This window comes from Thalassophryne amazonica, chromosome 5, assembly GCF_902500255.1.
Source record: "Thalassophryne amazonica chromosome 5, fThaAma1.1, whole genome shotgun sequence".
Classification (NCBI taxonomy): Eukaryota; Metazoa; Chordata; class Actinopteri; order Batrachoidiformes; family Batrachoididae; genus Thalassophryne; species Thalassophryne amazonica.
The window spans coordinates 115,957,503-116,101,681 of record NC_047107.1 but is presented as its reverse complement, the minus strand read 5'-3'; the positions used below and the strand labels follow the sequence as shown (position 1 = coordinate 116,101,681).

At 41.5% G+C, this 144,179-nt stretch overlaps 1 protein-coding gene across 3 annotated transcripts; it reads left to right on the top strand.

The window, feature by feature from the left end:
- Positions 1 to 40,969: 40,969 nt before the first annotated feature.
- On the top strand, positions 40,970 to 143,134 carry ypel1 (yippee-like 1). 3 transcript variants are annotated; one of them, XM_034171154.1, is made up of 6 exons: positions 40,970 to 41,243; positions 41,800 to 41,910; positions 80,703 to 80,987; positions 132,503 to 132,546; positions 136,410 to 136,518; positions 138,280 to 143,134. In XM_034171154.1, the coding sequence occupies exons 3-6, from the start codon at positions 80,871 to 80,873 to the stop codon at positions 138,367 to 138,369; spliced, it is 360 nt and encodes a 119-aa protein (XP_034027045.1). In that variant the 5' UTR covers positions 40,970 to 41,243; positions 41,800 to 41,910; positions 80,703 to 80,870; the 3' UTR covers positions 138,370 to 143,134. The 3 variants fall into 3 exon arrangements, with proteins under 3 accessions (XP_034027045.1, XP_034027047.1, XP_034027046.1); XM_034171156.1 differs by lacking the exon at positions 41,800 to 41,910; XM_034171155.1 differs by lacking the exons at positions 40,970 to 41,243; positions 41,800 to 41,910 and adding an exon at positions 43,125 to 43,444.
- Positions 143,135 to 144,179: the final 1,045 nt, after the last annotated feature.

Genomic DNA, 144,179 nt, shown 5'->3' with positions numbered 1-144,179 from the left:
ACTGATGTTAAAAAGGTGAGGCGCGCCTCTGCTGACACTGTGACATTCACAATTTACACATGCGTTTATTGACAAATATGGAGCACAGGAAGCCTGTTAAGAAGCTCTGCAGCTCACCATCAAACAAAAACAAAAAAGACATTAATAATAATAATAATAAAACATATTTGAATGCACATATGCCCAAATGTGCCTGCACTGGTTTTCGTTCAGAACAATTACGCGATGTTTCTGTGTAGGCTCTCAGTTGTCCAGGTGGTTTCCATAGTAGAGAGAAGAAAATTCTAAAATTCTTCTCTCCAAGAGTCAAGACAGATGTCAGACTACCAGAGCAAGAATTTTAGCTGAGGAAGCTTCTGTGATTTGAAGCGAAACGTCCTCGCGTCAAGCAACCCAGTCCAGTCGAAGATTCAAGCTTCTCTACAACAATTACACGAATAAACTATTTAAACACAAGCACACACACACACATACACACACACACACACACACACACACACCATTGCGTACCGTGCAGCCTTCACATATGATTTGAACATTGATGGAATGAAAATGTTTCCTATTAACAGAAACAAACTCATCATGTGATGGCGCCTTTATAGCAAAATATGTGCAGTTAATATAGGTACGATAACATTCGGGAAACCGGCTCTCGCTGCAAAATGTGCTGTAATGTTGGAATGTACCTGATGACATTTGGATGATTGCTGCTCGGCGCAAGGTTGACTGGCACACGCCTGACCAATCAGCCAACTCACACTGGAATGCTCCTGTTGCCAGGACGCCCAGTGTGGTCAGCACCTGTGTGGGCACAGACAACCCCTGGCTCGTCACCGTATTGCGCTCTGGGCTGACCACAGTTCTGTACACAACTCCAGCAACAGTGGCCTTGGTAAACAAAACCGGTTCATGAGCAAATTATCCTCATTTGGACGTAAATCCTTGCATTCTCTGAATACACACTCACGTTGGATTGAACCATTTGCAGGGCCCTCTGACAACAGCATTGTTAGTGCCATTTTACACATCACTTTGCGCGTACTTTTGAATCCATCCATATAATTGCAAACATGTGGGTGTGTTAATTGTTCATCAGTGTGTCTGTGATGTGCACATCACTCTGATGACTTCTTGTTTGCACACTATTAACAGCTCCCAGCATCACCTTTACATGTCTACAGTGGAACAATACTGTAGCTATAGAAACGTGTGTATGCCAGCTTGGATTTTTGCGTGACGCACCGCACATTTCCACGCTCACGTCACTTTTGATACATTTGCACGTGGATGTGCAGACAAGCGTACACCAGGATTTGTGCATAAGCACACTTTGTACATGAGGCCCCAGGGCTTTACTATCAAATTCTGTAAATCTAGGTAATGTATCAGTGACCACACCCACCTTGATAACAGGGTGTAGTGGCCGGGCTAAGACATGTTGGGATATATTTAACCTAATATCATCTATTTTATTCTCAAAGTAAACTAAGAAATCTTGGGCTGTAAATGAATGTCCATGAATAAGTGTTGCCACTGTGTCAAACAAGAACTTTGAATTATGCTTGTTTTTGTTGATCAAATCAGAGTAGTAGGCCCACTTTGTAGCCAGTAGTGAATGCTTATAGTCTAGAATAGCATTGCACCATGTGAGGTGGAATACTTCTAGTTTTGAACTATGCCATTTTCTTTCTAGACCTCTAACCTTTTGCTTGATGCCACGTAAGTAATCACTGAACCAAGAATGCTGTGTTTTGGGGGGTCGTGGTTTTAATATAGGTGGAGTGATCATGTCAAGTGTGGTTGTGAGGTTTCCAAAAGTGACGCTATGATATCAGGCAGCCTGGCTCCAAGTTCAGTTGCAGTTGAAGAGTTGACATGTTGTCACAATAATAAATAAGGTTCTTGTTCCAGTAAACACAGCAAAGAAACTGTAAACTTAATAAGTGAGTGATCGGAGAACACTGATGCAAGAGGCATGATGTCAGTATTTGTGACAGCAATACTGCAAACAAGAACCAAATCCAGGGTATTTCCACTAATGTATGTTGAACCCTGAATGCATTGCTAGAATCCTAATACATCCATAATGTCCATAAATGATTTGCAGAGGGGGTCAGAAGGCTTATTTTGAATGTGAAAGTCACCAATAATCAGAATGTTATCTGCACGGGTTGCCAAGATAGAGACAGACTCAACAGATTCATCTAAGAATTCAGAATATGGGCCTGGGGGCCTATGTACAGTGACAAAATAGCATGGTTAATTTTTATACTTCTGACTTTTGCTATACGTAGTATCCTGGGCAGAGCACAGAATCAGATGTTCAAACGAATTATATTTTAGACCCCGAACAGCCAGTAAACTAAATCCAGATTTATAAATTAGAGCAAAACCCTCACCTTGCTTCATATCACGAGGGAAGTGACAACGTGTACGCCGGCAGGCAAGCTTCATTTAAGGGGAGGACAGCAGTAGGTTTAAGCCAGGTTTCACATAAATCAATCATATCTACAGTAGGTGGTCTATAATTAGATCATTTGTCAACAGTGATTTTGAGGACCGTGACTTTATGTTAATGAGACCCAAACTAATGACCTCAGTGGGGTTGACAATTAGACTATTGGGATTTGGGAGTGGTTCTAGAGCAGTATATATGTAAGATGCCTAAAATTAGGGTTAGGTTTAAGAAGTTCCATGCAGGTTATAGGTAGCAGACACAAAATATTTGATGTTTCAGGAACAGCCAGTTTTAATGTCATCCAATGTAGTAATGGGTATTAGGTTGCAAAATATCTCCCTCTATGTTCTTTATGGAGCATAGATGAAAAGTCTGGGGTTTTGTGGATGTAGTTTGAATTTTTGGATTTTTGTTTGCAGTTTTTTTTTTTTTTACACTTGTTTACACACTAAAATTAAATATTTTCACACAATTAACAGATCTTTACACTCAAGAAGTAAAACACCTGCCCAACAATAAGCACAGACATTTTGCAAAACATTACACACAGTGATTTGCAAAACTCTGCATGCATTTTCACACTTTAGACACTAATTAGGATTGTGAGATTATAGATGAGACCACTTAACACCATTTTTTTTAGGAAGTGGCATTTTTTAGTAGAAATTGGTATCCATTTGTTGGATGGAATAAACTCTCCTGAATCTTGGAAACAAAAAACGTTCACACCGGGCGCCACATGAGCGACAGCAGCAACAGGTTGCCATGTAATCCCTATGTAAGGACGCGTTTTGGCGCCAAGTCACGCAGCGCGACGCGATGGACTCGAAAGAAGCGACGCGAGTGAAGTGATTTTGAGCGATTGGCGCGTTTGTGGCGCGATACTGCGCATCACGTTGCATTGCCCTCCTCCCCAAGTTGAAAAATCTGAACTTTTTCATCTCGTCGCGCCGCAGTGACCAATCAGGGACTGAATATGTAATAACGTGGAGATGTCTGGAGTTTGACTGAAGATGTGAAAATGTCCTGTATCTGGTAGCAGCCTGTGAGCAGGACTTATGTCTCTTTTGTCCTTTATTTCACAACTATGACAGAGTTTTTGGAGCGAGCAGCAGAGAGGAGCGGAGTTTCTTTTTCTTTTTACTATCTGTGCGCGCGCGAGCGAATTGTCCATGGAGATTATTGTACTTATTAACTACTGGTTTCTAAACACAATTATGACAGTTTTGGGGGGAAGAGCGAGGAGCAGCCCTGCAGCAGGCAGCAGAGTTTCTTTTTTTTTTTTTTTAATTGTTTACATGTGCGCGTGTGAACGGGACAGGAGGTCCTCAAACTGGGTCCCGCAGAGGTGGAAGGACCACTGAAAGCGGCCGCCATCCAGACGCAGCTCCTGCAGCAAATAATGATACTCCCTGAATTGGGAACATCTCATGACTTTTGTCAGCTTTCCACAACAACTCGCTCCGTGTGATCAAGGTCCGTCATGTTAACTTGACTGACAACCGGAGCCGGCGAGCGGAATGGAAGCTCCTCCTATTTGATGACGCACCGGGGCGAATTTTCGCAGCAAAAGCAGAGCGACACAACGGGCGAAGAAGGCGCGTCCGTCGCCACGCGACCCCCGCGAATTTGTAGCGTCTGATCGCGCCCGGTGTGAACGCAGCATTGAATCAATAAATTACAAACATCAGTTATAACTTCTTAATGAAACAGCATAGAACATGTAGAAGTGATGAATTAAGATGTTCATTGTGTTTACTCAACATTTTAAGAGTAATATGATTTTTGTCATGATGTTATTCAGGAAAATACATAGAAATGTTGAGCGCTTGACTTAAAATTTGTTGTTTACATTTCTTGTCCATTTAGAAGCTAGAAATAAAAATGTTAGCTTGGTATCCTATTTTTCCATGAATTGGACCATTTGATCAAGTTAAAACCACTGATATACTTCTACTGAAAAATGCCGGTTAACATTTTATGAAGCCACTTTTCATAATTTCTGTCTAGACTATCACTTCATTCTCATTAGGAAACCCCGACTCCCCAATGACCATAATAATATATATATAATAACATATAATCACATCCACTGGGTGTTGAAGCACACAGTTTCACTGAAAATACAGCACTTAGGTAGGTGCTATAAAAGGCAGCAGGTGAGTTTCCCTGTCTTCAACAAAAAATGGAAGGAGTTAGAAGAAGAGTGAGAATGAGAGGGGGAACGCAAAGAGGAGAAAAAGGATGTAGAGGAAGAGGAGAAAGAGGAACAAGGATGTAGAGGAAGAGGCCAAGGTAGCGGAAGAGGTAGAGAGGGACCTAAAGAAGTGATAGAACCTGAATGAAGAAGATGAGGACCAAATTGAACTCAAGAAATCCATGTAACACTTACTGACCACGTTATCAACCACAGACTGACACTGAGGGAACCTGGACTAAGAGTTCATCCAAATGTCAGCAGAAATACTATAGTGACTAGAGGTGGGCGGATCGATCCTAACATTGATAATATCGATACCAACGCTGGTATTGATACTGAACGATCCTCGTGTAAAAAGATCGATACTCAAGCTTTTTTCCTCTCCCGCACGCACTGACTGCTGCACACACACATTCATCAAAGTCTACTCTCTATCTGTAAGAGCAGCGCTGCGCTGTGTCACACAACACGGAGCAGTGCACCCTCCTCCCTCTGGTCTTCTGTTGTTGCGCCGTCACGTGACTCAGCGGCGCCAGCCAACAGCCATGCAGGTAGGCTCAGCCTGGCCCACCTACTCAGTGCTCTCCTTGAGTCAGCCCTCAACCTCAGGAGATTTGTATTAAGTAGTGTTGAGTGATATTTTTTTTAAACAAAAATGTTGATTGTGATAAATAAAGTATTTTGTTGTCACATACAATGTTTGGCGAAATTCTTTTCTAGGTCTTTGGATCCTTTGGATCTATCAAGCTTAAATATGAAAAAGTATCGGTATCTGTATCGATATCAGCGATACTGGGCCTGTATTTACTTGGTATCAGCTCAATACCAAAATTCCTGGTATCGCCCACCTCTAGTAGTGACAGTAATTCCAACATTTCATCGAGGAAAACAGGTAAACTAACCACACAGTACATTGAAACAGCAGTTTACTGTACTTGTCATCACTTTTGATATAATTTCCTGTTACGTGTGTTTTTTGTCTACATAGGATTGAGGGTTGAGGACACCAAGGTAGAAGGGGCCCTGTGTCCACTCGGGCACAACAGACAGCCGCTGTAAACATGATTTTGGCCAACAATTATATCAGGCTGAGAGGAATCCAAGCCAATGTCATCAATGAGCACAATGTTTTCAATAACATCCATCAAGTTTCTCTGTCAACATTAGGCCAAATCCTCAAAAAAAAAAAAAAAATCATCTATACATGAAGCACCTGTATTGAGTACCATTTGACAGAAATTCAGAGAGTGAAACATCTGCGTAATGAGTATGTGGAGGTATGCATTATTCACCTTACTGTGGTGTGGTATTGCGCACTGCACACAACCCTTTTTGCACGAAAAATTATCTATTGTTTTACTTACTGTGTTTCAGAGAGTCTTGCAAATGAATGGTGATGAAATCCAACATGAATTTATACATGCTGATGAGGCTGGATTTACCTTGCAAAAACTAGAAGAAGAGGGAGAAATGTAAATGGACAAAGCAATTACCAATGTGCCAACGCAGCAAGGGGGTAACATCACCCGTTGTGCTGCCATTGCTCAAATAGGGTCCTCCACCGCCATGTGAATCTGGGACCCTATAATGCCAATCTAATACTTGTATTTCTTGACAGACTACATGACATCGTCACAGCAAGTGGACCACATGTAGTACACTGTCTTTTTGGACAATGTATCTTTCCATTTATCTGCTCTGGTCCAGAATTGGTTCTATGAACACCCTGAATTTGCAGCCTTATACCCCCCCTTAACCCAATAAAGGAGTTTTTGTCTGCATGGCGGTGGAAGGTATATGACCTTCGACCCTGTGACTGTTTGCCCCTCATTCATGTCATGGAGCAGGCCTGTGATCTTATCAAAGCAGCTTCAGTGCAGGGGTGGATTCGTCACAGAAGGTGATTCTTCTAACGGTGCCTTGCCAATAAAGACATAACCTGTGATGTGGATGAAATCCAGTGTCCTGATCCAACCAGACATAATGACTAGAGTTGCAGTATTGTTTTGTTGTTGTTGCTTTGGTTTTTCTTCAGAGTTGCTGTAAGTGTATGTACTTTTTGCAACAATTTTACTTGTTTACACTTTACGTAGTAATAAAAACTACTATTTTGTTCTGATTTTTATTGTTGATTGATATGTTACTGTAACTGAGTATGGCCAGTATTTTCAGTCTGCAGCATCAGTCTTGTGGAGTGCTTGGAGTGTATACCTCAAATAATCATGAAGAATGTTGTGGTTTTGTCAATATCTTTTTGCTATTTCCTAAAATGGGGGGTTTTACAAGTATTGATCACAGTCGCGTGTAACTGACTGCAGTAGTGTCTGATCATTTGAAGTGTGTGTTAGTGTGATCAAAGAGCATTTTTAGAAATGTGTATGTTTTTAAAATATGTGTATATGTTGTGACTGAAGTGCGTCATTTTGCAAACAATCTAGTTTTGCAAATTGAGTGTTTCTGAAAAAAGGAGCCATGTTTGCGTGCAAACAATTTAAAAAAACTGTAAGGTTTAGAGAAAATGGGTGGAGGTTTCAAAAATGTTTTAGCAATTCAGAAAACCTGTAAAGTATTTTCTGTCCATATGGGGGCGCTGTTACATTTCTTTTAAACCTCTTGTCTTTGTCCAGTTTTGTCCTTAGACATAAATTTAAATAATACAACATTTTAGTTTGACTTTATAAACCCGAAATATATATTAAATCCATTTGAAAAGTAAGCAACAAAACTAAAAAAAAAACGTTTATAAAAATGTGCAGAATATAACATTTGAATTATATCAAATTAAACTGACATTTTTTTTCTTCGTTAAACATACTTTAAATGTATGTTTCAAACGTCTATAAATCGTTTGGATGTCTTTTCTGTGTTGTTGTTTATTTTTGTTTACTGGAGTCACTTCGACCACGTGCGACCACCCGTGTGCGCCTTGTTGTGTTTGCGTTTAGCACGCGTCTCGGTGTCGCGCATTGCCAAAAACAAACCTCCGAATCGCGTGTGCGCGCGTCGACTCACACTGTCTTCACGGGTCTGATTGGCTGTTGAACTTTGGCTCCACCCTATCTGTAAATTGATTGGTCGGATGTATGTTATTTCTCTCTCTGATTGGCTGCTATTTGTGGAAGCGGTTGTGTAGCTAAGGCTACTGCTGCTGCCTACGTGCTTTCCAAAGCTCAGATGTCACACATTCAGAGATGAGGGCAGCATTTATTTCTTCCTAAATCAACAACTGAGCGTTCAAAATAGCAGTATTTTCAATTATTCACATAATAAAATAAAAATTAACTATACAGTAAGCAGAAATATGAAGTTTTGGATTTTTTAACATATCATCATCATCCTGTGCCATTGCATTGGAAGAGATCCAATAGAGACGTTTCTGTATTTAAAGACACTACTGTTCTTGATGCATTATGGGACTTTTCTAGTTTTGTATTTTGTGCAAACTTAATATGATTTGGGCAAAAATAAAGTTGCAATGGTCATTTTTGTTGTTTTGTAGAATGTGTAACATAATCAGCTACATTCTAGTCTTTCCTTTAACCCCTCCTTCCAAATGACACAAAGTATTTTTGCTTTCCTCTGCAATTTGTGTATTTTATGTACAAACAAGAGTGGCCTGGCTTCATAAAATGCATGCAAACAACATCCTTACTTTACATATACCTACCTTTAACAAGCCTAGACATGTCCCACTGCACATTACAATTTAAAACCTGCTAATCATCATCTTAATATATCAATATGGTCAAAATAGGAAGTTCAGTGGCCCTCACTTGTGTCTATAGGAATCCAAAATTCCAAAGCTGAATACACAGTTATTCAAGGAAGTTTTATGGACAGAGTGGTGGCCAAATGGTTAGTCTGTTTGCTTTCGTAGCAGAATGCTCCCAGTTCAAGGCCACCTCTACCATTCTCCCTGTAATGTAGTGTTGCATCTGGAAGGGCATCCACTGTGAAATTGTTGCCAAATCAATTCATCTGTTGTGGTGATCCCAAAAGAAGAAGGGAGAAGCTGAAAGTTAAGTTCTGCACTAATGAAAGTTTTATGGACTCACTCACTCCACGATGTTTATTCTTGCCCTCTTAATCATGGGGAGAGTGTATATGTTTGAAAATCAGACTGATCCATGCAGGGGAACGTTTAGTTTCATGGCACCTCAAGAATCAAAATACAAATAAGATATAAAGTAAAAGGCGGCATGGTGGATTAGTGGTTAGCACTGATGCCTCACAGCAAGAAGGTTGTGGGATCACTTCCCGCCCTTTCTGTGTGGAGTTTGCGTGTTCTCCCCGTGTTTGCGTGGGTTCCATCTAGGTTCCTCCCACATCCAAAGACATGCAGGTCAGGTAAATTTGAACCTTTATATTGACAGTAGGAGTGGGTGTGACTGTGTTTGTCTGTTGATATGTGGCCCTGCGATAGACTGGCATCCTGTCCAGGGTGTACTCTGCATCACGCTCCGTGACTGCTGGGTTAGGCTCCAACACTCCTGTGACCCTTACTGGAATAAGCGGATATAGAAATGAATAGATGTAAAAGAATAAAGAAGCTCATGATATACACCAATTGCATAGTAACATAAAAATACATTGTGTAGAATACATATAGATAATTTTAATAATAATGTAATTATTATTTTATTGCCAAATATATTTTCAATTCAGTTGTTCAGTTTTTTTCACAAAAATCCCAGAGTTGAAACTTCAGAAGTAAAAGTTGCTTATATCCAGAACACGTGAAGAATTGTGAAGTTGAAGAAAGGTTTAAACTGCAACTCCATTATATATATATATATATATATCTATATATATATATATATATATATATATATATATATATATATATATATATATATATATATCAAAATCCAATCACTTCCAACTCTGGAAAGTTCTCAAACTTTACTGCTAACAAAACATTTGTGCTTTGTAAGTCTCACATCCGATAGCACCTGAATGCAGCACAGTTGGAATAAAATGCTAATTTCCCCCTTCGCACACTTTGTACAAGTTTTAAACCCGAGTAGAAGTAAGAGTTAATAAAAATACATTTTAAATCCCCAGACGACTTAATTTCATAGCGGTGGTGTGTTGTTTTGTTAGCTGTTCGAACAGTCAAAAAGCTTCACGAAGCTGCTTCACGGATGATGGGACTTATTTGAAAAGCTTGCGTGTCATGAATTCAGTAACGATTCGTCGAGGACACTGATAGTTCTTTACACTTTTCTATGCCACCCCGGGCCACGGTGAGGGCGTTTCTCCGCTCCTGGAGCTCCTGTGCCGGCCTGTTGTGATCTCCTGAGCCGGGGGACACGAGACGTGTTTCGGGGTGAGTTCAGAACAAGTGAACCGCTGAACGACATCAGTGCATTTTCAGTTTTTTTTAAACTTTGTACTCTGTATATTTCACCAATAATAATTTATAGAGCTATTTCATTGTTTAGTCGCACTTTGTTCGTTCTTGAAGTATTGCGATAATATTTGTTCAATTTTATCTCGCAATTCGAGCCTTGAGTTGCGTTCAGGCGCGTTTGGAAAAATAAATTGTCCGCTCGGTTATCTGAGCGTTTTGGCTGCAGATCTCGGGTCAGTGATGCCACGTGAGCAAAGCGACACACAAACCACAGCTTTGGTGATGGTCGCGCGCACACAGCCGCCTCTCTGCAGTCTGCACTGTTGTGGTTTACCTGCGTGCTGCTGCTCAGATATGATCAAGCAACACATCTGAGGAATACACAGTCTTACCCTGCAACACGACGATTCTCGTGTTGCATTTGTCAACATTTTTTTTTCTTTTTAATAGAGGAGCGACCTAAAATGAATTATTTCGAGTATATAGGATTGGGACGCGCGTCCTCGAAGCCAGGACAGCAAGGGTAAGACGAGGACAGGCTGTGTCCCAGGACAGGGTATGTATACATTGTTAACTTGACATATTTATATTGCGTGTCGTCATTCATGGCATCGTATTACATATGTCTGTGTTCACAATGTCAGGATGAAGTGATGATGCAGCAATGACACATGAAACAGGAGGAGGAGGGGCTGCTGTGGTTTTTATTTATTAATATAAAAGTAGAGCAACACTTGATCGATCTATTGATCTGTTTCTATAATTAACTCACAGGGGTGTCTATTTTTGGAATGACTCGATCACCTGTTTTTGTGTTCATGGTGACCTTTCCGTATGTTTTGCTGCCATTTGTGTCTTTAATCAACATCTCATTACCAATGTTGTTTTCTTCTCATATATTTTAATAAATTAAACATTTAATCTTTTTTTTTAGAGTGTTAATTTTATAGTCCATCTGTGGGCAGTTTCAGTGAGGAAAAAACAAAACATCCAGAAATGTGAATCACACACGATTAAACCGCATTTGATGTTTAATTTATTTATTCCGATCCATCAAGTCAAAGCAGTCGTTTTCTCATATTTATTTACATATCCGGGCATCTGCAGGCACCCTCCTCCTCTACAGCGGTGCGTTCAACTACATTGTGGAAAAAAGAAAGAGCGCCTCTGCAGTTCCAAAACAGCACCTGCCAAAGCTTTGGTACCCCCGCCTAGGAGGTAAAGATTTTACTGCCTTTTTTTTTCTTTCTCTCTCTGGCATGAGACCTTACAAAAAAATAAATAAATAAAAGTTAACTCTTTCAAAATGCATTTGAAAGGGAGTATAGGGCTAGAGGCAAGCAAAATGTGATTGGAATTTGAGGCACGTGCAGATGCAGGATCGCTTGCATATAACGTATCACAAGTTATGTACTTTGGTTGAAACAGCGCTCTCATGTACAACTGTACTAAGGACTATTGCACAGTCTTACTGCGTTTTGGCTGAAGTATGCGCTCACTGCAGTGCCCTCTAGTTTTCCCTGATTTTTCTATGATTTGCTTCTGTGCCATACATTCACACAGATGTCCGAAATTAGTTTCTGCTATGGTACCTTTTGCGTATTTTATGTATATATACAAATATGGTGCGCTTTTTGATTCCAACTCCCACCTCAGGTCTGGTAGTAGGCATTGGTGCCACACAGCCATGTACAGGTTTATGCAACACTTTTTGTGCATTTCTTGTCAGCAGTATCAGAATTCTGTTATGGTTAGTTTGCTGGCATATTGCATGGGATGTACACATACATACGCATCATCTGTGGGATATGCAAATGTGAAATATTCTTGACTTGGACTTGAACCACATCAGAAATCTTTCACTGTGTAAGACTTCCACATGTCTACAAACCCTTGGTCCAGAGTTAGAATTGTTCAAATTTCCAAACTTTTTATGCATTTCAGAAAAATTAAACCCTAACCCATATCTTAATCCTAACCCTAAACCAGCAGTTGCCAACTCTGGTCCACAGGGACATCCTAACATGCACATCTTCCATCTGTCATGCCCTGTCAAAAGCTGATTAACTTACTCAGGTGTGCTCAGCCAATCAGAATCTACAACACCTGGATGAAAAAATGGGGGAGCAGCTGAAGGGACTTACTTTGTATATTGTGCACCCTACTTCAATTAATTCTTTTAAGGCTTATCATAAAAAAATATGTATTTTTGTGTTGCTAAGAATCTGTTTGTGTTTGTTACCTAATCTATAGCTATATATTTTTGGCATGTATCTGCATGCATTTGGTTGATTTAATGTGTTCTTATGGGCTTTTATTGTTTTATTCCTGTGTATTAATTGAAAGGTTGTTGACACATTAACGCTCATTCAGAAACTGCACTACCGCCGTTTTTCCCACGGGACTTTGAAGGTAGCACGCAGAGACACAGCCTCTGATTGGCTCGCTCCGCTGTTAATCACAGTATCAGCGCCCTCCCACCCAGTGACGTTGCGTAGCAAAGTCACCAGGCCAGTCTGTAACGCACACAAAAGACACAACAAAAGCCCGTGTTGGCCGAAAATGACATCCGTCAGCAGCCTAAAGGAGACAACAATAAGTTGTGCTGTGACAGCGCCACACATGGACCGGAACCTGGGTCGTCGACACGCGTTTATGTAACTCTCAAAAAAAAAAAAAAACACCAAGAAAATATCGGTGACTTCATCAAGCAGTTTTCCAGCAGGCTGCGTTGTGCTCAGATCTGATCCAGGTGGTGAGTACAGCAGGGCCAGTGTTTACATGTACAGAACATCCACGAACAACCCCCGAACCGGTGCCGTGCTGGCTTCACGGACTGCGCCAGGCTCGGAAAATAAACAACAGAACCAGCTAGCGGGTCCGACGCTGTTGCGTCGGTTCAACGTCGTGTTCTTTGTTGGAGATAAAGACAGAAGAGGAGTAAGGAGGGGGGTTAATGTGCACTTTTATAACCTGTGTATGTCAAGTCGTGTTACTTCTTCCAGATTGTTGTCTTTAAACACGTAGAGTCCATCAAAGTGCGTGTGGTGTTTTTGTTTGGTGACACAGTTGTATGCTGCTGCTGCTGCTGCTGACGACTCTTTTGTCTGGACTCTTTTCCTGTTGGTGGTGAACTCTGCTGCTGCTTCTTTGTTTGCGCTGTGGAATCAGCTGTTCCTGTCTCTTCAATCTGCTCAACCTTCTTTTTTTTTTTTTTTTTTTTTTTCTTGTTTGGTTTTGTTTTGTTCTAGACTGCGGGCTCACAGGATCGAAATGAGCTTTGTTTGATCCAGAACGTGACTTGTGACCATGTGCTTTGTGAAGGACAAAGGGACAGCTACTTGGAATGGATATATATATATAATTTTTTTTTTTAAATAAACTTTTACAAAACACATAAACCCAAAGAACATTCAAGACAAATACTGTGCTGTTAAACTAGTCAACATATCTGTACACTTGCAGCATATTATGATTACTTGCAGCATATATTCTCTGTATTTTTTAATTATGTGTACAGCAAAATATAGATGAGGGGGTGAGGGAGATAATCCATCCCAGTCATTTGTGAACTAGTAAATTCTGTCATCACTCTACACCTCCAACTTTAAAAGGGAAAAGAATGAATACAAACAGATTTCAAATCTGGTGAGGTTTGATGCACCCAAAACAATTGTAAAAGCGTGTTATTAATGTCCCATAGATGTGTCGGCCACCTGCTGGGTGCAGCACCCACCTTCATTTGTGATAGCAGTGTAATTCAGTTACCCTGTGGAGATAGATGATTCATGGAAAGTATGGAAAGAGATAATAGCTAAACTTTTTGTAAGTGCTACAAATTACTCAGCAAACTCTAAACACTATTCTGAAACGGGACTCTCCTGAAGCAGGCAAGCACAGAATATTATGTCAGTGGTGCCGCGAGATGGACTGAAGCTGCACTGTGACTCTGGAAGGACTTCCTCGGGGACGTTCAGGAACCTGTCGAGCAGAACCTGTGCAAAGATCTTTCCATCACTGCTGAGGAGGGAGATGCCACGGTAGTTTCTGCAGGTGGAGTGATCCCCCTTCTTGATGATGGTCGTGATGGTGGCGTCCTTCAGGTCTGCAGATAACGCTTTCGTCTCCCATATGCACAGGATCAACATGATAGCCTGGTCCTCATGCAATGCCCATATGAGGAATGAGTTCCAAGGGGAAGCTGTTGAGTCCGGGTTTCTTCCATGCCTTCATGCGCATCATTGCTTTCTGAAACTCTGTGTAGGAGGGAGAGAAAGTGACATCCACTGCCTGACAGGGTGTTGGGGAACCTTACAGAGCAGGTCATCAGCCATGGTAGATGGACAACTCAGGAGTGTCTTTCCGATTTGCAAGGATGGCTTGAACTTTGTAGGTGGTTGCCCTGTCGGCCAACTGGAGGGTGTTGGTACCTCCGTGACAAGGTCCAAAGATTTCCTTTGCTGCAGTGTAGAAGCGCCGGAGGTCTCTGCTGTCAGCGTAGGCTGTATCTCTTTGCTTTGTCTTGCCACCAGAAGTTATGCCTCTCCTGAAGCCTCCGCTGGCATGCTTGCTTTGCCTCATGGAAGCAAGTGAGCGCAGGTAGGGCGATGTCGCCCGTGCAAGGCGGGCAGATCTCTTTGGTCAATCAGTTGTTGTGTATCAGCATAATTTTGGTCAAACCAGTCTGATGGGAACAATTGGAATAGCTGATTATATCCTCTGTACCCTTTGTGATAATGCCATGGCGCACGGACCAATTTGCTTCCACAGAGTCCCGAAGAGGTGCTGGTGGTGGTGCATCATTTAGAAGCTTTGTAAGACCATTAAAGTAGTTGTCTTGGCTTGCAGGGATCTTCACCCTTGCGACTTTGAAGAGCTGTGCCCTCTTTGCTGGTCTGTTTTGGCGGAAGAAGTTACACAGTCAGCATCTTAGGCCGGATATGAGGCGCCGATGGTCTGCCTGGCAGTTGTCGGGACCCGGGCATGCTGCGTGTCAAAAGGATGTTGCCCCAGTCATGTTAATGGGTGAGGATGTAGTTGTGGATGGTCCAGTGCTTTGACTGTGGGTGGTTTCCAGGTGGTGGTGTGATGATTTCGGAGCCAGAAGAGGGTATGGTGATGACCAACTCATTTTTAGCACATAGACCAAAGAGGAAGAGTCTGTTGGAGTTGCAGGATCCAAGGCCCTGTTTGCCCAGAATGCCCTCCCAGAGTTCATGGTCGCATCCGACTCTGGCATTGAAATCCCCATGCACGAGGAGCTTGTCTCTGCTGGGGACAGCTTGGATAGTACTATTTAGGGCAGCGTAGAAGAACTCGACATCATGCTCAAAGATCAGCGTCAGGTAGTTGCTGTCACGGAGCGGCACATGAAGGGTCATGAGACGTTTGTTTTGGAGGTTAGGACCAGGCTGTAATGATTCATGGTCATTGTCTTGATTGCAAAGCCAACACTGTGGATCTGCTGCTCTTCAGCATCTTTCCCTTTCCAGAAGAAGGCGTAGTTGGCACCAACTTGGAGAGACTCCCCTCTCTGGCGAGTCTTGTTTTGGAGGGGGCAGTGACATCAATGTTGAAGGGGTCCAGCTCCCGGCTCCAAGAGCAGTGCATCGGTGAGGTCTCTCTGTGTCGTCATGGTCCACAAGGGTCCTCACATTCCATGCTCCCACCTGAAGGGGTTCGGTTTCAGGTTTCTTCTCATGTTTTGACCAATAAGTAGGTCGCCACTGGCTATGGTAGCCAGTCGGGGGGTTAGTAGTGACTGATGTTTGCACCACCTTTTCTAGGAGTCTCTCCATTTGGAGTGGGCTGTGGTACTCATAAATAGGCCAACCCACTTGCACCTGTAGCTGCCGAACTACTATGCCACCACTACTTTGTGGGTAGAATAACCTTCATGCATGGACTGCCAGTGTGTGGCTCCAGAATGGAGACTTCCAGCTGAGCAACCCTGTCCCCGTCATCCAGAGTACCATCTCCACGGGACTTTTTTGAAGGTTGAGGCTCATTGGTCCTGCCACAGCTAGACTTCATGTGAGTTTGTTGTGATGAACCTGAGACCAACGTACTTTGGGCATCTGTCTTCTCCAGCGGCACCATTGGGGATGGAGATGTGGTGGTCCTGGTTTGGGTGCTTGCAGCGAGCTGCTTTGATGATTCAATTATAGTCTAGGTCTGCCTTAAAACACGGCAGTTTCACTGGCACGGCTCTAATCCGCCTGTTGTGAAACAGTTATCATTGGAGACTTGAAGGTTCCAAAACCCTAGTAACCCAAGGGCCCACTCGGTTTTGTGACGTCGACCACACTCGCCAGTCAGAGTGATTAGTAATGGTCACTTGTGTGCTTCCTATAGGTTTCAAGGTTGGAGTGCCCCTGAAACCACACGACCTCCCCACTCCACCTGGATGCAGTTTAATGTCATACCCACTAATTTTAATATGACTACAAAAAAGTAAAAACAAAAAAGGGTTAAAATATGAGAATTTGCTGCTGGTTACACTTGTTTGGGGTGGGCCATATGATGATCTTTGGAATAGATTCACCATCCACAATCTTTATCCTGATGATCCCTGCAGCTTAAGCTGAACTTGTGATCATGATTAGTTGTGCATTGGTTTGATCATTGCTATTCTTCATCCGCTAATGTTGCTGTCTCTTTGCAAAAGTTGTATCATTAAGTTGTGTAGTACTTCCAGTATGCGTCCTCCTGATTATGTCACAACCAAGCTCACTTTTGCTTAAGGCCTAAGTCTGCTGTGCAGAATTGCTGTATGCCAGTGTTGCTTTGGGTCAAAGCAGGTTAAAGGGAATTATGGGTAGTCAGCTGGCTTATAGAGCCTTTTTGATGGCATGACGTCTATCCCTCCACCCTTTCAACCTCATGTTGTCACAAGGACGGCATTTGTTTGTATTTACTGCTGTGGTCTAGTGACTGGCCTGAATGGGGGCAAAATAAAAGAGAAACTGGGCAAACTCTATGTTCACACCAAGCATCAATAAACAGCTGAATCTCAGTGGATGAGAAACCCCCAAAAATGTTTTATTTTGAAATGTGTCCCCCAGGAAAGAGAAGATGAGTCTGAAAACTATTTACCCTCTGGGCTTCTTCTACACTTGCAGTTGCTGGTACTGTATGTCACTGCCCCTAGTGGAACAAAATAAGATGGGGAAAATAACTTTTTTGTTCACCTTTTTTGTAAAATATTTTATAGAACTTTCTCTTACACCTCTTTTCTGTATGTAGCTATGATGACCAGTTACCCCTTCATTTATATAGAAGCCTCCATATTGTCCAATGTATGTTTGAAGCACCTCCTTCTATTGTTTTTGGTCCAGAATTTGCCTTTTATGTATCAAAAGGTGTAACTGGAGAAATAAAAAGAAAGTTGTCCTCATCTTTTTGGTCTCTGTAGTACTCTGTAGCTGTGTTCCTATTACGTACAACTGGATGAGGGGGGGAAAGAGCCTCTTATGGCTACTGTGGTCTCCTTAAAGTAATGCTTTATTTGCATTGTACATTAGATGGTGTCTCTTGTATAAATGGATATTGTACATATAGTATGGGAAACAAGGCAACAGCAGGGAAAAACTGCTTTTGCACTCTACACAAAGCGCAAATAGTTATGACACTGGGACTGATGGTTAGAATGTAAAATGCTTTCTTTCCCAGACTGCACAGCTAAGCTTTTTTTTTTTTTCCTCTTCCTTTTTTAACCTTTTAGCTTCCTTAGCAGGTGACATTAGTAATTATTAGTAATGTTGCCGTGGTCTCAATAGGAAGTTAAAAGCCAATCTTTTTAAAGTTCCAGGCAGGTTTACATTACGGTGTGATTCAAGCAGACTCGAATTTTAACAAAACTTGGCTCAGAGATGGAACCTACCCAGAAACGAACTTCCCCAAAATTTCTCCACCAAAAACCAAACGGTGACCTTGCCAAGGGTCATCAAAGTTCAAGGCAGAAATACGCAAAAACTGATATTTCATTTAATTCCCATCTTTCAAGTGGTGTACATTCAGCACCATCATGTCCCCAAGCTAGTTTAACTATCACATGACTTATGGAGGCAAACTCTTTCATCTTGCATACATATTAGGTTGGGGGATCAATGGCGCTGAATATAGGGGGCGCTCAAAGTCTGGTCATTTTGCAAAATTGGCTTGATCCTTAAAAAAAATTGGCTCTTAATTTGTTTGTTTTGCAATTGTGAAAATTCTGCCAAACACTTTCGTTTCTCGTGCACATTGGTCGTAGTCTGTGGCTCTGATCACAGATATCAGAGCGGCACCTATCAATGTCCAAATTTTTCAGCACTGTAGCAACACCATCAAAACACAATAAAGGAGGAGGTGTCTTGCAACAGTAATGTAAACATGCATTTAGGAGGGAAAAAATGTATTTTAATGTTGTTGCCATCCTCAGTTCAGTGACAGTGTGGCAGCACATGTTGCACACTGGAACATGTTGAATTGTTGACATTGTTGGTAGTGAGTTGTTAAGAGATTTGGGTGCAGCTGCCAGTGCTGTTCAGCTGAAATCCAGAGATGTGAAGCAACCTCGTAGACTCTGTTACTCCTGAAACAATCCATCGGTTCACAGGTTGTCAAAAAAAAAAAAAATCTTAAGTATTTTGATAGATGATAGTTTTACATCATTTGTTAAGAAAAAAGTCTGAGCGAGTTTCAGATGGTGATGACGTAGAAGAGTGACCGTGCGTTTGTGTGCTTACCTTTCCCTGTGCACGTGCCATTGAGATTAAACTGGGTTCATTGAGAAAGGAGATTTTGTTCTTTTCACGTGGGGATTATTCCTCAGCACCTGTGCAGATTATATATATGTATGTGGCTTCTCTGTGCCACTGGGGTTCCACTTTTGCATTCGCTTTTAAGCTTTCCTTGTGTGTGTTGCAGACTTGCACCGCTTCACATCATGACTGCTTCCTGTTGAATTGCGGAAGCTCCTTTGTTTTTCGTCTGGCTTCTGTCTCTGCCGCCAGGCTTCCTGTTGCAGCACATTGAGCTCAGCTGGAAACTTCTTGATTGTAGCAGTGCTTTGCTGTGACTTGGGATTGTTGTTGGTTTCAGTGCCTAGTTAGTAGTTTTTTTTGTTTTTTTTTTCTTATCAGTTGAGTGAGGGAAGACATACAGGGCCCTTCAAGGTGCAGAGAAAATCATACAAGCAAACGCATATGGACTACAAGATGGTTTCTCTTCCTAGTCATGGTTTTATGTTAAATTATAAATGTCTTTATCCATATTTTGGTCAACAAGTTGAAGTCCATCCATAACAATATCAGTTGTGATAGTCAGTTACAAGCACAAGCCCAAACTTGTCAATTCCAACACTTGTCAAAAGTGAGACATCAAAGTGCGAGATTAAAAAAGGGAGGGTTTTTGTAAAGGAATTTAATACGTAGTGAAGGTATCACTTTATATTTTAAAAATATGGATTTTTTTATATACAGAACATGTATTATGAAAGTAACCTCCAATAAAAGTGTCTTTCTGTGTTGTGGAGGATGTTTACACCTAAATTATAAATGAAGTGTGGACAAAGATGCCTGATGAATTTATTAATCCATTGTTATTGTTAATGGAAATGTGTTCAGTGTGATTTTTTTTTATTGTCACCCCCTTTGAGTCTGGTCTGCTTGAGGTTTCTTCCTCAGAGGGAGTTTTTCCTTACCACTGTTGTTCTGGGGGTTGGTAAGGTTAGACCTTACCAGTGTGAAGCACTTTGAGGGCAACTCTGTTGTGATTTGGCGCTATATAAATGAAAATAAATTGAAATTATTATATTTACATGCTAAATATATAGCTTGTATCCTAGCAGCAATTTTGTGAACATGTGACAGACAACATAACATCCCAGCTTGAATCAAATAATGACTATGTAGGAAAAGATAACCAAATATTTTATATACATGGTGGGGGTGGAGGGTCATTCATAGACGCATCACAATGCAAACTTAAGATGGTGCTGAATAGACTGTTGTTACATTGATTGGTGCATGCCCACTGGTACTCCACAAGTCGCTCATGTAGAACGCCGTGGGTACACAGACATGACTGAATCTATGGATAACATTGTGATAAATGTCCATAACTTGCCCAAAGAAAGGTGGACAAAGTCCCTTAAGCATGTCCCTTTTGTGACAATTTGAACAATAAGACCGTATTTAATAGAGAGCATTTCTGTTGTCAGCTGTAATCCTGTACACACTGTGCGCACATTATGTTTTTTTTTTGACAGTTTTTTAATTCGGCACACAAAATATTCAAATAGAAAAAAATGAACAATTCCACAAACAAACACAGACAAAACTAGTGAGTCCGAAAGGGTGTGGGCTGAAGCAAAGCTTATTAGCGCCCACCCCTGCTAGTACAAGACCAACAATTCTAATCAGTCATCAATCAATCAATCAATCAATTTTTTTTATATAGCGCCAAATCACAACAAACAGTTGCCCCAAGGCGCTTTATATTGTAAGGCAAGGCCATACAATAATTATGTAAAACCCCAACGGTCAAAACGACCGTTGGGGTCCATATTTACATAAATATAAATTCACTACTACATGTCGACACAGACATACACATCAATATACTATTCACTTATAATTATATTTATATAGTACCAGATCATAAGAAAGTCAAATCAAGGCACTTTACGCCAGTAAGGACTAGCCTTACCAACCCCCAGAGCAAGCACTAGGCAACTGTGGTGAGGAAAAACTCCCTATAAGGAAGAAACCTCAAGCAGACCAGGCTCTTGGGGGTGACCCTCTGCTTGGGTTGTGCCACGTATACCTATATACATACGTATATACTTTACAAACATAAATATATACATACATATACAGTCACTTATATCAATCATCAATCAATCAATTTTTTTATATAGCGCCAAATCACAACAAACAGTTGCCCCAAGGCGCTTTATATTGTAAGGCAAGGCCATACAATAATGATGTAAAACCCCAACGGTCAAAACGACCCCCTGTGAGCAAGCACTTGGCTACAGTGGGAAGGAAAAACTCCCTTTTAACAGGAAGAAACCTCCAGCAGAACCAGGCTCAGGGAGGGGCAGTCTTCTGCTGGGACTGGTTGGGGCTGAGGGAGAGAACCAGGAAAAAGACATGCTGTGGAGGGGAGCAGAGATCGATCACTAATGATTAAATGCAGAGTGGTGCATACAGAGCAAAAAGAGAAAGAAACACTCAGTGCATCATGGGAACCCCCCAGCAGTCTACGTCTATAGCAGCATAACTAAGGGATGGTTCAGGGTCACCTGATCCAGCCCTAACTATAAGCTTTAGCAAAAAGGAAAGTTTTAAAGCCTAATCTTAAAAGTAGAGAGGGTGGTCTGTCTCCCTGATCTGAATTGGGAGCTGGTTCCACAGGAGAGGAGCCTGAAAGCTGAAGGCTCTGCCTCCCATTCTACTCTTACAAACCCTAGGAACTACAAGTAAGCCTGCAGTCTGAGAGCGAAGCGCTCTATTGGGGTGATATGGTACTACGAGGTCCCTAAGATAAGATGCGACCTGATTATTCAAAACCTTATAAGTAAGAAGAAGAATTTAAATTCTATTCTAGAATTAACAGGAAGCCAATGAGAGAGGCCAATATGGGGGAGATATGCTCTCTCCTTCTAATCCCGTCAGTACTCTAGCTGCAGCATTTTGAATTAACTGAAGGCTTTTAGGGAACTTTTAGGACAACCTGATAATAATGAATTACAATAGTCCAGCCTAGAGGAAATAAATGCATGAATTAGTTTTTCAGCATCACTCTGAGACAAGACCTTTCTGATTTTAGAGATATTGCGTACATGCAAAAAAGCAGTCCTACATATTTGTTTAATATGCGCTTTGAATGACATATCCTGATCAAAATGACTCCAAGATTTCTCACAGTATTACTAGAGGTCAGGGTAATGCCATCCAGAGTAAGGATCTGGTTAGACACCATGTTTCTAAGATTTGTGGGGCCAAGTACAATAACTTCAGTTTTATCTGAGTTTAAAAGCAGGAAATTAGAGGTCATCCATGTCTTTATGTCTGTAAGACAATCCTGCAGTTTAACTAATTGGTGTGTGTCCTCTGGCTTCATGGATAGATAAGCTGGGTATCATCTGCGTAACAATGAAAATTTAAGCAATACCGTCTAATAATACTGCCTAAGGGAAGCATGTATAAAGTGAATAAAATTGGTCCTAGCACAGAACCTTGTGGAACTCCATAATTAACTTTAGTCTGTGGAGAAGATTCCCCATTTACATGAACAAATTGTAATCTATTAGACAAATATGATTCAAACCACCGCAGCGCAGTGCCTTTAATACCTATGGCATGCTCTAATCTCTGTAATAAAATTTTATGGTCAACAGTATCAAAAGCAGCACTGAGGTCCAACAGAACAAGCACAGAGATGAGTCCACTGTCCGAGGCCATAAGAAGATCATTTGTAACCTTCACTAATGCTGTTTCTGTACTATGATGAATTCTAAAACCTGACTGAAACTCTTCAAATAGACCATTCCTCTGCAGATGATCAGTTAGCTGTTTTACAAACTACCCTTTCAAGAATTTTGGAGAGAAAAGGAAGGTTGGAGATTGGCCTATAATTAGCTAAGATAGCTGGGTCAAGTGATGGCTTTTTAAGTAATGGTTTAATTACTGCCACCTTAAAAGCCGGTGGTACATAGCCAACTAACAAAGATAGATTGATCATATTTAAGATCGAAGCATTAATAATGGTAGGGCTTCCTTGAGCAGCCTGGTAGGAATGGGGCCTAATAAACATGTTGATGGTTTGGATGAAGTAACTAATGAAAATAACTCGGACAGAACAATCGGAGGAGAAAAGAGTCTAACCAAATACCGGCATCACTGAAAGCAGCCAAAGATAACGATACATCTTTGGGATGGTTATGAGTAATTTTTTCTCTAATAGTTAAAATTTTGTTAGCAAAGAAAGTCATGAAGTCATTACTAGTTAAAGTTAATGGAATACTCAGCTCAATAGAGCTCTGACTCTTTGTCAGCCTGGCTACAGTGCTGAAAAGAACCTGGGGTTGTTCTTATTTTCTTCAATTAGTGATGAGTAGAAAGATGTCCTAGCTTTACGGAGGGCTTTTTTATAGAGCAACAGACTCTTTTTCCAGGCTAAGTGAAGATCTTCTAAATTAGTGAGACGCCATTTCCTCTCCAACTTACGGGTTATCTGCTTTAAGCTGCGAGTTTTGTGAGTTATACCACGGAGCTCAGGCACTTCTGATTTAAAGCTCTCTTTTTCAGAGGAGCTACAGGCATCCAAAGTTGTCTTCAATGAGGATGTAAAACTACTGACGAGATACTCTATCTCCTTACAGAGTTTAGGTAGCTACTCGGCACTGTGTTGGTATATGGCATTAGAGAACATAAAGAAGGAATCATATCCTTAAACCTAGTTACAGCGCTTTCTGAAAGACTTCTAGTGGAATGAAACTTATTCCCCACCGCTGGGTAGTCCACCAGAGTAAATGTAAATGTTATTAAGAAATGATCAGACAGAAGGGAGTTTTCAGGGAATACTGTTAAGTCTTCTATTTCCATACCATAAGTCAGAACAAGATCTAAGATATGATTAAAGTGGTGGGTGGACTCATTTACTTTTTGAGCAAAGCCAACAGAGTCTAATAATAGATTAAATGCAGTGTTGAGGCTGTCATTCTCAGCATCGTGTGGATGTTAAAATCGCCCACTATAATTATCTTATCGTGGGCGATTATCTTTTGACAAGTAACTCATTATAATATGTTTTTTTACTGAGTGTCATGATATTGATTAACTTATTCTTATATGTTTTATACTTACTTTCAGCTTCCTTAGTTCGTAGTTTTATGAATTGTTTATATAGTACGTTTTTCTTTTTACATGCCCTCTGAAGTCCCTTAGTTATCCATGGTTTGTTGCTATATTGATTTTCTATATATTTTGTCAACAAATGGACAGTGTTTATTATACAAACTTGAAAAAAATGGAAATGAAAGCATCATATGACCTGTCAACATCATCAACAAAAACATCTGACCAATTCTGACTTGATAAATCCTCCCTTAATTATCAATTGTTTCAGGTGTTACTTTTCTACTCATGAATTTGGTATTGCTTCGATACTTACAAACAACCCTCCAATGCAAAGACTGAGGAAAACTGGCAAGTGATCACTGATATCACTGACCAGTAGTCCCCCACTAAGATTACCGGATATAACGTTAGTTAAAATATTGTCAATGAGAGTTGTGAGTCCATAGTTATTCTGCTAGGATGAATGATGGTTGGAAACAGCCCTAAACAGTACAAGGTGTTATAATGAGGTAATTTGTGGATGATTGTGAGGGTTTAAAAAATCTATATTGAATCTCCACAGACAAATAAATGCTTATTTCTGTTGATTTTTGTTGTACATTCCTAAGATAATGTCAATATTTGTCCCAGGAGCTCTGTAAATGCAACTAACAACTATGTTTTTGGAGTTTATAGATGTCATTTCTATGGTAACACATTCCATGATGTTGTCCACTGTAAATGACATGTTGTTAATGACTTTACAGTTATAATCTGACCTTACAATACAATGCAACGCCTCCGCCCCTTCTCGTCTGCCTATTAACCAGGAACAATTCATAACCATCAAGATATACCAGATCTTTATTATCCTCATTTAACCATGTTCTGAAATTGCAATAACTGAAAAAACGTTTTTGGATGTTTCAAACAATCATTAATAGTGACAGATTACGAGAAAGACTTCTGCTGTTGAAATGTATAATTGAAAAATTTCATCATTGATTTTAGAATTTTTGAATTGTTCTTCTGTAAAATATTTGCACTGTCTCACAATATTCTCACTGAAAAAGGTATCAGGATCATTTTCAGATTCGAAGGGGTGGTTAGCAGAGTTATTATAATTAAATGTATCTAGACAGAGCTCCTGGGCAGAAATAAACGGATCATTATCCTTAGTCATTATGTCTCTCTTGTCTCCGGGTGTAGATGATGTGGATGAGTGGGTTGCTCCAGTCTGCATCATGGTGCTGTGATGTGTTTGAGTCCTCATACCTATTGTTCATATTTATCCAGCTCCTCAATGTTCCTTATTGCCATGACTTTTGCTTGTTCTGGTGATCCGTTCAGTTTGATGAATATTTTACAGTTTGAAGTCCATGTGTGCTGGATTTTTCCCTGTTTCTTTAAGAAGCGTGCTTTCCTGGCGATGTCGGCATTCCGTTTGGTGAGATGTTCATTGATGAATACGTTTTGTCTCTTTCAGTTTTCTTCCTTGTTTTAACAGTGCTGTTTGTGTTTTCTGTTGATGAATCTCATGATGACGGTTCGTTTATCAACCGTCATTTCTCCGGGGGCAGAGGGTGGCACGCAATGTTATTTAAATCCATTTCTATACCTTTAGATAGGAGGAAATCAGCAACCTGTTTTTCCACAGAGCTGACCTCCTGTTCACTGGGCTCCCCTCCGCTCTCATCTGTTACCGCCCGTGCGTAGGACCGTGGTTGATGTGAAGACCTTGATGATGACGTCGTTAATTCTGGTGTACTGCTCCAATTCAGCCACTCTATTTTCCAGCTGCACCAGATGCCGGTCTTTCTCGGCGTTCTGGAGCCGTAATGCCTTCACCTCCTCCACCAGATCCATGATTGATTTCTGTTGCTGCTTCACAACAGAAATCTCCTCTGATAGAAAGTTCAGAGATTTTTTAATATCGTCACCTTCCTCCGCTGTCAGAACCTTCTCAGGCCCCATGGTCGGCTTATGAGCAGCTGTCGATCGCCGATGTTAACAGCCTGCGTGTTTGTCCCGGGATGGATCTGCACTGCGCTGGTTGCCGCGCGGCCTCGGTGTTTCCGGCTGATGGATCCGCGGTGGCTGCACGAGCCTCGGGGAAGCGGCACTCGTGACGCTGCGGCTCTAATGACGCAGCGCGCGGCCTCAGTGAATTCACCACGTTGGGCGAGCCGTCGGACGTTGTTGCCGGTTGAGGTGGTATTCCCCAACTGTCCGGGTTGGCGGACAGTGAATGTCAGCATTCAATATTACAAAAATAAAAACAGTTTGTGTGAACTTTATTTATGTCTTAATTGAAACATGCTTTGCACAAAGTGATAGCTGTGTTTGGGAGGAAAGCTGGAAAAATAGCAAACTTCAGTGTTCTCAGGCAGATTGCAGAACACTATAAAAACTTTGCAACGTTCATTCATTCAACTAAAACATTGTGTACTGCTCTAGGTTGTCAATAAAAGAAAAACCCACCAACTCGATATTTTTGGAGTGTTTCGAAACCGTAAAAGGCGCCCTGTACCAGGTGAACCCTGAGCGGACTTTTGTTCCTGTACTGGAAGGTCTTGGGGTAATTTGGCTTGTCCTCATCTGTCCCCAGCAGGTCTCAAACAACTTCTGAATTTACTGTAATCTAAAGTGGTCCCATATCAGAGGGCTATCAGTCTTGAAACTGGAGGGATTAAAGGACATGTCACACCAAAGTCATAACAACGAGATTTGGGCTGTTAGTCAATCAATCAATCAATTTTTTTATATAGCGCCAAATCACAACAAACAGTTGCCCCAAGGCGCTTTATATTGTAAGGCAGGCATACAATAATTATGTAAAACCCAAACGGTCAAAACGACCCCCTGTGAGCAAGCCTTGGCGACAATGGGAAGGGAAAAAACTCCCTTTTAACAGAAGAAACCTCCAGCAGAACCAGGCTCAGGGAGGGGCAGTCTTCTGCTGGGACTGGTTGGGGCTGAGGGAGAGAACCAAGAAAAAGACATGCTGTGGAGGGGAGCAGAAGATCAATCACTAATGATTAAATGCAGAGTGGTGCATACAGAGCAAAAGAGAAAGAAACAGTGCATCATGGAACCCCCAGCAGTCTACGTCTATAGCAGCATAACTAAGGATGGTTCAGGGTCACCTGATCCAGCCCTAACTATAAGCTTTAGCAAAAAGGAAAGTTTAAGCCTAATCTTAAAAGTAGAGAGGGTGTCTGTCTCCCTGATCTGAATTGGGAGCTGGTTCCACAGGAGAGGAGCCTGAAAGCTGAAGGCTCTGCCTCCCATTCTACTCTTACAAACCCTAGGAACTACAAGTAAGCCTGCAGTCTGAGAGCGAAGCGCTCTATTGGGGTGATATGGTACTACGAGGTCCCTAAGATAAGACGGGACCTGATTATTCAAAACCTTATAAGTAAGAAGAAGAATTTTAAATTCTATTCTAGAATTAACCAGGAAGCCAAAGAAGAGAGGCCAATATGGGTGAGATAGGCTCTCTCCTTCTAGTCCCCGTCAGTACTCTAGCTGCAGCATTTTGAATTAACTGAAGGCTTTTAGGGAAACTTTTAGGACAACCTGATAATAATGAATTACAATAGTCCAGCCTAGAGGAAATAAATGCATGAATTAGTTTTCAGCATCACTCTGAGACAAGACCTTTCTGATTTTAGAGATATTGCGTAAATGCAAAAAAGCAGTCCTACATATTTGTTAATATGCGCTTTGAATGACATATCCTGATCAAAAATGACTCCAGATTTCTCACAGTATTACTAGAGGTCAGGGTAATGCCATCCAGAGTAGGATCTGGTTAGACACCATGTTCTAAGATTTGTGGGGCCAAGTACAATAACTTCAGTTTTATCTGAGTTTAAAAGCAGGAAATTAGAGGTCATCCATGTCTTTATGTCTGTAAGACAATCCTGCAGTTTAGCTAATTGGTGTGTGTCCTCTGGCTTCATGGATAGATAAAGCTGGGTATCATCTGCGTAACAATGAAATTTAAGCAATACCGTCTAATATACTGCCTAAGGGAAGCATGTATAAAGTAAATAAAATTGGTCCTAGCACAGAACCTTGTGGAACTCCATAATTAACTTTAGTCTGTGAAGAAGATTCCCATTTACATGAACAAATTGTAATCTATTAGACAATATGATTCAAACCACCGCAGCGCAGTGCCTTAATACCTATGGCATGCTCTAATCTCTGTAATAAAATTTTATGGTCAACAGTATCAAAAGCAGCACTGAGGTCTAACAGAACAAGCACAGAGATGAGTCCACTGTCGAGGCCATAAGAAGATCATTTGTAACCTTCACTAATGCTGTTTCTGTACTATGATGAATTCTAAAACCTGACTGAAACTCTTCAAATAGACCAGTTCCGCTGCAGATGATCAGTTAGCTGTTTTACAACTACCCTTTCAAGAATTTTGAGAGAAAGGAAGGTTGGAGATTGGCCTATAATTAGCTAAGATAGCTGGGTCAAGTGATGGCTTTTAAGTAATGGTTTAATTACTGCCACCTTAAAAGCCTGTGGTACATAGCCAACTACACAAAGATAGATTGATCATATTTAAGATCGAAGCATTAAATAATGGTAGGGCTTCCTTGAGCAGCCTGGTAGGAATGGGGGTCTAATAAACATGTTGATGGTTTGGATGAAGTAACTAATGAGAATAACTCAGGACAGAACAATCGGAGAGAAAAGAGTCTAACCAAATACCGGCATCACTGAAAGCAGCCAAAGATAACGATACGTCTTTGGGATGGTATGAGTAATTTTTTCTCTAATAGTTAAAATTTTGTTAGCAAAGAAAGTCATGAGTCATTACTAGTTAAAGTTAATGGAATACTCAGCTCATAGAGCTCTGACTCTTTGTCAGCCTGGCTACAGTGCTGAAAAGAAACCTGGGGTTGTTCTATTTTCTTCAATAGTGATGAGTAGAAAGATGTCCTAGCTTTACGAGGGCTTTTTATAGAGCAACAGACTCTTTTTCCAGGCTAAGTGAAGATCTTCTAAATTAGTGAGACGCCATTTCCTCTCCACTTACGGGTTATCTGCTTTTAAGCTACGAGTTGTGTGAGTTTACCACGGAGTCAGACACTTCTGATTTAAAGCTCTCTTTTTCAGAGGAGCTACAGCATCCAAAGTTGTCTTCAATGAGGATGTAAAACTATTGACGAGATACTCTATCTCCCTTACGAGGTTAGGTAGCTACTCTGCACTGTGTTGGTATATGGCAATTAGAGAACATAAAGAAGGAATCATATCCTTAAACCTAGTTACAGCGCTTTCTGAAGACTTCTAGTGTAATGAACTTATTCCCCACTGCTGGGTAGTCCATCAGAGTAAATGTAAATGTTATTAAGAATGATCAGACAGAAGGGAGTTTTCAGGGAATACTGTTAAGTCTTCTATTTCCATACCATAAGTCAGAACAAGATCTAAGATATGATTAAAGTGGTGGGTGGACTCATTTACTTTTTGAGCAAAGCCAATAGAGTCTAATAATAGATTAAATGCAGTGTTGAGGCTGTCATTCTCAGCATCTGTGTGGATGTTAAAATCGCCCACTATAATTATCTTATCTGAGCTAAGCACTAAGTCAGACAAAAGGTCTGAAAATTCACAGAGAAACTCACAGTAACGACCAGGTGGACGATAGATAATAACAAATAAAACTGGTTTTTGGGACTTCCAATTTGGATGGACAAGACTAAGAGACAAGCTTTCAAATGAATTAAAGCTCTGTCTGGGTTTTGGATTAATTAATAAGCTGGAATGGAAGATTGCTGCTAATCCTCCACCCCGGCCCGTGCTACGAGCATTCTGACAGTTAGTGGGACTCGGGGGTGTTGACTCATTTAAACTAACATATTCATCCTGCTGTAACCAGGTTTCTGTTAGGCAGAATAAATCAATATGTTGATCAATTATTATATCATTTACCAACAGGGACTTAGAAGAGAGAGACCTAATGTTTAATAGACCACATTAACTGTTTTAGTCTGTGGTGCAGTTGAAGGTGCTATATTATTTTTTCTTTTTGAATTTTTATGCTTAAATAGATTTTTGCTGGTTATTGGTAGTCTGGGAGCAGGCACCGTCTCTACGGGGATGGGGTAATGAGGGGATGGCAGGGGGAGAGAAGCTGCAGAGAGGGGTGTAAGACTACAACTCTGCTTCCTGGTCCCAACCCTGGATAGTCACGGTTTGGAGGATTTAAGAAAATTGGCCAGATTTCTAGAAATGAGAGCTGCTCCATCCAAAGTGGGATGGATGCCGTCTCTCCTAACAAGACCAGGTTTTCCCCAGAAGCTTTGCCAATTATCTATGAAGCCCACCTCATTTTTGGACACCACTCAGACAGCCAGCAATTCAAGGAGAACATGCGGCTAAACATGTCACTCCCGGTCCGATTGGGGAGGGGCCCAGAGAAAACTACAGAGTCCGACATTGTTTTTGCAAAGTTACACACCGATTTAATGTTAATTTTAGTGACCTCCGATTGGCGTAACCGGGTGTCATTACTGCCGACGTGAATTACAATCTTACCAAATTTACGCTTAGCCTTAGCCAGCAGTTTCAAATTTCCTTCAATGTCGCCTGCTCTGGCCCCCGGAAGACAATTGACTATGGTTGCTGGTGTCGCTAACTTCACATTTCTCAAAACAGAGTCGCCAATAACCAGAGTTGATCCTCGGCGGGTGTGTCGTCGAGTGGGGAAAAACGGTTAGAGATGTGAACGGGTTGGCGGTGTACACGGGGCTTCTGTTTAGGGCTACGCTTCCTCCTCACAGTCACCCAGTCGGCCCTGCTTTCCCGGCTGCTCGGGATCTGCCAGGGGGGAACTAACGGCGGCTAAGCTACCTTGGTCCGCACCGACTACAGGGGCCTTGCTAGCTGTAGAATTTTCCACGGTGCGGAGCCGAGTCTCCAATTCGCCCAGCCTGGCTTCCAAAGCTACGAATAAGCTACACTTATTACAAGTACCATTACTGCTAAAGGAGGCCGAGGAATAACTAAACATTTCACACCCAGAGCAGAAAAGTGCGGGAGAGACAGGAGAAGCCGCCATGCTAAATCGGCTAAGAGCTAGTAGCTACGCTAAGCTAGCGGATTCCTAAAAACACGCAAAGTGAATAATGTGTAAATAATTTAGAGGTGATTCAGCAGAAGGAGTGCTTTAGTTAAGGCACGTAAAGATTACACTGGGAAACAAATCGTAATCTAGATAACTAGATCAATCTAACTGCGCAGATTAAACAGCTAACAGATACAGAAAAACACCGCTGTGCTCCGGAACAGGAAGTGATACAATACCGCAGTGAGCGGTATTAGTGACCATCTGATGATACAGTGGGATTACTTTGTTCACTAATGCGACCGGTTTCAAAGTATACGTCATTCACAAAAAGCAGCTACGAAGACTGCCAAAAATGGTACTCATGTTTCCAACAGCATTTACGTAGCTTTGAGAAAAATGTTCCAGCACGTGCTTGAATGGAATGTAGTTGCTAATATTAAGAATGGAGCCGCAGATTAATTACAGAGTTTACATAAGTGTGATGTCGTGTTATGATGACTCGTTTTTAAATGATAACTGTTCATTTTGATGCAGTGACGATAAAAGCTGCAGCTGCTCTCCGCTGTGAGGAGACTTGGTGCATGTGCACATTCATCATAAACTCAGCCTGTTAAAACATTCCCTGTTAGAGGCTCAGCTTTGTATACACTTATAAGTGTACACAAAGCTTTCTTAGATTCCAGCTTTCTTAGAGCTTTCTTAGATTTTTCACAACTGTAAAAAATCTAAGAAATACGAGGTCTGCGAGTAAAATAACATACCTTTTTATTTTTCTAAAACTATATAGATTTGAAACACGTGCGATTACATCAGCCAACCTTGAACCCTCGTGCGCATGCGTGAGTTTTTTTCATGCCTTTCGGTTACGTCATTCGTCTGTCATCCGTGAGGAGTGATGAGAGATTATGGAGTGTTACTGTCGCTTTAAGGACTTCCCATGGAGCGGGACGTCGCGCCGTCGTCAGCCTGTTTCGAGCTGAAAATCTCCAAATTTAAGCCTCTGTTGTGTGGTTTCCTGTGGCGGCGTGCCGCGCCAGCTGCCTGCCGATGCACCAATCCGTCCGCACGTCTTTCATTACAAAATCTCCTTTAACAGTGGAATGTCCGGATAAACTGCTGATCCCGACCTCTTCTGAAAGTTCTCTGGTCTCTCACGACGTCCTGGGTCAACAGAGGCTTAAATTTGGAGGTTTTCAGCTCAAAACAGGCTGACGACGGCGCCTCAGAGCGCGGCGTGACGTCCCCGCTCCGTGGGGAAGTCCTTAAAGCGACAGCAAAACTCCATAATCTTCATCAGCCGTTAAAATTTTCACCGAAAAACCAGCTGAATTTCTCGAATGGTGTCCACTTCGATCTGCCTCACAGGTTTCTATGAAAAATTTGATAAAGGCAAAGTGCCAAGTCTCTCAGGAAGAAGTCAGACAAAGGAATTCCAACGAGGGGGGGAACCACTTCCTCACTCAAAAGCCTGCCCACAGGCGATATGACGTAAACTGAACAGGCGTTGAACAAACACTCTTGACATGCCCACGAGGGTTCAAGCTTGTCTGATGTAATCGCACGTGATTCAGATCCATATAGTTTTTGAAAAAAATAAAAAGGTCCGATATCCTCTTTCTCACAGACCTCGTATATGTGCAATCAGGCAGCCTAAAAAAACTGTGGAGGAGTTGCGTATGCACATTTATGGTGGGCGCTACTATCATGTTTAAAATGGTGCGCTGCTTCCATTTACAGACCAGACTCTGCACACTTCGAGATCCAAAATCCTACAGACTCTGTCAAAGTAAAATTAAAAATAAAACCCCTCAGCTTAATTGAGGAGAACAAAATACAAAAGGAATAAAACTGAACAGGGCACTCACCCACTTGTAGAATGTCTTCCAAGATTAAATATGTAAAGTCCACACCACCAAAGAAGTTTTCATGTATTCCTCATTCACGATCGCCAACCGGAGAACAACGTCCGACTGCAGCTCTGCTATCAGCTCCTCACAAAGTTCACTCATGATTCTAGCACGTTAGAAAGTCCATTGTCTCCTAAAAATAAAATTTTCTGACTTTTTCTAACGTAAGAAAGACATCTGTGTGGTCTGGCAGCCTGAAAAACATTGTAGTTGAGACATTCCACATCCGTGTTCATGTCGGCAGTAAAATAGCATCCTGCAACACAGACAGCAGCGTCAGCACACATTGGGATCCAAAATCCAGCAGACACTAAAAAAAAAAGAAAAAAAGTTGAGTTTCGGGGCGAAGTGTGTCGCCTCCTCTGTGCATTCTATGTAATTCTGAGCCGTTACTTTAGAATGAAAGCTCAGAAGCTTCGTTATCAGGCATAGCAGCGTTCGTTTCACTCTGATGGCCATCGGGATGTTTCTGCTTTTCCTAAAGCCCCTTTCACACTGGCGCAAACGTAGAGGAGCATTTTGTTGCATTTAGAGTATGCCTGAAATGTGCACGTACTCTGTGTTTTTGCTGCGTATTGAGAGAGCGAGCGAGTGCTGTCTCTCTGTCTGCTCTTTTTTCGAGATCTGCTTCTCTGGTGGACGGCACGGTGGATTAGTGGTTAGCACTGTTTCCTCACAGCAAGAAGATCGTGGGTTTGATTCCCATGGCCTTTCTGTGTGGAGTTTGCATGTTCTCCCCGTGTTTGCGTGGGTTTCCTCCGGGTGCTCCGGTTTCCTCCTACATCCAATCACCCTAATAGAGCGCTTCGCTCTCAGACTGCAGGCTTACTTGTAGTTCCTAGGGTTTGTAAGAGTAGAATGGGAGGCAGAGCCTTCAGCTTTCAGGCTCCTCTCCTGTGGAACCAGCTCCCAATTCAGATCAGGGAGACAGATACCCTCTCTACTTTTAAGATTAGGCTTAAAACTTTCCTTTTCGCTAAGGCTTATAGTTAGGGCTGGATCGGGTGACCCTGGACTATCCCTTGGTTATGCTGCTTTAGACGTAGACTGTGGGGGGGTTCCCATGATGCACTGTTTCTTTCTCTTTTTGCTCTGTATGCATCACTCCGCATTTAATCATTAGTGATCGATCTCTGCCCCCCTCCACAGCATGTCTTTTTCCTGGTTCTTTCCCTCAGCCCCAACCAGTCTCAGCAGAAGACTGCCCCTCCCTGAGCCTGGTTCTGCTGGAGGTTTCTTCTCGTTAAGAGGGAGTTTTTCCTTCCACTGTTGCCAAGTGCTTGCTCACAGGGGGTCGTTTTGACCGTTGGGGTTTTTCATAATTATTGTATGGCCTTGCCTTACAATATAAAGCGCCTTGGGGCAACTGTTTGTTGTGATTTGGCGCTATATAAAAAAAAAGTTGATTGATTGATTGATTGATCCAAAGACATACGGGTTAGGTGGATTGGAATTTTTGAATTGTCCTTAGGTGTGCGTGTGGGTGTGTCTGTGTTTGTTTGTCTGTTTGTGGCCCTGTGACAGACTGGCGTCCTGTCCTGGGTGTACCCCGCCTCGCGCCCTATGGTTGCTGGGATAGGCTCCAGCCCCCCGCGACCCTTAATTGGACTAAGCGGTAGAAGATGGATGGATGGATGGATGCTTCTCTGGTTTAGAAAGAAATCCATTTTATGAATTGAAATAATTTAACCATGTTTTCTGATGTGCATTTTAATGGATGGATCCCTGCCGGCTCATGCACACACGCCAGGTTGTTTGGATCATTTATCACAGACTCGCGCACGTTGGATCACACGTGCTGCGTGGATCAAACCTGTTCACATGGGAATCTGAAGCCTTTTCACACTTGAAGTCATGCTTCTGTAAACTGCTGCCTGGTTTGCACAAACCAAGGCACAGTTTGCTCTGATCACTGTGTCGGCCCTCAAGCCCCTTTCACATTGGCGTATTCATAGAGCTGTGTATTGCAGTGTTGTTTCATTTAAATATGCCCGAAATGCGTGCGTTCTCAGCCTTTTTCAGTGTTCGTTTCATACTTGCAGCTGCGTGTGTTCGTTTTTTAATGTGTGCACATAGTCGCATGTACCATGCCACTATTAAGCCAGTTCAGTGCTATTTTCAGCCTCTGTGGAAGTGCGCTTTGTTCTCTACTGCAGGTGTGGTGCGGCTCAAAAACAGTCAGTTAACATTATTATTATTATTTTATTTTTTTTTTGTCTTGGTGGATCACTTTCATTGTGTCCAGATGCTGCTGAGTCTGGCTGTGGTAAAGGCTGCCCTGAATGAAACGCTGTGACTAGTTAAACTTTTAAACCTCCGGTTGCTCCGATCAGGTCCGCTGATTTGATCAGACCTGATCGATCAGGGCATTTGATGAGCGCACCGGCAGCGAGTGCGCTTTTATTTTAAAGTCACAGGTACTGACCTGCTGTTTCTGGATTTCTGAGTTGTGGTTCGATTCCCTGTTCTGATCACACACAGGTGCTGTGGGCTGTGTGATCATGTTTTCAGCTGATTCACTCTGGATCACGCGAACGCAAAGAGGAAAAAAGGATGTAGAGGAAGAGGAGAAAGAGGAACAAGGATGTAGAGGAAGAGGCCAAGGTAGCGGAAGAGGTAGAGAGGGACCTAAAGAAGTGATAGAACCTGAATGAAGGATGAGGACCAAATTGAACTCAAGAAATCCATGTAACACTTACTGACCACGTTATCAACCACAGACTGACACTGAGGGAACCTGGACTAAGAGTTCATCCAAATGTCAGCAGAAATACTATAGTGACTAGAGGTGGGCGGATCGATCCTAACATTGATAATATCGATACCAACGCTGGTATTGATACTGAACGATCCTCGTGTAAAAAGATCGATACTCAAGCTTTTTTCCTCTCCCGCACGCACTGACTGCTGCACACACACATTCATCAAAGTCTACTCTCTATCTGTAAGAGCAGCGCTGCGCTGTGTCACACAACACGGAGCAGTGCACCCTCCTCCCTCTGGTCTTCTGTTGTTGCGCCGTCACGTGACTCAGCGGCGCCAGCCAACAGCCATGCAGGTAGGCTCAGCCTGGCCCACCTACTCAGTGCTCTCCTTGAGTCAGCCCTCAACCTCAGGAGATTTTGTATTAAGTAGTGTTGAGTGATATTTTTTTTAAACAAAAATGTTGATTGTGATAAATAAAGTATTTTGTTGTCACATACAATGTTTGGCGAAATTCTTTTCTAGGTCTTTTGGATCCTTTGGATCTATCAAGCTTAAATATGAAAAAGTATCGGTATCTGTATCGATATCAGCGATACTGGGCCTGTATTTACTTGGTATCAGCTCAATACCAAAATTCCTGGTATCGCCCACCTCTAGTAGTGACAGTAATTCCAACATTTCATCGAGAAAACAGGTAAACTAACCACACAGTACATTGAAACAGCAGTTTACTGTACTTGTCATCACTTTTGATATAATTTCCTGTTACGTGTGTTTTTTGTCTACATAGGATTGAGGGTTGAGGACACCAAGGTAGAAGGGGCCCTGTGTCCACTCGGGCACAACAGACAGCCGCTGTAAACATGATTTTGGCCAACAATTATATCAGGCTGAGAGGAATCCAAGCCAATGTCATCAATGAGCACAATGTTTTCAATAACATCCATCAAGTTTCTCTGTCAACATTAGGCCAAATCCTCAAAAAAAAAAAAAAATCATCTATACATGAAGCACCTGTATTGAGTACCATTTGACAGAAATTCAGAGAGTGAAACATCTGCGTAATGAGTATGTGGAGGTATGCATTATTCACCTTACTGTGGTGTGGTATTGCGCACTGCACACAACCCTTTTGCACGAAAAATTATCTATTGTTTTACTTACTGTGTTTCAGAGAGTCTTGCAAATGAATGGTGATGAAATCCAACATGAATTTACATGCTGATGAGGCTGGATTTACCTTGCAAAAACTAGAAGAAGAGGGAGAAATGTAAATGGACAAAGCAATTACCAATGTGCCAACGCAGCAAGGGGGTAACATCACCCGTTGTGCTGCCATTGCTCAAATAGGGTCCTCCACCGCCATGTGAATCTGGGACCCTATAATGCCAATCTAATACTTGTATTTCTTGACAGACTACATGACATCGTCACAGCAAGTGGACCACATGTAGTACACTGTCTTTTTGGACAATGTATCTTTCCATTTATCTGCTCTGGTCCAGAATTGGTTCTATGAACACCCTGAATTTGCAGCCTTATACCCCCCCTTAACCCAATAAAGGAGTTTTTGTCTGCATGGCGGTGGAAGGTATATGACCTTCGACCCTGTGACTGTTTGCCCCTCATTCATGTCATGGAGCAGGCCTGTGATCTTATCAAAGCAGCTTCAGTGCAGGGGTGGATTCGTCACAGAAGGTGATTCTTCTAACGGTGCCTTGCCAATAAAGACATAACCTGTGATGTGGATGAAATCCAGTGTCCTGATCCAACCAGACATAATGACTAGAGTTGCAGTATTGTTTTGTTGTTGTTGCTTTGGTTTTTCTTCAGAGTTGCTGTAAGTGTATGTACTTTTTGCAACAATTTTTACTTGTTTACACTTTACCGTAGTAATAAAAACTACTATTTTGTTCTGATTTTTATTGTTGATTGATATGTTACTGTAACTGAGTATGGCCAGTATTTTCAGTCTGCAGCATCAGTCTTGTGGAGTGCTTGGAGTGTATACCTCAAAATAATCATGAAGAATGTTGTGGTTTTGTCAATATCTTTTTGCTATTTCCTAAAATGGGGGGTTTTACAAGTATTGATCACAGTCGCGTGTAACTGACTGCAGTAGTGTCTGATCATTTGAAGTGTGTGTTAGTGTGATCAAAAGAGCATTTTTAGAAATGTGTATGTTTTTAAAATATGTGTATATGTTGTGACTGAAGTGCGTCATTTTGCAAACAATCTAGTTTTGCAAATTGAGTGTTTCTGAAAAAAGGAGCCATGTTTGCGTGCAAACAATTTAAAAAAACTGTAAGGTTTAGAGAAAATGGGTGGAGGTTTCAAAAAATGTTTTAGCAATTCAGAAAACCTGTAAAGTATTTTCTGTCCATATGGGGGCGCTGTTACATTTCTTTTAAACCTCTTGTCTTTGTCCAGTTTTGTCCTTAGACATAAATTTAAATAATACAACATTTTAGTTTGACTTTATAAACCCGAAATATATATTAAATCCATTTGAAAAGTAAGCAACAAAACTAAAAAAAAAACGTTTATAAAAATGTGCAGAATATAACATTTGAATTATATCAAATTAAACTGACATTTTTTTTCTTCGTTAAACATACTTTAAATGTATGTTTCAAACGTCTATAAATCGTTTGGATGTCTTTTCTGTGTTGTTTTTATTTTTGTTTACTGGAGTCACTTCGACCACGTGCGACCACCCGTGTGCGCCTTGTTGTGTTTGCGTTTAGCACGCGTCTCGGTGTCGCGCATTGCCAAAAACAAACCTCCGAATCGCGTGTGCGCGCGTCGACTCACACTGTCTTCACGGGTCTGATTGGCTGTTGAACTTTGGCTCCACCCTATCTGTAAATTGATTGGTCGGATGTATGTTATTTCTCTCTCTGATTGGCTGCTATTTGTGGAAGCGGTTGTGTAGCTAAGGCTACTGCTGCTGCCTACGTGCTTTCCAAAGCTCAGATGTCACACATTCAGAGATGAGGGCAGCATTTATTTCTTCCTAAATCAACAACTGAGCGTTCAAAATAGCAGTATTTTCAATTATTCACATAATAAAATAAAAATTAACTATACAGTAAGCAGAAATATGAAGTTTTGGATTTTTTAACATATCATCATCATCCTGTGCCATTGCATTGGAAGAGATCCAATAGAGACGTTTCTGTATTTAAAGACACTACTGTTCTTGATGCATTATGGGACTTTTCTAGTTTTGTATTTTGTGCAAACTTAATATGATTTGGGCAAAAATAAAGTTGCAATGGTCATTTTTGTTGTTTTGTAGAATGTGTAACATAATCAGCTACATTCTAGTCTTTTCCTTTAAACCCCTCCTTCCAAATGACACAAAGTATTTTTGCTTTCCTCTGCAATTTGTGTATTTTATGTACAAACAAGAGTGGCCTGGCTTCATAAAATGCATGCAAACAACATCCTTACTTTACATATACCTACCTTTAACAAGCCTAGACATGTCCCACTGCACATTACAATTTAAAACCTGCTAATCATCATCTTAATATATCAATATGGTCAAAATAGGAAGTTCAGTGGCCCTCACTTGTGTCTATAGGAATCCAAAATTCCAAAGCTGAATACACAGTTATTCAAGGAAGTTTTATGGACAGAGTGGTGGCCAAATGGTTAGTCTGTTTGCTTTTGTAGCAGAATGCTCCCAGTTCAAGGCCACCTCTACCCATTCTCCCTGTAATGTAGTGTTGCATCTGGAAGGGCATCCACTGTGAAAATTGTGCCAAATCAATTCATCTGTTGTGGTGATCCCAAAAGAAGAAGGGAGAAGCTGAAAGTTAAGTTCTGCACTAATGAAAGTTTTATGGACTCACTCACTCCACGATGTTTATTCTTGCCCTCTTAATCATGGGGAGAGTGTATATGTTTGAAAATCAGACTGATCCATGCAGGGGGAACGTTTAGTTTCATGGCACCTCAAGAATCAAAATACAAATAAGATATAAAGTAAAAGGCGGCATGGTGGATTAGTGGTTAGCACTGATGCCTCACAGCAAGAAGGTTGTGGGATCACTTCCCGCCCTTTCTGTGTGGAGTTTGCGTGTTCTCCCCGTGTTTGCGTGGGTTCCATCTAGGTTCCTCCCACATCCAAAGACATGCAGGTCAGGTAAATTTGAACCTTTATATTGACAGTAGGAGTGGGTGTGACTGTGTTTGTCTGTTGATATGTGGCCCTGCGATAGACTGGCATCCTGTCCAGGGTGTACTCTGCATCACGCTCCGTGACTGCTGGGTTAGGCTCCAACACTCCTGTGACCCTTAACTGGAATAAGCGGATATAGAAAATGAATAGATGTAAAAGAATAAAGAAGCTCATGATATACACCAATTGCATAGTAACATAAAAATACATTGTGTAGAATACATATAGATAATTTTAATAATAATGTAATTATTATTTTATTGCCAAATATATTTTCAATTCAGTTGTTCAGTTTTTTTCACAAAAATCCCAGAGTTGAAACTTCAGAAGTAAAAGTTGCTTATATCCAGAACACGTGAAGAATTGTGAAGTTTGAAGAAAGGTTTAAACTGCAACTCCATTATATATATATATATATATATATATATATATATATATATATATATATATATCATAATAAAATCAATCCACACTTCCAACTCTGGAAAGTTCTCAAACTTTACTGCTAACAAAACATTTGTGCTTTGTAAGTCTCACATCCGATAGCACCTGAATGCAGCACAGTTGGAATAAAATGCTCATTTTCCCCCTTCGCACACTTTGTACAAGTTTTAAACCCGAGTAGAAGTAAGAGTTAATAAAAATACATTTTAAATCCCCAGACGACTTAATTTCATAGCGGTGGTGTGTTGTTTTGTTAGCTGTTCGAACAGTCAAAAAGCTTCACGAAGCTGCTTCACGGATGATGGGACTTATTTGAAAAGCTTGCGTGTCATGAATTCAGTAACGATTCGTCGAGGACACTGATAGTTCTTTACACTTTTCTATGCCACCCCGGGCCACGGTGAGGGCGTTTCTCCGCTCCTGGAGCTCCTGTGCCGGCCTGTTGTGATCTCCTGAGCCGGGGGACACGAGACGTGTTTCGGGGTGAGTTCAGAACAAGTGAACCGCTGAACGACATCAGTGCATTTTCAGTTTTTTTTAAACTTTGTACTCTGTTATATTTCACCAATAATAATTTATAGAGCTATTTCATTGTTTAGTCGCACTTTGTTTCGTTCTTGAAGTATTGCGATAATATTTGTTAAATTTTATCTCGCAATTCGAGCCTTGAGTTGCGTTCAGGCGCGTTTGGAAAAATAAATTGTCCGCTCGGTTATCTGAGCGTTTTGGCTGCAGATCTCGGTCAGTGATGCCACGTGAGCAAAGCGACACACAAACACAGCTTTGGTGATGGTCGCGCGCACACAGCCCGCCTCTCTGCAGTCTGCAATGTTGTGTTTACCTGCGTGCTGCTGCTCAGATATGATCAAGCAACACATCTGAGGAATACACAGTCTTACCCTGCAACACGACGATTCTCGTGTTGCATTTGTCAACATTTTTTTTTCTTTTTAATAGAGGAGCGACCTAAAATGAATTATTCGAGTCTATAGGATTGGACGCGCGTCCTCGACGCCAGGACAGCAAGGGTAAGACGAGGACAGGCTGTTGTCCCAGACAGGGTATGTATCACATTGTTTAACTTGACATTATTTATATTGCGTGTCGTCATTCATGGCATCGTATTACATATGTCTGTGTTCACAATGTCAGGATGAAGTGATGATGCAGCAATGACACATGAAACAGGAGGAGGAGGGGCTGCTGTGGTTTTTATTTATTAATATAAAAGTAGAGCAACACTTGATCGATCTATTGATCTGTTTCTATAATTAACTCACAGGGGTGTCTATTTTTGGAATGACTCGATCACCTGTTTTTGTGTTCATGGTGACCTTTCCGTATGTTTTGCTGCCATTTGTGTCTTTAATCAACATCTCATTACCAATGTTGTTTTCTTCTCATATATTTTAATAAATTAAACATTTAATCTTTTTTTTTTTAGAGCGTTAATTTTATAGTCCATCTGTGGGCAGTTTCAGTGAGGAAAAAACAAAACATCCAGAAATGTGAATCACACACGATTAAACCGCATTTGATGTTTAATTTATTTATTCCGATCCATCAAGTCAAAGCAGTCGTTTTCTCATATTTATTTACATATCCGGGCATCTGCAGGCACCCTCCTCCTCTACAGCGGTGCGTTCAACTACATTGTGGAAAAAAGAAAGAGCGCCTCTGCAGTTCCAAAACAGCACCTGCCAAAGCTTTGGTACCCCCGCCTAGGAGGTAAAGATTTTACTGCCTTTTTTTTTCTTTCTCTCTCTGGCATGAGACCTTACAAAAAAATAAATAAATAAAAAGTTAACTCTTTCAAAATGCATTTGAAAGGGAGTATAGGGCTAGAGGCAAGCAAAATGTGATTGGAATTTGAGGCACGTGCAGATGCAGGATCGCTTGCATATAACGTATCACAAGTTATGTACTTTGGTGAAACAGCGCTCTCATGTACAACTGTACTAAGGACTATTGCACAGTCTTACTGCGTTTTGGCTGAAGTATGTGCTCACTGCAGTGCCCTCTAGTTTTCCCTGATTTTTCTATGATTTGCTTCTGTGCCATACATTCACACAGATGTCCGAAATTAGTTTCTGCTATGGTACCTTTTGCGTATTTTATGTATATATACAAATATGGTGTGCTTTTTGATTCCAACTCCCACCTCAGGTCTGGTAGTAGGCATTGGTGCCACACAGCCATGTACAGGTTTATGCAACACTTTTTGTGCATTTCTTGTCAGCAGTATCAGAATTCTGTTATGGTTAGTTTGCTGGCATATTGCATGGGATGTACACATACATACGCATCATCTGTGGGATATGCAAATGTGAAATATTCTTGACTTGGACTTGAACCACATCAGAAATCTTTCACTGTGTAAGACTTCCACATGTCTACAAACCCTTGGTCCAGAGTTAGAATTGTTCAAATTTCCAAACTTTTATGCATTTCAGAAAAATTAAACCCTAACCCATATCTTAATCCTAACCCTAAACCAGCAGTTGCCAACTCTGGTCCACAGGGACATCCTAACATGCACATCTTCCATCTGTCATGCCCTGTCAAAAGCTGATTAACTTACTCAGGTGTGCTCAGCCAATCAGAATCTAACAACACCTGGATGAAAAAATGGGGGAGCAGCTGAAGGGACTTACTTTGTATATTGTGCACCTACTTCAATTAATTCTTTTAAGGCTTATCATAAAAAAATATGTATTTTTGTGTTGCTAAGAATCTGTTTGTGTTTGTTACCTAATCTTAGCTATATATTTTTGGCATGTATCTGCATGCATTTGGTTGATTTTAATGTGTTCTTATTGGCCTTTATTGTTTTATTCCTGTGTATTAATTGAAAGGTTGTTGACACATTAACGCTCATTCAGAAACTGCACTACCGCCGTTTTTCCCACGGGACTTTGAAGGTAGCACGCAGAGACACAGCCTCTGATTGGCTCGCTCCGCTGTTAATCACAGTATCAGCGCCCTCCCACCCAGTGACGTTGCGTAGCAAAGTAACCAGGCCAGTCTGTAACGCACACAAAAGACACAACAAAAGCCCGTGTTGGCGAAAATGACATCCGTCAGCAGCTAAAGGAGACAACAATAAGTTGTGCTGTGACAGCGCCACACATGGACCGGAACCTGGGTCGTCGACACGCGTTTATGTAACTCTCAAAAAAAAAAAAAAACACCAAGAAAATATCGGTGACTTCATCAAGCAGTTTTCCAGCAGGCTGCGTTGTGCTCAGATCTGATCCAGGTGGTGAGTACAGCAGGGCCAGTGTTTACACTGTACAGAACATCCACGAACAACCCCCGAACCGGTGCCGTGCTGGCTTCACGGACTGCGCCAGGCTCGGAAAATAAACAACAGAACCAGCTAGCGGGTCGACGCTGTTGCGTCGGTTCAACGTCGTGTTCTTTGTTGGAGATAAAGACAGAAGAGGAGTAAGGAGGGGGGTTAATGTGCACTTTTATAACCTGTGTATGTCAAGTCGTGTTACTTCTTCCAGATTGTCTTTAAACACGTAGAGTCCATCAAAGTGCGTGTGGTGTTTTTGTTTGGTGACACAGTTGTATGCTGCTGCTGCTGCTGCTGACGACTCTTTTGTCTGGACTCTTTTCCTGTTGGTGGTGAACTCTGCTGCTGCTTCTTTGTTTGCGCTGTGGAATCAGCTGTTCCTGTCTCTTCAATCTGCTCAACCTTCTTTTTTTTTTTTTTTTTTTTTTCTTGTTTGGTTTTGTTTTGTTCTAGACTGCGGGCTCACAGGATCGAAATGAGCTTTGTTTGATCCAGAACGTGACTTGTGACCATGTGCTTTGTGAAGGACAAAGGGACAGCTACTTGGAATGGATATATATATATAATTTTTTTTTTTAAATAAACTTTTACAAAACACATAAACCCAAAGAAACATTCAAGACAAATACTGTGCTGTTAAACTAGTCAACATATCTGTACACTTGCAGCATATTATGATTACTTGCAGCATATATTCTCTGTATTTTTTAATTATGTGTACAGCAAAAATATAGATGAGTGGGTGAGGGAGATAATCCATCCCAGTCATTTGTGAACTAGTAAATTCTGTCATCATCTACACCTCCAACTTTAAAAGGGAAAAGAATGAATACAAACAGATTTCAAATCTGGTGAGGTTTGATGCACCCAAAACAATTGTAAAAGCGTGTTTATTTAATGTCCCATAGATGTGTCGGCCACCTGCTGGGTGCAGCACCCACCTTCATTTGTGATAGCAGTGTAATTCAGTTACCCTGTGGAGATAGATGATTCATGGAAAGTATGGAAAGAGATAATAGCTAAACTTTTTGTAAGTGCTACAAATTACTCAGCAAACTCTAAACACTATTCTGAAACGGGACTTCTCCTGAAGCAGGCAAGCACAGAATATTATGTCAGTGGTGCCGCGAGATGGACTGAAGCTGCACTGTGACTCTGGAAGGACTTCCTCGGGGACGTTCAGGAACCTGTCGAGCAGAACCTGTGCAAAGATCTTTCCATCACTGCTGAGGAGGGAGATGCCACGGTAGTTTCTGCAGGTGGAGTGATCCCCCTTCTTGATGATGGTCGTGATGGTGGCGTCCTTCAGGTCTGCAGATACAGCTTTCGTCTCCCATATGCACAGGATCAACATGAATAGCCTGGTCCTCATGCAATGCCCATATGAGGAATGAGTTCCAAGGGGAAGCTGTTGAGTCCGGGTTTCTTCCATGCCTTCATGCGCATCATTGCTTTCTGAAACTCTGTGTAGGAGGGAGAAAGTGACATCCACTGCCTGACAGGGTGTTGGGGAACCTTACAGAGCAGGTCATCAGCCATGGTAGATGGACAACTCAGGAGTGTCTTTCCGATTTGCAAGGATGGCTTGAACTTTGTAGGTGGTTGCCCTGTCGGCCAACTGGAGGGTGTTGGTACCTCCGTGACAAGGTCCAAAGATTTCCTTTGCTGCAGTGTAGAAGCGCCGGAGGTCTCTGCTGTCAGCGTAGGACTGTATCTCTTTTGCTTTGTCTTGCCACCAGAAGTTATGCATCTCCTGAAGCCTCCGCTGGCATGCTTGCTTTGCCTCATGGAAGCAAGTGAGCGCAGGTAGGGCGAGTCGCCCGTGCAAGGCGGGCAGATCTCTTTTGGTCAATCAGTTGTTGTGTATCAGCATAATTTTGGTCAAACCAGTCTTGATGGGAACAATTGGAATAGCTGATTATATCCTCTGTACCCTTTGTGATAATGCCATGGCGCACGGACCAATTTGCTTCCACAGAGTCCCGAAGAGGTGCTGGTGGTGGTGCATCATTTAGAAGCTTTGTAAGACCATTAAAGTAGTTGTCTTGGCTTGCAGGGATCTTCACCCTTGCGACTTTGAAGAGCTGTGCCCTCTTTGCTGGTCTGTTTTGGCGGAAGAAGTTACACAGTCAGCATCTTAGGCCGGATATGAGGCGCCGATGGTCTGCCTGGCAGTTGTCGGGACCGGGCATGCTGCGTGTCAAAAGGATGTTGCCCCAGTCATGTTAATGGGTGAGGATGTAGTTGTGGATGGTCCAGTGCTTTGACTGTGGGTGGTTTCCAGGTGGTGGTGTGATGATTTCGGAGCCAGAAGAGGGTATGGTGATGACCAACTCATTTTTAGCACATAGACCAAAGAGGAAGAGTCTGTTGGAGTTGCAGGATCCAAGGCCCTGTTTGCCCAGAATGCCCTCCCAGAGTTCATGGTCGCATCCGACTCTGGCATTGAAATCCCCATGCACGAGGAGCTTGTCTCTGCTGGGGACAGCTTGGATAGTACTATTTAGGGCAGCGTAGAAGAACTCGACATCATGCTCAAAGATCAGCGTCAGGTAGTTGCTGTCACGGAGCGGCACATGAAGGGTCATGAGACGTTTGTTTTTGGAGGTTAGGACCAGGCTGTAATGATTCATGGTCATTGTCTTGATTGCAAAGCCAACACTGTGGATCTGCTGCTCTTCAGCATCTTTCCCTTTCCAGAAGAAGGCGTAGTTGGCACCAACTTTGGAGAGACTCCCCTCTCTGGCGAGTCTTGTTTTGGAGGGGGCAGTGACATCAATGTTGAAGGGGTCCAGCTCCCGGCTCACAAGAGCAGTGCATCGGTGAGGTCTCTCTGTGTCGTCATGGTCCACAAGGGTCCTCACATTCCATGCTCCCACCTGAAGGGGTTCGGTTTCAGGTTTCTTCTCATGTTTTGACCACATAAGTAGGTCGCCACTGGCTATGGTAGCCAGTCGGGGGGTTAGTAGTGACTGATGTTTGCACCCACCTTTTCTAGGAGTCTCTCCATTTGGAGTGGGCTGTGGTACTCATAAATAGGCCAACCCACTTGCACCTGTAGCTGCCGAACTACTATGCCACCACTACTTTGTGGGTAGAATAACCTTCATGCATGGACTGCCAGTGTGTGGCTCCAGAATGGAGACTTCCAGCTGAGCAACCCTGTCCCCGTCATCCAGAGTACCATCTCCACGGGACTTTTTTGAAGGTTGAGGCTCATTGGTCCTGCCACAGATAGACTTCATGTGAGTTTGTTGTGATGAACCTGAGACCAACGTACTTTGGGCATCTGTCTTCTCCAGCGGCACCATTGGGGATGGAGATGTGGTGGTCCTGGTTTGGGTGCTTGCAGCGAGCTGCTTTGATGATTCAATTATAGTCTAGGTCTGCCTTAAAACACGGCAGTTTCACTGGCACGGCTCTAATCCGCCTGTTGTGAAACAGTTATCATTGGAGACTTGAAGGTTCCAAAACCCTAGTAACCCAAGGGCCCACTCGGTTTTGTGACGTCGACCACACTCGCCAGTCAGAGTGATTAGTAATGGTCACTTGTGTGCTTCCTATAGGTTTCAAGGTTGGAGTGCCCTGAAAACCACACGACCTCCCCACTCCACCTGGATGCAGTTTAATGTCATACCCACTAATTTTAATATGACTACAAAAAAGTAAAAAACAAAAAAGGGTTAAAATATGAGAATTTGCTGCTGGTTACACTTGTTTGGGGTGGGCCATATGATGATCTTTGGAATAGATTCACCATCCACAATCTTTATCCTGATGATCCCTGCAGCTTAAGCTGAACTTGTGATCATGATTAGTTGTGCATTGGTTTGATCATTGCTATTCTTCATCCGCTAATGTTGCTGTCTCTTTGCAAAAGTTGTATCATTAAGTTGTGTAGTACTTCCAGTATGCGTCCTCCTGATTATGTCACAACCAAGCTCACTTTTGCTTAAGGCCTAAGTCTGCTGTGCAGAATTGCTGTATGCCAGTGTTGCTTTGGGTCAAAGCAGTTAAAGGGAATTATGGGTAGTCAGCTGGCTTATAGAGCCTTTTTGATGGCATGACGTCTATCCCTCCACCCTTTCAACCTCATGTTGTCACAAGGACGGCATTTGTTTGTATTTACTGCTGTGGTCTAGTGACTGGCCTGAATGGGGGCAAAATAAAAGAGAAACTGGGCAAACTCTATGTTCACACCAAGCATCAATAAACAGCTGAATCTCAGTGGATGAGAAACCCCCAAAAATGTTTTATTTTGAAATGTGTCCCCCAGGAAAGAGAAGATGAGTCTGAAAACTATTTACCCTCTGGGCTTCTTCTACACTTGCAGTTGCTGGTACTGTATGTCACTGCCCCTAGTGGAACAAAATAAGATGGGGAAAATAACTTTTTTGTTCACCTTTTTTGTAAAATATTTTATAGAACTTTCTCTTACACCTCTTTTCTGTATGTAGCTATGATGACCAGTTACCCCTTCATTTATATAGAAGCCTCCATATTGTCCAATGTATGTTTGAAGCACCTCCTTCTATTGTTTTTGGTCCAGAATTTGCCTTTTATGTATCAAAAGGTGTAACTGGAGAAATAAAAAGAAAGTTGTCCTCATCTTTTTGGTCTCTGTAGTACTCTGTAGCTGTGTTCCTATTACGTACAACTGGATGAGGGGGGGAAAGAGCCTCTTATGGCTACTGTGGTCTCCTTAAAGTAATGCTTTTATTTGCATTGTACATTAGATGGTGTCTCTTGTATAAATGGATATTGTACATATAGTATGTGGAAACAAGGCAACAGCAGGGAAAAACTGCTTTTGCACTCTACACAAAGCGCAAATAGTTATGACACTGGGACTGATGGTTAGAATGTAAAATGCTTTCTTTCCCAGACTGCACAGCTAAGCTTTTTTTTTTTTTCCTCTTCCTTTTTTTAACCTTTTAGCTTCCTTAGCAGGTGACATTAGTAATTATTAGTAATGTTGCCGTGGTCTCAATAGGAAGTTAAAAGCCAATCTTTTTAAAGTTCCAGGCAGGTTTACATTACGGTGTGATTCAAGCAGACTCGAATTTTAACAAAACTTGGCTCAGAGATGGAACCTACCCAGAAACGAACTTCCCCAAAATTTCTCCACCAAAAACCAAACGGTGACCTTGCCAAGGGTCATCAAAGTTCAAGGCAGAAATACGCAAAAACTGATATTTCATTTAATTCCCATCTTTCAAGTGGTGTAACATTCAGCACCATCATGTCCCCAAGCTAGTTTAACTATCACATGACTTATGGAGGCAAACTCTTTCATCTTGCATACATATTAGGTTGGGGGATCAATGGCGCTGAATATAGGGGGCGCTCAAACTCTGGTCATTTTGCAAAATTGGCTTGATCCTTAAAAAAAATTGGCTCTTAATTTGTTTGTTTTGCAATTGTGAAAATTCTGCCAAACACTTTCGTTTCTCGTGCACATTGGTCGTAGTCTGTGGCTCTGATCACAGATATCAGAGCGGCACCTATCAATGTCCAAATTTTTCAGCACTGTAGCAACACCATCAAAACACAATAAAGGAGGAGGTGTCTTGCAACAGTAATGTAAACATGCATTTAGGAGGGAAAAAATGTATTTTAATGTTGTTGCCATCCTCAGTTCAGTGACAGTGTGGCAGCACATGTTGCACACTGGAACATGTTGAATTGTTGACATTGTTTGGTAGTGAGTTGTTAAGAGATTTGGGTGCAGCTGCCAGTGCTGTTCAGCTGAAATCCAGAGATGTGAAGCAACCTCGTAGACTCTGTTACTCCTGAAACAATCCATCGGTTCACAGGTTGTCAAAAAAAAAAAAAATCTTAAGTATTTTGATAGATGATAGTTTTACATCATTTGTTAAGAAAAAAGTCTGAGCGAGTTTCAGATGGTGATGACGTAGAAGAGTGACGTGCGTTTGTGTGCTTACCTTTCCCTGTGCACGTGCCATTGAGATTAAACTGGGTTCATTGAGAAAGGAGATTTTGTTCTTTTCACGTGGGGATTATTCCTCAGCACCTGTGCAGATTATATATATGTATGTGGCTTCTCTGTGCCACTGGGGTTCCACTTTTGCATTCGCTTTTAAGCTTTCCTTGTGTGTGTTGCAGACTTGCACCGCTTCACATCATGACTGCTTCCTGTTGAATTGCGGAAGCTCCTTTGTTTTTCGTCTGGCTTCTGTCTCTGCCGCCAGGCTTCCTGTTGCAGCACATTGAGCTCAGCTGGAAACTTCTTGACTGTAGCAGTGCTTTGCTGTGACTTGGGATTGTTGTTGGTTTCAGTGCCTAGTTAGTAGTTTTTTTTGTTTTTTTTTTCTTATCAGTTGAGTGAGGGAAGACATACAGGGCCCTTCAAGGTGCAGAGAAAATCATACAAGCAAACGCATATGGACTACAAGATGGTTTCTCTTCCTAGTCATGGTTTTATGTTAAATTATAAATGTCTTTATCCATATTTTTGGTCAACAAGTTGAAGTCCATCCATAACAATATCAGTTGTGATAGTCAGTTACAAGCACAAGCCCAAACTTGTCAATTCCAACACTTGTCAAAAGTGAGACATCAAAGTGCGAGATTAAAAAAGGGAGGGTTTTTGTAAAGGAATTTAATACGTAGTGAAGGTATCACTTTATATTTTAAAAATATGGATTTTTTTATATACAGAACATGTATTATGAAAGTAACCTCCAATAAAAGTGTCTTTCTGTGTTGTGGAGGATGTTTACACCTAAATTATAAATTAAGTGTGGACAAAGATGCCTGATGAATTTATTAATCCATTGTTATTGTTAATGGAAATGTGTTCAGTGTGATTTTTTTTTTATTGTCACCCCTTTGAGTCTGGTCTGCTTGAGGTTTCTTCCTCAGAGGGAGTTTTTCCTTACCACTGTTGTTCTGGGGGTTGGTAAGGTTAGACCTTACCAGTGTGAAGCACTTTGAGGCAACTCTGTTGTGATTTGGCGCTATATAAATGAAAATAAATTGAAATTATTATATTTACATGCTAAATATATAGCTTGTATCCTAGCAGCAATTTTGTGAACATGTGACAGACAACATAACATCCCAGCTTGAATCAAATAATGACTATGTAGGAAAAAGATAACCAAATATTTTTATATACATGGTGGGGGTGGAGGGTCAATTCATAGACGCATCACAATGCAAACTTAAGATGGTGCTGAATAGACTGTTGTTACATTGATTGGTGCATGCCCACTGGTACTCCACAAGTCGCTCATGTAGAACGCCGTGGGTACACAGACATGACTGAATCTATGGATAACATTGTGATAAATGTCCATAACTTGCCCAAAGAAAGGTGGACAAAGTCCCTTAAGCATGTCCCTTTTGTGACAATTTGAACAATAAGACCGTATTTAATAGAGAGCATTTCTGTTGTCAGCTGTAATCCTGTACACACTGTGCGCACATTATGTTTTTTTTTTGACAGTTTTTTAATTCGGCACACAAAATATTCAAATAGAAAAAAATGAACAATTCCACAAACAAACACAGACAAAACTAGTGAGTCCGAAAGGGTGTGGGCTGAAGCAAAGCTTATTAGCGCCCACCCCTGCTAGTACAAGACCAACAATTCTAATCAGTCATCAATCAATCAATCAATCAATTTTTTTTTATATAGCGCCAAATCACAACAAACAGTTGCCCCAAGGCGCTTTATATTGTAAGGCAAGGCCATACAATAATTATGTAAAACCCCAACGGTCAAAACGACCGTTGGGGTCATATTTACATAAATATAAATTCACTACTACATGTCGACACAGACATACACATCAATATACTATTCACTTATAATTATATTTATATAGTACCAGATCATAAGAAAGTCAAATCAAGGCACTTTACGCCAGTAAGGACTAGCCTTACCAACCCCCAGAGCAAGCACTAGGCAACTGTGGTGAGGAAAAACTCCCTATAAGGAAGAAACCTCAAGCAGACCAGGCTCTTGGGGGTGACCCTCTGCTTGGGTTGTGCCACGTATACCTATATACATACGTATATACTTTACAAACATAAATATATACATACATATACAGTCACTTATATCAATCAATCAATCAATCAATTTTTTTTATATAGCGCCAAATCACAACAAACAGTTGCCCCAAGGCGCTTTATATTGTAAGGCAAGGCCATACAATAATGATGTAAAACCCCAACGGTCAAAACGACCCCCTGTGAGCAAGCACTTGGCTACAGTGGGAAGGAAAAACTCCCTTTTAACAGGAAGAAACCTCCAGCAGAACCAGGCTCAGGGAGGGGCAGTCTTCTGCTGGGACTGGTTGGGGCTGAGGGAGAGAACCAGGAAAAGACATGCTGTGGAGGGAGCAGAGATCGATCACTAATGATTAAATGCAGAGTGGTGCATACAGAGCAAAAAGAGAAAGAAACACTCAGTGCATCATGGGAACCCCCCAGCAGTCTACGTCTATAGCAGCATAACTAAGGGATGGTTCAGGGTCACCTGATCCAGCCCTAACTATAAGCTTTAGCAAAAAGAAAGTTTTAAGCCTAATCTTAAAAGTAGAGAGGGTGTCTGTCTCCCTGATCTGAATTGGGAGCTGGTTCCACAGGAGAGGAGCCTGAAAGCTGAAGGCTCTGCCTCCCATTCTACTCTTACAAACCCTAGGAACTACAAGTAAGCCTGCAGTCTGAGAGCGAAGCGCTCTATTGGGGTGATATGGTACTACGAGGTCCCTAAGATAAGATGCGACCTGATTATTCAAAACCTTATAAGTAAGAAGAAGAATTTTAAATTCTATTCTAGAATTAACAGGAAGCCAATGAAGAGAGGCCAATATGGGTGAGATATGCTCTCTCCTTCTAATCCCCGTCAGTACTCTAGCTGCAGCATTTTGAATTAACTGAAGGCTTTTTAGGGAACTTTTAGGACAACCTGATAATGATGAATTACAATAGTCCAGCCTAGAGGAAATAAATGCATGAATTAGTTTTTCAGCATCACTCTGAGACAAGACCTTTCTGATTTTAGAGATATTGCGTACATGCAAAAAAGCAGTCCTACATATTTGTTTAATATGCGCTTTGAATGACATATCCTGATCAAAAATGACTCCAAGATTTCTCACAGTATTACTAGAGGTCAGGGTAATGCCATCCAGAGTAAGGATCTGGTTAGACACCATGTTTCTAAGATTTGTGGGGCCAAGTACAATAACTTCAGTTTTATCTGAGTTTAAAAGCAGGAAATTAGAGGTCATCCATGTCTTTATGTCTGTAAGACAATCCTGCAGTTTAACTAATTGGTGTGTGTCCTCTGGCTTCATGGATAGATAAAGCTGGGTATCATCTGCGTAACAATGAAAATTTAAGCAATACCGTCTAATAATACTGCCTAAGGGAAGCATGTATAAAGTGAATAAAATTGGTCCTAGCACAGAACCTTGTGGAACTCCATAATTAACTTTAGTCTGTGGAGAAGATTCCCCATTTACATGAACAAATTGTAATCTATTAGACAAATATGATTCAAACCACCGCAGCGCAGTGCCTTTAATACCTATGGCATGCTCTAATCTCTGTAATAAAATTTTATGGTCAACAGTATCAAAAGCAGCACTGAGGTCCAACAGAACAAGCACAGAGATGAGTCCACTGTCCGAGGCCATAAGAGATCATTTGTAACCTTCACTAATGCTGTTTCTGTACTATGATGAATTCTAAAACCTGACTGAAACTCTTCAAATAGACCATTCCTCTGCAGATGATCAGTTAGCTGTTTTACAACTACCCTTTCAAGAATTTTTGAGAGAAAAGGAAGGTTGGAGATTGGCCTATAATTAGCTAAGATAGCTGGGTCAAGTGATGGCTTTTTAAGTAATGGTTTAATTACTGCCACCTTAAAAGCCTGTGGTACATAGCCAACTAACAAAGATAGATTGATCATATTTAAGATCGAAGCATTAAATAATGGTAGGGCTTCCTTGAGCAGCCTGGTAGGAATGGGGTCTAATAGACATGTTGATGGTTTGGATGAAGTAACTAATGAAAAACTCAGACAGAACAATCGGAGAGAAAGAGTCTAACCAAATACCGGCATCACTGAAAGCAGCCAAAGATAACGATACATCTTTGGGATGGTTATGAGTAATTTTTTCTCTAATAGTTAAAATTTTGTTAGCAAAGAAAGTCATGAAGTCATTACTAGTTAAAGTTAATGGAATACTCTCAATAGAGCTCTGACTCTTTGTCAGCCTGGCTACAGTGCTGAAAAGAACCTGGGGTTGTTCTTATTTTCTTCAATTAGTGATGAGTAGAAAGATGTCCTAGCTTTACGGAGGGCTTTTTTATAGAGCAACAGACTCTTTTTCCAGGCTAAGTGAAGATCTTCTAAATTAGTGAGACGCCATTTCCTCTCCAACTTACGGGTTATCTGCTTTAAGCTGCGAGTTTGTGAGTTATACCACGGAGTCAGGCACTTCTGATTTAAAGCTCTCTTTTTCAGAGGAGCTACAGCATCCAAAGTTGTCTTCAATGAGGATGTAAAACTACTGACGAGATACTCTATCTCCCTTACAGAGTTTAGGTAGCTACTCGGCACTGTGTTGGTATATGGCATTAGAGAACATAAAGAAGGAATCATATCCTTAAACCTAGTTACAGCGCTTTCTGAAAGACTTCTAGTGTAATGAAACTTATTCCCCACCGCTGGGTAGTCCACCAGAGTAAATGTAAATGTTATTAAGAAATGATCAGACAGAAGGGAGTTTTCAGGGAATACTGTTAAGTCTTCTATTTCCATACCATAAGTCAGAACAAGATCTAAGATATGATTAAAGTGGTGGGTGGACTCATTTACTTTTTGAGCAAAGCCAACAGAGTCTAATAATAGATTAAATGCAGTGTTGAGGCTGTCATTCTCAGCATCTGTGTGGATGTTAAAATCGCCCACTATAATTATCTTATCGTGGGCGATTATCTTTTTGACAAGTAACTCATTATAATATGTTTTTTTACTGAGTGTCATGATATTGATTAACTTATTCTTATATGTTTTATACTTACTTTCAGCTTCCTTAGTTCGTAGTTTTATGAATTGTTTATATAGTACGTTTTTCTTTTTACATGCCCTCTGAAGTCCCTTAGTTATCCATGGTTTGTTGCTATATTGATTTCTATATATTTTGTCAACAAATGGACAGTGTTTATTATACAAACTGGAAAAAAATGGAAATGAAAGCATCATATGACCTGTCAACATCATCAACAAAAACATCTGACCAATTCTGACTTGATAAATCCTCCCTTAAATTATCAATTGTTTCAGGTGTTACTTTTCTACTCATGAATTTGGTATTGCTTCGATACTTACAACAACCCTCCAATGCAAAGACTGAGAAAACTGGCAAGTGATCACTGATATCACTGACCAGTAGTCCCCCACTAAGATTACCGGATATAACGTTAGTTAAAATATTGTCAATGAGAGTTGTTGAGTCCATAGTTATTCTGCTAGGATGAATGATGGTTGGAAACAGCCCTAAACAGTACAAGGTGTTTATAAATGAGGTAATTTGTGGATGATTGTGAGGGTTTAAAAAATCTATATTGAAATCTCCACAGACAAATAAATGCTTATTTCTGTTGATTTTGTTGTACATTCCTAAGATAATGTCAATATTTGTCCCAGGAGCTCTGTAAATGCAACTAACAACTATGTTTTTGGAGTTTATAGATGTCATTTCTATGGTAACACATTCCATGATGTTGTCCACTGTAAATGACATGTTGTTAATGACTTTACAGTTATAATCTGACCTTACATACAATGCAACGCCTCCGCCCCTTCTCGTCTGCCTATTAACCAGGAACAATTCATAACCATCAAGATATACCAGATCTTTATTATCCTCATTTAACCATGTTTCTGAAATTGCAATAACTGAAAAACGTTTTTTGGATGTTTTCAAACAATCATTAATAGTGGACAGATTACGAGAAAGACTTCTGCTGTTGAAATGTATAATTGAAAAATTTTCATCATTGATTTTAGAATTTTTGAATTGTTCTTCTGTAAAATATTTGCACTGTCTCACAATATTCTCACTGAAAAAGGTATCAGGATCATTTTCAGATTCGAAGGGGTGGTTAGCAGAGTTATTATAATTAAATGTATCTAGACAGAGCTCCTGGGCAGAAATAAACGGATCATTATCCTTAGTCATTATGTCTCTCTTGTCTCCGGGTGTAGATGATGTGGATGAGTGGGTTGCTCCAGTCTGCATCATGGTGCTGTGATGTGTTTGAGTCCTCATACCTATTGTTCATATTTATCCAGCTCCTCAATGTTCCTTATTGCCATGACTTTTGCTTGTTCTGGTGATCCGTTCAGTTTGATGAATATTTTACAGTTTGAAGTCCATGTGTGCTGGATTTTTCCCTGTTTCTTTAAGAAGCGTGCTTTCCTGGCGATGTCGGCATTCCGTTTGGTGAGATGTTCATTGATGAATACGTTTTGTCTCTTTCAGTTTTCTTCCTTGTTTTAACAGTGCTGTTTTGTGTTTTCTGTTGATGAATCTCATGATGACGGTTCGTTTATCACCGTCATTTCTCCGGGGCAGAGGGTGGCACGCAATGTTATTTAAATCCATTTCTATACCTTTAGATAGGAGGAAATCAGCAACCTGTTTTTCCACAGAGCTGACCTCCTGTTCACTGGGCTCCCCTCCGCTCTCATCTGTTACCGCCCGTGCGTAGGACCGTGGATTGATGTGAAGACCTGTGATGATGACGTCGTTAATTCTGGTGTACTGCTCCAATTCAGCCACTCTATTTTCCAGCTGCACCAGATGCCGGTCTTTCTCGGCGTTCTGGAGCCGTAATGCCTTCACCTCCTCCACCAGATCCATGATTGATTTCTGTTGCTGCTTCACAACAGAAATCTCCTCTGATAGAAAGTTCAGAGATTTTTTAATATCGTCACCTTCCTCCGCTGTCAGAACCTTCTCAGGCCCCATGGTCGGCTTATGAGCAGCTTGTCGATCGCCGATGTTAACAGCCTGCGTTGTTTGTCACCGGGATGGATCTGCACTGCGCTGGTGCCGCGCGGCCTCGGTGTTTCCGCGCTGATGGATCCGCGGTGGCTGCACGAGGCCTCGGGGAAGCGGCACTCGTGACGCGCGGCTCTAATGACGCAGCGCGCGGCCTCAGTGAATTCACCACGTTGGGCGAGCCTCGGACGTTGTTGCCGGTTGAGGTGGTATTCCCACTGTCCGGGTTGGCGGACAGTGGGAATGTCAGCATTCAATATTACAAAAATAAAAACAGTTTGTGTGAAACTTTATTTAATGTCTTAATTGAAACATGCTTTGCACAAAGTGATAGCTGTGTTTGGGAGGAAAGCTGGAAAAATAGCAAACTTCAGTGTTCTCAGGCAGATTGCAGAACACTATAAAAATGCAACGTTCATTCATTCAACAAAAACATTTGTGTACTGCTCTAGTTGTCATGAAAAGAAAAAACCCACCAACTCGATATTTTTGGAGTGTTTCGAAACCGTAAAAGGCGCCCTGTACACAGGTGAACCTGAGCGGACTTTGTTCCTGTACTGGAAGGTCTTGGGGTAATTTGGCTTGTCCTCATCTGTCCCCAGCAGGTCTCAAACAACTTCTGAATTTACTGTAATCTAAAGTGTCCATATCAGAGGGCTATCAGTCTTGAAACTGGAGGGCATTAAAGGACATGTCACACCAAAGTCATAACAACTAGATTTGGGCTGTTAGTCAATCAATCAATCAATTTTTTTATATAGCGCCAAATCACAACAAACAGTTGCCCCAAGGCGCTTTATATTGTAAGGCAAGGCCATACAATAATTATGTAAAACCCCAACGGTCAAAACGACCCCCTGTGAGCAAGCACTTGGCGACAATGGGAAGGAAAAACTCCCTTTTAACAGGAAGAAACCTCCAGCAGAACCAGGCTCAGGGAGGGGCAGTCTTCTGCTGGGACTGGTTGGGGCTGAGGGAGAGAACCAAGAAAAAGACATGCTGTGGAGGGGAGCAGAGATCAATCACTAATGATTAAATGCAGAGTGGTGCATACAGAGCAAAAAGAGAAAGAAACAGTGCATCATGGGAACCCCCCAGCAGTCTACGTCTATAGCAGCATAACTAAGGGATGGTTCAGGGTCACCTGATCCAGCCCTAACTATAAGCTTTAGCAAAAAGGAAAGTTTTAAGCCTAATCTTAAAAGTAGAGAGGGTGTCTGTCTCCCTGATCTGAATTGGGAGCTGGTTCCACAGGAGAGGAGCCTGAAAGCTGAAGGCTCTGCCTCCCATTCTACTCTTACAAACCCTAGGAACTACAAGTAAGCCTGCAGTCTGAGAGCGAAGCGCTCTATTGGGGTGATATGGTACTACGAGTCCCTAAGATAAGACGGGACCTGATTATTCAAACCTTATAAGTAAGAAGAAGAATTTTAAATTCTATTCTAGAATTAACAGGAAGCCAATGAAGAGAGGCCAATATGGGTGAGATATGCTCTCTCCTTCTAGTCCCCGTCAGTACTCTAGCTGCAGCATTTTGAATTAACTGAAGGCTTTTTAGGGAACTTTTAGGACAACCTGATAATAATGAATTACAATAGTCCAGCCTAGAGGAAATAAATGCATGAATTAGTTTTTCAGCATCACTCTGAGACAAGACCTTTCTGATTTTAGAGATATTGCGTAAATGCAAAAAGCAGTCCTACATATTTGTTTAATATGCGCTTTGAATGACATATCCTGATCAAAAATGACTCCAAGATTTCTCACAGTATTACTAGAGGTCAGGGTAATGCCATCCAGAGTAAGGATCTGGTTAGACACCATGTTTCTAAGATTTGTGGGGCCAAGTACAATAACTTCAGTTTTATCTGAGTTTAAAAGCAGGAAATTAGAGGTCATCCATGTCTTTATGTCTGTAAGACAATCCTGCAGTTTAGCTAATTGGTGTGTGTCCTCTGGCTTCATGGATAGATAAAGCTGGGTATCATCTGCGTAACAATGAAAATTTAAGCAATACCGTCTAATAATACTGCCTAAGGGAAGCATGTATAAAGTAAATAAATTGGTCCTAGCACAGAACCTTGTGGAACTCCATAATTAACTTTAGTCTGTGAAGAAGATTCCCCATTTACATGAACAAATTGTAATCTATTAGACAAATATGATTCAAACCACCGCAGCGCAGTGCCTTTAATACCTATGGCATGCTCTAATCTCTGTAATAAAATTTTATGGTCAACAGTATCAAAAGCAGCACTGAGGTCTAACAGAACAAGCACGAGATGAGTCCACTGTCCGAGGCCATAAGAAGATCATTTGTAACCTTCACTAATGCTGTTTCTGTACTATGATGAATTCTAAAACCTGACTGAAACTCTTCAAATAGACCATTCCTCTGCAGATGATCAGTTAGCTGTTTTACAACTACCCTTTCAAGAATTTTTGAGAGAAAAGGAAGGTTGGAGATTGGCCTATAATTAGCTAAGATAGCTGGGTCAAGTGATGGCTTTTTAAGTAATGGTTTAATTACTGCCACCTTAAAAGCCTGTGGTACATAGCCAACTAACAAAGATAGATTGATCATATTTAAGATCGAAGCATTAAATAATGGTAGGGCTTCCTTGAGCAGCCTGGTAGGAATGGGGTCTAATAAACATGTTGATGGTTTGGATGAAGTAACTAATGAGAATAACTCAGACAGAACAATCGGAGAGAAAGAGTCTAACCAAATACCGGCATCACTGAAAGCAGCCAAAGATAACGATACGTCTTTGGGATGGTTATGAGTAATTTTTTCTCTAATAGTTAAAATTTTGTTAGCAAAGAAAGTCATGAAGTCATTACTAGTTAAAGTTAATGGAATACTCAGCTCAATAGAGCTCTGACTCTTTGTCAGCCTGGCTACAGTGCTGAAAAGAAACCTGGGGTTGTTCTTATTTTCTTCAATTAGTGATGAGTAGAAAGATGTCCTAGCTTTACGGAGGGCTTTTTTATAGAGCAACAGACTCTTTTTCCAGGCTAAGTGAAGATCTTCTAAATTAGTGAGACGCCATTTCCTCTCCAACTTACGGGTTATCTGCTTTAAGCTACGAGTTTGTGAGTTATACCACGGAGTCAGACACTTCTGATTTAAAGCTCTCTTTTTCAGAGGAGCTACAGCATCCAAAGTTGTCTTCAATGAGGATGTAAAACTATTGACGAGATACTCTATCTCCCTTACAGAGGTTAGGTAGCTACTCTGCACTGTGTTGGTATATGGCATTAGAGAACATAAAGAAGGAATCATATCCTTAAACCTAGTTACAGCGCTTTCTGAAAGACTTCTAGTGTAATGAAACTTATTCCCCACTGCTGGGTAGTCCATCAGAGTAAATGTAAATGTTATTAAGAAATGATCAGACAGAAGGGAGTTTTCAGGGAATACTGTTAAGTCTTCTATTTCCATACCATAAGTCAGAACAAGATCTAAGATATGATTAAAGTGGTGGGTGGACTCATTTACTTTTTGAGCAAAGCCAATAGAGTCTAATAATAGATTAAATGCAGTGTTGAGGCTGTCATTCTCAGCATCTGTGTGGATGTTAAAATCGCCCACTATAATTATCTTATCTGAGCTAAGCACTAAGTCAGACAAAAGGTCTGAAAATTCACAGAGAAACTCACAGTAACGACCAGGTGGACGATAGATAATAACAAATAAAACTGGTTTTTGGGACTTCCAATTTGGATGGACAAGACTAAGAGACAAGCTTTCAAATGAATTAAAGCTCTGTCTGGGTTTTGGATTAATTAATAAGCTGGAATGGAAGATTGCTGCTAATCCTCCACCCCGGCCCGTGCTACGAGCATTCTGACAGTTAGTGTGACTCGGGGGTGTTGACTCATTTAAACTAACATATTCATCCTGCTGTAACCAGGTTTCTGTTAGGCAGAATAAATCAATATGTTGATCAATTATTATATCATTTACCAACAGGGACTTAGAAGAGAGAGACCTAATGTTTAATAGACCACATTTAACTGTTTTAGTCTGTGGTGCAGTTGAAGGTGCTATATTATTTTTTCTTTTTGAATTTTTATGCTTAAATAGATTTTTGCTGGTTATTGGTAGTCTGGGAGCAGGCACCGTCTCTACGGGGATGGGGTAATGAGGGGATGGCAGGGGAGAGAAGCTGCAGAGAGGTGTGTAAGACTACAACTCTGCTTCCTGGTCCCAACCCTGGATAGTCACGGTTTGGAGGATTTAAGAAAATTGGCCAGATTTCTAGAAATGAGAGCTGCTCCATCCAAAGTGGGATGGATGCCGTCTCTCCTAACAAGACCAGGTTTTCCCCAGAAGCTTTGCCAATTATCTATGAAGCCCACCTCATTTTTTGGACACCACTCAGACAGCCAGCAATTCAAGGAGAACCGGCTCTAAACATGTCACTCCCGGTCCGATTGGGGAGGGGCCCAGAGAAAACTACAGAGTCCGACATTGTTTTTGCAAAGTTACACACCGATTTAATGTTAATTTTAGTGACCTCCGATTGGCGTAACCGGGTGTCATTACTGCCGACGTGAATTACAATCTTACCAAATTTACGCTTAGCCTTAGCCAGCAGTTTCAAATTTCCTTCAATGTCGCCTGCTCTGGCCCCCGGAAGACAATTGACTATGGTTGCTGGTGTCGCTAACTTCACATTTCTCAAAACAGAGTCGCACTAACCAGAGTTGATCCTCGGCGGGTGTGTCGTCGAGTGGGGAAAAACGGGTTAAGATGTGAACGGGTTGGCGGTGTACACGGGGCTTCTGTTTAGGGCTACGCTTCCTCCTCACAGTCACCCAGTCGGCTGCTTTCCCGGCTGCTCGGGATCTGCAGGGGTGAACTAACGGCGGCTAAGCTACCTTGGTCCGCACCGACTACAGGGGCCTTGCTAGCTGTAGAATTTCCACGGTGCGGAGCCGAGTCTCCAATTCGCCCAGCCTGGCTTCCAAAGCTACGATAAGCTACACTTATTACAAGTACCATTACTGCTAAAGGAGGCCGAGGAATAACTAAACATTTCACACCCAGAGCAGAAAAGTGCGGGAGAGGACAGGAGAAGCCGCCATGCTAAATCGGCTAAGAGCTAGTAGCTACGCTAAGCTAGCGGATTCCTAAAAACACGCAAAGTGAATAATGTGTAAATAATTTAGAGGTGATTCAGCAGAAGGAGGCTTTAGGTTAAGGCACGTAAAGATTACACTGGGAAACAAATCGTAATCTAGATAACTAGATCAATCTAACTGCGCAGATTAAACAGCTAACAGATACAGAAAAACACCGCTGTGCTCCGGAACAGGAAGTGATACAATACCGCAGTGAGCGGTATTAGTGACCATCTGATGATACAGTGGGATTACTTTGTTCACTAATGCGACCGGGTTTCAAAGTATACGTCATTCACAAAAAGCAGCTACGAAGACTGCCAAAAATGGTACTCATGTTTCCAACAGCATTTACGTAGCTTTGAGAAAAATGTTCCAGCACGTGCTTGAATGGAATGTAGTTGCTAATATTAAGAATGGAGCCGCAGATTAATTACAGAGTTTACATAAGTGTGATGTCGTGTTATGATGACTCGTTTTTAAATGATAACTGTTCATTTTGATGCAGTGACGATAAAAGCTGCAGCTGCTCTCCGCTGTGAGGAGACTTGGTGCATGTGCACATTCATCATAAACTCAGCCTGTTAAAACATTCCCTGTTAGAGGCTCAGCTTTGTATACACTATAAGTGTACACAAAGCTTTCTTAGATTCCAGCTTTCCTTAGAGCTTTCTTAGATTTTTCACAACTGTAAAAATCTAAGAAATACGAGGTCTGCGAGTAAAATAACATACTTTTTATGTTTCTAAAACTATATAGATTTGAAACACGTGCGATTACATCAGCCAACCTTGAACCCTCGTGCGCATGCGTGAGTTTTTTTCATGCCTTTCGGTTACGTCATTCGTCTGTCATCCGTGAGGAGTGATGAGAGATTATGGAGTGTTACTGTCGCTTTAAGGACTTCCCATGGAGCGGGACGTCGCGCCGTCGTCAGCCTGTTTCGAGCTGAAAATCTCCAAATTTAAGCCTCTGTTGTGTGGTTTCCTGTGGCGGCGTGCCGCGCCAGCTGCCTGCCGATGCACCAATCCGTCCGCACGTCTTTCATTACAAAATCTCCTTTAACAGTGGAATGTCCGGATAAACTGCTGATCCCGACCTCTTCTGAAAGTTCTCTGGTCTCTCACGACGTCCTGGGTCAACAGAGGCTTAAATTGGAGGTTTTCAGCTCAAAACAGGCTGACGACGGCGCCTCAGAGCGCGGCGTGACGTCCCGCTCCGTGGGAAGTCCTTAAAGCGACAGCAAAACTCCATAATCTCTCATCAGCCGTTAAAATTTTCACCGAAAACCAGCTGAATTTCTCGAATGGTGTCCACTTCGATCTGCCTCACAGGTTCTGAAAAAATTTTGATAAAGCAAAGTGCCAGTCTCTCAGGAAGAAGTCAGACAAAGGAATTCCAACGAGGGGGGTGGACCACTCCTCACTCAAAGCCTGCCCACAGGCGAATGACGTAACTGACAGGCGTGAAAAAACTCTTGCATGCCCACGAGGGTTCAAGCTTGTCTGATGTAATCGCACGTGATTCAGATCCATATAGTTTTTGAAAAAAATAAAAAGGTCCGATACTTTTCTCACAGACCTCGTATATGTGCAATCAGGCAGCCTAAAAAACTGTGGAGAGTTGCGTATGCACATTTATGGTGGGCGCTATATCATGTTTAAAATGGTGCGCTGCTCCATTACAGACCAGACTCTGCACACTTCGAGATCCAAAATCCTACAGACTCTGTCAAAGTAAAATTAAAAATAAACCCCTCAGCTTAATTGAGGAGAACAAAATACAAAAGGAATAAAACTGAACAGGGCACTCACCCACTTGTAGAATGTCTTTCCAAGATTAATATGTAAAGTCCACACCACCAAAGAAGTTTTCATGTATTCCTCATTCACGATCGCCAACCGGAGAACAACGTCCGACCTGCAGCTCTGCTATCAGCTCCTCACAAAGTTCACTCATGATTCTAGCACGTTAGAAAGTCCATTGTCTCCTAAAAATAAAATTTTCTGACTTTTTCTAACGTAAGAAAGACATCTGTGTGGTCTGGCAGCCTGAAAAAACATTGTAGTTGAGACATTCCACATCCGTGTTCATGTCGGCAGTAAAATAGCATCCTGCAACACAGACAGCAGCGTCAGCACACATTGGGATCCAAAATCCAGCAGACACTAAAAAAAAAAGAAAAAAAGTTGAGTTTCGGGGCGAAGTGTGTCGCCTCCTCTGTGCATTCTATGTAATTCTGAGCCGTTACTTTAGAATGAAAGCTCAGAAGCTTCGTTATCAGCATAGCAGCGTTCGTTTCACTCTGATGGCCATCGGGATGTTTCTGCTTTTCCTAAAGCCCCTTTCACACTGGCGCAAACGTAGAGGAGCATTTTGTTGCATTTAGAGTATGCCTGAAATGTGCACGTACTCTGTGTTTTGCTGCGTATTGAGAGAGCGAGCGAGTGCTGTCTCTCTGTCTGCTCTTTTTTCGAGATCTGCTTCTCTGGTGGACGGCACGGTGGATTAGTGGTTAGCACTGTTTCCTCACAGCAAGAAGATCGTGGGTTTGATTCCCATGGCCTTTCTGTGTGGAGTTTGCATGTTCTCCCCGTGTTTGCGTGGGTTTCCTCCGGGTTGCTCCGGGTTTCCTCCTACATCCAATCACCCTAATAGAGCGCTTCGCTCTCAGACTGCAGGCTTACTTGTAGTTCCTAGGGTTTGTAAGAGTAGAATGGGAGGCAGAGCCTTCAGCTTTCAGGCTCCTCTCCTGTGGAACCAGCTCCCAATTCAGATCAGGGAGACAGATACCCTCTCTACTTTTAAGATTAGGCTTAAAACTTCCTTTTCGCTAAGGCTTATAGTTAGGGCTGGATCGGGTGACCCTGGACTATCCCTTGGTTATGCTGCTTTAGACGTAGACTGTGGGGGGGTTCCCATGATGCACTGTTTCTTTCTCTTTTTGCTCTGTATGCATCACTCCGCATTTAATCATTAGTGATCGATCTCTGCCCCCCTCCACAGCATGTCTTTTTCCTGGTTCTTTCCCTCAGCCCCAACCAGTCTCAGCAGAAGACTGCCCCTCCCTGAGCCTGGTTCTGCTGGAGGTTTCTTCCTGTTAAGAGGGAGTTTTTCCTTCCCACTGTTGCCAAGTGCTGCTCACAGGGGGTCGTTTTGACCGTTGGGGTTTTTCATAATTATTGTATGGCCTTGCCTTACAATATAAAGCGCCTTGGGGCAACTGTTTGTTGTGATTTGGCGCTATATAAAAAAAAGTTGATTGATTGATTGATTGATCCAAAGACATACGGGTTAGGTGGATTGGAATTTTTGAATTGTCCTTAGGTGTGCGTGTGGGTGTGTCTGTGTTTGTTTGTCTGTTTGTGGCCCTGTGACAGACTGGCGTCCTGTCCTGGGTGTACCCCGCCTCGCGCCCTATGGTTGCTGGGATAGGCTCCAGCCCCCCGCGACCCTTAATTGGACTAAGCGGTAGAAGATGGATGGATGGATGGATGCTTCTCTGGTTTAGAAAGAAATCCATTTATGAATTGAAATAATTTAACCATGTTTTCTGATGTGCATTTTAATGGATGGATCCCTGCCGGCTCATGCACACACGCCAGGTTGTTTGGATCATTTATCACAGACTCGCGCACGTTGGATCACACGTGCTGCGTGGATCAAACCTGTTCACATGGGAATCTGAAGCCTTTTCACACTTGAAGTCATGCTTCTGTAAACTGCTGCCTGGTTTGCACAAACCAAGGCACAGTTGCTTCTGATCACTGTGTCGGCCCTCAAGCCCCTTTCACATTGGCGTATTCATAGAGCTGTGTATTGCAGTGTTGTTTCATTTAAATATGCCCGAAATGCGTGCGTTCTCAGCCTTTTTCAGTGTTCGTTTCATACTTGCAGCTGCGTGTGTTCGTTTTTTAATGTGTGCACATAGTCGCATGTACCATGCCACTATTAAGCCAGTTCAGTGCTATTTTCAGCCTCTGTGGAAGTGCGCTTTGTTCTCTACTGCAGGTGTGGTGCGGCTCAAAAACAGTCAGTTAACATTATTATTATTATTTTATTTTTTTTTTGTCTTGGTGGATCACTTTCATTGTGTCCAGATGCTGCTGAGTCTGGCTGTGGTAAAGGCTGCCCTGAATGAAACGCTGTGACTAGTTAAACTTTTAAACCTCCGGTTGCTCCGATCAGGTCCGCTGATTTGATCAGACCTGATCGATCAGGGCATTTGATGAGCGCACCGGCAGCGAGTGCGCTTTTATTTTAAAGTCACAGGTACTGACCTGCTGTTTCTGGATTTCTGAGTTGTGGTTCGATTCCCTGTTCTGATCACACACAGGTGCTGTGGGCTGTGTGATCATGTTTTCAGCTGATTCACTCTGGATTCACGCACTCAGTTTTTGGATGTGTACAAGAGCGCCGTGTTGCACAGACTTGCATGCAGTAACGCTGTGCTGCGCAGACCTGCTTAAAACTGTGTCCAGCGCTCTACGCCAAAGAAAATTAAACATGTTTAATTAATTCTGTCCTACGCATGTAGCCCTCAACATACTCCTGCGTAGGGAGCAAAAACTTGACGTAGGGCTGCTAAAAGTGGGCGTAGAGCTGCTCAACTCAGCATAGACGATACGCTGCAATGAGCAGCTTTACGAATACGCCAATGTGAAAGGGGCTTCAGCAGCACCAAGACACCGAGGGTGATCGCACTCCTGCAAAGCCTCCCTGCTGTGAACAAATACACAGCCGTCAACGATCGTGTCAGCACTCAGCATTGCCATGGCAACAAAGATAATCGCTCTACTGCAAAGCCTCTCCCTCCAAGGGAGCACTCACAAACCAGCTTCTGTTTCTATCACGCAACCTTCGGAGCCACCGACTTAGTTTCTATAGTGTACAGCTGTGTTGATTTGCATGCAGTAGCGCAGACTTGATTAAAATAGTAAGTCCCTTCGGCTGCTCCCTTGTTTGCACTCGGGGTTGCCACAGCAAATCCAAGGTGGATCTGCATGTTGAATTGGCACAGGTTTTACGCCGGATGCCCTTCCTGACGCAACTCCACATTACATGGAGAAATGTGAAGGGGTGGGATTTGAACCCGGAACCTTCTGCACTGAAACCAAGCGCATTAACCACTTGGCCACCACCCCTGTCGCAGACTTGATTAAAATCGTTTTAATCGTCTAGTGCTCTACGCAGAAAAAAATTAAACATGCTTAATTTCTTCCACTTACTGTTGCGTTGGGGAGCAAAAAACCCGGCGCTGAGCTGCGTAGAGCTCTATTAACTCAATGTAGTAGGTACGCCACAACTCTACGTTTGCGCCGGTGTGAAAGGGGCTTAAAATCTACGTCACATGCCGAGTAAGACATTTTCCAGAAATATACCTGCTGACTCATGGTGCAATAGAGAGATAATGAGCAAAAAGCACATCAACGCCCACTAATTAATACCACGTTTGCAGATGGACTCACAATCATGAATACTTTGATGTTGTGTTGCTAACCGGGATGCTAAATAACGTGCAACATGTCCTTTAAAATTCAGTTCTGGCCTCATATTCCTGTCCAAACCTGACTCGAGCCCGAAAGACATTTTAATGTTTCTGTCAAAACCTGTTATTTCCATCCTAAACAAATCCCAGCAAACAGGAATAAAGCCATTAAGATCCTGTATTTTCTTTCTTTTAGATGTTTGCCTCATGAAGTAGACCTGTCTGCAGCACACAGGGTCAATAAAATCTTTTAATCTGACATCTTATTGCCTCCTTTCATCCAGATATGTCGTTACAGACACACTGTTGTTTTGGAAATATTTTAATTTCTTGTTGTAGAAACTGTTTGTGAATAAATGCAGCATTTTTGAATAAGTCTCTCTCTTGGTGTAATACGGTGCTCCAGGTCCATTTTCCATCCTGCTGCTGCTTTGTCCAGCCATCAACAAAAAGGGGGTGAAAAATCATTTATTTTAAACGTTGAAAAAGTTTTATTAGTGTCACAGTGCTCCATTCATTCACAATCAGTGTTCAGAGATCTGTCAATCAGCTTTCTGCTTGCGACAAAAATAAATCTCATTGAAGATCCACCGACCAAAATATATAAATAGCAAGTTTTTAAGCAACTGAGTGTTGTGCTGACATGACGGGTCCGGTGTCGCAGGCCGAACAGTCCGCCCCTAAAAATCAGTCCACCTTTTGCATCCGCGTATGCGTCATTTCGAACCACAGCAGCTCATCTGAGACGGCGTCTCTTCACCCAAAGCAGTCAAATGGATTTGTGGGATTATTAACCGTCAGATGATGAAGGTAAAACCTCTTAAATCATTCTAAGTCAGTTTTTGAATCCGAATCAGAAGAAGTTTATTGCCATTGCCAGTGAACAGGATTCACAGACTAGGAATTTGCTTCGGTACAATGGTGCAACATTAAGAAGAGATAAAATGCTAGGATAAAATATAACATATGTGTCAAAATAAGATAAAATATAAGATAAAAAAAAAGAAATATGAAAGGCTGTGTGCAACAGAGAAACAGAAAAAACAGTGCAGTGAGAGGAGTGCAATTAAAAACCAAATCAAATCAATTTTATTTATATAGCGCCAAATCACAAACACTTGCCCCAAGCCGCTTTATATTGTAAGGCAAGGCCATACAATAATTACGGGAAAACCCCAACGGTCAAAACGACCCCCTGTGAGCAAGCACTTGGCAACAGTGGGAAGGAAAAACTCCCTTTTAACAGGAAGAAACCTCCAGCAGAACCAGGCTCAGGGAGGGGCAGTCTTCTGCTGGGACTGGTTGGGGCTGAGGGAGAGAACCAAGAAAAAGACATGCTGTGGAGGGGAGCAGAGATCAATCACTAATGATTAAATGCAGAGTGGTGCATACAGAGCAAAAAGAGAAAGAAACACTCAGTCATCATGGGAACCCCCCCAGCAGTCTAAGTCTATAGCAACATAACTAAGGGATGGTTCAGGGTCACCTGATCCAGCTCTAAGTATAAGCTTTAGCAAAAAGGAAAGTTTTAAGCCTAATCTTAAAAGTAGAGAAGTGTCTGTCTCCCTGATCTGAATTGGGAGCTGGTTCCACAGGAGAGGAGCCTGAAAGCTGAAGGCTCTGCCTCCCATTCTATTCTTAAAAACCCTAGGAACTACAAGTCAGCCTGCAGTCTGAGAGCGAAGCGCTCTATTGGGGTGATATGGTACTATGAGGTCCCTAAGATAAGATGGGACCTGATAATTCAAAACCTTATAAGTAAGAAGAAGAATTTTTAGAATTAACAGGAAGCCAATGAAGAGAGGCCAATATGGGTGAGATATGCTCTCTCCTTCCAGTCCCTGTCAGTACTCTAGCTGCAGCATTTTGAATTAACTGAAGGCTTTTCGGGGAACTTTTAGGACAACCTGATAATAATGAATTACAATAGTCCAGCCTAGAGGAAATAAATGCATGAATTAGTTTTTCAGCATCACTCTGAGACAAGACCTTTCTAATTTTAGAGATATTGCGCAAATGCAAAAAAGCAGTCCTACATATTTGTTTCATATGCGCATTGAATGAAATATCCTGATCAAAAATGACTCCAAGATTTCTCACAGTATTACTAGAGGTCAGGGTAATGCCATCCAGAGTAAGGATCTGGTTAGACACCATGTTTCTAAGATTTGTGGGGCCAAGTACAATAACTTCAGTTTTATCTGAGTTTAAAAGCAGGAAATTAGAGGTCATCCATGTCTTTATGTCTGTAAGACAATCCTGCAGTTTAGCTAATTGGTGTGTGTCCTCTGGCTTCATGGATAAATAAAGCTGGGTATCATTTGCGTAACAATGAAAATTTAAGCAATGCTGTCTAATAATACTGCCTAAGGGAAGCATGTATAAAGTGAATAAAATTGGTCCTAGCACAGAACCTTGTGGAACTCCATAATTAACCTTAGTCTGTGAAGAAGATTCCCCATTTACATGAACAAATTGTAATCTATTAGACAAATATGATTCAAACCACCGCAGCGCAGTGCCTTTAATACCTATAGCATGCTCTAATCTCTGTAATAAAATTTTATGGTCAACAGTATCAAAAGCAGCACTAAGGTCTAACAGAACAAGCACAGAGATGAGTCCACTGTCTGAGGCCATAAGAAGATCATTTGTAACCTTCACTAATGCTGTTTCTGTACTATGATGAATTCTAAAACCTGACTGAAACTCTTCAAATAGACCATTCTTCTGCAGATGATCAGTTAGCTGTTTTACAGCTACCCTTTCAAGAATTTTTGAGCGAAAAGGAAGGTTGGAGATTGGCCTATAATTAGCTAAGATAGCTGGGTCAAGTGATGGCTTTTTAAGTAATGGTTTAATTACTGCCACCTTAAAAGCCTGTGGTACATAGCCAACTAATAAAGATAGATTGATCATATTTAAGATCGAAGCATTAAATAATGGTAGGGCTTCCTTGAGCAGCCTGGTAGGAATGAGGTCTAATAGACATGTTGATGGTTTGGAGGAAGTAAGTAATGAAAATAACTCAGACAGAACAATCGGAGAGAAAGATTCTAACCAAATACCGGCATCACTGAAAGCAGTCAAAGATAACAATATGTCTTTGGGATGGTTATGAGTAATTTTTTCTCTAATAGTTAAAATTTTATTAGCAAAGAAAGTCATGAAGTCATTACTAGTTAAAGTTAAAGGAATACTCGGCTCAATAGAGCTCTGACTCTTTGTCAGCCTGGCTACAGTGCTGAAAAGAAACCTGGGGTTGTTCTTATTTTCTTCAATTAGTGATGAGTAGAAAGATGTCCTAGCTTTACGGGGGCTTTTTTTTTATAGAGCAACAGACTCTTTTTCCAGGCTAAGTGAAGATCTTCTAAATTAGTGAGACGCCATTTCCTCTCCAACTTACGGGTTATCTGCTTTAAGCTGCGAGTTTGTGAGTTATACCACGGAGTCAGGCACTTCTGATTTAAGGCTCTCTTTTTCAGAGGAGCTACAGCATCCAAAGTTGTCTTCAATGAGGATGTAAAACTGTTGACGAGATACTCTATCTCACTCACAGAGTTTAGCTAGCTACACTGCACTGTGTTGGTATATGGCATTAGAGAACATAAAGAAGGAATCATATCCTTAAACCTAGTTACAGCGCTTTCTGAAAGACTTCTAGTGTAATGAAACTTATTCCCCACTGCTGGGTAGACCATCAGAGTAAATGTAAATGTTATTAACAAATGATTAGACAGAAGGGAGTTTTCAGGGAATACTGTTAAGTCTTCAATTTCCATACCATAAGTCAGAACAAGATCTAAGGTATGATTAAAGTGCTGGGTGGACTCATTTACATTTTGAGCAAAGCCAATTGAGTCTAAGACTAAGAGTCAAGCTTTCAAATGAATTAAAGCTCTGTCTGGGTTTTGGATTAATTAATAAGCTGGAATGGAAGATTGCTGCTAATCCTCCGCCTCGGCCCGTGCTACGAGCGTTCTGGCAGTTAGTGTGACTCGGGGGTGTTGACTCATTTAAACTAACATATTCATACTGCTGTAACCAGGTTTCTGTAAGGCAGAATAAATCAATATGTTGATCAATTATTATATCATTTACTAACAGGGTCTTAGAAGAGAGAGACCTAATGTTTAATAGACCACATTTAACTGTTTTAGTCTGTGGTGCAGTTGAAGGTGCTATATTATTTTTTCTTTTTGAATTTTTATGCTTAAATAGATTTTTACTGGTTGTTGGTGGTCTGGGAGCAGGCACTGTCTCTACGGGGACGGGGTAATGAGGGGATGGCAGGGGGAGAGAAGCTGCAGAGAGGTGTCTAAGACTACAACTCTGCTTCCTGGTTCCAACCCTGGATAGTCACGGTTTGGAGGATTTAAGAAAATTGGCCAGATTTCTAGAAATGAGAGCTGCTCCATCCAAAGTGGCATGGATGCCGTCTCTCCTAACAAGACCAGGTTTTCCCCAGAAGCTTTGCCAATTATCTATGAAGCCCACCTCATTTTTTTGGACACCACTCAGACAGCCAGCAATTCAAGGAGAACCTGCGGCTAAACATGTCACTCCCGGTCTGATTGGGGAGGGGCCCAGAGAAAACTACAGAGTCCGACATTGTTTTTGCAAAGTTACACACCGATTCAATGTTAATTTTAGTGACCTCCGATTGGCGTAACCGGGTGTCATTACTGCCGACGTGAATTACAATCTTACCAAATTTATGCTTAGCCTTAGCCAGCAGTTTCAAATTTCCTTCAGTGTCGCCTGCTCTGGCCCCCGGAAGACATTTGACTATGGTTGCTGGTGTCGCTAACTTCACATTTCTCAAAACAGAGTCGCCAATAACCAGAGTTTGATCCTCGGCGGGTGTGTCGCCGAGTGGAGAAAAACGGTTAGAAATGTGAACGGGTTGGCGGTGTACACAGGGCTTCTGTTTAGGGCTACGCTTCTTCCTCACAGTCACCCAGTCGGCCTGCTTTCCCGGCTGCTCAGGGATCTGCTGGAAGGGAACTAACGGCGGCTAAGCTACCTTGGTCCGCACCGACTACAGGGGCCTGGCTAGCTGTAGAATTTTCCACGGTGCGGAGCCGAGTCTCCAATTCGCCCAGCCTGGCCTCCAAAGCTACGAATAAGCTACACTTATTACAAGGAATAACTAAACATTTCACACCCAGAGCAGAGAAGTGCGGGAGAGACAGGAGAAGCCGCCATGCTAAACTGGCTAAGAGCTAGTAGCTGCGCTAAGCTAGCGGATTCCTAAAAACACACAAAGTGAATAATGTGTAAATAATTTAGAGGTGATTCAGCAGAGGGAGTGCTTTAGTTAAGGCACATGAAGATTACACTGTGAAACAAATCGTTATCTAGTTATCTAGATCAATCTAACTACGCAGATTAAACAGCTAACAGATACAGCAAAACACCGCTGTGCTCCAGAACAGGAAGTGATACAATACCGCAGTGAGAGCCAACCACCAGTAGAGGCCAAAGTACATTGTCTAAAGTGACCCGTGATAAAATGATAAAGTGACAGAGTTAAGCTTAAGGTGACTGAGTTATGAGGTGTTCATGAGTCTAACGGCAGAGGGGAAGAAACTGTTCTTATGGTGGGAGGTTCTGGTCCAGATGGACCGTAGCCTCCTGCCTGAAGGGAGTGGTTTGAATAGACCATGTGCAGGGTGATAAGGGTCAGCTGTGATCCGACCTGCTCGGCCCAGAGTCTTGGAGACATGCAGGTCATGGAGAGATGGAAGGCTACAGCCGATCACCTTCTCAGCAGAGGACACAATGCGCTGCAGTCTGTGTCTGTCCCTGGCTGTGGCCCCGGCGTACTGCACCATCAGCTGGACAGGCAGCTTGGCCTTCTTCAGCTGCTGCAGAAAGTACATCCTCTGCTGGGCCTTCTGGATGAGGGAGCTGATGGTTGACTCCCACTTGAGGTCCTGGGTGATGGTGGTGCCGAGGAAGCGGTGACAGACCACAGTGGTGATGGGGCTGTTGGTGAGGGCGAGGGAGGGCGGGGGGGCTGTGGCTTTCCTGAAGTCCACGATCATCTCCACTGTTTTCTGGGCGTTGAGTTCCACGTTGTTGCTGCTGCACCAGGTCACCAGCCGGTCCACCTCCCTCCTGTAGACAGACTCATCCCCATCCGAAATGAGTCCGATGAGGGTGTTGTCGTCCACAAACTTGATGAGCTTTACAGAGTCGTGGCTGGAGGTGCAGCAGTTAGCGTAGAGGGAGAAGAGCAGAGGGGAAAGGACACAGCCCTGTGGAGATCCTGTGCTGAGAGCCCGAGTGTTCGAGACATTTTTTCCCAGCCTCACACGCTGACTCCGGTCCGTCAGGAAGTCTGTGATCCACCTGCAGGTGGAGTTGTGCACGTGGAGCAGAGAAAGCTTGTCCTGGAGCAAAGCTGGAAGGATGGTGTTGAATGCAGAGCTGAAGTCCACAAACAGGATCCTAGCGTAGGTTCCTGGGGAGTCCAGGTGCTGCAGGATGGAGTGCAGGGCCAGGTTTATGACGTCATCTACAGACCTGTTGGCTCTGTAGGCAAACTGCAGGGGGCCAAGGATGGGGTCGGTGATGGACTTCAGGTGGGATAAAACCAGGCGTTCGAAGGTCTTCATGACTACAGACGTGAGAGCCACAGGACGGTAGTCATTAAGTCCAGTGACGCGTGGTTTCTTGGGGACTGGAACTATGATTGAGGACTTGAAACAGACTAGAAACAGACTTATGTGGAAATGATTGTTGCACAAAAGTTTCAGATATCTGTCACTGAGATAGATGATGACTGGAGTGCAGTTTGAAGCAGAAATGATGCACCTCGTCATCGGGGGGACCCATTTTTAGGAGGACCGTTCGGTCAGCGACACTGGCCCAACCTGTCGAGTATCTACGCTGTAGAAAGCAACTCCTTGGACATGTTTTGGATGAATATATATTTAATGCTTTGTCCCCCACAATGGCAACATAGTTGGGAGTTCACGCTTGGTGCCAGGACATTTACACACCACCACACATATGCACTCAGAATGTAACAACGGTCTGTTGATTTAAAAAAATATATGTATATATTGTGTGTGTTAATTGCAGTGGTAGGCCAATTTTTGACAAGATTCCATGTATATTTCTGGCATTGATTGAACACTAACATAAAGATTGTGCTGGTTTGTGAAAGAGTCCAGCAGAGACAGAGCTGGTCTTCATTCTGCTGAATAATTGGCAGTCTTGTGGATCTGCTGTGACGTGTGCGTCGCTTCACAGGTCACACGCTCATTGTGTGTTGGCTGCATTGTCTCATTGACGACTCTAGTCCATACTGCACACTAACATATCAGAAGAGTTGATTGTTCCACAGAACTGTGTAAAGGCACTACAGCCCTGAAAACATGATCAAGTTACTCTGTCCTGCCACATGCCATGTTAATATGAATCAGAATCGCTTTTATTCACCAAGTATCCATAGACTACAAGGACTTTGACTTTGGTTGGAGCTGCGCTCTCTGTACGGACATGTATAAGCATACACCAAATAATTCACAGTAAAAAAAAATGTGCAAATAAAGTAAAATGTGCAATAAGGGGGAAAAAAAGAATATGTGAAACAGACAACAGATTGAAGTTAAGCTGTACACAAAGTATATGAATTAGGGAGTTTTTTGGCAGGTTAAATTGTCCATCGGTGTGATGGCCTGTGAGAAGAAACTGTCCCTATGTCTGGTTGTTTTGACGTACAGAGCTCTGTAACATTGACCAGAGGGGAGGAGTTTAAACGGTGTGTGTCCAGGGTGTGACGGGTCTGCAGAGATGTTACCAGATGTTCATGTGTTTAAAAAAAACCCAACAGTCTAGCTGGGAAGGTACTGGATGTTCAACTTGACTAAATCTATTAGCAGTGGTAGGAACAGCTAACGAAGAAGTTATCTTTGATACCCATTAAACCACTAACTGAATAGTTAACTTGTATAATGCTAAACCAATTAAAAAAAAAAAAAAGTTAGCAGAAGTTATCGCTAATCACTAACTTTTATTATTGACTCTGTACACTGTCGGCCAGGGCTTAATTTGAGGGGGAGCAAGCCGGAGCGCGCTCCGGAACCTTGGACGCGCGCTCCGGAACCTCTGACGTTGGCTCCGCCAGCTATTTATACTGGATCCGTGATCCGCCACCTCTCTTGACTAACAAAATATATATATAAAAAAAAATCACCGCGATCGCTATCACTGCCACTCACACCGCCCCCCTGTCTGCTGTGCGGAATGCGCCAAATCTGGCAATAGGTCCAGAGTCTACGCTCGCTGTTTGAGCTGTTTTTGAACGCTGTTTGCAACCTTCCTTTTCTCTCAAAAATTCTTGAAAGGGTAATTGGAAAACAGCTAACTGATCATCTGCAGAGGAATGGTCTATTTGAAGAGTTTCAGTCAGGTTTTAGAATTCATCATAGTACAGAAACAGCATTAGTGAAGGTTACAAATGATCTTCTTATGGCCTCAGACAGTGGACTCATCTCTGTGCTTGTTCTGTTAGACCTTAGTGCTGCTTTTGATACTGTTGACCATAAAATTTTATTACAGAGTTTAGAGCATGCTATAGGTATTAAAGGCACTGCGCTGCGGTGGTTTGAATCATATTTATCTAATAGATTACAATTTGTTCATGTAAATGGGGAATCTTCTTCACAGACTAAGGTTAATTATGGAGTTCCACAAGGTTCTGTGCTAGGACCAATTTTATTCACTTTATACATGTTTCCCTTAGGCAGTATTATTAGACAGCATTGCTTAAATTTTCATTGTTACGCAGATGATACCCAGCTTTATCTATCCATGAAGCCAGAGGACACACACCAATTAGCTAAACTGCAGGATTGTCTTACAGACAAAGACATGGATGACCTCTAATTTCCTGCTTTTAAACTCAGATAAAACTGAAGTTATTGTACTTGGCCCCACAAATCTTAGAAACATGGTGTCTAACCAGATCCTTACTCTGGATGGCATTACCCTGACCTCTAGTAATACTGTGAGGAATCATGGAGTCATTTTTGATCATATTTCATTCAATGCGCATATTAAACAAATATGTAGGACTGCTTTTTTGCATTTGCGCAATATCTCTAAAATTAGAAAGGTCTTGTCTCAGAGTGATGCTGAAAAACTAATTCATGCATTTATTTCCTCTAGGCTGGACTATTGTAATTCATTATTATCAGGTTGTCCTAAAAGTTCCCCGAAAAGCCTTCAGTTAATTCAAAATGCTGCAGCTAGAGTACTGACAGGGACTGGAAGGAGAGAGCATATCTCACCCATATTGGCCTCAGCCCCAACCAGTCCCAGCAGAGGACTGCCCCTCCCTGAGCCTGGTTCTGCTGGAGGTTTCTTCCTGTTAAAAGGGAGTTTTTCCTTCCCACTGTCGCCAAGTGCTTGCTCACAGGGGGTCGTTTTGACCATTGGGGTTTTTACTTAATTATTGTATGGCCTTGCCTTACAATATAAAGCACCTTGGGGCAACTGTTTGTTGTGATTTGGCGCTATATAAATAAAATTGATTTGAAATTGATTTGATCCGGATGTTGACCGTAGCCGCAGAGCTCCGTGGCCACCGAGAGAGGACTTGGATTCTTTGCAGGTCCCGCATCCGTACCCCCGGAGGCAGTGAGTAAAGGGAGAGCCACGCATTGTGTTCTGCGTGTGTCTGTTTATAATCTTCTCGCACAGAAGAAAAAAGAGTGTTTACACAAGAGAGAAAAGTGAGAAAATGTTAATGCCTGTTTGAGAAAAGTGTAGTGAGGGGTTTTACAGCCTTAAAACATCTATAATAAGTGTAAAAAATAGCGCTGACTACTTCGCGGATTTCGTTTATCGCGGGTTATCTTTAGAACGTAACTCCCGCGATAAACGAGGGACCACTCTACATCATTAAACAGGAATTTGTACTCTATCCGGATTTGGTGTGACTAGTGTTATTAGGCCTACAATACATGCCCAGTTTATTTTCGGTGTGGCACACAGCGTTGTTCGCAAGCCCACCTCCCCGCCCTTCTTTTTTTTTCTGCACCGGAGCCACCCATCCTCTGCGCTCCGGGACCTCCCACTTTACAAATTAAGCACTGCTGTTGGCTACTGATAAGCCAGTTTCAAGTTTAAGCACTACAGGGGCTGCTGGGTAAATTGAGGCGATCGCAAACAAACAATAAATAAATGAAACCCCAAACACTGTCATCATCTTTATCAAAAGCAGTAAATTGCAGCATTAGAAGTCACAGTTTATAAATATTATATATTTATAAACTGTTAACAGAGCTGCCTTCACAAATGTATGAAAAATAAAAATAAAATCCCAAACACGGTCATCGCCTTTATGAAAAGCAGTCAATCGCAGTATTAATAGTCGCAGTTTATCTCTGTATTATATTTATAAACACAGGAACAGCTCACCTGTGTCGCGTTCAATGGGACCGGTAAAATCTACACTTCATCTGTCGCGTTGAGCTTCCCCACTGAAGAAAACCCACATAAGTTTTGTCTTTACATACAAATACACCAATAAGTTTCAATTCACTTAAAAAAAAAAGTAAATATTTGCATGTACCCGCTGTCTTTAAAGCAGACAGTCGATTTAAGCTATGGGAGCTCATGTCGACAGAACACCGCTGCTGCTGTCGTACTCTGAGAGCTTCCCCGTCTCATATTATGAAATAATGCTGAATTAATGTGGAAATGATTGTTGTACGAAAGCCTCAGATATCGGTCGCTGAGATAGATGATGACTAGAGTGCAGTTTTAAGCAGAAATGAGGCGATAATCTGTGAATTGCTGCTGAAGCGTCAAAAGTGAAGTCAGGGAGAGTGCTCAGAAAGGGGGGGCGGGGGGGCTGAGCTCACAGTGGCCTGAATGTTGCAGACACACAACAGACATCTACTAACATGTATGATTTTTGGGTTTACAAATGTTTTTGACTGTTAAACTTTACTCACTTTACCAGCAAAACAGTGTTAGCGGAACTAAATTTAGCGGAAGCTAATTGGTCAGGGAATAGTTTTCAAAGTTAGCGGAAAAGCTAATCCGCTAATGAAAATGTTAGCTTTGCTAATTAGCAGTTAGCGGTTTAGCAAAACTGTGCCCACCATTGCCATTTACTATGTATTTGCATTGCCTTTTCTGTAAATGTGCATCATTACATGAAGTTTACCCCTAAAAATCATACAATTACCCACAGTTTTGGATTACAATCTTAGTTATGTGGTACACTGAAGAAAATGCTACTTTGGATCAACTTAAAAAAAATTGTAATTTGTTACAGCTAATTTTTTTTTAGTTTCTCACAATGTATATTTAGGATTTTGTAAAGTGATTCCAGCAGATTTAAACTGGAAACCACAATTTTCCATTAGACCAATGTAAATAAGTACTTTGAATGAAGTGCACTGTTTCACTTTTTTCAGTGTATGAAATAATCACTAAAAATATAATATAGCTTTAAGAAAAAAATTTACAAATGTATTTGAATATAATAACCAAATATCAATGTACATAACAGAGTCCAGACAAATTAAACCTGCTACAGCAACAGTATAAGCAAGCAGTTACATACATCTTCAACCGCTTATCCGACATTGGGTCGCGGGGACCCCAAACATCCCTTTCAAGCAAGCAGTTAAAGACTCTAAAGATGTGTGCACTTTATTGTTAATTAGATGTACTGTATATGTTGCACATGCCTCCTCTGTTATTGTGTATGATTTTATGCCTTTGCTCTGTGTTCATAAGAGTTCAGATTTGTAGAACTTTATCTGGGATTGTGCTGACATTCATGTTCTCATCCAGTAACTGGAGGGGAATACCTGTGCTCATAATGGATGTGAAACTAATACTGTGGTGTCAGAATTTCCTAAATTGTACAAAAATACATCCACTTCCTATCATGACCAGAATAGGATCAAGAAGGGTCACAGTAATGTCAGCAGTTATTATACGTCAGGAGTTATGGGAACTTTGTGACTTTAATCTGTGGAATGTCATGGCCTGATTCATTGAATTTCTGTATGAATCAATTTCTGTAACTTTGTTGCCTTTATTTTGACCAAGTTTAAGATTAATAGTAATAATGGTTAATACCCAGTTTCAGTGCACAACAGTAGACTGATACAATAAAAAGTATTTGTCTTATTTGACCATTCTAATATTCCCCATGAATTGTCATGAGAAAAGAAAGTTATTCTCGCAATGATATCACTTCCTCCTATGCTGACCTTTGACTATTTCACCAAGTTTGATTCCAGTTTGATCAAAGCGGCTTCATTTATACTATATGCAGGAGCACACATATAAATGGACAGGACTGAAAAGGATACATGAGTGTAAATAATACCCCCACACACACATACACACTGCCCCAACCTGTATATGTTACTCCAGCATGAGTCAGAGCAGAATCTCATTATTAAGAAGATATGTATACAGTATTTACCATTGTGATATAGTATTCTCCCTATCGTATAAGTCTGTGAATAGCTGTAAGGACACTATTATTAATGCTTTATTTTGATGAGATTTGCAGTGCGTCCCTCTCGTTGCATTGTAACCCATGCAGTGTTCATAAAGTGAGTGTTAAAAATATATCAAGTAAATGCAGACCAGAATAGACAAATGAGGTAATAAATAATAAATCCATAGCTTGCAGCACAACCGCATCTGGCTATTTTACTTCTGAAGTGGCACTCAGCAGCCACCTAGATTATCGCGCAGCTGTCTGACGCTGCTCGGCCTTCCCGTGGGTGGCTTTGTATGCTTTGAGAATTAAAAGTTTTATGTGGCTGTCATTCAGCATCTAACAGCCGTCATCACATTTGTGTTTCTTGAATCTTTCATTTGTCCGACCGGAATCAATAAGCAGGGAAGCACAGACGTCAAGCAGTGCTAAAAGTGTCAAAGTCCCTTATCTGTGCCACAGCTGTCCCACTAGTCACCCACCACCACTTCCTCTCCAAGCTTTCATTCATCAATCTCTTCCAAAATCTGATATTAGGCCTGGTTAGGAACACAGAAGTAGACCTATTGGCTCCCCAGTAACAAACCCCAGCAGCATGCAACCACCAGGCTGCCACGGGTGCCAGATCACAACTCAGTACTGCAGACAAGGGCCCAACAGAAGTGTCAAAGAGTGGAGCATCACCACCCAGTGCCCCCCTGAGTAACAGAATCGGGAGTCAGAGATTTGGAGAGATGGCAAGTCAGAGAAACCAGCACCACCCCCAGGTGGCTTGAAAACCAGAACCATAGATCTCACTTTGCAAGAGCAACATAACCAATGCAATCACACCTCTCAGTGGGTTATAGATCCTCCCCTGTAACTGGCAATTTGTAATTCTATAGCTCCGAAAGCTGTACACTTGCCATGTCCTGAATGAACGATGCATTTTTTTTTTTCGCCATGTTTAGGAACATGAACCTCTCTGAGCACCTACAACCATAGTGCTGATCTTAAGTGCTACAATAGGAAGTACAGATCACCTCCCTCAACACTTCTCCCTTTTTCTCCCTGCAGGTTTGATTTTCTCCTGTGGTGTCTGTGTGGAGCGTGCCACACACCCACTCCACAACAACGACGGCTTTTGCTTGCATCTTCCAGTGTTTCTTCTGTCAGCAAGTCCAGCAGAGCTGCAACTCTTCCAGTGCCAGCCCTGACACAAACGAAGAGCCCTGCCCCACTGACATGGTGAAGATGACCAAGTCCAAGACTTTCCAGGCCTACCTGCCCTCCTGCCATCGCACGTACAGCTGCATCCACTGCCGGGCGCACCTGGCCAATCACGACGAGCTCATCTCAAAGGTACGGCTGCCCTGCGGGAGTTCGCACCTCCCCATCTGTCACATGCTGCCCAAATGGTCATCTTATTTATAGATGTGAAAAAGGCCTGCAGGCCTTTGTGATCATGTCATGTGTTTTCCAGCAGCCATGGTTGATGGTCAGGAGAGACAGAGAGAAGAAGGGAAAAAAAACAAACACAAATATGTAAAACCAGACTGGAAAAGAAAATACCTGAAATGAGTTATCACTTGTGTTGGGTAAAAGTTGCTAATCTGCCTTTTCAGATTTTATATTATCTGTGTGGAGCAACAACCAGAGCTCTGTTCGTGTCATCAAACTGCTAACAAAGTAAATGGTGTTGGGCTGAGCAGTTTTGAGGGGAAAAACAAATACAAAAATGTGCTCTTTTCCCCAGTACTGTAATTGCATTTTAAATGTTTTAAAAAGTAACAAACAGCAGTCTATATTTGGGTGATTTTTAAAAGTATCAACAATTATAAAGATTTTGCTTTTGCATGATAATTGGATAAAATGGAGCAGATAGTAATGTTCTTTAAGTAGAATCTCAACTTTCACAGCATTGCACAATTCCTGTTGATGAATAGACCAGACCATTAATGGTACTAATGGAATTTCATATGTGAAATTTTTTATAGTTATTTTGTAAACATCCTTTTATGAATTTTCTAGTTATGTGTGATGGTGTCACTTACTGAATATCCTATTAAGAGCTGTTTGCTTCAGCTGCATGAGCTAATATTATCGCCACACGCTGACAAGAGGAACTGCTGGAGATGACACTTCAGAAACTTAAAAAAGAAAATCGTAAAATCTGAATGAACCGAGAGGCTCTGCAGTCTTGGGATTGTGTAGGTTGTTGAGCACTTATTTTTTTTTATGCGGCTTTGTAAATAACATTGTTTAAAATAACTTTTGACTAGAAAACAATTGTTCAAGCCTAGTTGATGTGTGCACACAATTACTATCCACCTGTACTCTCCTACACCAGTTTGTCTTTTTTCAGGTCTTGTCATAATCTTTCAATCTGTGATCAAACAGTATACAGTATTTTCACAACTTTAATTACATGGGTAAGATAATTTAACATCAATATAAGTGTAGGTTGTGGAGAATGAGCAACATTTATAGGTGTTAAAGTGTGTATTAAGGGTCAGTTTCAGGCGTATACATGTCCATGAAATGGAAGGTAGAGCAGTTTTAACCTCCACAATGCGAACGATTTTCACATGAAACGAGATATTGCCAGGAGTGATTTGATTCGATCATTTGACAGTGGACATGACCTAGTGAGCATGGAGCCTCTGTAGAAATGCATTGATTTGGAACTTGAGACCAATTGTGGAGAATTACTCTCCACCATCCACACCTCCCTCTCCCTTGTTCTTACACCAGCTTTTTAAAAAGGAACAAATTTCAGCCACTCAGACCACTACTGTAGTATTCTGCAAAACAGAATCAGCAGTTTTAGCAGCTATTATTCCAGCATACACCTTCAGCCTCAGTATCCCTCCTCTAGCAGCTAAAAGCCATAAACTAACAATCTAAATCATTACTGCCATTGGGCACTACAAACAACCACTAAGGGCTACTGAAAGTCATTGCTTTCTAATAACCAGTGGGGGGGCAGTAAATATCCACATCAAAATTTACCGTAGGAAATTTTAATTTTTTTAAGGCCAAAAATTGACAGTGTGCCCACTTTCAAATTGATTATAATTGCATCCAGTACGACATTCTATACCATGATAGATATCAACCACTAGTGTGCATAAGCAGTGTGCGCACACATGGTAGTACATCAGTGACAGCCAGTGGTGGGCACAGCTAACCAAAACGTTAGTCACTGTGTGATAATCTGTGGTGTGATATAACCGGGTGCCATTCCCACTGCCATCCAGTAGATGGCAGTGTTCTATGCATTTTGACCCATCTACTGGATGGCAGTGTTCTATGCATTTTGACCCATCTACTGGATGGCAGTGGGAATGGCACCCGGTTATATCACACGATTTTTGACTGGAATCACAACTTAACAGACTTTTCACTTTTTTTGCAAATGAAAAGAATGACATATTTTACAAAAGCACATTTATTTGTAAACACCAAAACACACATTACAGTAACTTGTGTTGGTTTTTACACAGAATGAATGAATCAACCAGTCAGTGTGAGTGGAGGCTCAGTTTACCCATACTCCCTTTGGGCATCTGTGTGTTAATGTTCAAAACTTCAGAATTAGTGCATTAGTTTTAAATTAAAAGATATGTGTTATATTTTCACTTTGTGAAAATGACAGAGTTGACATTAATGTAGTTATTCTATCCGGATTTATTTGATTTATAAATCACAACCATAAGTCCTGCTTTCCTTTTCAAAACGTCTGGCTCATGGTTGGAGCACTGTATGCTGTGAAGGATGTTTTTTGTTTTTGTGGCAGCCTGGTAGCCAGGACCCTTCTGCTGGGGTAGAGTTGAAGCTCAGCTCCTCTCAACTGATTGACTGCTGCAAAATACGTAGCAGACTGGAACCAACATGTGTGATTTTAAGGTTTACAGATGTATTTCACCCTTACTAACTATGCAAAAAAAAAAAAATGTTAGCAGACTAAATTAGCGGAACTAAATTTAGCGGAAGATAATTGGTTCGCTGATGGTTTTTGAAGTTAGCTGAAAAGCTAATCCGCTAACAAAAAGTTAGCTTTGCTAATTAGCAGTTAGCAGATTAGCGGAACTGTGCCCACCACTGGTGACAGTAGCAGCTCCCCTGAGTCACAGAAAAGTTGTGTAAAGCTGCTGCTATCACCCATACACAAAACCTGACTGTGCTAAACAATAAAAGCCTTTTAACCTGTGAACAGTAAGTGTTACTGTTCACAGGTTAAAACATAACAGGTTATAAACAACACAGGTTAAAACAACACAGGTTATAACAGGTTCTTGTTAATGGGGATAGTAATGCTATAAAAACATTGCTCTTGACTCTGTTCTCTATCAATTTTCCAAATATTTTTAGGCATTTTGTGATCAGTGACCATTGATCTGCAAGCAACTCATAAGATAACAGGAAGCAAAGTTGAGATGGAAAAGATTGACCGGTATTTAAAGGTTGCCAAGTGAGATATTTGCTTTTTGGGAATCATAATATTTGAGAGTTGCCAGATATTGCAATCTATTTTGTCGGTCCAGTGGGTATGGTAAATCCCTACAGCTTCTCCATTTCTACACTCGGAGGTTGCAACAGCAGATCCTAGGTGCCTTAATTTTTTATGTCACCACTAAGTACTACACACAATATTGTATTAACCTTGAAGAAAAGTGTGATGTATGATGGATCGTCTTGGTACAGATTTGTTATTTTAATTGTGTTGTGCATGTGCATTAGATCCCAACACTGAATTCAGTCCAGTCACAGCTGCATGGTTAACAAAAGGTGCTTCTAAAAGTATGTGTAATGTCTTGTTTGTGTCCATGATGTGTCCGTCCGTTAATGTGTTCAACAATGTGCTGAGAAGATGCACATTTTTATTCCTACAGTGGTGATCATCAGTTATGTAAACCTGCACCCCTTTAGTCATTTATAGAATGGGTTTGAGATCAATCTAGTATGATCGCAGTAAATTATGTCTCCACGTATTTAGGAGGGAAGAGGATTTTAAAAAAACCATTGTGAATAGCAGGACATGAATTCTAATGATTCTAATGATCTTTTGTATGTTTTCCTAATCCATTCTAATCCCAGATAGTCAAGAAAACAATTTTGCCACTCTGCACTTATTGAATACTGACCATACTGGTGGGCCCCTGAAAAACTTATTTTTATCTTGCACCTAAAGGCTCTGCATACAAGGAATTTTGGATTATACTGTGCACAGTAGAGCAGTGGTTAGCACTCTTGCCTCATGCTAAAAAGGTCCCGGGTTCAATTCCACCAGTTCTATATGTATTTTGGATATTCTCACCATGTCTTGTGAGTTTCCGCCGGGCATTCTGGTTACTTTCCACCATAAAGCAGTGATTCATATTTCAACATGGCCTGTATTTACAGACTCATTTATTTTTTAAAAGAACGCATCAAAAAGCTCCCATACACATCCTTAAATGCATTACTAGATTTCCCAGGCACCTGTCGTGATGACATACCATTTTCTTTGGACATATTAACCTAAAAGTGTGCAGATACACATTTGTATTGAACTGCTGTCCTCAGATGATCAGTCCGCTTGCCTGACATGTGTGACATGTCACCTTTACTGCCATTGGCAGTAGGAAATGATGATTATGCGACAAAGGTAATTGCAAAAGTTGACCCTTTTTGAATGAGATGTCATGTGTCAAACATATGGTAAACATAATGTTGATAAAACATTGGCTTCCTGTTAATTCTAGAATAGAATTTAAAATTCTTCTTCTTACTTATAAGGTTTTGAATAATCAGGTCCCATCTTATCTTAGGGACCTCATAGTACCATATCACCCCAATAGAGCGCTTCGCTCTCAGACTGCAGGCTTACTTGTAGTTCCTAGGGTTTGTAAGAGTAGAATGGGAGGCAGAGCCTTCAGCTTTCAGGCTCCTCTCCTGTGGAACCAGCTCCCAATTCAGATCAGGGAGACAGACACCCTCTCTACTTTTAAGATTAGGCTTAAAACTTTCCTTTTTGCTAAAGCTTATAGTTAGGGCTGGATCAGGTGACCCTGAACCATCCCTTAGTTATGCTGCTATAGACTTAGACTGCTGGGGGGTTCCCATGATGCACTGAGTGTTTCTTTCTCTTTTTGCTCTGTATGCACCACTCTGCATTTAATCATTAGTGATTGATCTCTGCTCCCCTCCACAGCATGTCTTTTTCCTGGTTCTCTCCCTCAGCCCCAACCAGTCCCAGCAGAGGACTGCCCCTCCCTGAGCCTGGTTCTGCTGGAGGTTTCTTCCTGTTAAAAGGGAGTTTTTCCTTCCCACTGTCGCCAAGTGCTTGCTCACAGGGGGTCGTTTAGACCGTTGGGGTTTTTACATAATTATTGTATGGCCTTGCCTTACAATATAAAGCGCCTTGGGGCAACTGTTTGTTGTGATTTGGTGCTATATAAATAAAATTGATTTGATTTGATAAAATATTGAAGATGGTCTGGCATGACCTTCAAAGGAGAGCCATACCTATCATCATACACAGCATCTTTAACATATCAAAGGTATTCTATGCATTATTTCTTTTCTATTTATAAATCACAATTTTAGAAGGAAATTTTAGTGCACAGACATAATAATGTGTGATATCTAGGCACAGTCTTTGAATATAGTCAAGCAGACCAAACCAGGACAGCATTTAACACCCATAGATCTGAAACATAGATGAACAAAAATTAAAAATCTTTAATTTTTTTTATTTTATTCTGCTTTGCATGTGCCCATCATATGGAGAAAATGGCCCCTTACTTCAGGCACTGAGGGACCATTAGCCCATACCATCTTTTAAAAATAGAAATCACTGCATAAGGAGTTTCACGTTAAGTAAAAATGATCCTTCAGTTTCTGAGGCAGTACCTCTGGACCTTTGTGAGTAGCCAGATGTTGGCTGCTTACTGCTGCAAGTGTTTGGACTGTGTCCCGCTTCATTTAGGGTGAGTTAAGTGCAGATATCTGTTTATTTTTATGTTATGTGTAGTAAAAATAAAAAGGCTCCTAGATGGTGATTGATTGACATCTCTGTGAGTAAGTTTGTTGGACGTTTTGGGACATCTTGCATAGTTCCCGTCATAGCTGTGTACAACTTTAAGTAGGGAAGTAATTGGCCAGAAACCTGTAAAAACATGTAATTTTACACTGCGATCACGCAAGTCTGACCATTAATCTGTCTCCAGAGGATGGAAAAAATACAATCAAACAGGTCTGCTCACTGATGTGATTTTCTGGTCAGGCTGGGATTTGAACAAAGGATCCTCTGGTCTCAAGCCCAATGCTTAACCACTAGACCATCACCTCCCCCTGTCACCTGTGTGCTTGCTCTAGGGGTTGGTTAGTTTCGACCTTACTTGTGTGAAGCGCCTTGAGACAGTTTTGTTGTGATTTGGTGCTATATAAACTAAGGTAATGCAATAAAGACACGCACATCCAAAACACATAAAAAGCTATGCAGGACCATAAAAGAAACGAAACGTTACATTTCGTTTAATAAAACTTTTTCTGTATTGGAGCACTGTGGCTGTGCGGATCATTTGGTCTTTATCTTTGCCTATATAAACTAAATACATTTGAAATTGATAATTGATTATGTCTGAGTTTGATAGTGTTGAAGGTTTATTTTCATGGTGGCAGTCAGACCCATCATATATTCACTGCTACATACTGCTTTAGACATGACCTAAGACGCATTATATATATATATATATATATATATATATATATATATATATATATATATATATATATATATATATATATATATATATATATATATATATATTATATATAATGTGTGGTCTGTTAGAAAACTATCCAACCTTTTTTATTTTTTGCAAAAACCATATGGATTTGAATCACGTGTGATTGCATCAGCCAAGCTTGAACCTTTGTGCGCATGCGTGAGTTTTTTCACGCCTGTCGGTTGTGTCATTCACCTGTGGGCAGGCTTTGAGTGAGCACTGGTCCACCCCCCTCTTCGGATTTTCATTGTCAGGGAAATGGCTGAGCGAATGGAGCAGCACTGAATCAAATTTTTCCAGAAACTGACAGGCCCCATGCGGCTCCACCACGACGTGCGGAATTCCTCCGCACGTCTGTCTCAATGTGCCGAAAAAGTGCTGATGTCCACGTCTTCCGCAATTCCTGTGCTAGTCAGATGACGTCCCAGATCAATAGAGCGTCCAGTTTTGGTGACTTTTCAGTCGTGTGACTATCTGAGAAATTGTGGATGAGCTGGACATGCCAGAACATGTCCTGTGAGGCCTCATCACGGCGTTGCTTTGCGCCATGCGGCTCCGTTCCGACGCGTGAATTTCTCTGCTCCTCTTTCCATGACAAAAACTCCTGTAACAGTGGAATGTGCCGTTCATTTCCAAACTGAACGCTGTGTTGATCCAGGACATCGTCTGACTACCACAGAAATTGCAGAAGACGTGGACATCAGAACTTTTTCGGCACATTGAGACAGACGTGTGGAGAAATTCGTGTGTCGGGAAGGAGCCGTATGGGGCAAAGCAACGCTGAACTGAAAAGCCATGACTGAAAAGCCACTGAAAGCCGTCTGAAAGCCATCTGAAAGCCGTCCTGTGAGACCAACACGGAGGTGCTTTTGTCCGCGCCATGAGCGGCTCCATGGCGCATCCCTCCGCTTCTCTTTCCATAACAAAAACTCCTGTAACAGTGGAATGTGCCGAAAAAGTGCTGATGTCCACGTCTTCTGCCATTTCTGTGGAAGTCAGACGACATCCCGGATCAACAAAGCCTTCACTTTGGAAATGATCTGGTTGTTTCAGCGGGGTTTCAGCCTGTCGATCGGCGCTCGGAGTGCGCCGCGCTCTCAGACGCTGTGGGCGGTCTTTAAACCGGCTGGAGCACTCCTTAATCTTTGTAATCCCCATAAAATCATCCCTGAAAGCCATCTGAATTTTCCGAATGGTGTCCCCCTGGAGGTCTCTCACAGTTTCTGGAAAAATTTGATGCAGCAAAGCTCCAAATCGTTCAGACATTTATTCGCAATAAAAATCCGACCAGAGGGGTGGACCACTGCTCACACAAAGCCTGCTCACAGGCGAATGACGCAACCTACAGGCGTGAAAAAACTCAAGCATGCGCACGAAGGTTCAAGCTTGGCTGATGCAAGCGCACATGATTCAAATCCATATAGTTAAAAAAAAAATATATATATATATATAAAAATATATATATATGTATATGTGTGTGTGTGTGTGTGTGTGTATATGTATATACGAGGTCTATTAGAAAAGTATCCTACCTTTTTTAATTTTTAAAAAACTATATGGATTTGATTCATATGTTTTTACGTCAGCCAAGCTTGAACTTTCGTGCGCATGCGTGAGTTTTTCCACGCCTGTCGGTGACGTCATTCGCCTGTGAGCACGCCTTGTGGGAGGAGTGGTCCAGCCCCCTCGTCGGATTTTCATTGTCTGAGAAGTTGCTGAGAGACTGGCACTGTGCTTCATCAAAGTTTTTTCCAAAACTGTGAGGTACATCCGAGTGGACACCATTCAACAAATTAAGATGGTTTTCGGTGAAAATTTTAATGGCTGATGAGAGATTTTAGATTGTTTCTATCGCTGTAAGGACTTCCCACGGAGCGGGACGTTGTGCAGTGCTCCGAGGCGACGTCATCATCCTGTTTCAAGCTGAAAACCTCCAAATTTAAGCCTCTGTTGACCCAGGACGTCGTGAGAGAACTTTCAGAAGAATTCGGGATCAGCAGTTTATCCGGACATTCCACTGTTAAAGGAGATTTTTTTTTAATGAAAGACGTGCGGACGGATTGGCGCGTCGGCTTGCAGCCGGCGCAGCGCGCCCGCCACAGGAAAAACACCTCCGTGTTGATAACCATTTGTAAAATCCAGGCAGCTTTTGGTGGCTTTCAGTTGAGTGAGTATCTGAGAAATTGTTTAACAGCAGGGCATGTTCCAACTTGTCCTTAAGGCTTCCAATGGAGGTGTTTTTCCTGTGGCAGGTGTGCTGCGCCGGCTGCGAGCCGACGCGCCAATCCGTCCTCACGTCTTTCATTAAAAAATCTCCTTTAACAGTGGAATGTCCGGATAAACTGCTGATCCCGAATTCTTCTGAAAGTTCTCTGTTCTCTCACGACGTCCTGGGTCAATATAGGCTTAAATTTGGAGGTTTTCAGCTTGAAACAAGATGACGACGTCGCCTCGGAGCACTGCGCGACGTCCTGCTCCATGGGAAGTCCTTACAGCGATAGAAACAATCCAAAATCTCTCATCAGCCGTTAAAACTTTCACCGAAAACCATCTTAATTTGTCGAATGGTGTCCACTCGGATGTGCCTCACAGTTTCTGAAAAAATTTTGATGAAGCACAGCGCCAGTCTCTCAGCAACTTCTCAGACAAAGGAATTCTGACGAGGGGGCTGGACCACTCCTCCCACAAGGCGTGCTCACAGGCGAATGACGTCACCGACAGGCGTGAAAAAACTCTCGCATGCCCACGAGGGTTCAAGCTTGGCTGATGTAATCACACGTGATTCAAATCCATATGTTTTTTTTTTTTTAAATAATAAGGTTGGATACTTTTCTAATAGACCTCATGTGTATATGTATATGTATGTGTGTATGTGTTTGTACATATGTATAAACCTTGTTAACTCACATTTGCATAAGTCTCATTTCGGCTTTACTCACGGTCGATTTGTGAAAATTTAGAATTACTATATAAAAGTCAGTTTTAATTTGACCGTTTTTGGGAGGGATTGTGAGTGCAGATAATTTCTTGACGAAGATTTCTTTATCTGGAGTGGGTTCGGAATCTTTTTCTTCCTCCTGTGGCTGCTGCACATCAGCGACGAGGGCTTTGTCAGTGTGGACGATTCTGGGCAACTCGAAATTTGTGGCTGTGACCTTCCTCTTTAGGTACTTACTGCCAGTTCAGATTGGGCCAGAATTGACACATGCACAGCCGGCCCAATCTGAACTGGCAGTGAGAATAAGTTTTTGTGTTATCATTCATATTCTCTGAAAAATGGCCAAAAAAATCTAATATTCTGCCAGGGTATGTAAACTTTTGAATACAACTGATCAATTCTGGCTTCTGCCTATATGCAACACAGCAAGTTCCAAAGACACAAAGACACTCACAGACAGTGTTTTTTCTTTTTTTAAATCAAATGATAGTTTTCCTGTTTTCCTTGTCGGTGTCATCTGGGACTCTTAAACTGGTGTTAAAGGTTAAAAAGTGGTTGTTGCTACAAAACTGAAAATGTAAATAGGTGTTGGACTGTCTGGCTGTGAGCAGTTCACTGACAATTTGATGTATGATTTCTGAGTTTGGAACATTGTTCCATGGTTCAACAAGGAAGTGCCTGCTGACATTTGTAGGTACAGAAGTGCCAGAACCACAGGCTCCTTCCTGCAAATCTGTCAAAACAAACAGATGAATCAAAGTTCTACAATGTTCATGTGTTTAGAATAAGGTGATGACTGTGTGTGTGTGTGTGTGTGTGTGTGTGTGTGTGTGTGTGTGTGTGTGTGTGTGTGTGTGTGTGTGTGTGTGTGTGTGTGTGTGTGTGTGTGTTGCACTCTCACCGTGCCCTAAGCTGTTTATTCAAATGGCAAAGATGATCAGTGTGCACACTTGGCATCTATCTCCATGTTAAAATCCACTGGCATTTTGCAGATCTGCTGAAGTTCAGAATGGAGAGGCGGGGAGAGTGATTCTTTTTTTAAGTGACTTTGAATGAGACGTTGTTCTTGCCAGGGGCTGTTTTGTGTACCATATTTTCTAGAGTATAGGTTGCACCTCAGTGTGCACACTTGGCATCTATCTCCATGTTAAAATCCACTGGCATTTTGCAGATCTGCTGAAGTTCAGAATGGAGAGGCGGGGAGAGTGATTCTTTTTTTAAGTGACTTTGAATGAGACGTTGTTCTTGCCAGGGGCTGTTTTGTGTACCATATTTTCTAGAGTATAGGTTGCACCTCTTGAAGAGGGAGTTAAAAAAAACCTTATGCAATTAATATTGGAGTAATATTGGACAACAGTCGAGGTGGAAAAATATCGGCGGTCGGAGTGCAGTCTGACTTCAATCTAAATATTTGTATGACATTCAAAGCAATCTGAACGTGTTCGAGGGGCAGTTCAAAATGATCCACCATTTCAGATCCTGGCCAAATGTCCCAACTGTGCTGGAACAGCACCTCGAGTGCTGCTGGATTATATTATCTCCACCCGCAATCGGATCACACTCGTACGGCAATGTAAGTGCATTCGTCATATTCTCACTGCATTCTAATAGCTGTCTAGGTGATCCTAATGTGTTCCACCAACATTTGTACTTTATTTGGAGGCTCATAATAATAACCTTTATTTAACCAGGTAGAAACCCATTGAGAAATTTATTTTGCAAGGATGACCTGGCAAAGACAGGCAGCAGCACACGTCGTAATGGACAGGTTAACATCAACATGAGAACGTTGGTGATAAATAAAATAGTCATCTTGATGATAATAACATTGCACATGATGTAAAGTCTCAGATTTAGATTTAGAAACAAAGGCATTATGCAAAAGAATCCTATTTGTGATCTCATAAAATAGACCCGAAGGTGTTCAAGGAAGTCAGTCTGGACAGTTTCAGTTTGGACTGGAGAACGTTCCAGTCAGAGGGAGCTGAAAAACTGAAGCCATTTTTTCCCGCTTCAGTGCGGACACGAGGTACACGAAAACATAACGTCATTCGAGCGCAGAGCATAATAGCTTTCAGATCTCTGAAGTAAACTGGATAAAAAAGGTCGGAACCAGACCAATAAGAGTTTTGTAAACCAAAATCATCCAATGTGTATAACGCCTGACAGACAAAGAGGGTGTGCTCGCTTTGACATACAACTCACAGTGGTGGGTGAGATTTCTACAACCAGTGATGAATCTCAGAGCACAGTGATACAGCAAGGTCAAGGACTGTAGACAACTGGATGAAGCAGACCTATACACAACATCACCATAGTCCAATAAGGGCAGGAAGGTAGCTGTTGTCAGGAGCTTCTGAGCACTTACGGAGAAGCATGACTTGTTTCTGTAAAGGAAGCCTAGCTTCACCCTTAATTTGGATATCAAGTGTTTAAAATGAACATGTGCACGAATCAGTCAGGGCGGGTCGGAGTGCAGTCTGGGTATTCCGACAGTTGTCCTCCACAATTCTTATTCCCTCCCAGATGCAAGGGCGCAATTTAGAACTAGAAATTGGGGGGGACAAAGTAGGCCGGGGGTCTGGGGGCCTAAAGCGGCCCCCAGAAGCCAACGGTTTTAGATAAGCTCAGATGCATTTTGAGCATCCAGAACAGTAATTTTAATGTTTTGAGAAGACCATAAAGTGGACACCATTTGACTTATGCAATTTGAAACTGTGGATATAAGTACTTTATTCTGAGAATAGCCAGCATTGATTTTATTAACATCCTGGTGTAAATAAGGAATCACCACATGTGTAGAACTCAAAAAGAATGATAGGTTGAGTTTTCATTAAAAAAAAACAACTGCAATGTGGTAAAATGTATTAATAAATATGAAAGAACAGGCTCTTAATAATTATTAACTATCGCATACTGTATTTTTTTTCTCAAGATTTGTTTTTGCATAAGTTTGAAAAAACAACAGATCATAAGTTTAGGATAAATTACTTATCATGAATTTAATTTCGAAGTGGCACTAATGACAACACTCATACTGAACATAATTTCGCTTGCATAGACTAATTTTGGAGATCAAGCAATAATTGCAGATGGGCTTTCTGAGGTCCCAGATAGCTTTTCTGATTTCCTTTTCTAACTTTCAGAATTTAGTAAATTAGCATATGGTCCATTGATACTTATGTGTAGACACTAGTCCCTAGAGGCAACTATTTTTGGTTTCAAATCTGGGCAAATGCAGTCCCAGAAAATTCTGAATGTGACAAACAAGAAACAGGTGTTTTAAACAAGTCAGTGCTGCTAAAAATACAAACTTGCAGAAACAAAGATACTATTCAGACATGGTTTTGCACATAGGGCCTGGTTCACACGGCAAGATAATTAGGCCAATATCGGACCCGATCTTCCCCTTCCGACAATCTTAAGGACGCCCCAACAATCGTGATGATGCTAAAGATAATCTTATCAGATATTCCTCCCGTGTGTGGTGTGTTAAGAGCGCTCTGATCTGCTCGGAAGGGCATCAGGAACACTCCAATCGCAAATCGGGGATATTCAACATGTTGGATTTTTTTGGCCCGTGTGTGGTGTCCTCCGACCACAAACGAGCACGCAGCCTGCTGAATGTGACGTGCAGCCAAACAGAAAGCGAGGTGATGGACGTATGGAGTGGAAAATAAAATCAAAACAGCTGTTCTGATTTACCAGAAAGTCCGGTGGTCGCGCTGTCTCCACTCCTTTAAAGAGCACCTTTTCTTTTTCTTTTTGTATCGTTTTTTTCCCCTTTGTTGTAAATAGTCCACAAAGTACCTCCATTTGTTTACTCTGAAGTCACGTTTAATCTCGAGAGATTTTGCGAGATTTCCTGTCTGAACTGTAAATGTTCGTGTGTGAAATCTGTTCGTGCGTGGTGTTGTTGTCCTTACCATATGGCTGCACACCACACACTGTATGACCAAACCTGTTAGAGCCATGATTTTTTATCTTCACGTGTGTGGGCTCTCAGGTTTTGGAAACCTACAGATAATTTTAAAATCCTGTTGTGTGAACCAGGCGTAAGACATGGTTTGCACATAAGACTGGCATAGCATGTTTCAAGTACACACATATATGTCAGAAGGTGGGGGGACATACCATATTCTGTTGCCCCAGGTGAAAAGGTGGGGGGGGACATGTCTCCCCTATCCCCCACCAAATTGCACCCATGCCCAGATGTAGCACGAATTGTGATTTTTATGACATTCCATCTGAATCGGCTTGGCTCATGCTCATTCATACTAAGTGTGACGGGGCCCTTAACTGGTTGGCTGATGCAGAGAGCAGGGCTGGTTCCACCTCTTGTAGGGTGCAGAGACAGAGGGGCAGAAGCAGTGCGACTCAATAAATTGTTGGTGACTTATGAAAACAAGCAAAGGGTGATATATCAAATCCAGCATAATTATTGTTCATCTTTATGTATCGAACAACCAGTCGATGTAGTAATTATCACCACAGGCCTACGGACAGGAACTCAGTTTAGCACATAATGCACACCACAGCATGTGCTGTTACTTAACATAAATATTTTGAATTCCAAAAATAAGATAGAAAAATAAATGTGGGATTAAAACTTGTTGTATGTTATTTCACGCCATTTGAACAACAGAAAACAGATTGACTTGGGTTGCGTTACCAGTAAAAGCGTGATTTGACTTTTATTTTTAATCAGCTTTTTGATTTAGGGTTTTTGTGCATTGTTAGAGTGTACTGTTATTATTGGAATTCCTTTTGTGTGTTTATTCCCAGGAAAGCCAGATTACAAATGGCGAATATTAGTAATAATTAAGTATGTTTAGGCTTTATGTATTTATTTTTTCTGTTTGTTTTTTGTCTGTTAGTTTCACCAGATGTATACGTCGCAGGACCTCTCAAACTAGTGCTAGCCCAAAAAACATAAAAGCAAAAACCTCCTGCAACTTGTACTCCAGAATAAATGGTAAGGCCTTCTGGTGTCGTTGCCTGTCTCTGGATTCCATAGTGTAATGTGGATGAGAGTCTACAGCTCCGTCTGAATGGAACACTTGTCACTTGCAAGTTACTTCCCCAGCCAATGCTCTTTCCCAGTCTACAGCCAGATAGACTGAGACAATACAGATGATGTGCTGTCCAAGGACACAGACAGGTAGTGACCCACTGAGGTACCTGCTCTGCATATGTATTGTAAAAACTCCATGAAAAGCAATTCATGTTTCAGGTGCAATGAAACCAAGCTGGCAAGTGGTGGAGGTGGAAACTCCTGCTCTTCATGCACCCACTCAGGGCCATTAAACACACACAAATACACACGCACATCAAATTTACAGTGTATTATTTGAATGTTTTGTATTTCCACTTCTAAAAACAAATTATATATGATGTACATCCCAATAGGAGTTGGCGCTGGAGTCATATCACCTGACCTACTGTATGAAGGAAACCGACTGAGTGGTTTCTGAGATCTAGCTCAGGACTGACGGACAAGAGCAGTTTTAAAGTCACCCTTATGGCCTCACTGGATGATGAGATTTTCCCAAAGTTGTTTGTAGTATAACAAACATCTGATAAGATTAGCAGAATCTGCATCACTGGTGGATAAAATCACAGCCAAGTCTCAAAACTGGCCTTGTGTTGTACTTTATTTTGCAGCAGTAATTATTTTAAGTACTTAGCTGCATGTTGGCCCTTGTAGTGTCTGTGTGACTTAATGTGAGCACCGACTCTTACTTCCTAAATGACATAATTAGATGAGGGAAATATATTTGTGTTGGCTCATCATTTGTGTTCCAGACGTTCTAGTGAGAGAGGCTCATTGAGTTTTATTTTGTTTGACTGGAGTCACGCCACATTCGTCACAGAGGTTCTTCTGAACTACTAAAGCCGGAATGCTGGAGAACCAGTAGCACCAGAGATACTTCAAAGAAGGAGATGGAACTGCATTAGATTTGTTGTTGCACAGTGCTCACATCTCATAGTTCCCCCTTGAAAACAGTCCATATTAAACTTTTGATCTTAACACAATTGTTAAAGTGGTCAGACAGTGCAAAATCACTTTTTTATCTACCTTTCACTTTCATTTGTATGAGTTTTCATGTTAAACATCTTCAGTTCCCAAAATTCTGTGACTGCACAAAATTCTCCAGGTGTAAACATGATTATAAAAATGAGTTTGTTTTAGGCTTCTGTGACATATGTCACAGGAATTCCCCTCTCTTAAAAAAAAAAAAGGCTTTAATTTTACTGCAGATTATTAAAAGACCTCCCGTCATTCAGTAGCTCAGAATTGCCAAAGTGAATATTGCTGCAGCAATGCCACCAATTTGTTGCATACATTGAGTTGCTGAATGAATGTTAAAATATACTTTAGTGCTTTTGCACTTTTTGCTTTGATAAGTAAAGAAATGGAATTCCCAGACTATGCATTTACCAGATCGCAATATGGCTTTGTCATCAGTTTTTGCAGCAATAATTCTGCAGAACATGGCAGCCATTTAACAGTTGTAAGCTTGAACTAATGCCAGTTTGTGCACTTTTTTGCTTTCAAGCATCTCCCTGCAACAGCGTCATCTTTGATGGCTTTATGGATTGTTGCTCAACTATAAATTCCCTTCACATAGTTCCCTTAGACTACACTTACAAGTAAACTGCTGCTGTTTTTGCAGCGTCTTGGCAAACATCTTAATGCTGCACTATTTGGGCTTCCCTCCTGCGACTTGTTCCGCCTTAACTGTGCACATGATTGGCCTGATTTACAGCACACATAAATAACAGCACCATGGACTGATGGTGGGAAGCAACTTAAGCATATGTTTTTTGCCCAGATATAGCAAGAATACAAATGAGTTTTATGAACAAAGATGTAACATAGCATTAATGAACGAGTGTCACATTTTTCAGTAAGTGTACTACACCATGAGCAGGGCCCTAACCATAGACCAAAAAAAAAAGTAAATGAAAATACCATAAGTAAGAATTGCATTTCAATTTGCAGACAAGGTCATTATGGGTAACTGTAGGGTTGAGTGGCCTGCAGAGACATTGAGTATATACTTTAGGTGCGTCATGTGGCCCTTTATATCAGAACCAGCAGTTTTGACTTGTCCATCGTCCACAATTACTCATCAGTGCATTTAACAAGCATGCGCCATACTCCCGGTGATTAGAGCGACCCCAGCGTTTTAATCTAAATCACACGACGTGTTACTGCCATTCGTGCTTCTATGCTGAGTGAAGCTGAGCTTTTGTTTACAGATTTCTACACATTGTTGTTGACTGAAATTGACAGTGTCCATCAGTGGGCATGTTCACATCCAGACACCTATCGCCAGTGTTGGGCACGTTACTTTCAAAAAGTAATTGGTTACAGTTACTAGTTACTTCTCCCAAAAAGTAACCTAGTTAGTAACTGAGTTACAGCATTGGAAAAGTAATTAATTACAAGGGAAAGTAACTATTGTGTTACATTTTTTTTTAATTGTTAAAATATGTCTGTGAACTCAGACACCCCCCCCCCCCCCAAGCTTTAAATTCAAATGTTTGTTCAATTATTTATAATAAAACTGATTAATAGGGATGTGAATCATACAACAACTTACGATTCAATTTGATTCCGATTCTTGGGGTGACGATTTGATTCAGAATCGATTTTCGATTGAAAGAGCTCTGAGAAGTTATAGTTATATTACTTAAAAAATGTTTGTTTAAGAAAATACAGCTTTAAAAGGTTAATCAAGTGATTCTAGATGTAATTTTACTCATCTGCTTTGCTCATTCAGAGTTGGCTGGCAGTTTAGCGAAGCGCTGGTCAGTAGTCTGCAGATACCGCTGCTCCACGCCTTTTAGCTCCGGGTGATAGCGTAGCATGTGGGCTTGCGGATTTGAAGTGTTTCCGAAGTACTTGACTTTCATTTTGCAGATTTTGCACACTGCATAAGTCATGTCAAGCTCCTTCTTACACAGCAAATAATAAAATCCAAGATGCGCTCAAACATTTGCCTTCAGCAAAGACGGTGCTGGCTGAATTAGCTCTTCGTCTGCCATGCTAAGCTGCAGCTCACGAATGTTTGAAGCACGCCGGACCCTCCCCTCGCGGGGACGCTGTAGTACGGAAGCCGTTGCCTGACAAACGGTACACGCAGTGAGTAAGTAAGAAAATGTAAAAAAAAAAAATGCTTTTTAAAAATCAATTCTTGGACATTTTGGATCAATTCAGAATCGTAATAAATAAGAATTGCAATTCGGACGTGAATCGATTTTTTTTTTTTGGCACCCCTACTGATTAAATATGTTTAGTGAATTAAATGGACACTTGATATAATAAATTATTAATAGAAAACATTGTACACAAATCTACACACTATTTTAATGTTGCTGTGGGACTATGTGAGACAAGACACCCATCAAATTTAATATATTATTTATATACATACATTCTAGATATTACCATTACTATGTTTCTAAAAGTAGAAGATATTTAGAACTGATGACATTTATTTCATTTAACTTTTATTTAACCAGGTTGGTCCTACTGAGATTGAGATCTCTTTTGCAAGTGAGACCTGGACAATTATAAAGTTTCCAATTTACCAACCTTCATGTCTTTAAATGTGGGAGGAAACCAGTGCACCTGGAGGAAACACACGCAGACACAGGGAGAACTTTGTCTACTTGCTGTGAGGCAGCAGTGCTGCTCATTAAATAAATCTTAAATTAAGTCATGCTCGTTCACATGTACATTCTTACCTTTTGTCTCGATGGGAAACTACAGTTGCAAAACGCAAACGGTGCACTGTATTCATCCTTGGTGTGAGCGAATGCGTGCATTTGAATTTGTGCATGAACTCCCACCCACCTCTGCCTCTGATTGGCTACAGAAGAGTAAAATTTCATGGTAAGCCAATCACCATCACTTATGTGTTTGCCCCACCCCTCCTTCCCCCTCACCAAAAAAACAAAACAATTGCAGCTCAGCTGCGACTGAGAAATGAAAACGGCTTCAATGAGCTAAATTATAGTTACCAGCCGTATTTTATTGCCAGTAACGATAACGTTGAGGTATCAATGGAAACAGTAATTTGTTAGATTACCCATTACTGAAAAAAATAACCATTTTCAGGGGAAAAATGAGTCCTCTGATGCACAGAGTGAACCCCAAGCTGCATTGTGTTGCCTTGTTTAATGGACTAATTCTCGTAAGGTCGCTCTTGACAAATGACATTATTCGTCAAAATGATCCACTTGACACTCCAGAGCATCTAATGGACAACGAGAATGCTGTCAGAACATGTATTGGTTCACGTTGAAAATGACTGCGCTACAGTAGTATTAATTCAAATGATTCAGTATGACATTTATAGTCCAGGAGTCGTGTGGTCAAACCTGGTTTTGTTGGATAAAGTTTTTTCTCTGTTGATTTTTGTAGCCTCAGGGTAGCTTGATGAGAATCAGGGGGGTGCTCGGTGTTATCCCTTGGGCAACTCTAGATATTAACCCCTTTATACCCAACACGGTCAAATCATGACATAACGCTTAGTTCACACATTTCCTTGGTAAAAACTCATATCAAATGCATCAAGTTTTCCTTCTCTGATATTTATTCACATACTTCTACAGAAATTGCAGTAGCTGAATAAAATGTTGATCAAAACTGAATGAATTAACCCTTTTCCAACCATTTCCAATAGTGAATTTGTCAAAATATCTGCAAGATTTTCAGACAACAGGTAACCAACATTCGAAAACTGCCATCTCTTCTGGAATAGGATATAATGTATGTTTTTAGCCTTACTGGCCTGTTCACCATTGTATTATATTTAACACAATGGTGTTAAACACAATGCTATGCATGATGGCTAGTTCAGGCTACTGCTGTCTTGAGCATCCTACCTTGAAGCATGCACAAAACATTGTACAAGGTAAGGGTTTACAGCTACATCTCTTGGTGTTAGCCACGTCAGATAATTTCCAAAAAGTAGTCTGGGGCAGGTTTTGTGTTGTCTGGTAAAGTGATTGGGGTCAATGATTTGTTGTCTGTGTCCTTCTTCCAACCAAATGGTTCTGGGTCCAATTTCGTAGGGTCAACATTGACATTTTGCCACAACATTGCCTGAAAATGTGCCCGCTTCATGTTTTCTATAAAGGCCTCTCTTGTTGGTGCAAGAGTAGCCAAGTTTGGTGAAGATGAATGGCCTTTGCCATTCTTTATTCCCCACATCAGAAGTCGTGTGTGAGACATGTCTGTGCTGTCCCTTGTGCCATAACACGCTGAGATGAAACTTGTTGCTTGATCAATTACTTGCTGGAGGGGTGCATCCATATTCCCTACTGCTGACAGATCATATCCATCTTTCAGGGTTTTGATGACTTTCCCTTGTCCATTTCCACAGTAACATGCCACTGTGTCACATCCTGATATAGCATGCGCAGGAAGAAGGTTCTTAACTATTTCCTTATGCTTAGCCAGTGTCAACTTGATATCCAGTATTGCCCTTTCCTTGCTAGGGGATTCCAAGGTAAGTGTCAGTTTCAGTCCTGCCATTTGGTAGTGATGAAGTAGCAAAACAAATACATCAGTATCATCTGAAATCACAGATATTTGGCTGGGCCTCCCTGACACACTTGAGCACTTGTTGGACAATTATGACATCAGCTTCTTCCTGGTGAGTTTCAAGATCAAATCGAGTCCTTCTTTCTTTCTTTCTGATTTCAACAGGCAAGGATCTTCCCCAGTCACTACCAACTTGTGGTCTAGTACTCTGAAGATCAAAAATCCTGTCTTGTGTCAGCTCTTCACAGAGGATATGGATCAACTGTTTCTTGTTTTCAGCAGAAGACAAGACAACCTTCTGTGCAGGCACCTTTGTTGTCCGAAGCAAATGATGCTTCCTAGTAACACTCGTCTCCCTACCATCTTTCATAGTGGACTTTATGCTGTACTCATAATATCTGTCAAGAATGAGATAGACATCACTGCTGGTCAAGTAGGAGGCTATTCTTTTATTGAAGTTCATGACAAAGTCTGTAACAGTACCAACTTTCAAATCTGTAAAAAGGAAAAACCCTTTATTGTTTACCAATGTGGTCTTTTAACCACTCAAGGCATCACACATATGTGATAATGATAACGCATAGAAACAAAAAAAAAAGTTGGAATTAACCAGGGTCCCTAGATTATACGGATGTTGCTCTTATCATGAAGCTACCAAGGTTCACCTGATCTTCAGTGTTATATTCACACTAGACTCAGCTGTAGAAATATTTTTTCTTACATGCATAATCTGTTCAGGGTTTCAAAGCAAAATTTTATTTCTGAAAATTGAGGTAATTGAACTCTTGTTTATATGTATTCATGAACAAACCTCAGAGGAACTAGCACACAACAGAGATGATGCAGTAAGTTTGGTGATCTGCTAAAAGATGGCAGCACACACTAATCAAAGATGTTTGCTTAAGCTGATTATTATTATGGCTTTAAAAACCACAATGACGGTATCAAAAAATAAAGGTATCATTCTAGTTCTACTATAGTGTATGTACTTACATTTGTTGCCTTTGAAACTGACGAAACGTAAGATATGACTTCTTTTACGGAATTGAAAACTTAAAAACAATGGAATGGCATGATTGCGAGCTCTTGTTTGCCTCTACTGGTGGTTGGCTCTCACTGCGGTATTGTATCACTTCCTGTTCCGGAGCACAGCGGTGTTTTGCTGTATCTGTTAGCTGTTTAATCTGCGCAGTTAGATTGATCTAGTTAACTAGATAACGATTTGTTTCACAGTGTAATCTTCACGTGCCTTAACTAAAGCACTCCCTCTGCTAAATCACCTCTAAATTATTTACACATTATTCACTTTGTGTGTTTTTAGGAATCCGCTAGCTTAGCGCAGCTGCTAGCTCTTAGCCGGTTTAGCATGGCGGCTTCTCCTGTCTCTCCTGCACTTTTCTGCTCTGGGTGTGAAATGTTTAGTTATTCCTCGGCCTCCTTTAGCAGTAACGGTACTTGTAATAAGTGTAGCTTATTCGTAGCTTTGGAGGCCAGGCTGGGCGAATTGGAGACTCGGCTCCGCACCGTGGAAAATTCTACAGCTAGCCAGGCCCCTGTAGTCGGTGCGGACCAAGGTAGCTTAGCCGCCATTAGTTTCCCGAGGCAGATCCCGAGCAGCCGGGAAAGCAGGCCGACTGGGTGACTGTGAGGAGGAAGCGTAGTTCTAAACAGAAGCCCCGTGTACACCGCCAACCCATTCACATTTCTAACCGTTTTTCCCCACTCAACGACACACCCGCCGAGGATCAAACTCTGGTTATTGGCGACTCTGTTTTGAGAAATGTGAAGTTAGCGACACCAGCAACCATAGTCAATTGTCTTCCGGGGGCCAGAGCAGGCGACATTGAAGGAAATTTGAAACTGCTGGCTAAGGCTAAGCGTAAATTTGGTAAGATTGTAATTCACGTCGGCAGTAATGACACCCGGTTACGCCAATCGGAGGTCACTAAAATTAACATTGAATTGGTGTGTAACTTTGCAAAAACAATGTCGGACTCTGTAGTTTTCTCTGGGCCCCTCCCCAATCGAACCGGGAGTGACATGTTTAGCCGCATGTTCTCCTTGAATTGCTGGCTGTCTGAGTGGTGTCCAAAAAATGAGGTGGGCTTCATAGATAATTGGCAAAGCTTCTGGGGAAAACCTTGTCTTGTTAGGAGAGACGGCATCCATCCCACTTTGGATGGAGCAGCTCTCATTTCTATAAATCTGGCCAATTTTCTTAAATCCTCCAAACCGTGACTATCCAGGGTTGGGACCAGGAAGCAGAGTTGTAGTCTTACACACCTCTCTGCAGCTTCTCTCCCCCTGCCATCCCCTCATTACCCCATCCCCGTAGAGATGGTGCCTGCTCCCAGACCACCAATAACCAGCAAAAATCTATTTAAGCATAAAAATTCAAAAAGAAAAAATAATATAGCACCTTCAACTGCACCACAGACTAAAACAGTTAAATGTGGTCTATTAAACATTAGGTCTCTCTCTTCTAAGTCCCTGTTAGTAAATGATATAATAATTGATCAACATATTGATTTATTCTGCCTTACAGAAACCTGGTTACAGCAGGTGGAGGATTAGCAGCAATCTTCCATTCCAGCTTATTAATTAATCAAAAACCTAGACAGAGCTTTAATTCATTTGAAAGCTTGACTCTTAGTCTTGTCCATCCAAATTGGAAGTCCCAAAAACCAGTTTTATTTGTTATTATCTATCGTCCACCTGGTCGTTACTGTGAGTTTCTCTGTGAATTTTCAGACCTTTTGTCTGACTTAGTGCTTAGCTCAGATAAGATAATTATAGTGGGTGATTTTAACATCCACATAGATGCTGAGAATGACAGCCTCAACACTGCATTTAATCTATTATTAGACTCAATTGGCTTTGCTCAAAATGTAAATGAGTCCACCCACCACTTTAATCATATCTTAGATCTTGTTCTGACTTATGGTATGGAAATTGAAGACTTAACAGTATTCCCTGAAACCTCCCTTCTGTCTGATCATTTCTTAATAACATTTAAATTTACTCTGATGGACTACCCAGCAGTGGGGAATAAGTTTCATTACACTAGAAGTCTTTCAGAAAGCGCTGTAACTAGGTTTAAGGATATGATTCCTTCTTTATGTTCTCTAATGCCATATACCAACACAGTGCAGAGTAGCTACCTAAACTCTGTAAGTGAGATAGAGTATCTCGTCAATAGTTTTACATCCTCATTGAAGACAACTTTGGATGCTGTAGCTCCTCTGAAAAAGAGAGCTTTAAATCAGAAGTGCCTGACTCCGTGGTATAACTCACAAACTCGCAGCTTAAAGCAGATAACCCGTAAGTTGGAGAGGAAATGGCGTCTCACTAATTTAGAAGATCTTCACTTGGCCTGGAAAAAGAGTCTGTTGCTCTATAAAAAAAAGCCCTCCGTAAAGCTAGGACATCTTACTACTCATCACTAATTGAAGAAAATAAGAACAACCCCAGGTTTCTTTTCAGCACTGTAGGCAGGCTGACAAAGGGTCAGAGCTCTATTGAGCCGAGTATTCCTTTAACTTTAACTAGTAATGACTTCATGACTTTCTTTGCTAATAAAATTTTAACTATTAGAGAAAAAATTACTCATAACCATCCCAAAGACGTATCGTTATCTTTGGCTGCTTTCAGTGATGCCGGTGTTTGGTTAGACTCTTTCTCTCTGATTGTTCTGTCTGAGTTATTTTCATTAGTTACTTCATCCAAACCATCAACATGTTTATTAGACCCCATTCCTACCAGGCTGCTCAAGGAAGCCCTACCATTATTTAATGCTTCGATCTTAAATATGATCAGTCTATCTTTATTAGTTGGCTATGTATCACAGGCTTTTAAGGTGGCAGTTATTAAACCATTACTTAAAAAGCCATCACTTGACCCAGCTATCTTAGCTAATTATAGGCCAATCTCCAACCTTCCTTTTCTCTCAAAAATTCTTGAAAGGGTAGTTGTAAAACGGTCTATTTGAAGAGTTTCAGTCAGGTTTTACAATTCATCATAGTACAGAAACAGCATTAGTGAAGGTTACAAATGATCTTCTTATGGCCTCAGACAGTGGACTCATCTCTGTGCTTGTTCTGTTAGACCTCAGTGCTGCTTTTGATACTGTTGACCATAAAATTTTATTACAGAGGTTAGGGCATGCCATAGGTATTAAAGGCACTGCGCTGCGGTGGTTTGAATCATATTTATCTAATAGATTACAGTTTGTTCATGTAAATGGGGAATCTTCTTCACAGACTAAGGTTAATTATGGAGTTCCACAAGGTTCTGTGCTAGGACCAATTTTATTCACTTTATACATGCTTCCCTTAGGCAGTATTATTAGACGGCATTGCTTAAATTTTCATTGTCACGCAGATGATACCCAGCTTTATCTATCCATGAAGCCAGAGGACACACACCAATTAGCTAAACTGCAGGATTGTCTTACAGACATAAAGACATGGATGACCTCTAATTTCCTGCTTTTAAACTCAGATAAAACTGAAGTTATTGTACTTGGCCCCACAAATCTTAGAAACATGGTGTCTAACCAGATCCTTACTCTGGATGACATTACCCTGACCTCTAGTAATACTGTGAGAAATCTTGAAGTCATTTTTGATCAGGATATGTCATTCAATGCGCATATTAAACAAATATGTAGGACTGCTTTTTTGCATTTGCGCAATATCTCTAAAATTAGAAAGGTCTTGTCTCAGAGTGATGCTGAAAAACTAATTCATGCATTTATTTCCTCTAGGCTGGACTATTGTAATTCATTATTATCAGGTTGTCCTAAAAGTTCCCTGAAAAGCCTTCAGTTAATTCAAAATGCTGCAGCTACTAACGGGGACTAGAAGGAGAGAGCATATCTCACCCATATTGGCCTCTCTTCATTGGCTTCCTGTTAATTCTAGAATAGAATTTAAAATTCTTCTTCTTACTTATAAGGTTTTGAATAATCAGGTCCCATCTTATCTTAGGGACTTCATAGTATCATATCACCCCAATAGAGCGCTTCGCTCTCAGACTGCAGGCTTACTTGTAGTTCCTAGGGTTTGTAAGAGTAGAATGGGAGGCAGAGCCTTCAGCTTTCAGGCTCCTCTCCTGTGGAACCAGCTCCCAATTCAGATCAGGGAGACAGACACCCTCTCTACTTTTAAGATTAGGCTTAAAACTTTCCTTTTTGCTAAAGCTTATAGTTAGGGCTGGATCAGGTGACCCTGAACCATCCCTTAGTTATGCTGCTATAGACTTAGACTGCTGGGGGGTTCCCATGATGCACTGAGTGTTTCTTTCTCTTTTTGCTCTGTATGCACCACTCTGCATTTAATCATTAGTGATTGATCTCTGCTCCCCTCCACAGCATGTCTTTTTCCTGGTTCTCTCCCTCAGCCCCAACCAGTCCCAGCAGAAGACTGCCCCTCCCTGAGCCTGGTTCTGCTGGAGGTTTCTTCCTGTTAAAAGGGAGTTCTTCCTTCCTACTGTCGCCAAGTGCTTGCTCACAGGGGGACGTTTTGACCGTTGGGGTTTTTACGTAATTATTGTATGGTCTTGCCTTACAATATAAAGCGCCTTGGGGCAACTGTTTGTTGTGATTTGGCGCTATATAAATAAAATTGATTGATTGATTGAAGTGGTGTCTATAGTAAGACTGAGTGACCAAATTAAACTGATATGCTCAGCTGATGACACCCAGGCTACTAGTAACACAAATGACTAGAAAATGGTTAATTGACCTAATTAAGGAATTAAAAATTAATTGGATACACTCAAAAACCCAAGCATATTTAAGCCTTTAATTAACTCACTTCTTTTGCGAAATGGAGAAAATAGACTTTTTACAGAAATGGAGCGTATCCAACAGAAAGGTGTTAATATCCAAAGTTGCCCAAGAGATATCACTGAGCACCCCCCTAATTCTTGTTTACCTATCCCTAGGCTACATGAATCAACAGAGAAAAAAACTTTATCCGACAAAACAAGGTTCATCAAAATTTAGGGGTTTGACTCCTGGACTATTAGGTGTTTTGACAGTTTTCAGTGCTTTGCTTCTACTAATTTCTTTAACCATAAAAATGTAGTAAAGGTCAGCTCCTGACCGCTGGAACAGATCTCTCCGTTTGGTGCAGTCGGCCTTTCATCAGGTTAGGTGATGTGGGATTTTTGCACACATTTTCCATATTGCAGCGATGCTCAGTATCTGAAAAATGTTCTTCATATTAATATCTTTACATTGATTTCTGCCTTACTGACCACAGACGTATTTATAGGCTGCCTCTCGTGTGCCACACCTCTCTGACGTTTGTGTGTGCAGCAGTCCGGGGCAGCATCACCCGTCTTTAGCATCAACCCTTCTAAGCCGATTATGTTACTTAGGAGAAGATGACACCATAGTCTGTTTTCCACTCCACACTGCCAAAGGCTACTCGTCCTGCCTGTGTTTATTTTTGTTTCGTTTTATCTCCTTATTAAATTTTGCTGCTTCCTGAGTTTTCACTTTCTTACTGATCACGTATGTTTGCAGTGAGGTTTGTGCGTTTGAAATTTAAACTATTTACCCAGTCGTACTAACAGGAAAAGAAAAGGTGTCTGAATGGATCTGCAGGCTTTAGGTAGCTTTCTGTAATGTCAGAAAGATGTTCACTTCTGGCCAGAAGCATAAAAATTGGTATACAAGAATACCCCCCACCCGACCCCACCTGCACCCAAATATCTGCTGTAGTAACATCAAAAATGCAGATAGAGCAGCTCAAAGGAGAGGATTAACTGCTGGGGTTGGCACAGTGCCCCTCCCCTGACTGGCATCCTCCAGCCCTCATGATCCACTAAACCAAATATGAGAAAGCTTCTAGGGAAATAAAGAAAAATCTACTTTATTGCTGCTGACCTGAATAGAGACTTGGGTGAAATTTTATTCATGCATTTTTAAACTCTCTGAGAAACCATTTAATTTTTGAATGCTGTGACGGGACACTCACGTGACCTCATCCTGCCCCGGCTGTACTCGCGTTGCTGCTGAAAGTCACCTAGTTCATTTCTGTTATTCCCCCTCACACGTGAAGGATCTTATTTTTGGGATTATGAGCAGGGGTGGCTGTGCCGGCAGGGGAACTGTCTAAACGCCTCGACGAGGAAACGTGCATTTGTGATCTGGGCCTCAAAACAAACTCCCTCGGGATGGTGTTTGTCAGAGCCGCTGTGATGCTGCAGTGCAGCCTGCGCCACTCACCTGATGCTACGTTTGTCATGATTGGATGAGCCACTGTTGGCATGGAGGATGAGACGCTTCAGTGACAAAAAAAAAAACCACAGTTAAGAGATTTTTGTAGTTGTAGAAATGCTTCAGTTCATTAAACATTCACAAACAGGAGACGTGGATCCCTGTTCTTGCCTTCTTAGCGTGCAGCACCTTTTATTTATCGTTTATTTCCTTTTATTTATTTATTTTACATCGTCTGCTCCTCTTTCGATCAGATATAGGTGACGTCGACACTCGCATGATAAATATGAGCATCAGCTGAAATCAGATAAGTGTGAGGAGGAGTTAGAAGCAACACTTGAAGGGCTGCAGTGTGAACGTGGCCTCGGACCGGCTGACACTGCCTGCATACTGAGGAGGTTGCTGCTCGCCTTCCTCTGGAGGCTTTATTCAGCACCTTGCCTTCATCCCACCCATCAGACTAATGGAAATCTTTCTCATGGATTGATCACACTGTTCAATTCCTGCTCTTAATGGCTCTTTGTCATGCTTTTTTTAATCCTCTGTCTGGAATTTTGGCAATATATTATGGCTTATGTACAGTGAAGAAGATGACTGAAACTATATCACATGTCTACGCAGTTTCTTGAACTGTTTATAGGCGTTATTAAAATGCTGTCATATTAAGGAAGATTTCTCCTGAATCCACATATTGACCCAATCCAGACGTCAACCCCAACATCACCGCTACAGTCCTGTGCCTGGTTTCATAAAGCAGTCTAATCTCGTTTAGGCAACTAAACTCACTTAGTCGACTAATCTTTTGACTTTGAGCAGGTGGAATCAACTACAACTAACAGGTAAGATTTTATATTTGACCAGAAGGAGTTTTTCCTTTCTACTGTTGCTCTGGAGTTAATAAGGTTAGACCTTACGTGTGTGAAGCGCCTTGAGGCAACTCTGTTGTGATTTGGCGCTATATAATTGAAATGAAATTGAAATTTATATTGTTCTGTGTGTGAATTTACGCCACATGAGGACCGTAGCTTTCAGGCAATTAATGGACAGCATCAATTGACGTATTTTAACTTATGAGAAAGCCTGTAAAAATCCATAAATTAGCTACATCATTGTTTAAGCCGTGGTGTTCAAAACGGGTGAAAAAAGTAGTGGCTTATAGTCCGTAAATTACGGTATTTACCTTTCTGTGCACATGCTACATCACAGCATTCCGCAAGCGATCTGGGGGATTTTTTTTCTGATTGTTTAAAATTGAAATCGTCTGATGAATGAATTCTGCCTTTCGGAGGCAGATATTTCAGTTGTAAGGGCTCCTTATTTTCATTTATACGCATTAATCGTAGTTTATAGCGGAGTCTGTCTTACCAGCTTCATTTTATCAGTGAGTTTTCTTTTAATCTCTGAAACTTCACCAGTTAATACTTCAGACAATACCCTTTAAAATGGTATATTACATGACATATCAAATAAAATAAAATCAACTTTATTTATATAGCGCCAAATCACAACAAACACCTGCCCCAAGGCGGTTTATATTGTAAGGCAAGGCCATACAATAATTACGTAAAAACCCCAACGGTCAAAACGACCCCCTGTGAGCAAGCACTTGGCGACAGTGGGAAGGAAAACTCCCTTTTAACAGGAAGAAACCTCCAGCAGAACCAGGCTCAGGGAGGGGCAGTCTTCTGCTGGGACTGGTTGGGGCTGAGGGAGAAAACCAGGAAAAAGACATGCTGTGGAAGAGAGCAGAGATCAATCACTAATGATTAAATGCAGAGTGGTGCATACAGAGCAAAAAGAGAAAGAAACACTCAGTGCATCATGGGAACCCCCCAGCAGTCTGAGTCTATAGCAGCATAACTAAGGGATGGTTCAGGGTCACCTGATCCAGCCCTAACTATAAGCTTTAGCAAAAAGGAAAGTTTTAAGCCTAATCTTAAAAGTAGATAGGGTGTCTGTCTCCCTGATCTGAATTGGGAGCTGGTTCCACAGGAGAGAAGCCTGAAAGCTGAAGGCTCTGCCTCCCATTCTACTCTTACAAACCCTAGGAACTACAAGTAAGCCTGCAGTCTGAGAGCGAAGCGCTCTATTGGGGTGATATGGTACTATGAGGTCCCTAAGATAAGATGGGACCTGATTATTCAAAACCTTATAAGTAAGAAGAAGAATTTTAAATTCTGTTCTAGAATTAACAGGAAGCCAATGAAGAGAGGCCAATATGGCCATATACATATGTCAACGTACTTCATTTTCTAACCTGTGGTAGCCAGTATCTGTACGCATTCCTATGCTACGAGCCCTAAGTTTAGTAGACTTAAAGATCTTGAGACATTTTGAATATCAGAATATTGAGTAGAAGTTATTAAGCAACAACAGAAAATGTGTTCATGTAGTAAAATAAAAATACAGACGTCAAACATATGCATGACAGCACTGGCATACTGAATTTTATAATAAATCATCACTTTTACAGCCAGTTCATTTTGGCCAAATCAGGTGATTTAGAAAAGAATGTTTCAGATTAACTGAAGACAACTTGGACTGTGTTTATGTCAGTCTTTCAGAAATACAAACCGTATGTTACTCTCTGGTACATCTGTCTGAGTGATTGCACAAGAAGTAGACCAGTAGGGTCAATCCATATGAAATCAACATTGGCTTTGAGTATGAACCTAATACTGTGCATCTGGAAAGTATTTACAGCTCTTCAATTTTTCCACATTTCATTAAGCATTTTTAAAGAGTTACTTGTATTGTTGTGTGCACAGCAATGATGGGCACAGCTAACCAAAAAAGCTAGCTTGGATAACCGCTAACTGAAAAGTTAACTTTTGTAATGCTAAATCGATAAACCACTAAAAAATTTAGCGGACGCTACAGCTAACTGCTAACTTTCAGTATCGTCTCCAGTGCACTCTCAGTTACTGACAAGCCGGGTTTGAGTTTAAGCACCACCAACGGTTCTAATTACAATCAAGACGATTACAAACCCAACACAACCAACGAGTCAGCGCTTCTGTCTATGTGTGTGCTGCCCACTGCTGTAAGGAAGTCATTTACGTTCAACATACAATGGTCCAGACGTGAGGCAGAAGTCATGAGAAGCAAAGCAAGTTTGACTTATGGTTTTGAGTTATAAACAAAATTTATCTGGCTAGTTTATCTAGATTAATGTCAACACTGTCATTTTTACAAAGTGAAAATATAACACATATCTTTTAATTTTAAAATAATGCACTAATTCTGAAGGTTTGACTACTAACACACACACATGTCAAAAGGCATTATGGGAAAATGAGTCTCCGCTCATCACTGATTGGTTGATTTATTATTCCTCTTCAGCCCAGGCAAAATTATAATCTTTTTTTTACACATTTTACAAACTTCATGTCTTGACAGTAGCAAGGCTCCCATTTTGACTTAAAGGGGAGTTGGTGGGTAATTCATACAGATACAGTTTGTCCACAGTAGATTCTGAGATTAATGATATGCGCACAACTTAATCATCATCCTTATCAGACTGTTTCACCGTCCAGCAAAGTACAGAAGAGTTGGGAGGGAGAGGATTAAATGTAAAACCAACACACAAGTTACTGTAACGTGTGTGTGTGTGTGTGTGTGTGTGTGTGTTGGTTTTTACAAATAAATGTGTATTTGTAAAATATGTCATTTTTTTCATTTTTAAAAAAAGCCATTCGCAAAACTGAAAATTCTGTTTAAGTGTGATTCAGCTCAACAGCTGTGTGATATTTGGGCGGGCGCTATTCACAGTGCCATCCGTTAGATGGTGTTCTATGCATTTTGACCCATCTACCGGATGGTGGTAGATGGCTTCCAGTTCCTGCCACTGAAAAATATCCCCACACCACCACTGTAGGAATAGTGCCTGGTTTTCAAACACGACGCCTGGCATTCACACCAAAGAGTTCAATCGTTGTCTCAACAGACCAGAGAATTTTGTTTCTCATGGTCTGAGAGTCCTTCAGGTGCCTTTTGGCAAACTCCAGGCGAGCGGCTATATGCCTTTTACTAAGGAGTGGCTTCCGTCTGGCCACTCTACCATACAGGCCTTGCTGCAGAGATGGTTGTCCTTCTGGAGCGCTGACAGAATGACCATTGGGTTCTTGGTCACATCGCTGACTAAGGTCCTTCTCCCCTGATTGCTCAAAAGGGTGTGGGTACTAGACTGGCCTGCCTGCAGTCCAAACCTGTCACCCATTGAAATTGTGTTGCGCATTATGAAGCGCAAAATACGACAATGGAGACCCCGGACTGTTGAACAACTGAAGTTGCACGTCATGCAAGAATGGGAAAGAATTCCACCTACAAAGCTTCAACAATTAGTGTCCTCAGTTCCCAAACGCTTATTGAGTCTTGTTAGAAGGAAAGGTGATGTAACACAGTGGTAAACATACCACTGTCCCAGCTTTTTTGAAATGTGTTGCAGGCATCCATTTCAAAATGAGCAAATATTTGCACAAAAACAATGAAGTTTATCAATTTGAACATTAAATATCTTGTCTTTGTGGTGTATTCAGTTGAATATAGGTTGAAGAGGATTTGCAAATCATTGCATTCTGTTTTTATTTACATTTTACACAGTGTCCCACTTCATTGGAATTGGGGCTGTATGTTTCTACTAAATATTATCGCATTTTAGCTTTATGAGGCATTATGATATCTTTGCGATGCAACACTCTGTCTGCCTGAATCTGTCAGCCTGCCTGAAATGTATCTATCAAATAAACAATTGGGCTTTTTCATAGCTTAAATAAGATCAGTCATGTCATTTTACTTTAACAATCGTAAGCAGAGCTCTTATTTCTGAGGAAATGATGAAACACATTACAAATGTCGCGTATGTAATTTCCGAAAGCGCTCCTTTTGTTAAATTGAGGTCTGGTGGTGGAATTGAGCACATTTGGCTGCATTAAACCCGGAGCTGAACCTTCACCTGTTGCAATTGGTGTCTGTTGAGACAGATGGTAAAACTTGACTTCAGCATGTGTGTTAATACAGTAGCTTCATGATCTTTATTTACTTTGGGTTGTTGTTTCACACATTTTTAAAGGCTGAAATGAACTCTCATGTGAGTATGTGGGAAATCAGACAGTCTGTCTGTGTTTCACCTCCCCGGGCGCATTTAGAATTGTGCATTTTTGCTAAAGGAGCAAATTTCATATTAGAGGTGTTGTTCCCTTTGCGTCTCGGATGGCCAAGATGATTCGGGGACTTGTTTAGTAGAACTCATTTTAAAATTGTGCTTTAGCACTTTAAGAGCACCACTTTGGTAATCGCACTCCGTTCTGGTCATGTTTTATTAAGTAAGGTAAAAGAAAAACAACGGGACGTCTCTGGACTGCACTCTGTTTTTGTGCATATTTTGGAGGCAGTTCTTGCAGAATCCTACTGGGCTCTAATAGGATTGTAGGAATCTGGAATTACATTAAACCCTGTAGGGTTTTAGTGCAAGGCTGCTGTCTGCATTCAGACAAATTAAAATGTATGCTTTGCTTTAGTGATCTTGTAGGGAAATCTTATCAGTCAGTATGAGGAGCGTCCACGCTCATGTTATGCTTTTATATCAGAGTTATCTAGAGTGAAGCTCGTAGAAAAGCAAATGCAGCCAGAGTAAAAATAGACTGTGGGAAACAGATAAGTACAGCGAGGGAGGGAGCAGGTGCAAAGTTGTGGCTCTGTTGAACTACACGGAAGCAGATACGACATCCAGCCCTGGTGACACGGAGTGACCCCTCCATTACTGTAAACACTGGAGAAATCAAACTGTCTGCTGTACAGGAGGTGACCCGGTTCCCTCCCTCGATTAAAGGTTGCATGGTCACAAGTCCATTTGAATTGCGTAACTTTGTAATTGTAAGGTACCGACATCCTCAGCGACAGGATACAATCTTTAAAAACAAACCACATTCCTAATTTGCAGTGTGTGTGCTGCTTAAAGGCCAAACTCCTTTTTGTTATGTGAAACAAAACATTCGATTTGACGAACGCTCGGGTTGTTAAGTGTCTCCTGAGCCTTGGCGGTTTCCCCCCACTGGACGCTGCTTGTGGTCAGACGAGGCAGCTGGTGCTCTTAATCGGCGGTATTAGCTCTCTGCCCTCGACCACAGACACAACCTTATCTGCCGCACTCATTTGCAATGGAAAAAGCAAAGCCGATTGGGACCTGTCTGCCAGCCGAGGATGACGGGGCCCACAGGAAAGAAGCCTGGCAGGGTCCACCGACACCCACTGTGACTGCTTTCCTGCAGCCTACATGGAGCAGCTTGGTGCAAATACCCACAGGCAGGCGGCTGTTTACGATGTCAGTTTTTATTATAGTTCTGTTTGGGGGGAGGTGCCGACACGTGTCAAACGTATGTGGCCAGTTGACACGGTACGTGCCTTAAAGTTGCGTAGGCTTTTTAATGTGCATCCCTGCATCTTCTCTGCTGTGCGTGCTCAGAAACTAATTGGTGGTTTGCTGCTTAACAGGTGGAGGAGCCTGATTTCGGCACATAAGAAGCCCAAGTAATGCATGATACTTCCATCTGAGACAATTATGCCTGTGCCTAGTATAGGCATAGACCTACACTAGGCACAGGCATAACAAGTTGAAATCTGTTTCTTATTCAGACTTCTTCCACAGCTTTTTCTCTCGTAGATTTCTTTTACCAGTATGTACCAGTGTTCCCATTGGCGCAGATTACACACATTTGCAGTAGTTTTTTTGTTTTGTTTTGTTTTAGATGTGGGGGAAGGGTCTTTAAGGTACCTGGAGTACAAGACGTTATTATTGAGTTAGCCTCATTTCAGAAAAGCAACATTCGTGATAGTGCACAAACAGGCCCTGCACCGACTGTATTCTGTACAATCCCAGTTCATTCACTTATGTTTTAATATGCTTCAACACCAGAAGGGGTAATTCAACAAGAACATTTTGAACATTTCTTTGAATCATTGGTGAAATATCAATCAATCAATCAATCAATTTTTTTTATATAGCGCCAAATCACAACAAACAGTTGCCCCAAGGCGCTTTATATTGTAAGGCAAGGCCATACAATAATTATGTAAAACCCCAACGGTCAAAACGACCCCCTGTGAGCAAGCACTTGGCTACAGTGGGAAGGAAAAACTCCCTTTTAACAGGAAGAAACCTCCAGCAGAACCAGGCTCAGGGAGGGGCAGTCTTCTGCTGGGACTGGTTGGGGCTGAGGGAGAGAACCAGGAAAAAGACATGCTGTGGAGGGGAGCAGAGATCGATCACTAATGATTAAATGCAGAGTGGTGCATACAGAGCAAAAAGAGAAAGAAACAGTGCATCATGGGAACCCCCCAGCAGTCTACGTCTATAGCAGCATAACTAAGGGATGGTTCAGGGTCACCTGATCCAGCCCTAACTATAAGCTTTAGCAAAAAGGAAAGTTTTAAGCCTAATCTTAAAAGTAGAGAGGGTGTCTGTCTCCCTGATCTGAATTGGGAGCTGGTTCCACAGGAGAGGAGCCTGAAAGCTGAAGGCTCTGCCTCCCATTCTACTCTTACAAACCCTAGGAACTACAAGTAACCCTGCAGTCTGAGAGCGAAGCGCTCTTTTGGGGTGATATGGTACTACGAGGTCCCTAAGATAAGATGGGACCTGATTATTCAAAACCTTATAAGTAAGAAGAAGAATTTTAAATTCTATTCTAGAATTAACAGGAAGCCAATGAAGAGAGGCCAATATGCATATTGAGATCCCATCAGCTTGTCATATGTTCCTTTGGATGCAGAACAGTATTTGAAACTGGTTTTCTATTCATTCCCGAGCAGTGTTTCAAGTTAGCTATCACTAATTTGCAGCACAGACAAAAAGTTTTGGAACCATCCTGAGCCACACGTTTGGTCTATTTAATTCTGGTTTTTTACTAGCCCATATTTAATCTGGATTTGTCCACATAGTGAGCATCAGGTTTCTCCACAAGGCTGCTAGCTTGTTATCTGGACAGGGCACAGTCAAGAGCACATGATATGTTCAGGACACAAACTACATGTGGGTGTCAACCACAGCTGTTCTGAATTTATCCAGCATTCACTAACCATCCAGCAGGTGGCAGACACGCCTATGGGATATTACATTGGCCAAACAGAGTTGCTCTTTGGTCATTTTGGTGTGTCAAAGTTAGGGTTGGGTATTGAGAACCTCTTCTTTTTGGGTATCGTTAAGAAATGATTGATCCATCGATATCAATAGCCTTTTTGCTTAACGATTCCCTTATCGGTCCTTCAGAGTGGCCGTTGTTTTTGAGGGCTTTTGTCGAGAAAATGATGATTTTCCTACATTGATTACAGACCCTGTAGCGGGTCTGTAGTCAACCGTTTCTGCAGCACGGCTCTGCATTAAACCTTGAACCAACGAAGCAGTGCCAGGGCTGTACAGTGCGAGCGTTTTGCTCGCATATTGCGCCTAAAATTTGATTGTGCAAGGGAAAAAAAAATAAAACGGGCGCACGTGTGCGATAATGTATTTCAACCCTTTCATTCGCATTTTGCTCCTAAAATAAATACAGTGGTCCCTCGCTAACACGGTTCACCTTTCGCGGCCTATCGAGCCGTCCTACCGTCATTTGAACGTTCAAACTTGGATAAGACAGCTGATTAAAACGGTGGCCGTCTTGTTCAAAACCGTCTAAAATGCGCAGTTTACCGGAGGAGCTTTGTGTGTGTGTGTCTGCAGACTGCGAACGGAGGCACGAGACGTTACATTCTGCTGAGAAGCATCAGTGCATGTGACACAGCGAGCGCGGAGCAGAGAGAGGATTTTAACCCGAGTGAACATAAAAAAACCAACAAAAAAAACTACTTTTCTCTGCTCTTTCTCTACCGGTGTTTTTCTGACAGCACCACCCTGTTCACACCATGTGCATGTCGTATACTGAATTTATGAGATCATGAGATGAAATAAACGGTCAAATATCCTTAAAAACATCCTTAAAAAAATGAGAATATATGAATGAACTGAGGAAAAATTACTCAAACACTGGATAAAAAAATAAAACCCTGCTGCAGTGATGTTCAGAGGCACAGATCACAAAAAGCAGGTGAGAACTCTGAACTTTAACAGCTGCTATTTTCCAAAGGTATTTATTTGTTCAATCTTAAGCGATGAGGAGAAATAAATGACTTCATCACACTAAATGAACTGGAGTCAGAATAAAAATACAAGCTGCTGATTTTTGTTATTTTCCAAAGTTATTATAAGCTGCAGCTATATGTTTTATTCATTTCAAAGTGAGTTACCTCTTATTTTATTCTGATTTATTTATACAAAAAATATGGGGAGTCAAATTAGCCTGCATTGTTCTGTTCAGTTTATATCAGTTTTCCTGCACGTCCAGGTATTTTTTCCTCTTTATAAGAGTTTGGTGTTTGCATTTGTGCCACAAAGTTTTAAAACACAATAAAATGTTCACACTTTTCTTTAAAGCAGTACTGTAATTTCAGAAATGCAACAGAAACAACCACAAATCAAAAAAAGTTGGGACTATAAGTAAAATGAAGATAAAAATAAAAAATGTTGCAGAGTTGTGTCTTGGTGGCTTCCCTCACTTGTCTCCTTCCAGCATGGACATTTAGTTTTTGAGAACTGCCTACCTGACACAGATTTACTATTAAATACCACACTGTTTGTATTTCTGAATGATTGATGTAAATGAAGTCTAAGAAATAGTCACTGATTTGGAAATGTTCATGTTTTCATCCCGACATTTCTCTGAAAATGCTGCAGACCTTAATTTAGGAAATTCTGTATGATCCCACTAGTCGACTAATCGCAAAAATAATCCTTGACTAGTCGACTATCAAAATAGTCATTTGTGGCAGCCCTATTTTCAAACCATCTCCCGAGATTTTCGAAAAAGGGGGTAGTTTTTCGTCAGACCCCAGTAAAAAATAAAATTATAAAAAATTTCATGCAAAAAAGCCCATGATAGGGGTGACTGTCTGAAGGTTTTTCCTAGATAGGGGGTATATTTTCAACATGGGGAACAAACATAGGTACCCCCTTGAATTGGGGAGTGGGGGGGCCAGGATTTTTCTACTCAGGTTTGAACTTTGAGAGTGTTTACACACGAGAGAAAAGTGAGAAAATGTTCATGCCTGATTGAGAAAAGTGTATAAAGTGTGTAGTGAGGGGTTTTACAGCTTTAAAACGTCTATAATAATTGTAAAAAATAACGCTGGCCACTTCGCGGATTTTGCCTATCGTGGGCTATTTTTAGAACGTAACTCCCACGATAAACGAGGGACCACTGTATATCCCATAGAGAAAACCATTCCCACATCTGTACAAATCAACAAGAGTGTGTGTGTGTGTGTGAGAGTGTGTGCTGTGGACCGTTGGTTGAATGTAGCTAAGCGTAGCAGGCGACCTGAGTATAAAAAGTGGGACAGGGATGTTATGTGTGTGAGGGTTTAAAATAATACAAGAAATACACAGCAAAAAGTAATGAAATGGACAAAAGCAATGATGTAAATAATGATAGAAAAGGAAGTAAAAAACAATGAAATAAATACAACATTAGAATCATATAAAATGTGCATGTGTGTGTAGAAAAGGTACTCTCTGTACAGTATGTGTCTTTGCGTTAATAATAAAATTGTATCAAGAAATTTCACAGTGCTCCTAAATTTTTATCTGTGCTCCTAAATTTTTTCATTTAGGAGCGCCTGTGCTCCTAGTGAAAAAGTTAAGCGTACAGCCCTGAGTGCTTCGATCTGCTGCTTTGTTGGTTCATTGTTTCATTCCTCTTCAGAATTAGCAACTCCACTTCTTAACCCCTGTCAAAACCATTAAAATATGCCAATCGTGAGTCACTTTTGTGTGGAATAAAGTGACTAACTGGGACTCCTGTCTGGTTGTGAGAAAGAAACGAGAATCGTCCTCTGTTCCGTTGCTCCAAACACTGCACCCCTCTCTAGTGAGTCTAGAGTCCGGTCGGAATTAATAACTTCAACGCAAATAGCCCTTTAAATCAAATGACACTTCTTTCCAAATGTAATACAAACAATAAACTGCAATCCATCAGAATGTTTTTTTTTCCTCCAAAAATGAGACATCTTGCGCCGCAGCAGCCCAAGACTGTATGGCTGCAGACCTGCAGACTCCAGCAGCTACCTGAGTTCAGCTCAGATGTATGGAGAGACTTTCAGGCCATTAATATCTGAAAGGAAATGCTTTTTACAAGAACTACAGATTTTATTTCTATTTTTTTGTTTATTTCTATTTACGAGGTTAGGCTGAAAAGTTCTAAGGCTCACTATAATGCAGTTAATGCATTACTCCTTCTGGACTCGTATGTCCAGAGATCAAGGATACAGTGACCAGTTTCATCTTTATTTACTTTAAGAAAACTCAATAAAATGTTGTTGACATAGAAAACCTCTAAAGCCTACTTGTAGTGCACAAAAAATTCACAGGAGGTATCGATAAGGAATCGGCTCGATAAGCGGAATCGGTAATGGTATCAATAAAATCTTATCAATACCCATCCCTAGTCAGTGTTCACCATTTGCAGTAGTGTCTGTACTTATATGTTCTTTTAATTCTGCCCATTCTCCATGTAATATGGAATTGCATCACGAAGGGCATCTGACATAAAACGTGCCAAATCCATCCTGGATCTGCTGTGGCAACTCCAAGTGGGAGGGTTAAAGGAACTTTGTTACAAGGTGGGAGGTGATGGTCTAGTGGTTAAGTGTTGGGCTTCAGACCAGAGGATCCTTGGTTCAAAACCCACCCAGAATGATTAATCACTATGGGCCCTCAGGCAAGGTCCTTCATCCCCATGTTGCTCCTTGTGTGTAGTCAGCACCTTGCGTGACAGCACCCTGACATCAGTGTGTGAGTGTGTGTGTCTGTGTGAATGTGAGGCATCATTGTAAACCACCATGACCTTCTGATGCAGATGTAAAAGCGCTATATAAATGCAGTCCATTTCCAGGGTGTGCCCGCCTCTCAGCCCCTGGGATCAGCTCCAGTCCCCTCTGACCCTTAATTGAAATAAACAGGTTTAGAAAATGGATTGATGGACAAGAAGATAACATTTGTTGGTTTTTGAGTTACTGGCTACAAAAGCTGGCTGGGATGGACTCAGTCACTCGCCCACTCATCTACGTGTGCTGCTACCAGCACAAAGAAAAGGCTCTTACACATGGAGGGACCCATAAATAACTGCAACAGGCTTCTAGAGGCATTGAAGCTGCTTTAGCAGGTTGTGGTGACTCTGCTGAGCTTCACTTGTTGTGAAATAACTTGCAAAATTTAATTCAGTTCTCTTCGTTTCTGCATGTGCAAGCTTGTTTGACAGCATTGGAGTTTAAAGACGCCTGTGGGGTTGAGTTTCAGTGATCGAGGAAACTTTTTAAGGAGGAAGGAATTCGGTTGGAGTTGTTGTTTGAAAACATTTGAGTTTTCTGCTGTACGCACATACAGAACCCAGTCATCTACATGGCTGAGCCTGGTCGTGCAGATTGGACACCAAAACTACATATCTGTCATTTCAGATATTTTATCAATGGTCTGATGCCAATGTTCAAGAACAGCGGCTGCTAACGGCCACTGTGATCTGCTTATGGAGGCACAGACAACTCAGAAAATCTGTGTGTGTGTGTGTGTGTGTGTGTGTGTGTGTGTGTGTGTGTGTGTGTGTGTGTGTGTGTGTGTGTGTGTGTGTGTGTGTGTGTGTGTGTGTGTGTGTGTGTGTGTGTGTGTGTGTGTGTGTGTGTGTGTGTGTGTGTGTGTGTGTCACACTGAGTCGCGGTCAACGTTGATAGCCGATCGATCACAGTCACTCCAGTTTGTTAAATAAAATTACAAGTTCACACACACGAACAAATAACTCATGGTGGGACTAAAGTGAAACTGGGCATGCTGGTTCACACGTGAGGTTCATCACACACAGTGCTCATGAACCGCTACCGTAGTCGGGTCCGAAAATAGTTTGACAGAGACACAGTTTTTGTATACTTGTGTTTTGTGGGCAGCACTGTGATTTAGTGGTTAGCACTGGTGCCTCACAGTAAGAAGGTCGTAGGATTGGTTCCCGGCCTTTCTGTGTGGACTTTGCATGTTCTCCCCGTGTCTGCGTGGGTTTCCTCCGGGCACTCCAGTTTCCTCCAACAATCAAAAACATGTTTATTTAGGGTCTGCTCCTTTCTCTGCCCCTGACTGAGGCAGCGTCTATATCTGGAGTTGGTCCGTGGGTGCTGGCCTGTGTCTGCCCACTGCCCCTAGTGGTTAGATTGTGTCTAACTGTAATTAGGATGGATTAAATGCAGAGGACAGGTTTCATTGTATGTATATATCTGCAATCACAATAAAGTTTATATTCTGTTCTGTTCTATACCACAGTGGAGCTGAATTGAAATAATGAAGATCTGCTTGTAGTGGTGTCAAATTTCAGCCTTAGTTCGAGGGCTTTCGCTGAATTACAGCCATTTTTGTACACAGTCCCTCCATTTTCAGAGGTTGTAGGTAACTAAATCTAAGGAGTGTTTTGGATGCAAATCATTACTTGGACGCATGGACCTCCCAAGTTACTGAATATGTTTTGGAGTTGAATTGTGTGTAGAATTTATGAGCAGAAATGTAATACGAATGATGAATTAAGTGCAACAAAATTATTTTCACACCCAGTTAACTCAGAAATATAGCAAATACACAATTATTACTGGTTGAACGTAATAATGGTACACATCAGAATTAAAACAACCACACATATACATTTGATTGTTTACATACAGTCTATCATCCAAATTGAGGAAGTGAGTGTAGGCCGCAGCAGACTCCTGTGCAGACGAGCTTGGGGGCGCTGCAGCTATGCTGCGCGGTCTCCCAGAGTGGCAGAGCGGAGGCGACCACCCTCGCCAGAGTGGTACAAATATTTCTTGAGGTGAAAGATGGAATGTACCATTCAACGAGGCTTCGTTGAATGGTACGTTCCATCTTTCACCTCACGGAATATTCGTTCCATTGAACAATTGGAAAAACACTCATTATTTGTTTTATATAACAGGGAAAATAGATCCTTGTCATTCGATGTTTTATTCATTTATAAGTAACAGAAAAGGGACTTACATTTTGGTGTTCGTCACTGGTGCTTAACAGTCCAACACAAACTTTAAGTAGGAGTCCAAAGTTATTCTCAGTAATCCATGATGCCGTCCACTGACTTCGTGTACAGACTGCTGTCTGCTTTCCTCACTCCATGAAAAATCGCATCAGAAATTTGTCCACCTTATCATCTTAACCGCTCTTCATGCCTCCAGACGGCTTTCGGTGTGGTGTATTTGTGTGTGTGTATTTGTTTGTTTGTCTTGGAAGAATTAGCAGCATCAATTAGCTCTTTCAAGTCATCCTCCACCAGCAAAAAAAACTCTGCCATGTTTAGCTAAGCACCGCCCCTGGTAGTGTGAGCATGTGCGGTGGTCGGTGTGTGCAATAGCACATTTCATATGGCACCAAAATTGCACTCTAAAAAGAACTACTGCATGGTCAATGAAACGCAATGGCAAATGTAGGAATAATCCATGTCACGTGACATACAAGCCACCAATCAAATGACAAGGGTCCACTCAGCCGTTATATAAAGCATTTATAACCATCTGTTCAGTACGAACAACGAACCAGTGTTTCATGAGTTTAGAACGAGCCCTTGATATCTACATATAAGGGGTCCGTCTCACGCACGCCACCATGTTGAACAGTCATGTAAAAGGGACACACTTCCCCTTTGCATTTTGTAGAGCAGCCAGAAGCCTGAAGGAAACAAAACAGAAGAGGAATCAGCGACTGCTCCCCCAATGCAGGCCAACAAGATTGAGAACCCTCATTTTTTGTGAAATTGAACATCATACATTTTGCTTATTGCAAGCGATCCATGAATCCACATTGTCAGAGAAGTGAAAACATCAAGGGAAACAAAATCATGACCCACAATGATGCAATATCCTACACACTGTATCTTTAAGGAATACAAATGGTATGAGACTGTACGGTAAATCTGTTTGGAGTACATGATTCTCCAAAATGCAAGGAGACAACTAGTGAGGGAAGCCACCAAGACACATGTAACAACTCTTAATTGGAGAAGCAGTGCATTTTGGAACTTTTTTCAGTTCAATCGCTAGTTAAACAGCATCATGGTGAAATGAAACAAAGAAGGATTTTAGTAAAGAAAAAAGACTTCATTATATAGTCTATTAAAATGGTAATGCCCCACAGTTTTTGTCAAAGTGCGCACCGTCCGATTTGTCAAACAGCCGTTCACAATCCAGTGATTATCAGATGTTTTTAAAGTGAGTTAAATGATTTTCTACTTCTCTGTTCTTGGCATAGAACAGATGAGCGATGTGATGTGGTTGACGTCCATGCCGTGTGCTCTGTTGCTTGTTGCTGCATCCCTGTAGGGACGGCACCTTAACACCACACCAGAAGCCGCCCTCATATGGTTTCCACCTTGATGAGTATTTTTTCCAGTGATGATAGGAGGAGTGGTGCCGAAGCCTGTTTGGAGAGACCTTTAAAACCAATGAAAGGTGGATCATCTCGAGCTAAAGCAATAATAGGAACAAGATGAGAGGTGAAAATGTGACATCTTTGGTGTTTGCAGAACTTGATGTGGCGTCTCGATGTATAAAAACCCAGGTGATGACGGCTTCCAGACACAATTAATCACATCACGGTGTGATGATATACAACCCCTGGCAATAATTATGGAATCACTGGCCTCGGAGGATGTTCATTCAGTTGTTTAATTTTGTAGAAAAAAAGCAGATCACAGACATGACACAAAACTAAAGTCATTTCAAATGGCAACTATCTGGCTTTAAGAAACACTATAACAAATCAGGAAAAATAATTGTGGCAGTCAGTAACGGTTACTTTTTTATACCAAGCAGAGGGAAAAAAATATGGACTCACTCAATTCTGAGGAACAAATTATGGAATCACCCTGTAAATTTTCATCCCCAAAACTAACACCTGCATCAAATCAGATCTGCTCATTAGTCTGCATCTAAAAAGGAGCGATCACACCTTGGAGAGCTGTTGCACCAAGTGGACTGACATGAATCATGGCTCCAACATGAGAGATGTCAATTGAAACAAAGGAGAGGATTATCAAACTCTTAAAAGAGGGTAAATCATAACGCAGTGTTGCAAAAGATGTTGGTTGTTCACAGTCAGCTGTGTCTAAACTCTGGACCAAATACAAACAACAGGGGAAGGTTGTTAAAGGCAAACATACTGGTAGACCAAGGAAGACATCAAAGCGTCAAGACAGAAAACTTAAAGCAATATGTCTCAAAAATCGAACATGCACAACAAAACAAATGAGGAAGGAATGGGAGGAAACTGGAGTCAACGTCTGTGACCGAACTGTAAGAAAGTGCCTAAAGGAAATGGGATTTACATACAGAAAAGCTAAACGAAAGCCATCATTAACACCTAAACAGAAAAAAACAAGGTTACAATGGGCTAAGGAAAAGCAATCGTGGACTGTGGATGACTGGATGAAAGTCATATTCAGTGATGAATCTCGAATCTGCATTGGGCAAGGTGATGATGCTGGAACTTTTGTTTGGTGCCGTTCCAATGAGATTTATAAAGATGACTGCCTGAAGAGAACATGTAAATTTCCACAATCGTTGATGATATGGGGCTGCATGTCAGGTAAAGGCACTGGGGAGATGGCTGTCATTACATCATCAGTAAATGCACAAGTTTACGTTGATATTTTGGACACTTTTCTTATCCTATCAATTGAAAGGATGTTTGGGGATGATGAAATCATTTTTCAAGATTTTCTTTTTTCTCTTCACTGTTCTCCTACGCGGCTCGCACTCGTGCCACCCTGCTCCGTGCACACCTGCTTATCAGCTTTCCTCAAGCACACGTATTAGTTCATTTCATGTGGAGAGACGAGACTGAAGTGAGTGAAATAAAGTCTGAAATGTGATTCTAATTCTGTTTGAAGCACAGTTTTTGTGTTGAAACTACAAACGTCTAACTTGTTTTAAGCTCACTGACGCGCTTTGATGCCTGAACCATCATTAAGCACACTCACATGTTTCATTCAGCTTTCAGCTTGAAAATTAAGATCCCAGATTTAATTATTAAAGGGATCATGCAGTGGAAAACCAATTTTAATCAACCTTTATTTTCATGTGTTTTAAGGTTTAATGTTAAATATTTCTAATGTCCTACAATTCTGAGTGTTTTTACAGAAATTATCCAGCTTTGTCATTTAGGCTAGTCCTGACACAGCTTGTTTAAGACCTTTGTGACATGTGTAACAGAAATACACCCCACATACTTTTACCTCATTACTAAAAAAAACTAAACATCCCAGAATTACCAGTCCATTCCAACACCCCAAAAGAAAAAAAAAGAAAAGAAAAACTGATGGGCCATGTAAAAAATTATAGATTACACAACTTTACCATTTATCTTTCATCTTATCAGAGTTGCTAAAAATGTAAACAACAAAAAACAGTCTAGTATTGTAGAACATTAAGCTTTGATAGCTAGAGAAGTGCAGACAGCTTCACTAGTATTTGAACACCAAAACCCTTTTTATAATGTTGCCTCCGTACAAAACCGCTGCGAAGTTGACATGAATGAGTCAAAATGTCCTTTGCGGGTATTGATTATAAACATGTCATATTAACCATTTAGGAATTCCAGCCACTTACAGCAGTATGTGTGGTTTCTCCAGTCACAACCACAGAATTCTATAATTCCTTCAGAATTGTCTGGGTGTCTTGGTGGCTTCCCTCACCAGTCTCCTCCTTGCACCCCAGTTAGGGACTATTTGTCCCTTAATACTGCAAAACCTGTGTCCCTGATGAGTTTGTTCCCTCTGTGGTTGGGAACCTTGCCTCTCTGGCTCCTTTTGCTCACTCAGCAGTCAGAAACTTGGGTGTTACGTTTGATCTTCCCCTCAGTTTTCAATCAATCAATTTTTTATATAGCGCCAAATCACAACAAACAGTTGCCCCAAGGCGCTTTATATTGTAAGGCAAGGCCATGCAATAATTATGTAAAACCCCAACGGTCAAAACGACCCCCTGTGAGCAAGCACTTGGCTACAGTGGGAAGGAAAAACTCCCTTTTAACAGGAAGAAACCTCCAGCAGAACCAGGCTTAGGGAGGGGCAGTCTTCTGCTGGGACTGGTTGGGGCTGAGGGAGAGAACCAGGAAAAAGACATGTTGTGGAGGGGAGCAGAGATCGATCACTAATGATTAAATGCAGTGTTGCATATAGAGCAAAAAGAGAAAGAAACAGTGCATCATGGGAACCCCCCAGCAGTCTACGTCTATAGCAGCATAACTAAGGGATGGTTCAGGGTCACCTGATCCAGCCCTAACTATAAGCTTTAGCAAAAAGGAAAGTTTTAAGCCTAATCTTAAAAGTAGAGAGGGTGTCTGTCTCCCTGATCTGAATTGGGAGCTGATTCCACAGGAGAGGAGCCTGAAAGCTGAAGGCTCTGCCTCCCATTCTACTCTTACAAACCCTAGGAACTACAAGTAAGCCTGCAGTCTGAGAGCGAAGCGCTCTATTGGGGTGATATGGTACTACGAGGTCCCTAAGATAAGATGGGACCTGATTATTCAAAACCTTATAAGTAAGAAGAAGAATTTTAAATTCTATTCTAGAATTAACAGGAAGCCAATGAAGAGAGGCCAATATGGGTGAGATATGCTCTCTCCTTCTAGTCCCCGTCAGTACTCTAGCTGCAGCATTTTGAATTAACTGAAGGCTTTTTAGGGACCTTTTAGGACAACCTGATAATAATGAATTACAATAGTCCAGCCTAGAGGAAATAAATGCATGAATTAGTTTTTCAGCATCACTCTGAGACAAGACCTTTCTGATTTTAGAGATATTGCGTAAATGCAAAAAAGCAGTCCTACATATTAATATGCGCTTTGAATGACATATCCTGATCAAAAATGACTCCAAGATTTCTCACAGTATTACTAGAGGTCAGGGTAATGCCATCCAGAGTAAGGATCTGGTTAGACACCATGTTTCTAAGATTTGTGGGGCCAAGTACAATAACTTCAGTTTTATCTGAGTTTAAAAGCAGGAAATTAGAGGTCATCCATGTCTTTATGTCTGTAAGACAATCCTGCAGTTTAGCTAATTGGTGTGTGTCCTCTGGCTTCATGGATAGATAAAGCTGGGTATCATCTGCGTGACAATGAAAATTTAAGCAATGCCGTCTAATAATACTGCCTAAGGGAAGCATGTATAAAGTGAATAAAATTGGTCCTAGCACAGAACCTTGTGGAATGCCATAATTAACCTTAGTCTGTGAAGAAGATTCCCCATTTACATGAACAAACTGTAATCTATTAGATAAATATGATTCAAACCACCGCAGTGCAGTGCCTTTAATACCTATGGCATGCTCTAACCTCTGTAATAAAATTTTATGGTCAGCAGTATCAAAAGCAGCACTGAGGTCTAACAGAACAAGCACAGAGATGAGTCCACTGTCCGAGGCCATAAGAAGATCATTTGTAACCTTCACTAATGCTGTTTCTGTACTATGATGAATTCTAAAACCTGACTGAAACTCTTCAATAGACCATTCCTCTGCAGATGATCAGTTAGCTGTTTTACAACTACCCTTTCAAGAATTTTTTGAGAGAAAAGGAAGGTTGGAGATTGGCCTATAATTAGCTAAGATAGCTGGGTCAAGTGATGGCTTTTTAAGTAATGGTTTAATTACTGGCACCTTAAAAGCCTGTGGTACATAGCCAACTAACAAAGATAGATTGATCATATTTAAGATCGAAGCATTAAATAATGGTAGGGCTTCCTTGAGTAGCCTGGTAGGAATGGGGTCTAATAAACATGTTGATGGTTTGGATGAAGTAACTAATGAAAATAACTCAGACAGAACAATCGGAGAGAAAGAGTCTAACCAAATACCGGCATCACTGAAAGCAGCCAAAGATAACGATACGTCTTTGGGATGGTTATGAGTAATTTTTTCTCTAATAGTTAAAATTTTGTTAGCAAAGAAAGTCATGAAGTCATTACTAGTTAAAGTTAATGGAATACTCAGCTCAATAGAGCTCTGACTCTTTGTCAGCCTGGCTACAGTGCTGAAAAGAAACCTGGGGTTGTTCTTATTTTCTTCAATTAGTGATGAGTAGAAAGATGTCCTAGCTTTACGGAGGGCTTTTTTATAGAGCAACAGACTCTTTTTCCAGGCTAAGTGAAGATCTTCTAAATTAGTGAGACGCCATTTCCTCTCCAACTTACGGGTTATCTGCTTTAAGCTACGAGTTTGTGAGTTATACCACGGAGTCAGGCACTTCTGATTTAAAGCTCTCTTTTTTAGAGGAGCTACAGCATCCAAAGTTGTCTTCAATGAGGATGTAAAACTATTGACGAGATACTCTATCTCACTTACAGAGTTTAGGTAGCTACTCTGCACTGTGTTGGTATATGGCATTAGAGAACATAAAGAAGGAATCATATCCTTAAACCTAGTTACAGCGCTTTCTGAAAGACTTCTAGTGTAATGAAACTTATTCCCACTGCTGGTAGTCCATCAGAGTAAATGTAAATGTTATTAAGAAATGATCAGACAGAAGGGAGTTTTCAGGGAATACTGTTAAGTCTTCTATTTCCATACCATAAGTCAGAACAAGATCTAAGATATGATTAAAGTGGTGGGTGGACTCATTTACTTTTTGAGCAAAGCCAATAGAGTCTAATAATAGATTAAATGCAGTGTTGAGGCTGTCATTCTCAGCATCTGTGTGGATGTTAAAATCGCCCACTATAATTATCTTATCTGAGCTAAGCACTAAGTCAGACAAAAGGTCTGAAAATTCACAGAGAAACTCACAGTAACGACCAGGTGGACGATAGATAATAACAAATAAAACTGGTTTTTGGGACTTCCAATTTGGATGGACAAGACTAAGAGTCAATCTTTCAATGAATTAAAGCTCTGTCTGGGTTTTTGATTAATTAATAAGCTGGAATGGAAGATTGCTGCTAATCCTCCGCCCCGGCCCGTGCTACGAGCATTCTGACAGTTAGTGTGACTCGGGGGTGTTGACTCATTTAAACTAACATATTCATCCTGCTGTAACCAAGTTTCTGTAAGGCAGAATAAATCAATATGTTGATCAATTATTATATCATTTACCAACAGGGACTTAGAAGAGAGAGACCTAATGTTTAATAGACCACATTTAACTGTTTTAGTCTGTGGTGCAGTTGAAGGTGCTATATTATTTTTTCTTTTTGAATTTTTATGCTTAAATAGATTTTTGCTGGTTATTGGTAGTCTGGGAGCAGGCACCGTCTCTACGGGGATGGGGTAATGAGGGGATGGCAGGGGGAGAGAAGCTGCAGAGAGGTGTGTAAGACTACAACCCTGCTTCCTGGTCCCAACCCTGGATAGTCACGGTTTGGAGGATTTAAGAAAATTGGCCAGATTTCTAGAAATGAGAGCTGCTCCATCCAAAGTGGGATGGATGCCGTCTCTCCTATCAAGACCAGGTTGTCCCCAGAAGCTTTGCCAATTATCTATGAAGCCCACCTCATTTTTTGGACACCACTCAGACAGCCAGCAATTCAAGGAGAACATGCGGCTAAACATGTCACTCCCGGTCCGATTGTGGAGGGGCCCAGAGAAAACTACAGAGTCCGACATTGTTTTTGCAAAGTTACACACCGATTTAATGTTAATTTTAGTGACCTCCGATTGGCGTAACCGGGTGTCATTACTGCCGACGTGAATAACAATCTTACCAAATTTACGCTTAGCCTTAGCCAGCAGTTTCAAATTTCCTTCAATGTCGCCTGCTCTGGCCCCCGGAAGACAATTGACTATGGTTGCTGGTGTCGCTAACTTCACATTTCTCAAAACAGAGTCGCCAATAACCAGAGTTTGATCCTCGGCGGGTGTGTCGTCGAGTGGGGAAAAACGGTTAGAGATGTGAACGGGTTGGCGGTGCACACAGGGCTTCTGTTTAGGGCTACGCTTCCTCAACTCAACTCAACTCAACTTTTTTTTTATATAGCGCCAAATCACAACAAACAGTTGCCCCAAGGCGCTCCACATTGCAAGGCAAGGCCATACAATAATTATGAAAAACCCCAACGGTCAAAACGACCCCCTGTGAGCAAGCACTTGGCAACAGTGGGAAGGAAAAACTCCCTCTTAACAGGAAGAAACCTCCAGCAGAACCAGGCCCAGGGAGGGGCAGTCCTCTGCTGAGACTGGTTGGGGCTGAGGGAAAGAACCAGGAAAAAGACATGCTGTGGAGGGGGGCAGAGATCGATCACTAATGATTAAATGCGGAGTGATGCATAAAGAGCAAAAAGAGAAAGAAACAGTGCATCATGGGAACCCCCCCACAGTCTACGTCTAAAGCAGCATAACCAAGGGATAGTCCAGGGTCACCCGATCCAGCCCTAACTATAAGCCTTAGCGAAAAGGAAAGTTTTAAGCCTAATCTTAAAAGTAGAGAGGGTATCTGTCTCCCTGATCTGAATTGGGAGCTGGTTCCACAGGAGAGGAGCCTGAAAGCTGAAGGCTCTGCCTCCCATTCTACTCTTACAAACCCTAGGAACTACAAGTAAGCCTGCAGTCTGAGAGCGAAGCGCTCTATTAGGGTGATATGGTACTACGAGGTCCCTAAGATAAGAGTGGGACCTGATTATTCAAAACCTTATAAGTAAGAAGAAGAATTTTAAATTCTATTCTAGAATTAACAGGAAGCCAATGAAGAGAGGCCAACACGGGTGAGATATGCTCTCTCCTGCTAGTCCCCGTCAGTACTCTAGCTGCAGCATTTTGAATTAACTGAAGGCTTTTTAGGGAACTTTTAGGACAACCTGATAATAAAGAATTACAATAGTCCAGCCTAGAGGAAATAAATGCATGAATTAGTTCCTCCTCACAGTCACCCAGTCAGCCTGCTTTCCCGGCTGCTCGGGATCTGCCAGGGGGTAACTAACGGCGGCTAAGCTACCTTGGTCCGCACCGACTACAGGGGCCTGGCTAGCTGTAGAATTTTCCACGGTGCGGAGCCGAGTCTCCAATTCGCCCAGCCTGGCCTCCAAGGCTACGAATAAGCTACACTTATTACAAGTACTGTTACTGCTAAAGGAGGCCGAGGAATAACTAAACATTTCACACCCAGAGCAGAAAAGTGCGGGAGAGACAGGAGAAGCCGCCATGCTAAATCGGCTAAGAGCTAGTAGCTACGCTAAGCTAGCGGATTCCTAAAAACACGCAAAGTGAATAATGTGTAAATAATTTAGAGGTGATTCAGCAGAAGGAGTGCTTTAGTTAAGGCACGTAAAGATTACACTGGGAAACAAATCGTAATCTAGATAACTAGATCAATGTAACTGCGCAGATTAAACAGCTAACAGATACAGAAAAACACCGCTGTGCTCCGGAACAGGAAGTGATACAATACAGCAGTGAGAGCCAACCACCAGTATAATGCGCCAAATCACAGCAAATATGTTACCACCTGGTACAATCTTGTTTCTTTAATTTGTGCATTATTGCCCGTCTGAAAAGCATTGTGTCTAAGGCTGAATTGGAGATGATTATTCATGCATTTGTCTGATCACATTTTTTGTTTTTTAGCCTTAGCAAGTCCTCTCTGGACCGCTTACAAACGGTGCAGAATGCTGTTTAATGCATGTTTATGCTAATGGCCCTGTATCGATCCCCTGGCTTGTCGAAAGAAAACAGTCTGTAAAAAAAATGTTTGTATTAACAATAATCAGTTTGTCCAACTAATAATGATGCTAAACTAAGGGGGACTAATCCCTAAATGACTAATGTGATATTTTTCTTACATCCATTGAACAAAGGTCTTGTGTGTTTCATTTTATTGTGGTGGTGTACAAACACTGTGCCACTGCCTAAATACCTGGAGATCATAAATTCACCATGTTGCAGTTGTATTTCCCACAATAATCACAGTATGACTTTTTCTTCACACCGCTGAAGGCAGATTAAGTGGTGGTGTTGTACTATTGAGGTGCAGTTAGTTTTCTGGTGTGAAGAACACACTTTGAAATAATTCAGCTTCTGTTGTGGAGAGCGGAGCAGCCATGTCATCATGACGGTGAACACGGTGATGACTGACTGGCGTTCTGAAGTGTACATGCTTTTTCTTTCCTACCTGCAGCCAAACTGCTGGATGAAAGGATGCACATCAGTCAGCGGGAGGAGCGTTCCCCCGGGCTGCCGACAGTCTTCGCACACTGCGCGAGCGCGGTGCCGTGCTGCATCTCTTTAATGTCAACTTACGTGCTGTTTCTGTCTCTCTTATTTCAGTCATTTCAAGGCAGTCAAGGAAGAGCCTATCTCTTTAATTCAGTGTAAGTACAAACCAGTCAATTTACAGGTTTGACAGTGGAAATGTTTTGTTTTTGCATAAATTTGCATTTGATGAATTCAGTCACACAACATTGCAACATTGTAAGAGCCGGGCTTTGACCAGAGAAGAGTCACAAGTTTATAGGATGTAATTCAGCTCTTCTCAGATCCCCCATTTCTCTGAAAGAGATAGAAAACACTTCTCCCTCACTGCGTGAAGGGAAGGAAACCAGTGCATCTCTCACACCTGGCCTAGTTTTGTGCTGTTTTGCACCGTAACGGGTCGACTTAGAACTCGGTGAACCTTGGCTAGTTTTCCCAGCAACTTTCACATGGCCACATTTAGTGACTGAGCAGGCATGCCACTCGGGGGGGTAAAAAAAACTCTCCACCAAGGGGGTAATATTTTCACTGTCATTTGTCTGTCTGTTGACAAGATTAGATGACTACAAAAAATAATGAGAGGATTTCATTGAGATTTGATGAGCAGATAGATAATTTTCCAAGAAATAAGTGATTAAATTTTGAAGGCAATCTTGAAAATATTCTAGAACTGAGATCCAGAATAATGTTTGGCACATAGCAATATTTATCTCAGAAAGTTGCACAAATATGAAAAATTGGTGAGCAGATGCATAACGTCCTAGAAAATCAGGGATTTTATTTTGAATTTGATTCCAAACATATTTTTGTTCCAGCATCCAAAAGACGTTTTAAGCAATATGTGGCCTGGGCGCCCACTTGAGTGAGTTCTTTTTTCTTTTCTGACTTTGTGGACACCTAGCCGTGTCAACCACCCTCAGCCCAGGACAGCCCGGAGCAACTCTAGTAACTCTGGTTAAAACTGGCGAACATGCCATCCTCAACTCTTGATATCTCTGAGTCATTATTTTCCCCCATTACTAGGGGAGCTACGACCACTACCTTTGCACCCCTGCAGGACTAAACTAAACCAACTGTTTTAGGTTCCTTAGATGACCCCAAAACACGATTAGGATGTTCCCAAAAATGAAAACTGGCCTCAAGCCAGTTATCCAAGATGGCCGCCAAAATAGTTTTTTTTTTTTTTTTTCACTAAAACACCTTTACACAACATATAAACAACTTAAATATCACAGAGATTCAATGGTAAGACCATTGCAGGTCACAGCAAACGCATTTGTGCCTAAACTAAATTCATTCATGGGTTTAAGATTCAAAATGGTGTCCAAAATAGCCGCCAATAGACCCTTATCGTTAAAATACATAGTAGGAACAAACAATAGACTGAACAGTCCTCCCCAAAAATCGGTCCACCTTTTGCATCTGCGCATGCATCATTTCAGATCACAGCAGCTCGTCTGAGACGGAGTCTCTTCACCCAAAGCAATCAAATAGATTAATGAGATTTTTAACCATCGGATGATCAATGTAAAACCTCTTATTTCTCATTCTAAAGTCAGTTTTAAGCAGAAACTCAATGAAATTCTGTGACGCTATGAAATGCCCGATGCACAGTGAACGCATAAGCTAGCAGCTTGTTTAGCCGTTTAGCTCTGATCGCTTCCACCGTCTTTTATGATGAAATAATGCTGAATTTATGTGGAAATGATTGTTGTACTAAAGCTTCAGATATCTGTCGCTGAGATAGATGATGACTGGAGTGCAGTTTGAAGCAGAAACAACGTGATAATCTGTGAACTGCGTCATCGGGGGACTGATTTTTAGGGGGGGCCGTTCGGCTCTGTGACACCGGTACATCTGAGAGTGTGGACTTGGTCTCAGCCGACCTTTCCCGATGTGTACTGATCTATGCTGAGCACCGTGCAAATCTCCATCCGGGATAGGCAATGAACCGTGCCCATGGTGCTTCTCTAGAAAACGTGGTACCAGACTCAGCCAGGTGTGAAAGCTGCCCACAAATCAAACATGACCACTTGCATGGTGGGGGCAAAAACTGACTGTCCGCCCTGTGCACCACAAGCACTTTTTTACACTGGTTTTACAGTTTTGATTTTGGTTTCAAATTCTTCCTCACATATTTTTATTTGCCTTCTGCATTTCTCACTGCACGTTGAATGTGAGATGCTCAGTGGTGACTTTTAAATTTGTCACAATCTTGCGTCAAAAGAGGCGTTTCTGGACATTTACAGTAAATGAATTAAATTGAACATAAAATTGAGTTTCTTGAGTGGTTTATGCTCACAAATTACCACAGCTGTTACTATGAAACAGTAAATGGCACTTTAGTTATCCAAACTGGTGTATCCAGTATTTTTAAGGGGTAAAAAAAAAAAGAACAAAAAACATTAATTGGGTCAGATAGAAGCTCAGGTGCTCTGAGTAATTAAAGTTCAGTCTGTAGCCTCAATAGTTAGCGAGATTTTTAGTAAGTCTTATGTCAGTTACCATGGTAATGCTTCAGAGCCTGTAGAATCTTGTGTCTTGGAAACGGTTTGACACCAAAATTAATAGAACATTGCACAGCGTGTATTGTTTAAACAGTTTTGGGGTTGTTGTTTTTTGTTTTGTTTTTGTTTTTTTTGTTTTTTGTCCTTCTTCAAGTAGTTGTGTTGGTTCACAAGTCGGGATAAACAACGGCAACGCAGGTGGTGCATGTGTTTATAGTGACTTTTACATGACACCTATAGAGATCCTTGTGGATTAAATTAAATGTCACCTGACCTTCATTATTTGTCCCATCATATGAGAGACGTCATGTACCGTGCATTGTGGTTCCATTTACCGTGAATTTTTGTCCCATATGTTTCGCCCTGTTGAATGCCTCCATTAACTGTTCATGAAAAGGCTTCCATGATACAAGGAAACTAAATCCAGTACCTGCGATGTTCACAGGAATGACTTTAGTGGCTGTAGATGCGCTATCACAATTCCCAGGTGTGTGAGTCCACACCTGCTGGGTGGGCACAGGTGGCGTTGTGCCTGCTTCATGTTCCGAGAAGAAACGGCCTGTCTAATTTTAAGGAAAATATTAAATGATGTGGATCTATTTAGGTGTCATATAAAACAATAATGTTTTTTTTCTCTGTTTGCGGAAAGAATATTTTCAGTTGAAAGATGGAACATATCATTCAACCTGTGTAAATATTCTTACCCTTGTGTTCACAAACAACGTTCTATATTTGGATATTATATAAGGCTGAAATAGATCCTTGCCATTTGAGTTGTGGGTTTTATGTCATGTGGCTTTGATTATTTGTCCCATTCTAAAGAAAACTAGTCCACTATATTATTGACACATTTTGTCTCATATGTTTGCTTCCTTGAGGGACTCCACTAACCTTTTGTAAAAATGTTAAATCCAGTATACCGTACACCGATTAGAAGTTGGCCAGTGTTTCCGTGGTCTTCTTTAGCGGCCGTAGAAAAGCTGTAATATGAAGAATTAGACAAGTTTCTGACTGCAGTTTTTAGTTGGTTTGAGGAAGCAGACATGTGCTTCCACACTTCTGCTACAGTTCTCTCTGAGCTCAGCGGTGTGTCGGTGGCTCGCCTGCCGAGCGGAGTGAACTGCTCACGTTTAGGACTCTGACATCATGATCGTGTATTTTATCCCAGTTACGGTTAGGTTTTTTGCAAATGTTTCTTGTTTAACTTTAAGGAAATGTTTGCAAATGATTCTGTATTTCAAAAAAAAAACATGAAAATCCTGTCCTATTAGGACATGAATTGAATCTTGGGCACATCTGTACGTTTGGGGGATTTGTCCATTAGTTCGGTACACCCTCGTTTGCTCTGATGACAACTTGTGCTTTTAATGTATGAATAAGTGAAACATCTAAGTGCTTCATCCACCGCTGCCGACGTCTGTGGCCTCATTCTGGTCTCTCTCTGTCTACCCCCCCCCCCATACACACACACACAGGGTGAATGTCGGCTGCGGGCCAGCGGAGGAGCGGGTTCTCCTTACAGGTTTACATGCTGTCGCTGATATTTACTGTGAAAACTGTAAAACCACCCTGGGCTGGAAATATGTAAGTGTTTCCCTTCTAAAAGCATCCACTTTGCTGTCATAATGTTTCTGAGTTCACCACTCGCACCTGCTGCTGTGTTACTGTTCAGCTACATGGTTTCTGGGCTTCCAGCGGGACAAATTACACTGTTACGGGTCAAAAGAACACCATTTCTCTCATTAAAAGCGTTGCTTGTTAAAACCACAGTGACAGTTTTTTTTTTTTTTTTTTGCTTGGGTTTGCATTTAGCCTCAAAGATTGAGCACCACGGTCTCCTAGCGCATGAGGTAATTACAGTGCCGAAAGGTTGGCTGCAAGACAGCCAGAGTGATACCTCCAAGAGTCTGCAGTGATTAAATGTCACGCTGTTCTGAAGACGTTTGTCTCCGTAAGTTGTTTGAGAAGACGAGTAAAATAACTACAAAGTGTAAGACGGGGACTCGGTTAAAGTTACTATGCCTCTGCTTCAGTCACTAAACCAGTTAGAGAGTCTCTGGGCGTGTGTACAAGCAGCAGATCAACAAACGCACAGACGCACATCGGCGCACAGAGGAAACCATGCAGCACATCTAGAGACGCGCTGCCACGCCGGACGTTTAGCGATTTGGTCATCGTGCCGAGTTCAGAGCGGAAACTACAACCGAGATTCACTTCTCTAGTCTGTCAACCAGGAGCCAATCGCATTCATTCATTTTAAATTTTACACACTTCTTGTCAGAATTTGACACTAAGCACAGAGTATAAAATACACCATATTTTCCAGAGTATAAGTCACACTTGTTTAAAAAAAAAATAAAAAAAATCTTGAAAAGGAAAAACCCACGTATGTCACATTAATTTTTTTTTTATTGTTAGAGTTCGTTTCGTTTACTGTGTTGATTCCTTGGACAGTCCTTTTATAAACAGGCTTTATAATTATTCTACAAATGTGTGATATTTTGGTGTATACTGTAAGTTACAGAACCTTTCAAGTCCAGACTTAAGACGCACTTACTTTCCCTTTCGTATGGCTAGGCATACTGGCATAGTATGTTACTATGCTTTTACTCTTTTAAATTAATTGTATTAGGAAACGGAGCGTGCCGCAGCCTCAACTTTATCTAAATTCTGGGTCTTTTAGTGAAGCTTAAGGCTAGTGGCCGGCGATCACCTTAGTATTTCTTTTTTGATTTAAGCTTTATTTAACCAGATAAGTTATTAAGAAAAAATTCTTATTTACAATAATGACCTGGTGTTCTTCTGTTTTTCTTGTTGCTTAATGCTGACAAATTATACTGTATTTGTTGTCTTTCTGATGCCTGATTCTGTTTTCCAGGAATGGGTGTGGTATCTGTTTTTGCAACCCTCCCATCCTGTGCAGTGGCAACATTTCCTGTATATTCGTTTTGTAAATTGTGTCTGTAGCATGGTCCAAGCAGAGGGTCGCCCCTTTGAGTCTGGTCTGCTTGAGGTTTCTTCCTCAAATCATCAGAGGGAGTTTTTCCTTACCACTGTCACCTGTGTGCTTGCTCTGGATGTTGGTAAGGTTGGACCTTAATTGTGTGAAGCGCCTTGAGGCAACTTTGTGATTTGGCACTATATAAATGAAAATAAATTGAAATTGGTAAAAAAAAAAAAGACATGATCATTTTCAGCCCCTTTGGCTCCTGCTTGAATGTTTCTGACAGTGTTTAAATTGTGTTGCGGTGTTTTTGGGTGTTTTTGGGCTCCGTGTTTTCAGATGGGAGCGATCTGAGTGTCATTTGTTGCTGACGTCGGTGTCTTTCCCGTTTGTCCTTGTAGGAGCACGCCTTCGAGAGCAGTCAAAAGTACAAAGAGGGAAAGTTCATCATCGAGCTGGCTCACATGATCAAGGACAACGGATGGGAGTGACCCCTCGGCCACGCCACTATTCCCTCACCTTGGAATGCTCTTTCTTGAACTGTGTGGAGCGAAATCCATTGACTGGTCCACCCCCTCCTGATGTATACCACCTCCCCAACACACACACACATGCACACACACCTCCTTCACGTGCACACACCCACCTGTTCATCATGAACCTGAAGAGAACTGACATGAAAAAAAGAGGAGCAAATGTGAACCATCACGCCACAGGAGTCTCGTCATTTCTTTGTGCGTTCTCCGCTGCGGCTCCGGAGTTTTGGGTTGGCCGACCCGCTCACCCCCTTAAACCATGCTTACAAAGTGATTGTGGCGATATGGCGACCACTACGTGCAAGGAGAAAGACTCCGCTGAGAGGACTTATGTTTTCTTTTTATTTCACTCAATAGCGGGTAAAGTATTTTGTTTTGTTTATTTGCGTTGATGGCAGATGGATGTTACTGGATAGCATTTTATTTTCCCGCCATGTTGGTCGTTTGTGTTTGCTTTTTGGCTTGTGACTCTGCATAGAGCTGAGCATGCTTTTCTTTGCTGATGTCCAAAAGAGCAATCGGGGACAGGCGATGGGGGTGGAGGGAGTTTATCCTAGTTACAAATATGTAGCAACATCTTGCTTCTTATTTTTTCTTCTTTTTTTTTTTGTTTTTTTGTTTTGAAGGACGGGATTGTAGTCATGTGAGATTTTATACCTGAGGTTTTTATTGATATCCTTAATTTTTATTATTACTTCTTTGGAAATTTCTTTACTTCCCCTCTTCTGGTACTGTTCAGCACCCAAAAAGCAGTGAAAGCAGCACCTAGTATTTCTTTGATATAAATGGATATATACATAAATTATATATTAAAAAAATCTATAGATATATAAATATTTGTAGTGTTTTGGCTCAGTGCGATTGTGGCTGGTCCCATTTTTGCAACAGTAACTTAACTGAAAGAGAAAAGCAGCAAATGTAGTTTCTACACCGGGGGAAGCAAACATCAGCGTCTACGTGTCATAAAGTGTTATGACAGTGTTTTATTCCATTGTCTAGTAATGATATATGATTACATTTCCATAAAAACTATGAAAATGTTTGTAGAACGTAGATATTGGCTCATGGATTCTATATATTATACATCTATATATACTTTGTGTCATGCACATATGTATATATGCATATGATGTGTGTGTATATGCATTGTATGTGTGTGTGTGGTCACGCATTACACTGTGGCATACTTGAATGACGCTACTTTGTTTGCACTTTGCAGAGGTTTTTTTGGGGGGGGGGTTGTTTGAGTTTAGAGACAAAGGTTCATCTGCCTGCAGAGATCAAAGTGACGAGCACCACGCTTGGAAGGTTCGCTCGTTCGTTCCCGTCAGGATGAGCCACCTTCACAGTGAGATTTATTTATTGGTTGGAATTGCTCCTCTTAATGTTTCCGATTGTTTTATTTTTTTCCCTTTCTTTCATTCTTAATCATATGGACTCGTTTTGCTTGATTTCTCTGCCTCCTTTGTTTTTGAATTCCGAGTGTATTTTCAAGTACTTTGCTGCTATCTTTGAGAACGTGTCGGTCCTCTAACCCCAACCCCTACCACTCTACTCGGATTCGGCTCTCCCTCAGAGCATGTAAACGGTGTCTTTGTGGATGCTGCCACTGATTTACCTCAAGGCCAGCTGAACCTTGTGCCTCTTTAAAGCTCGAACAGCCTCTCCTTTCCTGTCGTGCAGTGTATAACTCCAAACGTGTGAACCGATGTGTCTTCCCTTTCTGGTTCAACCCCCCCCAAAAAAACATTCTTCACCAAATCCCCATTGGCCCTCTGCCCTCTTTTTAAACTGAGGTATTTTCCCAAACCTGAATGCTACACAGACATATTTTCTATGTTAAAATCTCGAGGTGCAGAAATGGATATTCAGTGTATTATTATTCGTCAGGGTAAATCCTAGAGGAGATGATTAGGCATAGCCGAGGTGGCTAACAGTTGCCCGGGTTCTAGGTGGCAGGGTGAGATTGGAGAGATTTAAAATCCACAGTGATTGATTACTTTGCCGGCAAGGTCAGTCAGATCACAAGACCTTTTAATCTAAAACGATGACAATGCAAACCCTAAATAGTTAGCAGTGATACCTACTTGAATCTATAGACGTGAACAGCTGAAATATTGGCCTGCGTTAGTTTTTGTACATAAAGTAACATATTTAAGGTTTTATACGTATTTCTACTGGGTTAGTTCTTTTACTTCCCCAACTTGAAGCACTTTTGTTCATTGTACCTCTGGCTGTGAGTGTGAGCGTGCGTGTGCCCCCCCCACCCAATGCACATGCTGATGAATGTCGAGTTTCTTTTCCTCGGAGTGTTTATTTTCTCTATTTTTAACTTAGACGTGCTTTCCTTGCTCAGCCTGTTTTCCCTTCGCTGTCTCTCCCGGTGATCTGCAAGGTCGAGAGTCAGGTTGGTTTGTCCTGAGGGTGATTTTTATTCCCGTTTTTAGTTAGGATTTGTCCTGTCAGTTAGCGTGTTTGTTTAGCTCGTGGTGTTTAGGTCTCTGCTGAACCATGTAGACGTCGAGGGCGAGCTGGAATCTCCCACCGTGTCGCAGGGAGAGCCTTTACCAACACCCTTTCACCACAGTAGTCTGCATCACCTGTATAGACGGCTTTCAGGTGATGCTACGCAGCCGCCATATTGGAGGTCCAGACCTTTTTTGCAGAGCTGGCAACAAATGGCAAGATTGTGTTTGTATATTTACCACGTCACATCGTGAAGACAAAATTCAGGTGGATTAATTGCTTTTGTCTGTCTCCTGTTCAATTTTAGTTTTCAGCAAGTTAGCTTGTTGGCTAGCTTACTGTCCACTGTATTCCAGTTTAGGGGCTGCATCCAGTGATGTCTGGAAAATGCCGTAACAAATGGAAGTAGACGCATACAGCACATACCAACACCCAACAATCCTGTTCATCAGACATGAACTTGTATAAAATGCAGTTTTCACCAAAGTACAAATTATCCAGTGGTAATGAAACGTAAAGTAAAAGTCATCTCGTGTTTATAGCTGGCTTAAGATGTTCCTTTTCTTTGACTTAAAAACAAGCAAGGGTTTTTTTTTTTTTTGGAAATTTATTCGTTGACTTATAACGTTTGAAGATATCAGACAGCTGTTGGGACACTGTTATCTGGATCCACTCTTAGTTGTTTTTAGCAGGCACCACTAAGTGTCATGATTGTCTATCAGATCTTTGGAACGAAATCTGTGAATAGACGGGACCAAAAATACTACAGAGTAACTTGAATAATTAAAACACCCAGAGAAAATACAGCCTTAATTTCAGTTTGAAACCCTCCGTGTTTATAGTCATGCGGCTTGGACGCTTACCAGTGTCCTAAGATCATGATTGATTATCTGTGGTACTAGGTCTCTATGGAGGATCCTTGGGTACCACTGGAATTACTGTGTCAAATAAAAACAGTTGCTTAGGGAGACTGAGATGAGGAGTACCACTTGCATTGTGAGGGAACACTGGCTATGACATTTTGGCCATGTGGCAGGTTTCTCTGAGTGTGATTCAGAGACAGGCACCTCACTGTTGAAGACCCCAGTGTGTGGAGAAGTCCAAGAGGACACCCATGTTTCACCTAATTGAGACAGAAGGATTGGCTGTCTGCTGAGGTGGTTACCATTCCGAATCCAATGTGGTTCTGTTGAGAGGTTGATGTGGCAACACACGGCACCAGTGAATGCTCCTAAACCTGAGCTGATGTGTCATGAAGTCCACTCTGTGACAGTCAGATGGAAAATGGCACAGTCAAGTGTCCTGTAAAACTGGAAATATCACAGAATCTTGTGGTGTTCTGCTGGTATCTACCACTTTATCATCCAATTGCTTATCATTTGGTGGGACAAAACATGAAAATGTTGACTCTAGGCATGGATGATAAAAGCTGAAATTCACTACTGGCTTTGTTTTGGTTTGCAGCTCCTCTGCTGGGAAGCAGCATAAATCTGGTCAGAAAACCCAGCAAACAGATTTACCTTGCCAGCTCTTTTAAAGTTACTGAACGGACCTATACGACATTTTGCTGTTACATGCAACCAGTCGTTTTTCCTTGAAGAGACCTCCATGCTGGTGCCAGCAGTGGTTGCTGGGAGTTTTTGTTTTAAACCTTCTGTACTCTCCCTTCGACCAGTCGGTCCGTGCTGAAGCAGCAAAAAGCAGTCGCCAGTGTCGTATGTACCAAATAAGAAGCAGGTTCTGTTGAATGCATCGGTGTCGGACGCCAGGGATTATGTTCGACCCGGAGCGCCCCCTGCAGATTCAACTGCTTTACCAAAATGAAAGTGTGTGTCGAATGTTTTGATTCTATGAAAGTTTGCTTCAAAGCAGCCTGGAAAAGAAAAACACAATGTAGATATTTGCTGCTGAAACCTGTTTAGTTTTTAAGATTTTTTTTTTTTCTTCTTTTGTGACACTGGCTTCATACTTTTTGAGCTGTTGTACCTGAAAGGACGTCGATCAAACGTTCTTTTGTTAGGAAGGTTAAAACACAGTTTAAGGTCTAAAGCATGTTGTATTTATAATAGCTATATGTTGTGCCTGTTTTTTTTTTGTTTTTTTTTCCTAAAATTAAAAGACAAAATATTCTATTCTTTTTATTTGACTGCATTGCTTTGCATTCTGTCTTAGTAAAAACCATGTCACATGTCTGTTTTCACTCTAATGTAAAGTATCAGATATCACAATAAATTTTCAGTGGCATTCAGTTCAATTTTTTTTTTTCTTTTTTTATTTGGACTCTGCAGGTTATCACGTCAGCGCACGTCTTATAGATTTATTTCAAACTGGAAATGCATACAGGTGTGAAGAAGATTCCGATTCTTATTGATACAGAAGGGCACGGATTAAACATGTCTGTAGCTCTTCTGTTACAACACAGTAACTCTAAACATTACTTCTGCTGAAATGTGTTTTACTGAAATGGGTCTGGATCCTATGATTAAATTTTTATTATGTTACTGACTTTTAGATTTTGTCATGATAAATGAACCAGTTTCCAGAAACTGATTGATGAAACTAGGTAATGGTACCCATGGACATCAAGACCATAATGGCTGTGGCAATCTAAAATTTGAGCCCAGTGATTGACACTTGGCATATTTGACCTCACCTGGGCAAAATTCAACTCATCTACATTTCTCAGTTTTAGCGTAAATAGGAGTAAAAAAAAAACCTTAATTTGATGACCTTGACCCCAATGGCTGGCCTTTGGGTAAATTTGATGTTGTCTGGGCAATTCCAGAACCGACCTACACAAGTGTGCTTAGTTTGATGAATGTCCGAGTAAAAATCGCAATTTTCTGACCACTGTGACCTTGACTTTAGCTAAAAGAAACCTTGAAGGGTAATTCTGTGGTCAACCTAAATTTACAGAGCAAGATGGTTGGAAAGTGGCCCAAATATATCAGAAGAGTAATGGAGCAAACAAATTATAGGATGGTGATTATTTTTTTTGGGGGGGGGGGGGGTGACAGCTTAAAGGGAACCTACCATTTTCCAAACTGGGCTCTAATTTTATTTTTTTTTCTTCCCCTGTCTGCATATATAGTAATGGTAAATGTCACTCTGGCAGAACCATTTATGTACATTAATACCCATATATGCAATTTATTCTTGCAAGACAGAAGGTATGTAGTGCATGAGTGAACCCCAGCCTACAACATCCTACTCAAAGCCAACCAACAACTTCCATCAGGAAGGGCCAACCACCAAAACAACACAAAGACAGACGAGAACGAAAGACAAGTGGTGAAGAT

Bases quoted from the DNA above. Each gene is read 5' to 3' on its own strand.
- ypel1 (XM_034171156.1), top strand. From the start codon at position 80,871: ATGGTGAAGATGACCAAGTCCAAGACTTTCCAGGCCTACCTGCCCTCC. The intron at 80,988-132,502 runs GTACGGCTGCCC...CTCTTATTTCAG, and splicing joins ACGACGAGCTCATCTCAAAG to TCATTTCAAGGCAGTCAAGG. The intron at 136,519-138,279 runs GTAAGTGTTTCC...TTGTCCTTGTAG, and splicing joins CCACCCTGGGCTGGAAATAT to GAGCACGCCTTCGAGAGCAG.